At 46.0% G+C, this 130,914-nt stretch overlaps 13 protein-coding genes and 3 long non-coding RNA genes across 24 annotated transcripts; 10 read left to right on the forward strand and 6 right to left on the reverse strand.

Annotated features, from left to right (window-relative positions):
• Window positions 1–4,359: 4,359 nt before the first annotated feature.
• LOC120690625 lies at window positions 4,360–6,499 on the forward strand. Its single transcript, XR_005681847.1, has 3 exons — window positions 4,360–4,647; window positions 5,812–5,854; window positions 6,074–6,499. It is a non-coding gene; the product is annotated as an uncharacterized LOC120690625 (long non-coding RNA).
• A 614-nt stretch (window positions 6,500–7,113) lies between these two features.
• On the reverse strand, window positions 7,114–12,052 carry LOC120690626. Its single transcript, XR_005681848.1, has 3 exons — window positions 11,859–12,052; window positions 8,084–8,354; window positions 7,114–7,990 (listed from the first exon to the last, which is right to left on the reverse strand). It is a non-coding gene; the product is annotated as an uncharacterized LOC120690626 (long non-coding RNA).
• Window positions 12,053–15,199: 3,147 nt separating this feature from the next.
• On the forward strand, window positions 15,200–26,221 carry LOC120690627. Of its 2 annotated transcripts, none has more exons than XM_039973347.1 (8): window positions 15,200–15,506; window positions 15,906–16,328; window positions 19,410–19,462; window positions 19,608–20,012; window positions 20,884–22,585; window positions 23,094–23,191; window positions 24,057–24,164; window positions 25,375–26,192. In XM_039973347.1, exons 1-8 carry the CDS (start codon window positions 15,317–15,319, stop codon window positions 25,438–25,440), a joined length of 3,045 nt encoding a protein of 1,014 aa, XP_039829281.1. In that variant the 5' UTR covers window positions 15,200–15,316; the 3' UTR covers window positions 25,441–26,192. The 2 variants fall into 2 exon arrangements, with proteins under 2 accessions (XP_039829281.1, XP_039829280.1); XM_039973346.1 differs by having other exon boundaries at window positions 15,201–15,506; window positions 24,057–24,198; window positions 25,375–26,221.
• A 189-nt stretch (window positions 26,222–26,410) lies between these two features.
• LOC120690628 (vegetative cell wall protein gp1-like) lies at window positions 26,411–30,800 on the forward strand. 4 transcript variants are annotated; one of them, XM_039973348.1, is made up of 7 exons: window positions 26,412–26,928; window positions 27,477–27,623; window positions 27,744–27,932; window positions 28,036–28,666; window positions 28,751–28,914; window positions 29,030–29,067; window positions 30,083–30,800. In XM_039973348.1, exons 1-7 carry the CDS (start codon window positions 26,500–26,502, stop codon window positions 30,381–30,383), a joined length of 1,899 nt encoding a protein of 632 aa, XP_039829282.1. In that variant the 5' UTR covers window positions 26,412–26,499; the 3' UTR covers window positions 30,384–30,800. The 4 variants fall into 4 exon arrangements, with proteins under 4 accessions (XP_039829283.1, XP_039829282.1, XP_039829284.1 ...); XM_039973350.1 differs by having other exon boundaries at window positions 26,413–26,928; window positions 28,751–28,943; window positions 30,083–30,155; XM_039973349.1 differs by lacking the exon at window positions 27,477–27,623 and having other exon boundaries at window positions 26,411–26,928.
• A 5,656-nt stretch (window positions 30,801–36,456) lies between these two features.
• Window positions 36,457–42,840, forward strand: LOC120688863. The gene is made up of 10 exons (XM_039971222.1): window positions 36,457–37,269; window positions 37,365–37,610; window positions 38,608–38,748; window positions 38,871–38,977; window positions 39,069–39,180; window positions 40,057–40,200; window positions 40,282–40,428; window positions 41,084–41,206; window positions 41,901–42,238; window positions 42,523–42,840. The coding sequence occupies exons 1-10, from the start codon at window positions 36,457–36,459 to the stop codon at window positions 42,686–42,688; spliced, it is 2,337 nt and encodes a 778-aa protein (XP_039827156.1). The 3' UTR covers window positions 42,689–42,840.
• Window positions 42,841–43,360: 520 nt separating this feature from the next.
• On the forward strand, window positions 43,361–45,190 carry LOC120690630 (pentatricopeptide repeat-containing protein At1g09820-like). The gene has a single exon (XM_039973352.1). It carries the CDS (start codon window positions 43,468–43,470, stop codon window positions 44,779–44,781), a length of 1,314 nt encoding a protein of 437 aa, XP_039829286.1. The 5' UTR covers window positions 43,361–43,467; the 3' UTR covers window positions 44,782–45,190.
• A 93-nt stretch (window positions 45,191–45,283) lies between these two features.
• On the reverse strand, window positions 45,284–47,166 carry LOC120690631 (type III polyketide synthase A-like). Its single transcript, XM_039973353.1, has 2 exons — window positions 46,904–47,166; window positions 45,284–46,501 (listed from the first exon to the last, which is right to left on the reverse strand). The coding sequence occupies exons 1-2, from the start codon at window positions 47,088–47,090 to the stop codon at window positions 45,528–45,530; spliced, it is 1,161 nt and encodes a 386-aa protein (XP_039829287.1). The 5' UTR covers window positions 47,091–47,166; the 3' UTR covers window positions 45,284–45,527.
• A 1,270-nt stretch (window positions 47,167–48,436) lies between these two features.
• Window positions 48,437–51,110, forward strand: LOC120690632 (probable N-succinyldiaminopimelate aminotransferase DapC). Of its 5 annotated transcripts, none has more exons than XM_039973358.1 (9): window positions 48,437–48,724; window positions 48,858–48,988; window positions 49,109–49,194; window positions 49,279–49,373; window positions 49,505–49,601; window positions 49,734–49,848; window positions 49,956–50,110; window positions 50,205–50,280; window positions 50,623–51,110. In XM_039973358.1, exons 1-9 carry the CDS (start codon window positions 48,543–48,545, stop codon window positions 50,700–50,702), a joined length of 1,017 nt encoding a protein of 338 aa, XP_039829292.1. In that variant the 5' UTR covers window positions 48,437–48,542; the 3' UTR covers window positions 50,703–51,110. The 5 variants fall into 5 exon arrangements, 4 of the variants coding, with proteins under 4 accessions (XP_039829292.1, XP_039829291.1, XP_039829290.1 ...); XR_005681850.1 differs by having other exon boundaries at window positions 48,438–48,724; window positions 50,205–50,469; window positions 50,623–51,062; XM_039973357.1 differs by having other exon boundaries at window positions 48,438–48,724; window positions 50,205–50,330; window positions 50,504–51,062.
• Window positions 51,111–51,311: 201 nt separating this feature from the next.
• LOC120690634 lies at window positions 51,312–54,071 on the reverse strand. The gene has a single exon (XM_039973359.1). The coding sequence runs from the start codon at window positions 54,021–54,023 to the stop codon at window positions 51,798–51,800; it is 2,226 nt and encodes a 741-aa protein (XP_039829293.1). The 5' UTR covers window positions 54,024–54,071; the 3' UTR covers window positions 51,312–51,797.
• Window positions 54,072–76,027: 21,956 nt separating this feature from the next.
• LOC120690635 lies at window positions 76,028–76,875 on the reverse strand. Its single transcript, XR_005681851.1, has 2 exons — window positions 76,608–76,875; window positions 76,028–76,504 (listed from the first exon to the last, which is right to left on the reverse strand). It is a non-coding gene; the product is annotated as an uncharacterized LOC120690635 (long non-coding RNA).
• A 1,789-nt stretch (window positions 76,876–78,664) lies between these two features.
• LOC120690636 lies at window positions 78,665–80,294 on the forward strand. Its single transcript, XM_039973360.1, has one exon. The coding sequence runs from the start codon at window positions 78,731–78,733 to the stop codon at window positions 79,745–79,747; it is 1,017 nt and encodes a 338-aa protein (XP_039829294.1). The 5' UTR covers window positions 78,665–78,730; the 3' UTR covers window positions 79,748–80,294.
• On the forward strand, window positions 79,991–83,096 carry LOC120688864. Its single transcript, XM_039971223.1, has 3 exons — window positions 79,991–80,299; window positions 80,405–80,654; window positions 82,578–83,096. The coding sequence occupies exons 1-3, from the start codon at window positions 79,991–79,993 to the stop codon at window positions 82,919–82,921; spliced, it is 903 nt and encodes a 300-aa protein (XP_039827157.1). The 3' UTR covers window positions 82,922–83,096.
• A 10,573-nt stretch (window positions 83,097–93,669) lies between these two features.
• LOC120690638 lies at window positions 93,670–96,463 on the forward strand. Its single transcript, XM_039973363.1, has 2 exons — window positions 93,670–95,010; window positions 96,059–96,463. The coding sequence occupies exons 1-2, from the start codon at window positions 94,066–94,068 to the stop codon at window positions 96,092–96,094; spliced, it is 981 nt and encodes a 326-aa protein (XP_039829297.1). The 5' UTR covers window positions 93,670–94,065; the 3' UTR covers window positions 96,095–96,463.
• An 839-nt stretch (window positions 96,464–97,302) lies between these two features.
• LOC120690637 (pentatricopeptide repeat-containing protein At1g09820-like) lies at window positions 97,303–101,179 on the forward strand. The gene is made up of 3 exons (XM_039973362.1): window positions 97,303–99,767; window positions 100,241–100,324; window positions 100,493–101,179. Exon 1 carries the CDS (start codon window positions 98,025–98,027, stop codon window positions 99,762–99,764), a length of 1,740 nt encoding a protein of 579 aa, XP_039829296.1. The 5' UTR covers window positions 97,303–98,024; the 3' UTR covers window positions 99,765–99,767; window positions 100,241–100,324; window positions 100,493–101,179.
• A 1,472-nt stretch (window positions 101,180–102,651) lies between these two features.
• LOC120690639 lies at window positions 102,652–103,738 on the reverse strand. The gene has a single exon (XM_039973364.1). It carries the CDS (start codon window positions 103,455–103,457, stop codon window positions 102,897–102,899), a length of 561 nt encoding a protein of 186 aa, XP_039829298.1. The 5' UTR covers window positions 103,458–103,738; the 3' UTR covers window positions 102,652–102,896.
• A 6,817-nt stretch (window positions 103,739–110,555) lies between these two features.
• LOC120692042 (mitochondrial import inner membrane translocase subunit Tim9-like) lies at window positions 110,556–112,362 on the reverse strand. The gene is made up of 2 exons (XM_039975247.1): window positions 112,162–112,362; window positions 110,556–110,992 (listed from the first exon to the last, which is right to left on the reverse strand). Exons 1-2 carry the CDS (start codon window positions 112,254–112,256, stop codon window positions 110,806–110,808), a joined length of 282 nt encoding a protein of 93 aa, XP_039831181.1. The 5' UTR covers window positions 112,257–112,362; the 3' UTR covers window positions 110,556–110,805.
• Window positions 112,363–130,914: the final 18,552 nt, after the last annotated feature.

Genomic DNA, 130,914 nt, shown 5'->3' on the forward strand with positions numbered 1-130,914 from the left:
CATTTTTGACTACACCAGCGGGGTATCACAACCACACAACCCCGCCCGTTGTCCTTATATTTCTGCAGGAATTAAAGTCAATCAAATTCCTATTTGCTCGCGAGAGACAGGAAACCCCTCGACTTCTACCGTACCTAATTAGCATGGCAACTAGTCGATAAAAAGATCCAGGATCAAACATAGGTACATAGGGATCATGCATCTAAGGTTTTCGATCAACGCCTAGAAAACTTAATTGCAGAAAGAAACTATTACAACACATTATAAGTAGATAAATGAATAATAATTCGGAAAATAGTGGGATTATGCTCCGGGGCTTGCCTTCTTGGGCACTGTCAGGCAGAAAAGCCTCTGGGGCTTGGCCCAGGTCTTGAGACAAGTTAGCACAGTTCAAATTGACCTCCTGATCCACACGAGAGTCCGCGGGCACCAATTCGTAGTCCCCGTCCTCGAGATTGACCGTTTCTATATGTAATGCAAGATTATGAGTTATTCATGGATAATGATTTCTTTCCTTCATGAGAGTCCGCGCGCACCAATTCGTAGTCCCCGTCCGCGAGATTCATCCAAGCTTTATATCCACCAGATAAATTAGTTATGCGATTAATTTAACATGAGTTAGCATAAATTTCTCACAGATCAAAAGACCAGTAATGCATGTGAACTTTTTATTCCAGATAGATCATACTCTACACAAGAACATGTCAAAAGATCATGATCAGATATGGTGTATTTTACTCAGAACAAAAATGGTAAAACTAGCCATGAAATGCTAAGCATGATTTTTAACTAGAGCAAAACTCAATAAATGCAGCTCAAAATTTTTAGGCAAGACCAAAGAACTAAAGTGAGACTTAAGAAATAAATATAGATTTTTCTAAGTACAACAACTATATATGATGAATTAAGTTTATTAAACAAGCATAAAACATGGTATATAGCAAAGGAACTCTAATAAATCTGAAATTTTTGTTTTAACAAGGTTTCAGTTACATATGTACGCAGTAAAAATTCCAGAGCAAGTTCATGTATATATCTTCCAGTATTAAATCGAGAATGCCAACAACAGATTAGAGAATCTTGATTATTCCAACAAGATGAATGTTTGGGTTGGGTGCCATCTTTTTACTGTGATCTTAAAATTCCAGTAGTGATAACATATTCAAAAATCAAGGTCAGTTGTTGAGTAGAACTTCCTAAACATGCATAGGGTGATTTTCTTATTCTTTTTCCCAGATTAAATTTGGTTGAGTTTATGAAGATGTGACTGTTACAAAATTTGTAGATCTTGTTACAAGGATTCCAGATCAGTTGAGTTTACATTTTTATGATTTTTTTGTGATTTATTTTGCATTTTAGAAATTTACTGCCATACACTGGAATTCTTGCGAACACACCCTTGAACGAAAAAAAGAAATTACAACCGGGCCCTTCGCCGCCTTCTCCGCCGTTGCATCTTGCCGGTGGTGTTCTGCTAGGCAGGGCTTACCGGGGCTGCCACGGGGAGGCGCATGGGAGAGTAGAGATCGAGGAACACCTACCCTGGTCGGCGTTCGAGGGTTCGGTGCACGGAATCGAGCTCGTCGGCGTCAATGGCGGAGTGGATGTTCGGGTCGCCGGCGTTGTGGTGAAGGAGGGCTCGGGGTAGGAGAACAGGGCGCGCACGAGCACCGCGAGAGCTTGAGGATGCGTCTGGGGTAGCTGTCGTGCTCGGTCTCCCTCTGGGCTGGCCGGTCCGCGGTGAGCCCGAGCTCGCCGGCGGCGGCGCAAAAGGGGAACGGCGTCGGGAAAGGGAGTGGGTTCGATTCCGCGCGCGTGGAGCTCAACTGGAGGGTGGAGAAGCTTGTGGGGTGGTCGGATGGAGCAATGCAGGGCTGGGGTGGCTGGTCCGCGCGAGCTAGATCTCGCCGGCCATGGTGGTGCGGCGGGAGGAGGAAGAAGGAGAAGAAGCCGCACAACGGCGGGGCTCTGGGGGTCTTTATAAGCCAGAGAGCACTTGGGCGAGTGGAGTAGCGTCTGGGGGTGGTCGATTTGGCCCTGGGCGACTCGACGGCGAGCGGGCGGAGCGGGCAGCGGCGCTGTGCATGGCGGGGGTGGCGTGGCGGCTCGGGGAAGCGTCTGGGACACGTGTGCGCGTGGGGAGGTGCCAAGGGGCAAACCAGGTGGCGCTGGAGGGGTTCCCTGGTCCACTTGGACGCGGGCGCGCGGTGGACGAAGTCCACCGGCGGCGTACGGCGTACGGCGGGCGAAACAGAGCGCCGGGAGGAGAGAGATGGAGGTGAAGATGTTTTTGTGATTTCTGAAAATCTAGGGACCTGCCGGTAAACTAAAAATATCTCCTACTTATAGGGCTCAAATGAAAAAGTGTTGAATACCAATTTTTCATAACTTTTCAAGATCTACAACTTTCATGTTATGCAAATTTTCATTTGAAACTCACATTTTGAACTATTTATAAATTTGCAAACTTGCACAAAAGGGCTTTGATTTTACTTAGTTTTTGATTTGTTTTTGGCTGAAGTTCAATTGAGCACATGTCAATTGAAGTACCTCTCATGAGCCAATTAAAATTTTGTGCACATTTTTGAATTGAAATTTGAGTAGCTTTTCACTCTTTTTCCTTTCTCCTTTAATTTCTTTTATTTACTTTGACTTTTAGTTGACCCCTTCTTTTTGAATTAATTTCTCCCATTTTTCTTTTAAGTTTAAATGGGGTACAGTGATTGTATTTAAGTGTATTGACACCTGAGGTGTCACATTGCCCAGCATGCGTTTACGTTTATAGGGCGGTTTTATTCCCCTTATTAGAGTGCCCCTAATCATGGTACCCGACAAATTTAGAGTAGTTAGAAGCCTTAGACCAGTCCTATTGTATGTCTCATATAGGTTTTATAAATGTTAAATAGAGTGTCACATCAGCATTTGGGTAGTATGGTAGGAATTAATGAGAAGAGAGATGAAACAATGTATGCATTTTTTTTCCAACATAGCATGTTTCTTGTATGTATTGTCTATGCAACAGCAAAATAGAATGATACATTGTGTGAGCTATCTCATCCATCAACGTAAATGATTATGTTGCTTAGGTGTTTAAAAATGTAAAAGTAAACCTCCTGTTGAAAATAACCTTATACATCCATAACTTGTCGGTGTTTACCGCCAAGCCTGCTCAGGGATACTCTTAGCAGTAGGATTGTAGGTAGGGATCGACTGCCTAGAACTTGATGGTGCAAGGAACACAAGGATTTAGATAGGTTCGGGCCGCGAGATGCGTAATACCCTACGTCCCGTGTGGTTGCTTGTATTGCCTTAGGTGTTGATGTGTTTTGAGGGGGTCCCTGCCCACCCTTATATATCCGGAGGGACATGGTTACATGGAAAGTACTAACCGAGTACAGTTGGAGTCCTACTACAACACGGTCGGGTAGTTTTCTTGTACTGCAGCTAGTTCTACGCTTATTCGGGTAGTTACAAGAGGGGTAAGATACATCCATGTGCTATCCCTTACTCTAGAATATTCTATGCCTATAAGCAGTCTCGCTGCCTCGGGTCTGACACAACTGACATCCAATGTGATAAGTGTATATTAGATAACATTCTAGAAGGGTTGTAAAAGAAGAAAGGCCATTTTATGCATTTCTCATTAGCTTATATTGGCATTTGATTAATCCTGGCAAATTCGGCACTTACATTAGCATGTGGATTCATCGTGGTAATTTGGCTATCTGGGAGTACAAACATTCAATATGCATGAAAGTTCATTAACTACAAAATTGCAAGGCAGTACACCCATACATGCGGTAGTTCTGATGCACAAATAGCTAAAATATCTCTTTAGTATGGCAATTTCTTTAAATCTAAATCTAAATCTAACTCTCTTTTCTAAATGCTGACCGAATGGTATCAAGGCATTGCTGGAACTCTAAAGGAGAGTGTTTTTTCATTGGTCCTACTCTATTGTGTGCATTGCTATTATACACTAAAATTAATTACACTTCTATCATATATGCATAATCACATTTAGAGATAAATTTTTCATCTTCATATATCTTTTTAGCGAAACACATTATACATAGAGATGCTTGTATACACTCACACTCACATTTACAAATGCTTAATCTGTGAGCATCTCTAAAAAACTAGATTGACAATTCTTAAAGTTGATGAAGTCACCATACTTACCTCATTGCCACTGGAATATCAATTGCCCCTATAATGATAGTTCCTTTCTAAAATAAACTTAGGAAATTATGAGCACCTGTCTAGAATCAAGATCTCAAACAATGCATAGTCAAATTGCGCTACAAGGAATGTAATCTTATTGTGATATATTTTGAATATGAGTTTCAATTCGGCCTAGTTTGGAAGCAGCCTTCCCCGCCGGGATCCCCGCTATTTCCCCGCGCCGGCAGCCCATGCGGGATTCTCCCACGCGGAGTTCAGCAAGCGCCTTTGGAAGCCGCGGATTAGCGCCCGACCTGTAGACACCGGGGAGCACTCCCCGTCCTCTCGTCTCACAGTCTCGCTTCGCTCGACTCGCGGAGTTGAGTGGGAGAGTGCCGCCGCCTGCCATGCTCCTCCGACGACCTCACGACGGCAGCGTCTCCTCCGCCGGCGTCTCTACAACGACCTCCTTGTTCGCATCAGGTGGTTCCCCATCCCCTCACCACACATCCCCATGCTCCCGCTAGGGTTTCAAATCGAACTCATTCTTGGCTCAGAATCCATATCTGTACTCCCAAACTAGTGCTTAGCTCCCCTGGCTAGGTGGCTGGGGGCACGGATGGATTTCTCCCATGGACCTCACCTCGTCGGAGGCAGTGCAAGTAAATCCAGAGCCACCCTATCCTCCATGAGCCATAGAAATCCAGAGCCACCTCACCTCGTCGGGAGGCAAAGCAAGCAAATCCAGAGCCAGCCTATCCTCCTTGAGCCATAGAAATCGAACCCCAACCCCATCCAAGAGAGGAGGATCTAGCTATATATCCCCATGCGCATGCTTTTTCATCTCTTCTTTTGCCGTGTTGGGATTGCCACATCCAGGAGTCTTGACAGCAGGTTGTTGCCGGTACAATCTGAATTTGGACTACCCATTAAGCCTTAGGCGACATGTAGCTTTTGTGACGTCACATTAGCTTCCTACTTCTAGTCATATCTTATTTAGATTGTATTACAATGCATCGAGTAGCTTTGGGTGCTGAAATCTTGCTTTAGCTTTAGATGATTGATAATGCATAGTGTCAGAATCTTTTTGTTTCAAATAGCAGAGTCTGTTAGTTAGCATTCCATCTTTTTGTTTCAGTTAGCAGAGTCTGATAGATGAACCATATATTTTTTGATCTGGTCCAAAGTAGTAGGATTATTTGTTTGATAATTAATATGTCCTTGCTACATGATCAGACAAGTATTGATCTATTTTTTTGAGGTATTACCTTAGCTGTTGTTGCCTTCTACCATGTTAGTAATTATTTTACTAAATATATTATTTATATACTAGATCATGGACTCTTGGGAGAATGAAATTAGGAGGTTCATGTTAGAGGAGGAAGAGGATGATGAATTATTTCTACTTCTAGTTCCCACACTTCAATTGTGCATGTATGATGAGAAAAAGTCAGAACACACCTCAAGTGCATTGTAATGAACAAAATGAAGCTCAGTCTGCTCCAAATGAAGGTGGAAGTGGGAGAAAGCATAAGCGAAGTCACTGTACTTAGTTAAACTTGTTAGATAAGGTATAACAAGAAAAACAAGTACAGACTGAAGATGAATAGCTAAACTGAGCCATGTGTCAATTTGTGTTACATGCAGAGTGCTCAGCGGACGTGCGATATAAAAACTGAAGAAAAATTAGGTATGTTTCTTTAAATACTTTTCTAATTTTGGTCTTGCACTTGAAATTAGACTTCTGATATGCTTTTCTACAGTAGAACTGAATGAGCAGTGAGCAGGCATGGACTGAATGTTCTTGTAGTAGTATTGATTTATTGTATGATAAAATACAATCTGATAGTTCAAAAATACAATCTGCAAATGCATTCAGCTTATGAGGTTTTCTTCATGTTGCTTGCAGAACACTTGGTGGAAGCAAGTGTGTCAACGCCATATGAAAGCAATTCATTTCTGTTGGGCTACAGTGTTTGGTGGTTTTCTTCATGTTACTTGCAGAACACTTAAGTTCAGTATTACCTAGCTAGTAATCTATCTCCACAGCATCTTCTCCATGATTTTTACCTCCAACTGTGGACAAAACCATATGAAAGCACTTCATCTCTTACAGTGCCTTGTGGTTGATACAATCTTTTGATTGGTAGTTTGTAATATAGGATTCGCATGGTGTGAATCATTTTAGCCATGTCTTATCTGTATGTTGGTGTTAGTCAAGATGAATTAAGCTTATATGGAATAGCAAATGTGTGTTACCCTAAGGACAATACAGTAACTATTCTGCTATTTTCGATAACATCTTGATAATATATGGATTAAGCTTATATGGATAGTATAGCATCTGACACTTTGAATTTTGTATTCGTTTATCTCTAGATAAAATATTGCTTCCATGGACTAGTAAAATAATGTATACAGTTTTTCTATTGCAAAACATCAGCGACCATAAAGTAAGCCAAATCCAACGGACAGAGAGCTTCCAAATGGTGGCATGGGAACTTCCCCTGCGGGGGAACCCTCCCTGCGGGGCGGAGGGGGATTCTGTGTTCCAAGAAAATTCCCGCGAGGGGCTTTCGTCCATGGGTTAATTAGCACCCGCTGCCAAACTAGGCCTTCATCTGGTTCCATGTAGTGTTTCATACACAGTGTAATTTAAGTCACATGTGAAGATGTATAATCCGTCTCCTTGTGGACAAATATATATTGGATGTGTCTCCGCATCAGTCGATTGATATTTATACTTTCCGTCAATCACATCTTGACCCACTGTTGGCTGACCAGCCAGCTGTCCATATGAAATTCAAGCCAATGTAGTAATCCTTCCGGCATACGGATCCTCGGCTAAGTGTTTTGCGTGCCCTGTATAGCTAACGGGTCCTTTCTTTCCTAGTTGTGGGCCCGTTACCATTAGGACTATTTGGGCTGCAATAGATGTGTGGGCCAAACTTTGAGCCTGATAAGAGGAACAAAGATATCTTATATCTGATAAAAGCTTCTTGTTTTCAAATTTTTACATGGATTTAACACATAAAAATTTTGAGCAAAAATATGTCCAGATCACTATCTGCAATTTTTAGACTCATTCCACACATACAACATATAGCACACATTTCACACGACACAGGTAGAAACATTAGTGTCAGCCTTGTGGAGAAAAAACATGTCGTTCCTTTGTTTTCCTCGAAACTATCTTCATGCTCATCATTATCTTCCTGTACAAAAATTAGATCCGCCTGTATGATAGTATTAAGTGATAGTATCAACAACCAACACTCATGTCAGTGTCAAAATAATCAATCCCTGTAAAAAAGTGAAGCATTAGGAAAATAATAATAAAAACTAGTTGGTACCCCGGGCGTTGCTGCGGGATTTCAAGTAAAATTAGAAGTAGCAATGGTTTATTAGGTGAAAATAAAATAAACTCTAATCATGATATTAGATTATAGAATAGCTTATCATTCTGGTTTTGGTTGCAGTTTAAGAAGGGATTGTTGATGGTTTTAAGTAGTAGGCAAAAATATTCAAAGATTCATACACGTACATGCCTAAGCCTAAAGGGACAACGTTAAATAAGATGAAATACTAAATGTGCAACCTAGTACGGATGGACGACGGAAATTCGTTTTCTAATGTTTATCAAAGTCTTGAAGCACGTTAGCATCAATCAAAACAAAAGAAAAGCAAGCAGTAAAGACAGATCAATGGAGATGAGGCGTACCTGGAACTGAAGTAACGAAACAACCGGAATTAAAGTAACCAAACAAATGATTATATAGCCTGATTCAAGAGAACATGAGGTCCTAGCTTACATTCAGCATTTTCCCTGCATATATAGAGATGATCATGAAGTAATAGAAGTTTCTGATTCGCAAGAACAGGAAGGAGGACATCTTTGAAGTAAAGGTATTTGTTTTACCTATTCTGGCTGGACAATGTTGACTTCGCTGTGAAGTTCTGTGAACCAAAGGATGTATATTCTCATGAACGTGCCTTCTTATTTCCTCTTAAATGCATAGACGCAGTAGTAATCTCTGCAATAATTCAGTCTACAGTGGTGGCTATTGCCTCTTAAATGCGATAGTGGGGGCAGTTTCCTCTTCTACTGCACTGACCTCCAGGGGGTGGCGACGTGGGTGCGGGGCGAGGAACCCGCGGCTTACTGATTCGGTGCACTGACCGCTGGTGCGCTTACCGGATCCGATGACATGAAGATGATGTGGACATGTTGCATGTCAAGAGAAATACAATAAATGACAGATAGTGGGTTCTATTTATATAAGATATACAGATGTCCAAAACTTTAATATTTGTGCAATATGAAGAACTGAATAGCTATGTGCATCAATTTAACACTAGCACCTCAATTCCACAAATATATCAGATATGATGATTCTAAACACATAGCTTAGAATGTCACCGGAAAAAAAAAAAAACCAATATGACTAAAAAATTACACAATAGCTTGCATTAGTAAACTCTACAGGCAACAGGTCTAGTGTCATTTTGGTATTCCACAAATAAATGGATTCTATAATCTATGTCAACTAAATAAAATATAAGAAAAAAACACGATTCAAGCATGCTGAAATTACAGAAGTGCTAACTATATAATTTATTTATGACACATGTAACTTTTTTTCAAATAGCTGCAAAGCTTGAAGCAAATCACTCGATTTTGGCACCTCTGGGCATGAGGATGAAAAAAATAGACACTGTCCCCCAAAATTTAGCTAAGCAGAAAAAAGGAATGCTAGGTATAAAGAATGCATATTCATTTAAGGTCAAAAATCAAGTTTGATACCTGAGATATAATACCATAGTAGATATATGCAAAATAAAAAAAAAAAGAAGTGAAAAAATATGAATCCTTATAATGCAAGCTGTGATTGGAGCAGAGGAAAAAAGTTGATGCCAATAACAAGTTGTGACTCAAATCAAAACTGTAGAGAGCAAAAAATTTGCAAGATCACCACCTTTGCTGCCTTTCTTAAATTCTTATAAAGATGGATGGGTTTATACTTTATAACTATGGGGAGTGCTAGATTAGTGATTGATAAGTAGATGCAATTTCTGGCAGCATACTTCTAATGAGGCAAAAATTGTCTGTTGGCACGTGATCATAAAATTCTAGATTTGTTAAGAACACAATATCAGTTCACATATGATTAATAATTATATTATAAAAAATTTACAGTACAATTACATTGAAATTTCAGAAGTGCTTCAAGTGTAATATTTATGCATATTGCTTGAAAGTTTTTAAAATGCAAACTAAGTTTCTAGCCAAAAAATATGACACAATAATGAACCTTATGATACAAATTATCACTATCAATTTCATTTTTTTCAGAACTGAAAAGAAATAGGATGAATATATGTAAGGATAACAAAATGCAAATACAGATGAGAAAGGTACATTCTAAAAGGAAACACACATGAATTTTATAGAGAAATTAAATATATAATACTGCTAGTTAAAAAACTAGAAATATATTGTTATATTGACATGTTATTAAACTATAGTTTAAAAAACACATATATCTAGAAAATAAAAAATCCAAAAAAAATAGTTAAATTTAAACATCCATGGAAAATTATTAATTAAAAGTCAATTTAAAAAATATCTAAAAAAATTCAAATACACCTGCAATAGGAAAGTGATAATTAACTAACAAAAATAATTTAATAACATGAAACTGGTAATTAATTTACAAAATTTATAGTTATAGAATCTTTACTTCACTATTAGGAAACTTGTACATGGGGCTTTAGAATCTGTCTAGCTTCTTCATTCTAAGAATAACCATAAAGCAATCCTACAAACTAAAGGGACCGAATTGAAATATGTGATCGGCCTCCCTCCATCTATCTAATACAAGCACACATCCACAAACATGCATGTGTGCTTGCACACATACAATTCGATGGCACAGACACAAATTGCTGCGGCATTGGATGGGCACTGCAAGCATCAGTAATGAACTTTTATTAGAATAGCAAAAGATATGAGCTGCTCTCACATCCAAGAGAGCTGAAAACTCATCAGTTCCAGATGATGCTTATTACTGATGAGAAAGTTAGATGATTCTATGCTAGACATGATGCTGCGGGTTGCACGCCTGCAATGCATTCTAACACACGCGCATGAAAAAAAAATGACATAGATAGTGTAAAATAAAACACTGTAATTGAATCTAGGACATGGTTGTTAAGGAATTGAGGCAAGGCAAGGCACAGTGACACACACAAGTTTGTTAATAAGTAAACATGCATCAGTTTAACCATTGCGGTTCTCTGCTAAAAATCTACAACATGCAAACCAAAACACAATCTGTTGCAAAAAATTACGAGTAGTGACCTCATGAATGGCAGTGGACTCAATATACCAACAAACACAACACTAGGCCCATAATCCTCGAATATCAGTCTCACTAAATAAGGTGTTCGAATAAAAGCACCACCACCTTGTCATTTTTAGTCTTCCTCACTGGTCAAAAACATATTTTCAACTCAAATATAAAGTTTTCATTAAGAACAGGCACAAAATAGTCATCTTGGAACTTTGCAAACATAAAGCCAAACAATCAGCTAATGTAAGCAGTATATATATATATATATATATATATATATATATATATATATATATATATATATATATATATATGGAATATAATGGTACGTATGCTTTTCAATCAGAGCAATAATCTAAAAGTAACATGACCTTACAAAGTGACCTTCGACTACTAATGTGTACGAACAGCACCTATTACATGGTCGGGTAGACAGCTGCCATAAAGTCAATGTGTCGCTGGATCAAGGATGCACAGGATACTATCCATATCATTAATACTATTATAATTTTAATACCTTAAGGGTAAAAGTGAAAACCTGCTACTATCACAACATTCATATTCATGATTCTAGAAACACATGCTTATTGAGATCACATTATTGCAGCTTGTTTATCACCAGATCATCAGTACAAATATGCATCCATTTTAACATTAGTTTTTAACAACAGTAAATTAATCAGGCAGACAAGAACAAAATGGGAAACTAACATATGTGGATTTCTGAAGCTACCATAGGCTGTGAAACTATGGTTCTATCACCTAATCACACACTTATAACTAGTGGTGTTTGCCAACAACAGTAAAAGTTTTGGATGAGAGAAATAAACATAGATGATGGAAAATACATAATTGAATCATGTCTCAATTCTCAGTTAGAAAATTTAGGGAATTTGAGGCCATAAAATTAATAAAGGAATGTAAAACAAGCTCATATGAACATCTTGCTTCCAGATCTGAGTCACTGCATGCAAGCATGTGGATTGTTGTGCCCCATCCCCCACTAGATGATAAGGATGCGGACCCAATGACCAAAACAATTCATCAAAATGCTGCCTTGTCCCCTGAGAACGAGGAGTGATTGATGGAGCAGAACCCAGCGACAATATGCCTCTTCCCCCATACACAACAACGAACAGGAATAAGCTTTGATCCCCCCACCCAACCCCACCGCAGCACAGACCAACCTAATCGAAACCCCACCATGGAAATGGAACCGAAACACCCACCGACCAATTGAAATCGGCTTGGATCCTCAGCGCACAAATCAATGAGAATGGAACAGAAAACACAAACCCTAGAAAAATCACATCTAGTTAGTCAACAGAGACACCAAAATACCTCAAAATCAATGGGCAGCAGGTGCTACCGCAGGTGAGGCCGCAGATACGACAAGGAGGCCGCCGATTAGCCGTTGGTGGTTGCCGATCTGAGGAAGAGGATACCGCATTGCAAAATCGCCACCAGCTCCCTAGGCGATGAAAGCGAAGGCGAAAGGGTCGAAATGAGACAAGCGGGCAGGGTCCACAGGGAACTCAGTCGAATCCCTCACAATCTAGACCCGTTAATACGTAACCGGGGCACAAACAACAGCCAAAAGCGGACCCGAACAGATGATTTACACAGGGTCAATCTCGTTGTTTTATCACCGATCCGACGCCCATGCACGTCGATTGATAGAAAAGCGTATTCTCAATCAGTTGACACGGAGTAAATCTGATATATATTACATATATTGGTGGGTCCTCATATCCATTATACATCATATGTATATATTGGCTAGTTGTGCCTATTTTTGCTCAAATCAGTCTTATAATTTTTACTATGCACTCACCTTTTGCAAAAAAAAAATCGACCATTTAATGCCAATGATGGTGAAAGTTATAAATGTTGAGACTTGTAAAAAAATGCCACCATTTAATGTCATTGATTCTGAAAGTTATAAATGTTGAGACACCTCAGCACTTCAAAGGATTTGTTCTATAAAATAAAGATAATTATAGATAGAATAATAATGGGTACTTTGCTCGAATAATATTGTGAATATTTTTCTACCCCTCTCGCCTTTTAAGCATGTGGTGAGTAGGTGTTCAATTTTTTTAATAAAACAATTAGCTTGTCCTAAGCATCATATGTTAAAGAGAGGCTTGCTTGGTCAGTTTTCGTCATGGAAATAAAATATTTATGACATGAGAAAATAACATCTGTAACAGAAAATAACATTGTTTTTGTATAAAATAGAGATTGATCCATTGATCTAGTCCCTCCGAGGTGCTTATACGGATAAGGTTGCCTGTATATATTCATAGGAGTGAGTGTATCATGCAATGATCATAAAAATAGAAATTTACTATCCTAGTTTAGAGTGAGTACATTGCTACACACAAGTTATTTCGTTTCATGTAATGTCCAATATAATTTTTGGTGACGCGAAGGGAAAAGAGAGCAAGAAGAGACAAAAGATCTTTGTTTCGAGAAACAGTCGACTCATAGCTAAATTTTGTAACTATAGGATCACACATTTACCGATTTTATGAGTTTTTTTGACATGCAATTCATAATTTCCTTCTCTACAAAAATTAGGAAATTATAAAGATATTAGAAATAAATTTTTTAAGAAAGTACTAAGGACGACTTATAAAGGATTGTCGGGAATTGGGGGCACCCTAATCCAACGACTAAACCGCCCTCAAATACGCAAGACACAACTAAGTAACCGAGCCCACGGTGCCAACCACTTTGTCGGACTCTGCGGTCAGAGCGAACCAAGGCAAATAGTATTCCTCCGATCCGAAGGATAAAAAGGACTACTCTACGGCGATCTTGGAGAGGAAGAAGCCACTAATGATAACAACTCCGTCGTCGCTTTAAATCCGGATACCATGGAGTTCCTTCAACTCTTTCGCGGCACCCAGATCCTCTCCAGGTCCCAAAGAGGCCCAATCCTCACTCAAGCCATGCCCCAGCTCCGCGGTACGGCCCCATCGAGGCCCCCCTTGAACCCGCAGAGCAATCTCCGCTTTGCTCGAGGCCCTCGACCGCGAACCACATCTCTGTCTCGCTCGAGGGTAGCGGACCTACCCTCGGAGAGCAGGCCAACTCAACCTCGCTCGAGGCCACCCCTCGGCAGATGGAACTAGCAACCCATCTGCTCACCCGCCTGACTTACAAAGACATTAAATGCCAACCACTCCACCGCAGAGCACGGGTCAGACGGCGTCAGGCCGCCATGCTGCACAGCGAGTGTGACCGGAGTCCCATCTGCCAACTCCGATCACTGTGCCCCCATCCCCGGCTCTGTTGTGACCCTGTGCGGACATGCCTGAGATCGTCCCCGCCACTGTTCCGCCTACTCCCCGTACTTTCTCCTCTGCAGGACCCTCGACTGGCATGGGCGCGACCCTCGAACGCAGTACGGACCTTGACCAGAACAAGACCACCGCCAACAGAACCCTTGGTGCTCCGCCAGCTCGGGCACAGAGGACGGTATCCTCCACAGCAACCGTCACAACGCCCACAGAGTCATCAAGACACCGGCACGATCTCCGCAAGGCCAGGAGGCTTCCCAGGACGACTGCCACGCTCGGCGCCATACTCTCCAGTGGTCAACAGTGTACTTCCAACAGTGGCCGACCACTGCACGCCCCCGATTCGGGGGGAGGACGACGACTTCCAACCTCCCCATACATGTACACCGCCCCTCCTTGTGTCTATAAAAGGAGGAGGCGGGCTCCATCTTCCCCACGCTCAAGACGACCAACTCATTCCCTCCACCTCGCAACACCCACACCCCGCTCTCCGGAGCACGATGTTGGCACTCGCCTCAATCATTTAGCAGAGACTTGGGAGTCTCCCTCCCTCTCTCGCCTCGCTTGTACCCCCTACTACAGGCACTTCGGTGCAAGATAATACAGTGCACTCGCACAGCCCTGCTGGACGTACGGCCCCGTAGCCGGAATCAGGATAAACCCGTGCGTTACTGCGTTACCTCTTGCATCAACCATCTAGGAGTAGGGACACGCAGCATCGATTACTAGTTGGCGCCAGGCCGTGAGGCTGGACACCGACAAGGATAATTTGCACATGCTATCTGTTAAGTCATATAAAGATCGGGATCTTTTTATTACACAGTGCTAATTTAAATGTAAGTTACTCCCTCCATTTTTATTTATATGTCGTATTAGGTAGGGGTGCCAATTGGTATCCATTAGGTGCCCCTCCAACCCTCTCTAGTTCAAAATTTTGTACTAAATCTCTAAAACCATATCTCAATTTGAAAAGTTAGTATAAAATTTGAACTAAGGAGGGTTGGATGTGCACCTAAGGGTCACCCAATTGCACCCCAGTTTTAGGTTTGTCCAAAGTCACGTTTATCTAACTTGAATCAATGTTTTAGAAAAAAATATAGTAATAACTATACTGTCCAACCTATGCACTATCAACGTATACTTCAGGATGGATTCAATGAAATAAATTCAGTATTGCAAATTTAAATATTTTTTTTATAAATTTGATCAAAGTTTGCTAAATTTGAGTTAAGATAAAACTAATATAATATTATATAAATAAAAACAAAGAAAGTAGTTCGGAAATGGGATCGATTATGCTAAACAACTCCGGATCGGGGACTTCGCCACTTTGGTGAACGCACCCAACCCATAAAGGCCTTGAGGAACCAGAGCCTTGCAAGTGGCAAAAATCAAAGCCAAAACCGGCCCCGAACTCGAGTCCTCGCGCGAAGTCCTGCGCCCTGGTGTTGCCACTAAACCCCGCCCGCCACCGCGGGGACGGCGGCAGCCATGCGCCGCCTCCTGGCCGCGGCATGGCCGTGCGCTATCCTCCTCCTCCTTGCCGGTGCGCTACGGTCTCCGGCGTTTGCGAGCTCCGGTGCCGCTGCCGGCCGCCCGGAATGGCAGATCCTGACCAGGGCCAACTTCTCTTCCCAGATCCGGCTCCACCCCCACGTTCTTGTCATCGCAACGATGCCCTGTGAGCCCTCCTGCTTGTGACTGCCTCTGATGTCTGATGAGCTGCCTAGTCACTTAAGTGGTTCAACTGAACAAAAGTCTCCCAGTTAATTTGGAATTGATAAGATTCATGAAATCTGTCGGAATGACAAGGGAAAACGTGAAGTTTACTGTGCCCCAGATGCTTTACTACTGAAGTATCCTGAACATTTTTATTTATTATGCTTTGGAGCCGCATAATTAACTGCTTTGCTCAGCGTCCGCCTGGTCCCAAAATCAAAATTTGCCAAATTGCAGGGTTTCTCTTTCTCATAAAACTCCGGTGCATTTGCAGTAGAATATGCTCTGATGCTCTATCATAGACTCTGTGGTCACAGCATGCCATAGCCTAACTGTTACTGTTACTGATCTTACTCTGTAGGGTATGGTGAGTCCAGAGCATTGATGGCTGACATAGAACATTTGGTTGGTTCTGACGAGGAGCTTGGTCGCCTCAAGCTGATGGTTGTATACAGGAATTCTGAGAAGTTGCTGACAGATGCTATTGGTGCCACTGAAGGAATAAAGGTTGTATACTACCAACATTCCATGCAATTCAAATATCAAGGGAAGCTTCGTGCACGAGATATTCTGTCTTCGACGCGCCATATCATGTCACTTAAGCACGAGGAGACCCCATTTGAAGTTTTGCATACAAAAGAAGATGTGGAGACTTTCATTGAATCAACTGATAAATCTATAATCCTTTATGAATCCTGTGGATGGTTCACCAGATTGGCTCATGGTCATGCCGGGAGCAACCAGACTTATGAGGTGGCTTCATCAAATAACCACACAGAAAATGGTTTGTCATTTGTCAGTTCTGCAACTTCCCTCCATGTTTTATTCAGTTTTTGAAGCATTATGTTTTTATTTCTTTTGATAGAGAAAAAGAGATTGAGACACTCTGTTGAAACCTTAATATTGAGCTTGATATCACAGCCTATGACTTATTCGTACCCAGTGACGTAGGCTCCCGCACTGTGCGGGGTCTGGGGAAGGTTATTAGCGGGAGGTCTTTCCCACACACCGTGCAATGTGTAGAGGCCACCGCTCGAACCTGCGACCTCTCGGTTCACAGGCGGCAAACACTACCACTTGCACCAGGTCGCCCTTTTATATCACAGCCTATGACTATACTGATAAATTGGTATGTAAAACACACTGGGTACAAAATGTTCTTTAGGGTGCAATCTATGTTATAAATATGAAATCTCTGCAATTGGCAGTCCAGGATGAATGGCGGAGCCTAAGTGTCTGCCAACTTGGCATAACCCCCCGCACTGGACCCATGTAGTTTTCTGTGGTTTAGGCATCTTTAGCCATCCACAGCCATTCAACTCCCGTGCGCATATGAATTACCAACACCCATGCACACCAAGTTGGTAGTAGCCAGCACGACAGCGCGTCAACACTCCTAATCGTCATCCCCTTCTTTGTTCTCACAGAGTTTTAGTTGCAAGCAAAAGTTGCCAAATGCCCAAATGCCAACACGGCCACACGGACACAACTAATGAATCTCCTTGTTCTGCCCTTCTTAATTCTTTCCCAACCTGAGTAGGCTGCTTGCCTTGCTATCTTTTGCTCTCTCATTGCTGCATTCACTGGCAGCTATAGATCACTCCTTAAGCCAGGTGCTGCTGTCCACAACTACAAATCCTCAAGGCACCAGTGTGACTCCGTAGCGAAAACTCCTTTTAGTCGTAAATCCACTGTGTTCCCTTGCTGAGGCGTCAAGTCAATATGGTGCCATGGTGAGCTCACGAGGCATCGTCGATCGGTGTCCTGATGAGTGCTTCTTTTGAAACATAAGCTGCCAGGATCCTATTCTGGCTGGTTTACTCTTTCAATTTAATTTTCTGTAGCCCTTGTCCATTTCACCTTGACAAGAGTGCAGCCAATATCGAGGGCTATAAATTAGCGAAAAAGGCTGCAAAGCGAGCTGTGAGTGTAGCAAAGGGTAAGGCGTACGATGACCTGTATCAGCGACTAGGCACGAAGGAAGGGGAGAAGGACATTTATATGATGGCTAGGATTCGCGAGCGGAAGACACGAGACATCAACCAAATCAAATGCATCAAGGATGGGACGGATCGACTTCTAGTGAAGGATGACGAGATCAAGGGCAGATGGCGAGAGTACTTCGACAAGCTGTTTAATGGGGAGAATGAGGGCACTACCTTTGAGCTAGATGACTCTTTTGACGATACCAACATACGTTTTGTGAGGAGATTTCAGGAGGCAGAGATCGGGGAGGCTTTGAAGAGGATGAAGGGCGGTAAAGCGATGGGCCATGATGGTATCCCCATTGAGGTGTGGAGATGCCTAGGTGACAGAGCGATAGTATGGTTAACTAAGCTTTTTAATCTTATTTTTCGGACAAACAAAATGTCTGAAGAATGGAGAAGAAGTATATTAGTACCGATCTTCAAAAACAAGGGAGATGTTCAAAGTTGTACTAACTACCGCGGGATTAAGCTGATGAGCCATACGATGAAGCTCTAGGAGTGGGTTATCGAACACCGCCTAAGAAGAGTGACAAGTGTGACCCAAAACCAGTTTGAGTTCATGCCTGGAAGGTCGACCATGGAAGCGATTTTTCTAATATGACAATTGATGGAGAGATATAGGGAGCAGAAGAAGGACTTGCACATGGTCTTTATTGACCTCGAGAAGGCGTATGACAAAGTATCGAGCAATGTCATGTGGTGGGCCTTGGAGAAGCACAAAGTCCCAACTAAGTACATTACCCTAATCAAGAATATGTACAAGAATGCGATGACGTTTGTCCGGACATGTGGTGGCGACACCACTGACTTTCCTATTAACATAGGTCTACATCAGGGGTCGGCATTGAGCCCTTATTTATTTGCTTTGGTGATGGATGAGGTCACAAGGGACATACAAGGTGATATCCCTTGGTGTATACTCTTTGCTGATGATGTGGTGCTAGTGGACGAGAGTAGAGCAGGGGTAAATAGGAAGTTAGAGCTGTGGAGACACATATTAGAGTCAAAAGGGTTCAGACTTAGTAGGACCAAGACCGAGTACATGATGTGCGATTTCAGCGCATCTAGGCATGAGGGTGGTGACGTTAGTCTCGATGGGCAAGTGGTGGCCCATAAAGACACTTTTTGGTATTTAGGTTCGATGCTACAAAAGGATGACAACATTGACGAAGATGTTAGGCATAGAATCTCAGCTGGCTGGTTGAAATGGCGTCAAGCTTCTGGTGTCCTCTGTGACAGGAGGGTGCCACAAAAGCTAAAAGGTAAGTTCTATAGAACAGCGATTCGCCGAGCGATGTTATACGGTGCCGAATATTGGCCTACAAAAAGACGACATGTCCAGCAACTGAGTGTAGCAGAGATGCGGATGTTACAGTGGCTTTGCGGGCGCACAAGGAGGGATAGAGTCCGGAACGAAACTATTCGGGAAAGGGTAGGGGTGGCACCAATTGAGGAGAAACTTACCCAACATCGGTTGAGATGGTTTGGACATATCCAACGGAGGCCTCCGGAGACGCTGGTGCGTAGTGGGGTGCTAAAACGTGTTGATAAGGTAAAGGGGGTAGAGATAGACCTAAACTGACTTGGGACGAGTCGGTTAAGAGAGATCTTAAAGATTGGAATATCTCTGAGGAGTTAGGAGCGCTTGGAGACTAGCTATCAACGTGCCTGAACCTTGACCTTTGTGTCTTTTGGGTTTCATCTCTAGCCTACCCCAACTCGCTTGGGACAAAAGGCTATGTTGTTGTTGTTGTTGTAGCCTTTGTCCATTTCATGCACCACTTGCCCCTTGATCTCTCTTACATAAATCTTTTGAATTAATGATAGTGCCTTTGATCTTCTGATGTCTGGATTATATATTCTTTGATTTGCTACAGTTGACATTTCTGGGAAGACACTAACCAGAGAATCAGATGGGCCGCTAGAGCTTGTAAGTGTAGTGAAGAAGGTTCAATTTATATCTGATTTATTACCTGCTGCTATGTTTCTTTGAGAAAAACTATCTGAACTATGAAGATTCAGCAATTATCTGAAGAAAGATCCCCGAAAATATACTTATTTGAGATGACAAACAGGTTATAGAGGATGAAGAACTAACCTTTGGAGGTGCGGGCCAGCTTACTGGTTCTTCTTGGAAAGGTGGGTTTAACTTGGCAAATGGAAGTGTCTCTGAGCAAATTGGAAACACAGACGATGGAAATAGAAAGTGTACAATGCAAAAGTTCCATCAGTTTGAAAGCTTCTATGCAAAGCTTACTGCTATAGCAAGAGAATCTTTTCTTCCTCCAGAAATAGCTAGATTTGGTCTTATAACCGAAAAATCATTGCTGCCATCACTGGATGTTGTTAACGAAGGCAACCCAGAGACGTGGTTTGTCGTCACTCATTATCTGGGATGCACAACTTGTTCCATTATTGTGAAAGATGGAGATGACCTTGGAAATATAGTCCAGTCCCACCATATTCTGGGCATTAAGGAGGTAGGTAAATAATGATTTTATGCACTTCTGAGATATAACCAAATAGGCATTAAATGCTTTTCATTGGTATGGAATTAGCAGTTATTTTCCTTCCACTTTTAATGTCTCTGGGAACTATAATTATGCTAGTAGAATAGTAGATATTAGAGGAATAAAAATCAGTGCCCGTTGCCTTCTGGTTAGACTGCTTACAATTCCCTTGTCTATCCACTGCTGTGTTGACAACTACTCCCTCTGCTCCCTCTGTCCCATGAAAACTGCAATCCTGACATTTGAAAAACAAAATCCCACAAAAGTGTGCAATCCTAATAATTGGACAAGTGGGGCCCACGTTATCATCTTCCCCTTCCTCATTTCCCGCAACTATTGCCTAATTAAGTGCGAAAACAATTTTCTTGAATGAATTATTTGTCTGTATGCTATCTTTCTTTAGTGGAAAATGCTATCTTATTTTGTTTTTTATGTTGCCTTGATGTGGACTGATTATTGATACTAGAACAGCAGGATAGATCGGCTAACTTGCCCTCCCTTTGGAGGCTCTGAGCTGCTTCTTTGATCTATTTTCTGCTTGTCTAACCCTAGGACTCATAGCAGCCTTTTATAAACAAGGCACCTAACAAACTTGACCCTTAAGTATTCTAATCTCTAGACTCGTCCTAAACCCTAACCTATGGCGGCGCCACAGTACCCGAGGCACTGTTCACGCGCAGTACTTGTGGGCCTAGGCCTGTGGCCGGCCCACTTGCCATAACATGCCTATAAGATAGTTTGAATTCTTTTTTTTCCTTGGAACTCGCAGGAGAGCTGCTTATACTTTTAATTCTTACATGCACCAGGCCATGACTTTTGAGTTTCCATTTTATATGCATAGGTTGGTGCTGATGAAAGTGGTGGCAAGGCTATCTTCCCTACAAACAGGCCCTCGATAATTCTATTTATTGATAGATTATCCCATTCATCAAAAGTCAGAGATGAAAGCAAATTCGTCATCAAGTTACTAAGACAGTACGTCCAAAATAACTATCCATTTCATGTCAGTACTAGAGTTCTAAGTAGCAGTACCTCGAAAACAAGCTCAGAAGTGGTCGATTCTTTGAGAAATACAGGTATTTCAGATTCCCATTCTGAATCAGGAAGGCTGAGTGCTTGGGCCTCTAAGCTTATGGCACTTGGGGACAAAATGTCAGTTATGGTGGTTAATGATGGAGATAATATTTTATACAGAACTTCCAGCCATGATAGCGGCAGTAATCCTTTATACGATGTTTTGACTAAGTTGCTACACAAAACAAGACCAGGGCATAGGTTAAAGAAAACAAGGATAAATTTAGTTACAAAAGATGTTGGCCCAAATATGCTGTCAGATGACTCTAAAATTCAGGTAGTCAACTCTCTATCAGCTCAAGAGAGTGAATACAAAAGGGTTCACAATTCAGTTGCCACTTCAGATAATTCCAATGATGATATTGCTGAAGTTTCTGTGGATGAAAATACAGCAGAAGAAACTGAATATATCGATGATGGGCAAGCGCCAAGTATACTTGAAAAGACTCCAGCAACTTACCCTTATGAAAATGATAATGATAATGATAATGATCTTGAATCTGATGTTGCAGAAGTGGAGGACCAAAGCAAAAGTGAAGCTTCAGATAGGAGCCCTGATCTTCAGGAAGACGTCTCCTTCAATGCATATAGTAGTGGTGAGGTTGAAGGTATATTGCATAAACGCATAGTGGAGAAAACAGTTACAGAAACGTTTGAATCTGATGAGAGAAACATGCATGCGGACCAAGAGGAATCAGTATCATCAAATGAGCAAGATGATGGATCTTCAGTCCTGGATAAAAAATTCAGGAAAAATGAAAATGTCATTTACGAGGAGAACACATGCAATCTACATGAAGGATCAGAAGAAAGTGATACAAGATGTCCCCATCATGCAACATGTAGCTCTTCCTGCAGTCCTGTCAAAGATGACACCGACTTTACTGAGCATGTAACTTCAAGTATATCTGATGACCGTTTTGCTGGTTCTTTCTACTTCTCTGACGGTGGTTACAGGCTCCTGAAAACTTTAACTGGTGGATCAAGAATTCCATCCCTGGTAATTATTGATCCAGTTGAACAAAAGCATTACGTCTTTCCTGAGGAAATTGAGTATAGCTATGCTTCTTTACAGAATTATCTTGACAGTTTTACGAATGGAAGTCTTCCTTCATATTACCATGTTACCTCACTAGCTATAAGTTCAAAGGAGCTTCCAAGGCCACCTTTTGTTAACCATGATTTCCATGAGGCAAATTCGATCCCTCAGTTGACAACAAATAGTTTTTGCCCATTGGTCTTTGGATCTGCAGGCTGTGATTCAAAAAGTGAAGTACCATTTTCAAACACTGAAAATCTTTCCTCGGGTTGGAACAAGGATGTAATGGTGCTTTTCAGCAACTCTTGGTGTGGGTTTTGCCAGCGAGCAGAGCTGGTGGTCCGTGAGTTACACCGGTCATTTAAGAGCTTTTCCAGTTATTCAGATTCTTCATCTGCAAATGCTCAAGATGTGCAAGTGCACGCTGAAGGTAATACCTGAATTACTTACTGTTAGCTGAGAGCTCACATTGTTACCTTTATCTTTAGAAATGTGAGAAGGGTTTGTTCTTTTTAGTTGAGATAAAAGGTCATGCTGTTTTGCTTACCTCCCATCTTTAGTGGTGAACATCATAAAATGTAGCCTTGTTCTAGACTTCTAGATGTTAGACTGACACCAATGGCTCACGAGTCAAATGCCAGACATGGATAAAAAATTCACTTTCAAAATTTTCAATGAAAGAAGTTGCACCTTTACCCTGTTAATTGTAAAAGGGACAATGTAAAGAGAAAAGGTAGCAAATCACGTGTAACAACATTACTGCAGCGCCATCCAAGCATATACACGTCACATCATTGCATCATATAGTCAACAGAACCCGTTTATTGCAGTATGTTCCCTTTGAGTTCAGAACATTGGGTAAGCATATTCCTTATGTTCCTTGCATGTCAAATGACAATTGTTCATTGTGTATTAGAGAATCAGCCTTTTGGTTGCAGGGAAAAATGAAAAATACGCCATGAAGGGTTTTCCAGTGATTTACATGATAGACTGCCCATCAAATGAATGCCACCATTTACTGAAATCTGCAGGCATGGTAATACTTATTTTTAATCATATATTCCCATCATTGAAGTTTGCTCCCTCCTATTACAGCACAAATCTGTATTTGGTTATATTCCTTAACATGAAATAGGTCAGGTAAGCAGCTAGTGACTTAGAGAATTAGGGGAACATTGTGTTTGGGAAACTCATCTTTGTTGATAAGCCACGGTGCATGGAATGTGAGTGGGCATCTGCAAATAACTTTAGTCAAAAGGTACTTGTATGAGCAACACTCAAGCACGATACAGTCATTTTTTGGGTTATCTGGATGGACATAACTTCAGAAAGCTTTGTCATTTGACCATTGAAACAACTATGATCTCAAGAGTTTACTAGTGCTTGAACGCTAACTGGTTCAGACTTCAGAGTTCTCCCTTCCAAGATTTCAGAGAACAGGGAGGGCAGGCCGGCAGGGCCCTCTATTGCCCCAACCAGCCATGGCCCACACAGTTCAGTTTGTTGAACACTATTTACATGGTTCTAATGTAATGATATTGTGCTCGTTCCCAGAAAGTTCATACTATCGAATGCAAAGCTGTGCATGCACAAGAAAGTTTTTAAATTCAGTCAGTTCAGACCCTGTTTGGAACATATGAATGTTATTGGGAACATAACATTTTCCTTCAGGAATTGGGAAATCCCCCCATTACAATTGGGGTGGTATCCAAAAATCGGTTTTCTGAAATGCATGTGTTTTTCAAATAAAGTATCGGGAATGTATGTTCTTGAGCTTCCTTAGTTAGCAGCAGTAGCGGCAACAACAACAACAATTAAAACAACAGCTCCTTAGTAAACTGAATATTTTGATACTGATGCACTTACTAATGCTACTGTGTTGCACCTTCATCTACACACAGGAAGAGCTTTATCCTACATTGTTGCTTTTCCCTGCGGAGAACAAAAGTGCAATAGCATATGAAGGGGGGATGTCAGTGGCTCATTTAATCGAATTTTTGGAGTCTCATGTGAGCAATTCTCGCCATCTATTGGAATATAAAGGTTGGATTGCATCTGTTTGTACTTAAAATATATAGATGTGCTATAGTTGTATAATATGTGTTAACTTACACATTACAACACTATTGTTTCTTAAAAGTTGGGTTAATCTTCTTCTCGCACATGGAAGTCTGCCTTGTTCTCATGCTGCCCACCTGTCTGGCATGCTAGTTTAGGTAGCGTTTGGTTGGGGAGTGAGGTAGGATGGAATGACTCCATCCCTAGTTTTAGGGACAGAATGGTTCTATTTACGTGTTTGGTTCAAGGGATGGAATGGCTCCGTTTTTGTGTTTGGTTGGAGGGATGGAGATACAAGAGTTCCATGTTCTACTAACACCATTAACCGGGGCCCTGCTTGTCAGTCAAATAAATCTCTCATCCTTTCCCTTCGCTTGATGTCGCCGACCTGTAGCCCAACTCATCTTCTTCGTTGCCCCACAATCAAACAATAATCCATGCATATGGATCAAATCACATGTATCAAATCGATCAGAGAAGCATAGTGGCTCTTCGCAGGAGCTGCGGCGAGCAGCAGGAAGCAGAGATCTGCTTCCTTCGCGTCTTGGTGCAAGGGGAATCGTCTTGGCGTAGGGGAGCTGCGGCGGCTTTTGCGTCCCACAGCAGCTGTGGCAGCGCTGGGCGCAATGGAGAAGAGCAGAGGATGGCTGCCAGAGGGGAGCAGGACAGTTGCAGACGGAGACGGTCACAGGGAGCAGGGCAGTAGGAGACGCCGTCTGCTTGGGACGAGTGCGTTTGGCCGATTTTGGAGGATCAGCGCATCCCGAATCTCAGGGAATATTCCTCATTGAGGGATGAGTCCATCCCAAGCACTTTTGAACCAAACACTGCAAAAAATGGAGCGGCGCCATCCCGAACCGAGTCATCCCATGAACCAAATGCACCCTTAGTTTACCACTCTTATCTGGATTGACAGATGCTTGGCTGTAGATTACCTTATCCTAGAAGTCCCCCAAATCTGAGGTGCCATCCCACTAATGAGGATTTGTTTGAAGAGCCCTGTTTTCCTGGTGATTGTAATTTGTAAATCAAAAGGTTCACAAATGTCACATGCATTCCTACACCCGAAAGATGATAATGAACTGCATTTTTTTTTGTGTACTGACCAGTTCTAGTGTGTTTGATACATGCTCTAAAGCCTCTTTTCTTCTTGGTATTCAGGATATATGTGGAAGAAGAGAATGGCAACACAGCAAGATGCACCACAGGCAATTCAGTTTCACATAAGTGATAAAGGCAGCGGCAGTGTTGGTTCTGACTTACCAAGTCATTCAGATGTCATTACAGGATCCATCCTCACGGCCACTGATAAGCTTGGGACCACAGTTCCATTTGATAATGCCAAAGTGCTCATTGTATCTTCTGATTCTCATGGAGGCTTTCATGGCTTGATCATCAACAAACGATTAAGCTGGGGAATCTTCAAGAATCTGGACAGCTCGATGGAGCCTATCAAGTACGCCCCACTTTTCTATGGTGGGCCTGTTGTGGTGCAGGGTTATCACCTTGTGAGCTTGTCAAGAGTAGCCTGGGAGGGGTACATGCAAGTCATACCAGGCGTCTATTATGGGAACATAATTGCCACAAGTCGGGTAGTCACACGGATCAAGTCGGGCGAGCAATCTGTTGATGACCTGTGGTTCTTCTTAGGCTACTCGGGGTGGGGATACAACCAACTTCTTGATGAACTATCTGAAGGAGCATGGCTTGTCAGTGTGAAGCCGATTGAGCATTTGGACTGGCCAGAGACTTGAAAGGGTTCTCTGGACCTCTGTCGTTGCTCCAAATTTTTTTTTTCAGTCCACCTTGCCCATACCTCCCATCACTGCAACATAACATTGTACTTCACCTTTTTGGATTAGAGATATAGCATCCTGTGTTTTCAGATCATGTTCACACTGTACTATGGCGTCACAAATTTGTTATACATAACGCTTTGATAGTCAAGACTTCGCAGTTGTCCCTGTGAAGTTATGTTAGATCATCAGTGGAATTTTATTTGAAGGAATATTTTTTTCTTATCGGGAATTTTAAGCCATTCTGACAAAACAAAAAAAACAACCTTATTTCTGAACCCATTCCAACTGATAACAGCCCAGTCCGTTTCAAAAAAAGAAAAAGAAAAAAAGAAACGGTCAGGCTGCGGCCCATGGGCCATTTTGAAGTAATCCAACTCCTCTCTTCGTCGCTCGACGGCCACTGCTTCTCTCGCGCGAGCCCCGACGCTCATCGATTTCTCCTTCGGTCCTTCCTCACAAAACCCTAGGGCCTCAACCACCGCCAGTCATGGCGACGCCGGCGTCGGCCGTCTCCGACGTGGGCGAACCACAGGTCGAAGAGCCCCCTCAGGACGAGGCAGTGGTCGCGGCGCAACCGGAAGGGCCCGAGGCAGGGGCGGCCGCCACGGCGGAATCCGCAGGGGCATCCAATCAATCTGCCCTCGCGGCGGCAGCCTCCGGAGATGCCTCGTCCGCTCCCGCTCCTGCTCCCACCACCACTCCCGATTCTGCGGCGGTGCCACCTCCGGCTTCACCAGCTACGCGCGCAGCACCAGGGCCTCCGCGGCCGCAATTTGCAGGCTCTCCGGCCTACATGGCGCCCCCGTCGCTGTCTCCGTCGCCGTCGCCTGCCTTTTCTTATAACGTACTGCCGAGGGCCCCACCAGCCCCGCAAGTTGGAGGCGGTGCAGCTTCACTACAGCCAGGCTCTTCTCCAGTAGGCATCTTGTCTTAATTCTCTACTGCAGCTTATCTGCCTTGACATTGCCATGCTGTCAAGGCAATTGGGTGGTTTTCTTTTTCCCTGTTGCGTTATAATTTCGCATTATGTCATGTCCAGAAACTTGCGGGAGAATGCCTAGAAACTTACTCAGTCAGTTATAATTTTGCATTATGTCATGTATATAAGTGCCTCAGAATTGATTAATTGAAAGCTGTTAATGCGATGGACCATAGTCAACAAGGGTTTATTTAGAAGAGTTTATTCGAGAAGCTAGTGAAATCAGGTTCTTTATTCATTTTCGATTCTTTTTATTGGTATGCTTCTGTGAATCCTGCCATTTTCAAAGATGGCCTAATACGAAGTTAAGATATCCTGATATTGACAAACCAAATTTATTATTGTGCACAGAAGCACAATCTTTCTGTGAAAGTAGATTGAAGGATGGAAACTACAAACAATTCAACTTAGTCAACTGTGCTCAAGTTCGATTGCTTACCTAATGTTGGCATTCCTGTATCTCATGATTTTTATCCCCCTTGCAGGCACGCACAGCTGCTCCTGTGCCTGCAGCAGCTCTTCAGCCACCAGCCCCAGGGCAATTTTTTGGGAACAGGCCTTCTTTCTCGTATAATGTAGTTTCGCATGCTAATGCTAGATTGCCTACTGGTCAGCAGTTTCAACCTGATGCTGTAATTTCTCATGGCTTTATTATAATTAGCATTGTTCTGTATACTAGTTTTTTTATTTCTTAAGTTAGTGACCTGATCCTATTTCTGCTGCACTAACCCCTGATATATTTTTTCTTACAGGGAACAAACCATGTTGGTCAAGCTTCTAGATTTGTTCCACCGGGTTCCTTGCAACCTCCTGCGCCTGGGCAATTAACTCGCCCAGGTACAACTTTGCAAGGAGCTATGGCACCTAGTCCTGGATCTATTCAGTTGCCATTTTCAGTGCCAAGGCCATCCAATATTCCTTTTGGTGCTAGCACACAACAGGTGCAATCCCAAGCCTCTCTATTTCCATTAAACACCACTATGCATCAATCTGTTTGCTTTTGTATTTTTGAATCTTTGGAGTAACTTGATGAGTTTATTACAGGTCAACTTGGACACTAATACTTCAAAATCAGATGCCCCAAGTGCGTCAATGGTTAGCCCCCATACAATGCAGTTGCCTACTGGCCTGCCATCAAATTCCCCCTCAACAATTACAAGTGCTTCCGGAAGTTCTTCAATCCCTATTCAGATGCCAACACAGTCATTGCCACCTCGCCCTGAGGTATTTGGAAGCGCTAGACTATCTGTACCTGGACAACCTTCTCCAATCTTCTCAAATCCAACAATCCTCCCTGGGAGGCCTACTGTTCCATCTGCTGCTTCTTTGCCCCAAACGGCACCATCATCAATTGCAAACCCAGGTGTTATTCTGCAGAATTCTCAACCACCATTTTACCCATCCTATCCAGGACATGGTATTGTCCCACCTCAACCCTTATGGGGGCACCCCCATCCTCCACAACCTACTGGGGCTCAGCAGCCTCCCTTCCAGTCCTATCCTGGTCCTGTAGGCTCCCTTGGCAAGCCAATGGTTGGGGCTTCTGCTGCAACTATGTCCTTTGCCAATGCCCAACCATCTGGTGTCTCAACTGGTGGAGATCGGAAAGAACAGACATCAACAAATCCAGGATCTGAACAGCCCACTCTGGCTTCTGCTGAGCCAGATTCTACAGGCAATGCTTTCGCTTGAGTTCATATTTGGTCTTGGTTTTTCCTGTTAATTCTTCTTATTCTCATTATAGGGTGTAATGCTGCAGGACATGGAGGTCAAGTCAATGAGCAGCTGGAGGAAAAAAGAAATACAGGAGTCCAGGATTCGGAAGCATGGTCTGCTCACAAAACTGAAACTGGTGTTGTATACTATTACAATGCCTTGACCGGAGAATCAACTTACCAGAGACCGCCTGGTTATAAGGGGGAGGTAGTTGCACAAAGGAATAGCTTTATCAAGTAATATGACTTCATTCTAGTATGGGAACATGGCAATTCAGCATCACAATTTAACTAATTTCTTTCCTTTTATGTTTTTGCTGCAGCCTGAGAAGGTTGCAACACAACCTGTTCCAGTTTCTTGGTATGTCTTAAGCTACCATGCTTATCTTGAACTGTGTTTGACTGATTACAGTTGGAGTTATGTCTTGATGGATGAACATTCCAAGCATTTTGATCTGTCCAACTTTATTCTCTTCATATAATTCTTGAAGGCACAACCAATTTAGTGTCAATGACTGCCATGGTTTCTGATTGCTTCTGCATCAACTAGAAAGATGTAACATATGCTACATGAATAGGCAGTCACTAAAGCTAGGATTCATTTTAGGCTAGCAGTTCTCCAGCTATGGATTTTGATAGGTTGTGATCGTTATTCTATTTCTAGAATCAGGGCTGTGGGATCCTCAGAATTCTACACTACAAATAGTGTTTGGCTCAGCTTCCCTGCTATACTTTTGCTGAATTACACAATCCCTTGGTCATTTTTGTTTGATGAAGTAGATAATATTTAATTATCGTAATATCCTTGATGTTCATTTAGTGCTGACATTCAATACTATATGCCACCAAATTGTATGTTTAATATAGTCTGTTTAATTATGTTAGCAATAATCCAGGTTCAGAGTGTTTAGTTGCATTAGGGAGAATAACAGGCAATTATGGTAGTAATGCTCCAATAAGTTTCCTTATTGGAGCATGTATTCAGCTATACATAGCAAGAAAACCAGAAAAACTGCAAGCAATTGTCAACACCCATCTCCATTTTGTTCGTATATGTGTTCTTTGTGAGCATCCTGGGCTACATGTGAGGCCTTTGGATTTCAAATTAGGCATAAAGAAACCCCTTAGTCACAGAAAAAAAAATCCAGTTTCCTTATGAATGGTGCAATTGATATGATGGTCCTAAATGTACTGTACATTATATGATTGATCATTTAGCCATGTGGATTACAAAATTACTAGCTGAAAATATGCATGATTGTCAGTATCGTCTTCAGTTGCTCTTTATCTTGTCAATGCATTCTATTTCGTCTTCTATATTCGTGTATGTTCATGAATTTATCGCAATATGGAATCTAATCTTGCTACTCTGCCAGGGACAAATTGGCAGGTACTGACTGGAGCATAGTATCAACAAGCGATGGAAAGAAATATTATTATGATAACAAGCAAAAGGTAAGATCTAGACCATGGCTTAGGGCAACTTTAGGGGTGAGCCACAGCTCGCCACAGAGCGTGGCGGGCGTTTCCGGCGCCACAGCCAATCCCGCTCCCGCAGTTTACTGTAGCGTGGCAGGGGGCGTGCGTGGCGTGGCGAAGTGTGGCTTTCATCCAAACAGCCCCTTAGTGTACAGCACCTTTGCGTTTTTAAGATGGGACCCACATGTGGGGTACTAGGTTGGTACAAAATGCTTCGGGTGTTTAGCACTACTGTATTATGCAAACTATGACCTACAGTCAGTATAATTAAAGAAAAAATGTGTTCTCAGCTTTCGCATCCAATCTTTTCGAGATTCTTCTTCTCTCACCAACACTTGGCTCACATACCTTTCCTTCCTTGGCACTGGGTGCTGAACTTAGCTACAGGTTTTCCAATGCTAGCACCCTGTGTGATGGCATATAAGCCTAGTGTTTGTATCTTAATTATGCTTAAGACTTGCCTTGGCTATCAAGTTGATGACTTGGCTTTATGCTTTTGCTTTAGCACTTTAGTGGTTGGGCTGCTGGCTATATAAGCATTAAGCACAGCTAACCCCCCCCCCCTTTGTAACCGTGAATTCCAGTTCTCCAATTCAATCAAGCGGCCTCGGTCAAGCCGACCTCTGGCCTTTACCATGATCTGTGAGTGTTCTGGGCAACAATTGGCATCAAGAGCCTAGGGTTCTAGTGCTTTTCCCTCCAGCGCCGCCGCCATGTCCACCTCCAGTTCCAGACGCGACGCCGCCGCCGCACAGGCACGCAGGGAGCGCCTAGGCAGCCAAGGATGCAGTGGCCGCGGCCAAGGCTGTGGCGGAAGCCGCTGCAGCGCTGCGCGAGGAGGAGCAGGACGGCGACGAGGACGCGGAGGGCTCCATCACGTCGAAGGATCGCCGCCGCCGCGAATCGCCGTCTCCACGGCGTCGCGGGCGTTCTCCAGTCATGCAGGTCTACCGTGAGATCGGGACCGGATGGCCGATGCTCACGCGCTCCAATTACTATGAGTGGAGCCTCATGAAGGTGAAGCTCCAGGCGCGCTTCCTCTGGGACGCCATCAAGTACGACGGCGCCGACTATGAGCAAGACCGCCGCGCGCTGAAGGCCCTCTGCGCCGCCGTCCCGCCGGAGATCGGCGCCACCATCGCCACCAAGCCCACCGCCAAGCTCGCCTGGGAGGCGATCGAGGCCAGGCGCGTTGGGAGCGACCGCGTGCGACGTGCTGCGCTCCAGCGCCTCCGCGGCGAGTGGGAAGGTCTCACCTTTCGCCCCGACGAGCAAGTTGAAGACTTTGCCGTCCGTCTCACCAATCTGATGGAGCAGATGGTGCGCAACGGCGACACCGATCTCGACGAGGGACGCGCCGTGGAGATGTTTCTCCGGTGGATGCCTAAGAGGTACGAGCAATTGGTCTTCTCGATCGAGACCCTCCTCGACCTCCAGGATCTCTCCATCGACGACGTCGCCGGGCGATTCAAGGTGGTGGAGGACCGGGACCGCGCGTCGGAGGAGCAGGGCAAGCTGTTGTACTCCGAGCAACAGCGCGCCGGCGGCAAGGGGGACAACGCCGGCACGGCCAAGGACGGCCAGGGGCGGCGTCGCCGACCCCGTGGCGGAAGGAAGAACAAGCCCAGGGGAGAGCGCGAGACAGATGCTGGTGACTCCGGCGGCGGGCGCGGGGAGAAAGGAGGTGACGCCGGCGGCGATCGCATTGCGAATCGCGACGACACCTGCCACAACTGCAACCGCGCCGGGCAGTGGGCAAGGGACAGCCCTCAGCCTCGCCGGAACCGCGGCGCGGCTCACGTCGCGGAGGGAGACGTGGACGTCGGGCTGTTCCTGGCGCACGGCGTCGTCGAGCTGGGCGCGCACCAGGCCGCTGCGCATGGCCACGTCCTCCAGCTTGACGAGCCGCGTGCCCAGGCGATCCTCAACGCCATCGCCGGCGAGGATGCGATCGACGGGTGGTACCTCGACAGCGGCGCGACCCACCACATGACCGGACGCCGCGAGCTCTTCGCCAACATCGACGGCGACGTGCGCGGGTCGGTGCGGCCGAGAAGGTGTGCGGGCACAAGCTGAACGTGCTCCGCACCGACAACGGCCGGGAGTTCACCGCCGGGGAGTTCGCCGACTACTGCGCCGATGAGGGCATCACGCGTCACTACTCTGCTCCCTACTCGCCTCAGCAGAATGGCGTATTGGAGCGGAGGAATCAGACCGTGGTGGGCATGGCGCGGGCATTGCTCAAGCAGCGGGGCATGCCGGCCAAGTTCTGGGGCGAGGCGGTAGTCACCGCGATGCACCTGTTGAACAGGTCGCCGACCAAGAGCCTGCAGGGCAAGACGCCCTACGAGGCTTGGTACGGGCGAGCACCGGCGGTGGCGCACCTGCGAGTCTTCGGCTGCCTCTGCTTCGCCAAGGAGCTGAACCAGGTGCGCAAGCTCGACGATCGCAGCCGGCCAGGGGTGTTCCTCGGGTACGCGGATGGTGCCAAGGCGTATCGGGTCTACGATCCGGTGGCCCGGCGCGTGCTCGTGTCCCGCGACATCGTCTTCGACGAGACGCGCGACTGGGACTGGAACAGCAGCGCGGAGCACGCTGCGTCCATGGCGGAGGAGCTCAGCATCGATGAAGCGTCCCGACCCGAAGATCAAGGCTAAACCATGTATTATTTACCGAATTAAGTCTCCGACACAATACATGTTACATCAAGTGGAGTCCAGAGTCATACATAGCTTTATTTAACACGTACATGAGGAGTAAAGTGACAACACAAAGTTACACAGAGCAACCATAGGATAACAACTAGCATAACGACATGCAGGGCTAGCTCTTCATCCATCACGGCTCCACTTGAAAAGCTTGGGTGCGGACACGATCTACTCTCAGTCTTCCGGCACAAAGTCAGGATCCTCTGGAGAAAATCAACAGGGGTGAGTACAAAAGTACTCAGCAAGCTCTACCTTGCCCTACGGGAGGGGAATGACATGCATGATACACATTAAGCACAATGCATTAGCAATGCAACTCATGGTATGCAACTCTTCCCGACACAACCCACAGTAGGTAGCTCACTAGTTGTCAGGACCACACCGTAGCCTGTCTATACCGTGGACACGGACCATTCGAATGGATTATACACTCTGCAGAGGTCGTACACTGTACTCACACGCTAGACTGCCCAAACAGACAACCGACATAGCCGACACCCAGTCGTGGTCACGCCCCAGCCCGGCCGCACAAACCCTCGGGCCCTGACCCCAATGGTCTATACTCGTAAACCATCCCTGCGACCGTCAAGATAACCAGTGGGATTAGGCTAAATCCGGCCCATACCGGAACCTGTGGTCGTACTAAAGTAAGCTAGGTGAGATGTCAAAACAACTCGGTCCTTATGGTTCACCAGGGCAGCAAACATCCCTCAACATGTCAACTCGAGCCTACCACCACGGTAGCACTCACCTGCCAGTCTACCACCACGGTAACGCCGGCTCCAGCATACCCAGCTGCCCTAGCCTCAGTCAAAACCCTTCATATCCTAGTTTCAACTCTGGATATGCATAACTACTCATATGCATGTATGAGCACACTCAATCACTCAAGTTCCGGTATATGTAATCGATCCTAAACCAGGGCTACAACTAGACGTCCTCACATGGATGCAACCGCTCAAGTAGGGGTCGATGAAACTTGACTTCGCTTACGTACGAGTCGGCGGCGGCGGCGGCTTCCTGCTCGCGGTACTGGCCTTCGTACTCCTTGGCAGGCTCCTCCTCGGTCACTCCGTGATCAGTGACCTACGGGCGAAAACGGCACAACCGGCAAACAAACACAAGCAAGCTATAAAATAAGCTCAAATGGAGATGAAAATAGGAGGAATAGATAGTATATAATTTGAGGAGAGTTTAGGAAAAAGAGTTACGTGAAAAAAAGTTGATATGAAGGAGATATTGAGTTTACAGTATTGGTTGGTGTTTAATTCCGAAAATAGAATGATTTGGATTAAGTGCTCACGGCCTGGTGGGTGTTTTGGGCCTTTATTAGTATTGCAGAGTTAATGGTCGGGGAGCTGCCTGCCATCTCACCTTGGCGCGGAACAGCTCGAGGAAGAGGGTCAACTATTGGAGCTTCGTCTCGTGAGTGAGCTGGGCTCGTGAGGAGTGGTTCAGCTAGCGGAGCGAAGCGGCTCGGTGTGCTTGGGCTGATGATGGGGCTCGTCACGGCCTCGCTCCTTTTATAGGCGAGGAGAGCAGCAGCGGCGTCGCGCAGGGACGGGCGACGGCGTGGGCTGCGGCAGCTCGTCAACGCGAACAGTGGCAGTGTTGAAGGCGCGAGCATCGAGGCGTCAAAGCCGGCGAGGACGCTGCAGCGGCGTGGGCGAGGTGGGGACGCGGAGGTGGGCGGCACGGCGTGGTGCCAACGGCAGTGCGCGGTCCCGTCGTGGGGCCGGCGTGTCGCGCGTGCGCGAGCGAGGACGGCAGGGAGGGGGCGTCGACTTCTTTTATAGACGAGGTGAGGCGGTTCGCGCGGCGGAGAAAAAATCTCGGCCGGCACTGTGCGCGACGACCCCGATTTATGGCGAGGTGCCGCCATATTTGCATGACGGGTTATTTAATATTGTGAGCACTCTTGCCGGCTTCCAGGAAATGGAGTGCTGCCATGACGGGTCATTTCAAGGCCAATGGTGTGGGTACTCTGTGGCTTCCAGGGGATGAAGTTATGGCGCAGGAGGTAGGCGCTGTCATGATTGTCTGGGAATTATGGCGTGGTACGGTGACTCGAGAGGTTTCTATGGATTTTTGTCGTAGGTGCAAGCATGCTTATGCTGGTTACTGAAGGGAACGAATGTACTATTGCAAGACAAGAGTATAAAATAGTTTGCCTAGTAGTTATGTAATACTTCATATAACATTAGTATTATTTTACGTTACTAGTTTAATTGCAACATAAGTTTTATTTTAGTGATTGTTGGAAATTGAGGTGGCCCTAATACCCACTAAGTTGAGGATCTACCCCTATGATACACCAACTCACTTCGGAGTCGGTCAGCTTCTAGTCACTTAGTGTACCGGGTCCTTATGATGGCAGAGCCGCCTTTTGCTTCCGGGAGGCAGAGCCTACCAACAGATGAAACTGGCTTCCGGGTGACAGAGCCAATCTTCGATGAAGTCCAGACCCTTTTGTGATCCCGGGTGGGAGAGCCAACCTTCGATGGATCACAACTTTATACACTAAGTACTTAAGTTTAACCGGGAGACTAACACTTATAAAGACACTTATCTTATTGGAGCAACAAAGTTACAAAGGAACACACACCTTTAAGTGGCTAGCCTAGCACTCACCCTTCTAGCCCTACCATAACTCATCTACCTTGCTCATGGATGGATGCCATGGCAAGGATGGGGGCTCTATTTATAGGTCAAGGGAAGCCATGGTATTAGGACAAGTGTCCCCCTTCTAGAGAATTCCAAAATATTCTAACATTTTCAAAATTTTACTTATTACTAATTTTAGAGTACTCCATGAAAAATATCTCACTCTTGCTTAGTGGAGAATGTTCTTGAGGGTTGCCTTGCATTTCTTTCAATAGTGATGAAAACTGGGATGTTACAATCGACTTCGAGCTCGCCGCCGCAGGAGGGCTTGAAGGACGGGACGCGCCTTCACCATCGCCGGTTGCTACGCCTACTGAGTCACGCTCGCCGGCTCCGGTGGAGCTCGGTGACGCTGCATTGCCGGCGGCTGCGTCGACTCCGCCTTCCTCTGCTTCGACATCGCGCGCCTCGCCCTCCTCTGCTCCGGCAAATTCCCCTGCTCTGGAGACTCCCGCGGCAGCAGAGCCGCATCCGGCGGAGCTAGCCACTCCCCTGGAGGACGACGAGGAGCGGCTGGACGTGTTCTACGGTGGCGAACCCCTCCGCTACCGCACGATGGACAACATCCTCGGCGAGGAGTCCATCCCCGAGGTGGAGCCTCGGGTGTGCGCGCAGCTGCACTTGACGCATGCTGGCGAGCCGACCATGCACGCGGAGGCGCAAGGCGATCCGGCGTGGTGCAAGGCGATGGAGATCGAGCTCGAGTTCGTGGAGAGGAACCGGACCTGGGAGCTCGTGGATCCACCGGCTGGACACCGCCCAATTACCCTGAAATGGGTCTTCAAGCTGAAGAAAGATGAGAAGGGGGCGGTGATCAAGCACAAGGCGAGGCTGGTGGCGCGCGGCTTCGTCTAGCAGGAGGGGTCGACTACGAGGACGCGTTCGCGCCGGTGGCGAGGATGGAATCCGTCCGTGTTCTCCTCGCCCTGGCGGCTCAGGATGGATGGCGCGTGCACCACATGGACGTGAAGTCCGCTTTCCTCAACGGCGACCTCAAGGAGGTGTACGTGCGGCAGCCATCAGGCTTTGCCGTTCCCGGAGAAGAAGGCAAGGTGTACCGCCTGCGCAAGGCGCTGTACGGGCTCAGGCAGGCGCCGCGGGCCTGGAACGCGAAGCTGGATGCGACGCTCAAGGAGATGGGCTTCCAGCAGAGCGTGCACGAGGCGGCGATGTACCGGCGGGGCAGTAGGCGCTCTGTCCTGCTGGTTGGGGTCTACGTCGACGACCTCGTCATTGCCGGCGCTGATGCGGAGGAGGTGGAGGAGTTCATGGCGGCCATGAAGCAGAGATTCGACATGAGCGATCTCGGGCTCCTGAGCTTCTACCTCGGCATCGAGGTGCGCCAAAGCGCCAGCGGCATCTCTCTGTCCCAGGCACACTACGCCAAGAGGATCCTCGAGCTCGGCGACATGGTGGGCTGCAACTCCGTCCACACGCCCATGGAGGAGAAGCTCAAGCTCAGTCGCGAGAGCGAGGCTGAGGAGGTCGACGTCACACACTACCGGCGGCTGGTGGGGAGTCTCCGGTACCTAGTGCACACCCGGCCGGACCTTGCGTTCGCGGTCGGGTACATGAGCCGGTTCATGGAGCGGCCTACGGCGGAGCACTTGCAGGCCGTCAAACGCATCCTTCGCTACGTGGCTGGGACGCTGGACTACGGTCTGGTCTACAAGCGCATCCCCGGCACGGCGAGCTTCGTCGCTACTGCGACAGTGACCTCGCCGGCGATGTCGACACCAGCAAGAGCACCAGCGGGACCATGTTCTTCCTCGGCGGATGCTTGGTCTGTTGGCAATCCATCAAGCAGAAGGTGGTGGCGCTTTCGAGCTGCGAGGCAGAGTACATCGCCGCCGCTTCTGCAGCAACTCAAGCATTGTGGCTGTCCAGGCTGCTCGGGGAGCTGCTGGGCAGTAAGGTGGATGTGGTGGAGCTCAAGGTGGACAACAAGTCTGCCCTTGCGCTGGCCAAGAACCCCGTCTTCCATGGCAGGAGCAAGCACATCAGGATCAAGTACCACTTCATCAAGGATTGCCTGGAGGATGGGAGCATCAAGGCTGATCACATTCCCACTACTGATCAGCTGGCCGACATTCTCACCAAGTCACTAGGGAGGAGCAGATTCCTGGAGATGAGGAAGAGGATTGGGCTGGAGCAGATCACTCAGCACTAGCCTTAGGAGGAGATTGATGGCATATAAGCCTAGTGTTTGTATCTTAATTATGCTTAAGACTTGCCTTGGCTATCAAGTTGATGCCTTGGCTTTATGCTTTTGCTTTAGCACTTTAGTGGTTGGGCTGCTGGCTATATAAGCACAGCTACCCCCCCCCCCCCCCCTTTGTAACCGTGAATTCCAGTTCTCCAATTCAATCAAGCGGCCTCGGTCAAGCTGACCTCTGGCCTTTACCATGATTTGTGAGTGTTCTGGGCAACACTGTGAAAAATCTGCCCCAGTGTATGTAATAGAGTGTACTCACTTTCTCTCCTCTTGGTACTTTGTTTTCTACCACGCTCTCTTGGCAGCTTGTTTTCTATCACGCCGGAGCTGCCGTCAATAGCTCAGCAGCATGTACAATATTGGAGTTGCATAGGTCTTTGTGTATCTTGAGTTTGTGGAGTTCTGTTTTTGAGGTAGTGGTGAAAATGTTGTTCACAGAATCAGTGGCACTAGGTATTTGTTTGGTTAAACTTTACAACAATGTACTAAATTCTGCATAACTGAAGTTGTTTTTTGGGAAAGCTTAACTTTGCACCTATGTGTTGTTGTTTTTTAACTGAGGGTAGAAATTGTACAAATTTCTTTGTTTTTGTTTAGTAAAACTGAGGCTCAACTTTTACTTATTACAAGACTAATAATTGAGCAATTAATGATTATAATAATCATGTTATTTTTTTATGCATGTTATGCTGGAGAACTATTGATTTTAAGTCTTCTTTTGTGAATTTAAAGCATATTAGTTATGATTTTAGTTTTTACAAACTGCTAATTTTCTTGACGGCTAATAAACATAACTGATTAGGTCCAAAATATATGTCCTTTTTTCTTTGTATAGGCTATTCCTAGTCACTCAACAAGGCGGGCTATATTTGACCACTATGTTCGCACACGTGCTGAAGAGGAGCGGAAGGAGAAAAGAGCTGCCCAGAAGGCTGCAGTAGAGGCGTATAAAGAATTACTGGAAGAAGCATCCGAGGTCTAATTTATACTTCAATTGTTTTCCCTGTGAATTGACAGGCCATGTAATGGTGGTGAAATGGCTCGCCTATAAAGGTGATAGCATTCATATGTGTGATGCCATCTAAATATATATTTCAGGACATCAACGAGAAAACAGCCTATCCGGATTTCAAAAGAAAATGGGGTGCTGATTCTCGGTTTGAAGCCTTGGACCGAAAGGAAAGGGAGGCTCTTTTTAATGAGAAGTATGACCATCATTGAAGAAATGATTTTGATTTCTTTAAGTTAAATATATGAGATATACATTTATATAATGCATGGTCAACTTTTGAGCAGGGTGAAGGCTATTCAAGAAAAAGTCCAATCAATGCGCAAAGCTGTCATTGCTGACTTCAAATCAATGCTTCGAGAAAGTAAAGATATAACTTCAGCTAGCCGATGGACAAAAGTATGCATTTTGTTCTCCTTTCGTTGAATATAACCACCGAAATAACAAAGCCTTTAGTACCAAGCAAGTTGGTGTAGATGAGATGAAATGCAACAAGAGCCACATGACCAAAAACTGTTGTGTTAAATTAAAAACAGTACTAACACTATTTTTTATTTATAATACAGAAGTAAATAACTTGAATTCTAGGTCATGGTTCTGGCACATGGATTGCTAATTTCCACATGCTACTATGCAAGCAAGATACTTACTGTGTCTCTAATTAGGATTTGATCTATAATTCAAACTGAGACAGATTAGACATTAAGGGAGCTAAACTGTGGTCATGCGACTTATAAATGCATGTTAATATCAAATTCTTTCTTTTAAAGTTTTAATATGCGATGTTTCTTCTATCTAATAAGGCATTACTCCTACTAACTCAAAAAGTTAAAACTGCCTAGGATCGCCTTCACCTAGGAGCTAGGCAGAGCCTGACCAGCTGCCTACTGCTTTTTTGAAACATCGTAAAGTATGATGGTCTGTTCTGTTATGATATTTTTGTCTGACTTACCTGTTGTTGGATCACATCGCCCTGATGTTCCAATTGACGAGTTGTGCACTTCATGTAGTAAATTGATAGTTGTGGCCCTAAAACAGCTTCTTCCATTCAGAACATCATAATAAATCTATAACTTGTATGTTTATTTGCAACATCTTATTGAATGCCATTTTTTTAAAGAAAACAGTGTGGGAGAGGCCTACCGAAAGGATTTCACCACTAACAGGAATAATAGTGTACCGATATTGTAGGATGTAGTAGGACCTTGCAGTGTAAGTTATGAGTTGTTTTTCTACTCATGAATCAATGTTCATGTTCATACACTGAATTTGTAGGTGAAAGAAAATTTCCGGAGTGATCCAAGGTACAAAGCCACAAAGCATGAAGAGAGGGAAACTATATTTAACGAATACATAGCGGAACTAAAATCTGCTGAACAGGAAGTAGAACAAGCTGCCAAGGCCAAAGTGGATGAGCAAGTCAGTCAACTCAACTGATGAACATCATGATCTTTTTTTTTAACTATGTCTAGCTTTAATATACTCTGGTATTTGTTCCAGGCCAAATTAAAGGAGAGGGAACGTGAAACACGCAAAAGGAAAGAAAGGGAGGAACAGGAAATGGAGAGAGTAAAAATGAAGATCCGAAGAAAAGAGGCTGTGTCATCATACCAAGCTTTGCTTGTTGAAATGATTAAGGATCCCAAGGTGATTTGAGTTACATATTAAATTTCTTCCTCTTTAACTGAGGAAGCACTTATAGACTGTCTTTCGTTGTTGTCAGTGTTAATGCCAGTTATAGTGCCCTTCACCAGTGTTTTTCTTTGATATGCAAACTGGCTTTGATTGTCTAGTTACTACGAGGATGAACTAGTGCCATTTAACCATTTTGTATGTAGAAGATATTGCTTAGTGTTGTGTCTAATTGAAGCAAAATCGTGATTAGCCTGATGCTGCTGGTCTTGGAAAGAAAGAAAAGCTATGGGAGATGTATGTAGAGAGATATTAGCTGCCACCCACAAATCATTACCGTTTCCTTGGTACACTATGAATCCCCGGTTCTGATTGAAAAGAACAATGATGTGAACAGCCGCTTGCTGTCATCTGGTGTTGTGTTTATTTTTGGAAATCTAAATGCTGGATTTCCGCTGAAAGCATCACGTGTTTGAAAAATATCTATGATTGTGTAGCTAGGATGTGTCATTACTTCTCTGGTCATATTGTTTTGCATTTACTCTTTTAACTTAGTATAAGCTTCCTGTTTGTCTTTAACTGACATTGTTTTGCGGTACCTAGTTTACTTCATATTGATGAGTTGGTAACTATGCATTGCTCGATTCAACAATTTTACTTTTGTGTATAGGTATCATGGACAGAATCCAAACCGAAGCTTGAAAAGGATCCGCAAGGTCGCGCTCTAAATCCAGACTTAGGCCAAGGCGATGCAGAAAAGTTATTTCGTGACCATGTCAAGGACCTATATGAGGTAAATCCAAATGTTGTAAATTCATGTAGGTACTGAATTAAGGATTTGAAATTACTCTGGTATCATGGCTGTTTGTTCACTGAAGTCTCGATTTATAGTCAAATGTTGTCAGAATCAGAGATTCTAAATCGGATCGGATGTCTTTACATAGGAAAGCGATTAGAATCATAAAATCAAGCTCTTTCAATCGATCATATGGTCATGAAATAACCTGACAGAATCGAGATTTTGACAACCATGTTTCTGGTCTCCATTCTGTCCTAATCAATTATTTTGCCCACCATATTATTTTTGTTGTGCACACATTCTAGCTGTTAAAGCCTTAGGTGTGTTGTTGTGGGCATATCCACTACCTGGGCACTAGGCACACAACCTGTGTCTGGGACACTTTCAGAAACTATCTGCTACTTTTGTCAATACATCAGCTGAAAGAATCGCCTAAATTTTCATCAAATTAGCAAATTTACAGAAACCTTTGTGTTGTAAGTGGCCAGGCTAATAACGAGCTGTAGGCATATTGCATACTTTTGTTTGAGCCTTTGAGTTTGTAGCCTTTGATGCTTGAGTAGTGTGTTACTTAGATAACTCGTCATCACCAGATGCAGTAGGACAATCATTGTAATGCATTCTGTAATTCTGCTTGGATGCTTGTTATTGTGTCATCTTGACCCAATTCTGCTATAATTTCTCCCAGCGGTGTGTACGTGATTTCCGGGCACTTCTATCTGAGGTTATCACTCCAGAGGTAGCAGCACGGCCAACAGACGAGGGGAAGACTGCAATCAACTCTTGGAGTGAAGCAAAATGTCTTCTAAGATCTGATCCAAGGTACAACAAACTGGCGAGTAAAGACAGAGAGTCTATTTGGCGGCGCTATGCTGATGACTTGACGAGGAAACTCAAACAATCAGACATGAAGGAGAAGGATAAATCGGATACAGATGGGAAGCCACGAAGGTCATCTGACACGAAGCAGGAGAAATCAGATACTGATGGGAAGCAACGTAGGTCCTCTGATCCACCTAGGCGCAGGTAGCCGCTTATAGTAACACCCACTTGTACTTCCTAGTCTATTTCTTGCTGTTGGTAGTGAAGGGCCTGGTTAGACTCTTATGTAACATATTGAATTGTCATCGTCATCACAGTGAGTTTTGATACAGAGGAGCTTCTACGTTTTACAAGTTTTTTACCCATGCAATTCAATTCTGGGGCTATTGTACGCCGATTCTTGCAATGAGTTGATCTCCTGTCTTCAACACAGTTTACTTGGTCAAGTAGTGATACCCCCTGTTGAATTTGGGCCAATAGTCTTGCAGTGCCTGCGCCTGGAGTATCTTGGTTCCTGGATCTGTAGACAAGATCAGCAATCTCTGTTGCGGGCGTGATCTTGGCGCAATGTGGATGGATGGTGGAAGTTGCTCAAAGCTTATGCAAGTGGTGTCGTGGGCAAGGACATCGTTATTGCTACTTATTACTTTCTAATTTTCCGCTGCATTTTACCTCTGACTATAGGAAAACTTGATAGGATATCCACCTAATTTTAGAATAGATCTTAGTTTGTAAAGAAAGTTTAATGGCTGAAAACACTTATGTATAGTTGCTCATGTTATAGTTAAATTCATGAGTTTTGTAAATTAATAATTAAGACTTGTAATCACAACTTTAGATTTCTGCTCTTATATATCCTTGTGATGGTTGTCATGATGTGAACAAACGGTATGCGAGTGGTTCCTGGGCGATGCTCGAGGCGCATGCGAGTGGTTCCTGGGCGATGCTTGAGGCGCATACCGGGGACTACCGGGATTATTTCGCTTAAGCTAGGTTGATCAATGGATGATAACCCGGTTTAGTCGATATAATTTGGGCACCTGGAGTATCTTGGTTCCTGGATCTGTAGACGAGATCAGCAATCTCTGTTGCGGGCGTGATCTTGGCGCATCTGGAAGGATACGTTCGAATAGAATGGACTGTGAAACATCTCAACGTTGAACCTAAGAAACCTACAGTTTATGGTAAGCAAGCGAGCGTGGTAGTCCATGCGTGTCGTATCAGATTATTCGTGCAATCTATACCAAGCGTTCTCTACCAAAATTCAGATCGAACATTTTGAATTGGTCACTACTAAAACATGATGTCGTGCTGTCGAGATTGTGAGAGGCCAATCGCTCGACGTCCCAAACCCTAAGGCTTGACACACTGTGACTCTGTGAGAGTGAGGCCAATCGCTTGACCCAAACCCTTGCAAACCCCGAGTCCCCACCATGGCGTCCCTCCTCCTCCGCCGCCGCCACGCCGCGCACCCATGCGCCGCCGCCTTCACTCGCCTGCTTCGTGCCTTCTCCGCGCTCCCCGACGTTGATCCCTCGGCGTCCCCCGCCGCAACTCGTACCCCGGCGGCTCCCACCTCCACCTCCGCCCGTTCCTCCGCCGTGCTCGACCTCCAGCTCGCCGTCCGCGCCGAGGCCGACCCGGCCCGCATCCACTCCCTCGTCGCCTCGGCGCTCTCCAACCCCGACCTACCGCGCCTCCACACATCGCGCCAGCTCTTCTCCCTGGCCACCTCCCGCCTGACCCGCCTCCGCCGCCCCGACCTCGCCGCCTCGCTCCTCCACCAGCTCCTCGCCTCCGCGCCGCCCTCCCCGGGCCTCCTGGCGCGCGCGCTTTCCCTCTTCCCGGGCCCCGACGACGCGCTCCGGGCCTTCTCCGCCTCGCCCCCCGCCGCCCGCTCCGACGTCTCATTCTCGGCGCTCCTGTCCGCGCTCCTCCGCGCTGGCCGCCTCGAAGATCTCAAGTCCACCTTCGCCACCGCGGAGTCCTCGCTCGGGGTCGCGCCCGCCCGCGCCTCCCACAATGTGCTCCTTCACGCGCTGGTCAAGAACTCCGAGGTCGCTGCTGCCCGGAAGCTGCTCGACGAAATGGCCAACAAGAAGGTGAAGCACCGCCCTGCCCCGGACATCATATCCTACAACACTGTCCTTGCTGGGTACTCCGTGCAGGGTGATGAGGAGGGATTTGAGAAGCTTCTGAAGGAGATCAGTGCGAACAAGCTAGAGCCACATGTTGTCACCTACAACTGCCGGATACAGTGGTTTGCCAAGAAAGGCGAGACAGTCAAGGGGGAGGAGCTGCTTGATGTGATGGAATCAAAGGAGGTGGCACCGAATTACCTTACCTACAATGCTCTCGTGCAAGGATACTGCAAGGAGGGGAATGTTGGGCCAGCGATGAGGGTGTTCAAGAGGATGAAGGTCATGAAGAGGCGGGAGGGGAGAAGTGACTTGGGTGTGTCTGCGCATTCACAGACATATGTGGTGCTGTTTAGGAGCTTGGTGGAGAAAGAGAAGCTTGATGACGCACTGTGGATTTGTAAGAGCTGCTTTGCGATGAAGGCAGCACCACCATTTGAGGCTGTTAAGGGTTTGGTTGAGGGGTTGGTGAAGAGTGGGAGGTCTGAAGAGGCTAGGAATGTTGTTGCCAAGATGGATTTACTTGTGAAAGGTGATGCTAAGCTTGCTTGGGGGAAGATTGTTGGTGAACTGTCTCTTGAAGATGGAGCACCAAGTTCAAATCCATGATTTGCTAGAGGCATCTTTGTTACTTCTGATTGATTCATGTTTTTTGGACCTTGAACAATGACGATGATGAAGAAGATAGGCTTTCACATGGGATCCGGTGCTTTCTTTGAGTTGTCACTGGGTTGTTTTTCTTAAAACTCCATGGTTAGATCAGGATGTGATGGATGTCTCTCTAAAGCTGAATGGTAAGAGGTGCCATTCCATAATCCCTTTACTGTAAGAGCTTGCTCTATTTTTGTGTCTTCTCATAATAATGTTTAAAATGATGTTAAATTTTAACATTTGTTGAAGTGGTGAGGGGATCATGATAGATAATAGATTATACATCTACTATCTTGCACTGTAACATGTTAATTATAACATGCGTTTTATGTCTCGTAACGTGATTGTTCTGCTTCTCCTTTGAAAAGATGATTGTTGTGTTGTAATCAGTTTGCTCATGTATACAATTAGCAGAGATAATCCTGTAATAGTACACACCATAGTGGAACAGCATGCTGTATAGTGCCTTAACTCTACAAGTATCTTGGAATCAAACTCAAGCACCTTACACTGTTTGGGATAAACACATAAATACAGTAAAACATTAGCAATGTTTATGCAGCGCACTGCTTCCACCCAGACATCTATGGTCTTTATGAGATGTACCTGTATATATATATAGCTAGTATTTATGTGTGCCATGTAAATCTTCCCTATGGTCCTCATGTATACTAGCTTGTGAAGGTCTTTTAGGAGGTACAGTTTCAGTTGACACCTCGAACTAGCAGTCCTTCGAAGGTGATGCCTGGGCCAAAAGCCAAGATCAACCCCCACTCTTCTCTTATTGCCCCTTTCTTCAACTCATCCCTCAAATACTCCAACACATAAAAGATTGTGTTGCTGCTCACATTTCCATAGTTCATCAAGGCTTTTCTACTAATCTTGAGCTTCTCTGGCTGAAGTTCAAGGCAGAACTCAAGCCTGTTCAATATTGCTGGTCCACCAGGATGCACAGCCCAAAATACATCATTGAAGTCCTTTATCCCGACCTGGTCCATGAGGGTCCTGCAGAACCCTTCTATCCGACTTTCAATCTTCTCAGGCAAATCACGCCCTAGTTTGAAATTAATTCCTTCCTCCGTGATCTTGCCATCGATTACCTTATCAGTCCCAGGCAGGAACTCCTGGGTCGAGAACTCAAGCTCCAAGAAAGGATTTTCTGCTGGTGTCATGGGTCCTGCTCCAATAATCACAGCAGATGCACCATCACCAAACAGGGCAGCACCAACAAGGTCATAAGGACGGTCGTAACTCGGGGGCCGGAAACCTAGCACAGTGGTTTCAGCAGCTGTTACTAGGACACGGCTCCCTGGGTTGTTCTCAGCAATGTCCTTGGCAGTGCGGAGGGCAGCAGCACCACCGGAGCAGCCAAGGAAGAGAAGGGAAATGCGCACGGTGTTTGGGCTAAGGCCAAGGCGGGCAGCCAGGTGAAGGTCGCCCCCTGGGAGACGAAGCTCACTGGATGAGATGTAGACGAGGTGGGTGATATCAGCTGCAGGACGGCCCCAATCGTCAAGGGCAGCACGAGCTGCTGCGGCACCAAGGTCAATCACCGCAGCATTGCAGATGTCAAGGCGTGGCGTCAGTGTTGGGATGCCCTCCGTCTTCAGCTCTGGATGCTCGTCCAGGATCTCCTTGGTCATGACAGTGTACCTTGTCCTCACTGTAGTGGTCTTGCCTGTAAAATAAAATCGTTGAGTAATAATCATCTGTCTGTTGGACGATCTGATGCAAACCATCACATAACAGCTGAACTGCTGAAGGCTATGTATTACGATCTAAATTGGCTCGTACTGATATTCTTAGAGCAAAAGTGGTTCTGCATTTTCTTGTGCATGTGTTCTCTTTCGATACCGAACGGACAATTGTGCGTCTTTCATTTTACTACTACCATTTTCTACGTGCAATAGACAGTTCCTTGATCAGATATATTGCAACCGTGATATTTTGACAACTGAAAGTTGTTTAAACGAGAGGTCTTTATGAGGAAAGCTAAGCTACATTTGCCAACTCTAAGTTCTCAGCACAAAGATAATGGTTTTGAAGAAATAACAACTGCGATGAACACAAGAGAGCTTACAAAGGCGTTCGAGCTTCGCCCTGGTGGCGGGGTCGTCGCAGCTGCTGTCGTGGAGGTAGCTCTCGACGACCTTCTCCTGAGGCAGAACTTGGTCCGGGAGGCCCTTCCCCAGGGCAAGCAGCATGGCCTTGCCCCTGGAGCTCTGGCTCTTGCCATTGGCGCCCCTGCTGACGACGTTGCCAGACATTGTCACCCCACTCCGTCTCTCTTTCAGTTTCCGACTGCTCTACTGTTTGTGATCTCGTAGCGCGGCGAGGCCATGGCAACATCTTCGGTGCTTAAATAATGGGGGCATGGCTGCGGAGGGGTTTGTTTGGTTTCGGTTCCGCAGGAGACGAAGGCATGAGCGCAAGCACGGTAGGTCGCGGACTGGTCGTCTCATTCTCCCAATTTTTCTGGGGGGCGATGGCTCATTCTTTCCACCCCCTTTCTTTGGTCTGCCCGGTATTTTTGCCCACCCAGTCGGTGTGATCTTTATCACCTTGTGTGACCGTCGTTTGATGCTAGAAAGATATTGTTTTATAATGCGTAATGCTAAGGCAGATGCTTGTAATGCTGTTTGCATGTGGTGTGTGGTTGATGCTGAAACCTGTGGGGTAGGTGCATGTTCTTCTCTAGTTCGTATGCTCGCGCCCAGGCCGCCTCACTGCCTCAGGACGGCGTGTGCGCGGCAAGCCAGGGGTTGCCTGCCTTGCTGCCTTGTGCGGTTGCGCCCATTTGTCCATTCTAGAGGAACGCGGTTGGTGACACGGCGCCCTAAGAACGGATTTTCCTCTGGTTCAATTTCTTTCTCTAGAGTTTATCCGTAATCACTAGATAATCGCTCGCAGCCATCCTCCCATCTGAGAATAACTTTAAAGGGAGCTATATGACAAACATGCCCTAAGATGGCCAAGGTCCATGTACAGGGCCCGGTAGCATCCCTGGTCACTGCATTTGATGTACTCCCTTTAACTTTTTTTTAAACTTTTTTAACTCTAACTTTGACTCAGGCGTACTAGTGTCGTAGGCTTCCCGCATTGTGCGGGATCTGGGGAAGGGTTGTTTAATTTAACTCTAAGTTTGACCACTCTTTTTTTTTTTTGCAAATATAGTTAAATTTTTATCATTCTTGAAGAATTATTATTAATAAAGCAAGCCACAATAAAAAAGTGATATTTTGCATAAATTTTTAAATAAAACGAGTGGTTAAATTTGAAATCAGAAAAATTAAGCAAATTATAATTTGAAAAAGATGGAGTAATATTGAGGCCACCTTTAACTAGTAAAGGGTGTGTTTAGTTGGTGAAAAAGTTTGGCTTTTAGCACTGTAGCACATTTCGTTGTTATTTGACAAATAATGTTTAATCATGAATTAATTAGACTTAAAAGATTTATCTCGTACTTATCCGTTAGACTGTGTAATTAATTATTTTTCAACTACATTTAATGTCAACTATATTTAATGTTTCATGCCCCGTGACTGACATCACGTGACGCTTCCACACCACCATCCCATCACCCCGATCGCGCGCGGCAGCGAGCGCTGGCATAGCAGCAGCCCATACTGCTAGCTCAGCTCAGCTGTGCTGACCCTGACCTCACCTTATCCGAACACCCACCACGCGGCGAAGCCGGAGCGCGCGCGGGCGGCGACGCGATGGAGCGGAGGCTGTCGGCGGCGTCGAGGCGGTCCGCGCCGTCGCGCATCCAGCAGCTGTCCCACCTGGCGCAGCGCGTCGGCGCCGTCAACCTCGCCGAGGGCTTCCCGGACTTCCCCGCGCCTCCCCACGTCAAGGCCGCCGCCGCCGCCGCCATCGCCGCCGACCACAACCAGTACAGGTCCGTCTCCCCATCCCATCCCATCCCATCCCGCCCCACCCCACCCGCCACCTCCTCTCTCGCTGCCCTCCAACGGAAGTTCGGTCACAATGCTTCCACCCGACTGACGACTGCCGGCGGCGGCGGCGCGTAGGCATGTGCAGGGCATCTGCGACATCCTCGCGGAGACGGCGAAACGGGACCACGGCCTCGACGCCGACCCGCTCACGGACTTCGTCATCTGCTGCGGGCAATCGGAAGCGTTCGCCGCTGCCATCTTTGCAAGTACTAGTACAGCCAATGCACATTCCGTACGAGCTATTGAATTATGGTGGTTTCAGAACAGATTTTCCTTGCTGAAATCTTGCTGATGGATATGCGATTCCTTCTTTTCGTGCAATGCAGTAATAGATCCAGGGGATGAGGTTTTGCTCTTCGACCCTGCTTACGAAACGTACGAGACATGCATTGAACTGGCCCGAGGTGTCCCTGTAAGATGATTTTTCTGATTCAGAATTTAGAGTTTTTAATTCTAGCAAAATTGGTGATTCAGAATTTAGAGTCTTATTTGTTAGGTGTATGTGCCATTGGATCCACCTTCTTGGACTCTGAACCAAGATGAATTCTTGAAATCTTTTACAAGTCGAACGAAGGCGGTGGTCTTGAACAGGTGACTCATTCCTACCACTACCAGTGCTTGTTGAATTGGCTGTATGCTTGATCGATGCCGTTATCAGCATATGGAGATGTTTGCACAGGACATGCTGACTGATCCGAGTTCCATAATCTCACCACCTGCAGCCCGCACAATCCAACAGGGAAGGTCTTCAGCAAAGAGGAGTTGCTTATTATTGCCCAAGCTTGTCAGAAAATGGATTGCTTTGCAATAACTGATGAGGTAGATCTGCAACAAGCACCAAAGGCTTCTCTTTCCTCTCTTTCATTGCATATAGTATATGTCAGCTTTGTAAATAGACTTCTGAAACAAAACTTCATCACATGTTGCCTTAATGTGTTTGAATATTTCCAGGTTTATGAGTATATTACTTATGATGAGAACAAGCATATCTCACTGGCTTCTCTTCCAGGGATGCAAGAGAGGACCATCATCACATCCTCACTATCTAAAACTTACAGCGTAACTGGTGAGCTCGACTTAAATTTCTCGTGATGTTTGTTTTGATGTAAACTACAATATAAATAGCAACTTATCGTGAAGGAATTTGACAAAACTAATGCCTGGATTGACTAGGTTGGAGAATTGGGTGGGCTTGTGCTCCAGCAAGCATTGCCTCAGCAATAAGAAATATCCATGTCAAACTAACAGATTCAGCTCCTGCACCATTCCAAGAAGCTGCACTGATCGCATTAACCAGCACACCGGACTTCTATTCGTCCCTGAAAAAAGTGAGCCTTCACGCTAACCTCTAACGTTTACCAATTTACCACGAGTATTTCAAATCGGATTCTCTCACTATGTAACTGTATTTACTTTGGTAAGGACTATGAGGTGAGAAGAGACTTCATCCTTTTGCTGCTGAAAGATTTTGGCTTTCACATCAGCTTCAAGCCACAAGGTTCAGTCTTTGTATTTGCTGAGCTGCCCTCGTCCTGCCAAATTTCTGATGTGAGTTCCTATGCTATGATCCTGAACTAAATCTGAAACATGAATAGGAGATGCCACTAATATCTGACACTTATGGAATTCGAAACAACAAGTAGCTGGTGCAGGAAATTTGTGCGCAGAACATGATATTCTAATACTGGTACTTTTACATGCCTTTTGTGTTATTCATTCAGAGTTTACTAAGCATCGGTAGACAATCAGGATGTATCAATGTATGTTTGGGGATCAGCTTGCATCCATAATCATGCTAATCAAGCATTCTAACCAGTGGCGCATCAAAACAAAAACGCAGATAGATTTCGTAACGAACTTGATCAATGGCGCCGGTGTGGCAGCTGTGCCTGGCCGTGGGTTCTTCCACAGAAATTGTGACGGTGAAAGCTACCATCACCGGTACGTCAGGTTTGCGTTCTGCAAGAGCGATGACACACTGATGGCTGCTGCTCTAAGGATGAGGAAGCTGGCGGACACCAAGGGAAAGACGTGCCTTACTGGCAGTGGCAAACAAGAGGATCAGACTGTCTCTGCCTCTCATTGATGCGGTTCTGCTTGAATGTGCATCCTGGTGCGGTTTTGTTTGAATAGATTTATTCTTTTTGTAGTTTCTGGGTAGAAGTTTGATGTTATGCAGTGCTTCTTTACGTGGACAACAAGAACAAAAAAAAGGAACCTTTATTCATTTCATCTTTTCTCATGCATTCAAAATGGTTACAAGGAGGATGTACAATATGATAAAATCTTGTCCGGCCATCTATAAACATAAACTGCTTTTGAGTTCTTGCATGTTCACTGTAACAAGCACACAAGAATAAGAACCGTTTGCGCCATTCATCTTTTCTCTCGACAATAAAATTGAGACATGTCTCAGGTGAATAGGAACCAGTGAGGGCATTCATCAATTGACAGTAAAAATGAAAACATGTCCAATTCAGATGAATTCGTTGCACTGTCGATAGTCAAACAAAAAAATAATAATGCTAAACTAATGAATCTCAGAAGTACTGAAACTGCTAGAGCTCATACAACCAAAATATTGACCACTCATTCATACTGTCTGTAATGCAGATAAAGATAGGTTTCATCACAAAATAGACTCATTTTTACCTTGCCTCAGAAGAGCTGAGTTAATATTACATGCTCCTTTCATACAAAGATACAACCAAAATACTGAACTATTTCGTTCATACTTTAGAAACTCAAAATACAAATAAAGTTAGGTTCCGTGATAACCTATATCAGCAATCTGTGAATGCAGAATAGCTGAGTTTTAACATGATCCTTTCAAAAAGGATACGAGTGCTCGACATATGCTAAGGAAACTATAGTCAAGGTTCCATGACTCGTGACATAAACATCCAGGCGTAAACATTTTCTTGTACAAATGCTCTACTAAGCTTTCTTAATGCTCCATTCAAACAAATGTATAAGATTTAAGAACAGTCCAAGAAGATCAAAGTAGGAGTGTACCTATTTTAGCGGGCAGACTAAACTTTCATGGCAGATAATGGGATAGAACTTTAAGTCCGGAAAGCGCTTGGTGTAGATGGTCTCAAATGCTGATGTCCTGGGGTCATAGTAGCCCAGTGACCAACCAGTGTTGAGTAAAATCCATCCATCTGTTGGATCAACAGCCAATGGTGCAGCGTTCCCCTCTAACTTGTCAAGCACTATATGATACTCCATTAACCAGATACCGTCATCTTTCATCATCCACAGGTCGACCGTGTTCCTGCTCTGGTCTGAATAAGAAATACAAAGTGCTCCTTGAAGCTCGAGGATGGTCATATGCCCACTACCATGGGTCCACGGTGGACCTTGCAGGACTTCGAATTCCTCTGTGTTGACATTGAATGCGACAATTTCGCATCTTGCAGAGACTGGTCCAAGATTAGGGTCTACCATCCAGTAAATCTTGCCGTTGACGAAGGTCGGCGGTATGCCAGCTACTGGTCTAGGAGGAGGATCTATTGGATCCCATTCGCAGTCATCCACATACTTCATTTTGCACTGCAGTTTATAATGTCTCGTTTCCAGGTTCTTCTCTTCGTAGGTAATATGCACCATGACATGCTTCTCAATCTCTGTGTCGTACCCCAACCCAATGCGACCAGCGAAAAATGTACCATCGTTATCATCAAACTGTATGTGCTTACAATAACCTATTGCAGGATTGCATACGAAATCCCAGAATGAGCAGCTCCCAACATTGAGGCCATGGCAAGGCTGGGAACATACAAGATCAAGGTGTGGTAATAGTTCATATTGACAGATCCCGAGGCTGTCATCCAGATCCATATAGTGACCGAAGCGAGGATCCACGATGAACTTAATCCATGGGCTCCTTTTCAAGTTTGCATGGATAACATGTGATTGGGTAAAGCAATCAGTCATGATCATTCCACGCCACTCCCTGCAAACTAATCTTAGCTCCAAAACAGAACGTGTCGGCAGCCACTTGAGGATGTCAAACCAAGCTTCAGTTGTTGGCGATGAGAAGACCATGTCCTCAATTGATACGCCCACGGGCACGAGGCTCTCCTCTAATAGAACAGACGTTGGTACATGGTCATCCTCACAACTTCCAACCATGGTATCCTCTGGTGTCAATAAAATCTCTGGGTCGCCACCATCAGGGTCTACTGCAAACACCTTGCAAGAACCTGTCCCAAACATGATCTTTCGTCCACCGCCTGAGTAATTATATATACCAATTGGAGCAATCCAGAGCGAGTCCAGCAGCATGCGCTCAGATTCTGTCCAAGCAGTTCGATCAATACAGCATAACTTCTCCCACCGGGCTTCCTCGTAATCTCTCAGCACACATAAATGAATAGGATCTTCACTATCCGGCTCTCCATAACAAAGACACAAACACCCATCCAGCTCTGTCAGCACAGACGCCACATTCTCAAAATCTGGTGGTGGCAGCAACGAACCCAAGGTCTCATCGCTGATGTTGAAGGTGGTGATGCCACCATCAAAGCATAGAAAGTGCAGGTACCCGTTTAAGAAGACAGCTGGGTTCTTCTCCTTCACGGTGCACGGAGGAGGGTTTTCAGCACTAGGCCTCCAGTAACCAGGCGTGTTGAGGACGAAGACCTCGGTTCTTGCAGGCGCAATTTCATCATCTCCACCTCCAGCTTGACGATTGGAGAACAAGCGTACTACTTTATACTCCTTCCTCAATGTGCAGTAACCAAGGCCGTATGATACCCTTACGTAGAACGGCAGCTTGGGTTTAGGCCATCTTGAAATTCCCACGCGCAACTTCATCTTCAATGGCTTTTCGCTGTCGGGAAGAGCTAAGGCCTCACCAGTGGAAGGATTGAAGACGAAATAACCGCCATTGTTAGTGGCCCGGACTAGAACGAGGCCCCGGCAGGGCTTGGTGAGAGGCACGGTTACCCCTCCCCCGAATTCGTCGGGCATGAGCTTCTCGACCGCACCTCCGGGCTGCCATGAATACAAGTAGCTGTCGTAGGAGGACCCAACCGCGGTGAGGAGCAGCCTGGGGTGGTCCGGCCTGTTGGCCCGCCGCGCGTGGAGGTCGACGAAGTAGTCCGACGAGAGCATGGCCGACCACGCGCGGGACACGCAGCGGAAGCGCCCCGCCGACTTGGCCGGCAGCCGGGCGAGGATCTCCGTTAGGACCTCGTCGGGCAGCTCCTGGACACCAAGATTGCTGTCCGCCATGGCCACCGCTTGGTTTCCACTTCCTCCGTGCCAAGTTCGGGCTTTCCCAACAGAAGAATCGGCCGGCCGGCGGCGGGGCGGCGCGGCGCGGCGCTGTTCGACACGACCGGCACCCCGGCGGTGGAGGCCTGGAGGGCGACTGGGCGAGTTCGACACGACCGGCACCCCGGCGGTGGGCTCAAATCACTTTTTCTTGGAGTTTTTCGAGTTGAGTGCGGTAGCGTCGTAGCCTTGTAGGTTTACGAACGGGCCTTCATGGGCCGGGGGACGCCAAAGGCCTAACCTGAATTGTTACAGATTCTTTTTTAAAGCTAATTGGTTTTCGGTAATGCTAGAATTAGGACGTCCAACGCGTAGAAGAAATCGGACGCTCCAACCCATGTTGCAGGAGTCAAATATCTTTATTATAATAATTATTTTTTATATCAATGGATATTGCATAAAACATGATGTCAATATTGCGGTGAGAATTTTCCATACTCGAATCGGATATCAGAATTATTTGTATACATATTATTTTTAATGTTGCAAACATTAATTTCTGATATTGCGACTGTTATTTATTAATGTTACCACGGACCGTCCAATGAAAATTTTTGATTGGACGTCCGGCGCTAGCCGTCTCAATTTGTTTTTGACTTCAGCAGCAACTTATTTTCTTTTTCTGTTCGAAAAAAATTGCTGAACCTTATAAATGAAGTTGCATCTGGCACAAAGAATGAACGCTGCCAAGCTGTTCCAGGACACAACACAAGACATTCGGGCGAACAAGTTCAGTAATCTCAGTCACAAACATACGTATTCTCCGATGTCTGCACCATCCGTACAAATCACCGTGAAATACCGACACTGATTCTCTCTCTGGGTACAACGTTTAGTGATGCTAAAAATGGATCAGGTAAATACATCTCCGAGGGTAAGCTTGATGAGTGGTTGGTTAATCACAAGAATATCGGGGCCATGACCAGTGTGATTGTGGCGAGCATCTTGATAAGAACATGAAGCGAAGGGCCCGCCGTGTCTTTGAATGGGTCCCCGACCCTGCAACACAACACGCATACTCGTGTAAGTGTTCTCGTCTATACTTTATACCGCACCAATCTTCCGTAACCAGAAAATGGCACGGTCCCATAACAGAAAGTCATCAGTATGAAGGCATAGCTTATAACAGAAAGTTGTCAGTATGAAGGCATAGCTTTTACTATGCGTTGATCAACGGAAAAGGGTCAGCTCAGCTCAAGTGCATAGCCCCAAATTATGGGTCAATAGAAAGGCATTATATGTAACAGAGAAACTTACGTATCGCCAGTAACCGCTGCCTTGTGAGACTCGCTGCCTTTGCCACCAAGAGCACCAGTCTCAATGTACTTCTTCGCGTTGTCCTAGGCACCGCCAGTGGTGTTCAGGAAGAGTGCCATGAGAATACCAGCAACCGTCGCGAACATGAGCATTGAGGCCACGAGTTTAGCTCCAAGAAGAGGTTGCCCAGTGGAGTGGCCCAAAATCCGGAAGATCATGCCTGCAAACCATGTCAATTGAATTACAGAAGCATCATGGACACAAATAAGAGTGCCAGTTACCATAGATATGGCCTAAAAACTCACCAACAGCCATGGGTGATATAATTGCTAAAGCCCCAGGTCTTATCATTTCTCTCAAGGAGCCCAGCTCCCAGCCAGGACTCAAGCAGGAAACTATGTTAAGGAGCTGATCCGAATACAGATACAAGCAGGCCCCCACTCATTACAAGGAACGAGCAGCTGCTCATGACATGTTAAATAAAACTGTGTCAATCAATCAGTAGATGTGTACACTTCAACAATTTTAAATTTATCAAAATTTGTGACCTGGAATATCCATAAACCATTGAAGTAGCTTGAAACATAACATAATATATAATACATCAGTGCACATTTTGATAGAAAAAGGCTGGTTCAAGCATGGAAGACAATGTTGCCTAAAGTACTTCAGGTAACCTCATTTGAAACCCCAGAATAGCATAATATAGAGTGTAAGCCTGGCTATTTCTTTTAGCTGAATGACCATTTTTGGGATTATGACAAAAGATGTTAACTTTAGCCTATCCTGACTTGCTTCGACCAAAAAGTCTTTTCTTTAAAGGTGGAACTAAAAGGCTTTGTTGTAATTGTTGAGCAAAAAAGGATAACTCTAGTTGATTACTTTATGGATAGATTTCATAAGTATAAATATAAAGCTAAAAGATAGAAAGATGGAAAAGGAATGCTATTATATTCATATTATGCTGAATTTTCCTTTGGTTTATATTTGATAACTGTTGATTGGCATATACGTTAACAAAATGATGGAATAGAAAATAATAAATCAATAGTGTGGAATTTGTTTCCCACCAAAAATATAGCCTGAATATATCAATAAAAACAAGGACAATTCACAGTGTCGCGACAAAGGACAAATGCCATGCAGTTGCATATATTAGCACGCAAGAAAGAAATACAGAGTGAGCATATGAAACATGAATCGAAGCTAAATTGGTACGCTTCAAAGTAGCCGGAAAGTTTGTTTATGTATTTGAATGAAAGGTGGAGAACGCTTGGCTATAGGCCATACCAGTGGTATAGATGCTTTGTACCCAAGAAAAAGTTCTTGGTCTTTCCTGATATGATCTTCCATTTTCCATGTCCTCTTCCATCATGATGGAATACGAGTCTGTCCTGGGAAAGGAACGAACTCCACACCCTGGGGTAGGTGTGCGACCCATGCTATTCGCCGTGCTAGAGGAGTAGAGGACAATCATTTAGGAGGCTCCACTTGTCTAATTTTGACAAAAAAAATTCCAATTTATTTCAAATATGTGATTTGCATCTTTAATGAGATATATAGAAAAGCAAGTATGCATGATGAGTTCGTAGTGTAGCCTAGGATTCTTGGAGATAGATGTTGGAGACGACTGGGAGTAGTACGTGGGGCGGCACGTGATCTCGTCATCTCGATCACGATTTTGATTCTGTTTGGTCATCAAGGGAAGCTGGCATGCAATGCAGCTATGGCTTCCGCATGGCCGCCCCGTATCTCATCGTGCGGAGTTGGGCAGCCGTCAGGACAGCAGGAGGCCGGCGTGCAGAGGAGGAGGTGGTGGTCCGTCCAGGAGGACGCGGTGAGACTGGAAACAGTCAAACAGACGACGTAGAGCGCTAGCGGGGCCTCCTCCTAGCCGGCGTGCCGAGTGCAGGCACCTGCAGGCTGCAGTGCAGGACTGCAGGTCCACCCATGCTGCATGGCACGCCGGCGCTCTGAACCCTGCAGGTCCACCCATGCTTGCAACCGCCCGGCTCCAAGCTGTTGGGCAAGGCACGGGGCCGCCGCACGCTCTGCCCCCAGCGGGGAGCGGGCAATGCAGCAAACTTGGTTCCTGTCTCTGTCACGCACGTGATTCGTCATTTTCATTAGATGGTGTAAAGTTTTGGTGTAAAATATCACATCGGATATTCCGACGCACATTTAAAGTAGAGTAAATTTCACCCATCATACAACAACTCAGCAGGTGAGTGCAAATTAGTCCAACAACTTATAAAATGCTCAATTTAGTAAAATAACTTGACAGCTGGGTGCAAATTGTTGATCCAACAACTTAGAAAATGCTTAATTTAGCACAATAACTTGGTAAATTGGTGCCTTCACATTCCAAACACTACACGACAATATATTTGCTAACGTCAAGTCACAATAAAGAGTATATTCACATCGGAACGTATTATTTGACCGTAGATTTTTGTGTCGCAATGGACACCAATAATTTTATTCTCAGAATAAATTAATTATGGTTTTATTAAAAATAATATATTATTTAACCACCATTACAACAACAACATGTTAAGCAAAGTAGATGAACGTTAATAATTCTTAAATTTTATAAATGAAAATTATTGATGGTGATTAGGTGGTTGATTTTCAACTATGTACAATATTTTATTAGTTTAAATGCAAACAAATTTTAGAATTATACTATTAGCATCACTCAAACACTAAAGTCGATAAGAGAGACCCTGAAACCTTAGGTATATATGTACCAAGTTCCTAAAATGTATCAATAGTTTGTATCAACGTATTGGATTTTTTAGTTTAACAGTGCATATAATCAAACATATTGTAAACAGTGAGGGTGCATTTTTCAATATTGAATATCAAATTAAATAGTTTTAATTAAAATTAAATCACTATACAAAAATAATTAATGTAAAGACATAACATTAATTTCTAAACAGTGAGGGTTTTGTCCTGGCCAAATACATTGCCACACAGGCGTAGCACGAAAATCAATGGTCAAATAATACTTAATAATTTATCCTAACATGAATATATTTTTTATTGAGACATTGCGTTAGTTACATTGCCGTGTAATGAATGCACCTATTTGCCAAGTTATTGCATTAAGTTGGGCATTTTACAAATTGTTGGACCGATTTACACCCATATGACAAGTTATTGCACTAAATTGAGTATTTTATAAGTTGTTGAACCAATATGCACCCACCTGACAAGTTGTTGTATGGTGGGTGCAATTTACTCTTTAAAGTATTTAACGTGAACTAATTACAAAATAAATTATATAATCCATTTGTAAACTACGAGAAGAATTTATTAAGCCTAATTAATCCATCATTAGAGTATTTATTACTATAACAGTTTAGTGTCTAATTACGGTTTAATTAGACTATTAGATTCGTCTCGCAATTTACAAGCAAACTGTGCAATTAGTTTTTTTTTATTTTTTTCTATATTTAATTTTCGCAATATTCAATGTGACACTTTTGAAAATTTGAATTTTGAATCTAAAAAAAGTCGAAAACGACTCGCCATTTTCCGGCGAAGTGGGGATGCTGCTGGTAGCACGAATATATCGAATATATCTTGGGGGTTCTATCGTTATCATCATGCGCAATGTTTATGCTTAATTGCATCGCAACTCATTGCGTCTCCGGTTCACTAACCACTACGGTTATGGTTGCTTCTTGCCTGCTCTAAGCTTACACCAGAGCACAAACAAGATCGTACGTGTTCGGTTACCAGTTTACCACACTTCCGCGAGCACGCATTTATTCCACTGATAGGCGAGATTACAACAGCACAGCCATACAAGCAAGTTAAGCAACAACTAAACCCCAACACATACACGAATGCCTGCCTGCCTGCCAGTAACATCAGCAGTAACAGAGGCAAGCCACAAACACGTACACGCACACCACAGCACAGAGGAGAGGTCTAGGAGGGACGACTCGACCAAACAAAGGGAGATCCAGTCCAGCACTGGTGGGCGAGTGGTTCATTGATTCTACTTCTTGGTGGTCTTCTCGACTTTCTTCTTCTTCTTCTTCTTGTCAACAAGGTCCGTGACGTTAATGATCACTTCTGAAATCCCATGAAGAAGAAGGAAACCATGGTCAGTTTTGACAAGCAAACAAAAAGAAAATGAGTTGCAGTTCAGAGACGAGCGAGTCCTCCTACCACCACGCGCCTTTTCCTCTTCAGTTAGGCGCCCGTTGTAGTCCGCAAAGAAATCATAGGAGAACTCGGCTGCAACGAAAGTAGCAATACTTTCTGTTAAAAAAATGATGTTGAGAATATAGGTGATACTCTACTGAGGCTTGCTCCCTGCTAGATACGTACCTGCTTCGTTTTCGCCCTTCTCCGATTCACCTCCCTTTCCTGCACCTTTCCTCCCGGTCTCAGACCCAGAGCCGCCTCCTTCCCCGTCCATCCTTCCCTTCTTGCCGGAGGAGGAGCGAGATTGGGTAACATACGTTATGTGACTTACCAAACACTGATGTATGGGCCCCACAGGATATGGCCCCACACGTCAGTGACTGGTAAGTCACGTACGTCATTGAATCTGCGTCCGCCGGAGGAATGGCACACGATGCAGATCTTGGGGAGTGGGGAGTAGTAGAGAGGCTGGAGAGTGATAGCGCGGCAGCATTCACTGATATCCTTTTTATAGCCTGGATCTTGGTGCGCCGTACAATATACCGTACAATAATTGGTTCTCTCTCCCTCACCTTGGTACTGCAGAGGACTCGCTTCCACTGACATGCAGACCCCACTGCTTGTCCGTTGGGGCTGGGGCTAAGCAGTTGGATTGGAAGAAGCTCTTGCAGGCTTAACTGATGGTGAGATGGCAGTTTGGTTGGTTATTGAAAACTCTTAACAGCTATTTTAGGGTAATGGTGAGATTCGGTCAAGGAGATTACGGCAGTGATAGCGCAGGATCAGGGAAAAAATGAGAACGGATTTAATTCATTACGTACTTGAGAGGAAAACGGGACAGGGTATAGAAGTAAATGCTTGGATTAACTGTCACTATGAAAATAGTCGATTTGCCGAGTGCCTGAAAGCTTTGCCTAGTGTCACCCTCGGCATAGTTTACTCGGCTAGTTTGCCCAGTGTTGTGTCGTTGTTTGCTGAGTGTTGTGTTGCCCGCACTTGGCAAATTAGCGTTTTGCCGAGTATTTTGATTTTGCCGAGTGTTTCTCTGTTGCCTCTTGACAAACATGTTGTTTGCTGAGTACCCGATGTAATGCACGCGGCAAATACTAGCAGACACTCGGCTAATAGCTGGTTTTCGGTAGTGTGCCCCTACGAGCAGCATCAGCTTCAATCACCATGCTTCATTCTCTTCCCAGCTGTTGGTTTTAGAACAATGGTACTACCGTACTACGCCTCAAGTTCACTTTTCTTGAATGATGTTCCATGATACAGAAGTGGAGAGATGACAATAGTGATTAGAAAAATATCAGTATGCCACATGATATCCAAATCAAAGAAAGTCTATTTACATCTTTCATGAAGCATACAAGGCATCTCCTACTATCCATTCCTATTGTGCCTCATGGGGAGTCATCCATGAACAAAATTTTGATGTGAAATTGTTCATCTTGAAATGTAGATAAGAGTATGAGGCTACAATATGATCCATTAACAAAAAGTCTTGCTCTAGCTAACCTTTTGATTGAATCATTTTTCTACCTGAAGATGTCCACAAATTATTTTGTGCCGACCATTGTCAAACAATGTGCGAGATTTAGCCTTGTAAAAATGAACTGAATCGGGTCTACAGTCTACACGCAATAGGAGAAACATAAACTTACACATCAATGTGAGATGTTATCATGTAAAGTTAGTCAAGCAAACCATATACATTATACAAAGAATAGTGACTTGACAGCGGTGTTTGTATCCTTATTAGCCAAAAGTAATTTTAATTGTTGGTAAGTAATTACAGTTATCATGAGAAGTATAGTTCATAGTTTCCAAGTAGTAGTACTTTCGTATCTAAAGAAGTACTAACACTAAAAGAGTATATTTGTCTTTATCTGGCTTGATATATTGTTGTTGAAAGAAGTAATTCTAAATAGTATGTAATATGCACCCATGATATTAAAGAAGTAATTTAAAAAATTTAGAGCAATACTTTTGTACCAAATTGACAGTCTCAAGTAGGCGTCAATACCTGTATGATGATTACACTGATTTCTTCATTAGTAAACTCCTTTGGCAAATCCCTCTGTCTGCTGCTTTTTCTCCTTTTCTGTAAGCACATCCACATCAAAAGAGCACACAGCTGCTGCCTAGAGCCCATCTGGCAGATATGTGGAGCGGATGGAGGCGACGCGCCGAGCGCCGCCCTGGTCTCGGCGGGGATGGCGGTACGCCGGCCTTCTCGGCTCTGCGAGGACGGCAGCATCTGACCTGAGATGGCATCAATGACCTGAGACAACAGAGCGCGTTCTGGACGCAGCGAGCGAGGATGGTGGCGAGGATGGCGGACGCGGGGAGGACGGGCGCGGATGGCTGTCAGGCTAATCAGAGCGGTTGTGCATGCGATCAAAAGGCTAAAATTCAGAGTTGGCAGGATGATTGACCGAGGGGGCGCGGGACCGGGTGGGACGACGACGGAAGAAAAACGTTCCGCTTATGGTCTTTTTTTAGTAGCAGTGAAGAGAAGAGATTATTATTGATTTTCCTGATATGTTAAGAAAAAAGATAGAGATAATTTTATAAAATAAGAGAGTAGTTTTATTTTTATGAAACTCAGCTAGCACTACAGTTGGGCATCAAGCACGAGGCCCGTGGACAGGCCCATAGCCTGACATTTTGGCCCGGTACGGACCCAACTCGGCACAATCCTCATGCCGTGCTTGGACCAATGCCTCAGTATGTGTGTCGGTCCGGCCCGGTACGAATAATAATTAGCCCGACTTAGTATATGGGCCGGCCCGAGCACAAGAGGCCTGCTAAGGCCCAAGTAGGGGTGGGCACAATTTCCCAAACAGGTTGGCATCACTCAGAAGCCCACGCTCTACACAGGTTGGCAAGAGTTTTGTTCCCGGAAGTCCAATTAACTTTGTGCATATGTACATGTCTAAATAAAAGTGTATGAACGTAAGAATCTGTTAAGATTTTAATAATTTTTTTGTCAAAATTGAAATTTTAAGATAATTCTGGATTAAAGAAAGGCCAGCCTAGCCCGCAGAGCCCGTATATAATATTGAGACGGCCCGACACGAATAATAGGCCGGTGTCGGCCCGCGCACGGCACCTATAAATAATCGGGCCAATCGGCCAGGTCTAATGGTGCCGGGCTGGGTCGGACTCGGGCTATATCGGGACGAGCGGCCGTATGACCGACTATATACCTAATTCTCAATTTAAGTAATTGTATACTGAGACTAGCCTAAAGCTTAAAGGGAAAACTGATTACGTAGTATCAAAAGATTATAGTTTCGGAAAGTATAACCGAAAGATTACCGTGTAAAATACCACCGAAAGAACGACTCTGTTTTGAAATATGCATTTTCCTCTCTACTTGGTAATGTGAAATGTCTTATTTACCCTCATCTTCCCTTTCCGGCCGTCGAAGCTGTTGCACCCTGCACTTCCTTCTTCTGGCTGTCGAAGCTGCTGCACCCGCGGTCGGGGAAGGCGAAGGGAACGTCGGGGCCGATCACACGTCGCGACAGCCCGTCTCGCGTCCACCCGCCGATGAGCAACTCGTGCCCGATCATCGGCCTGCGCCCGTCCAGCCAGAAATCCCTACGACTGGCGGACGCGCCGCCCAGCACCGTCGGCGCCGCGGGGCTGGACCGAACGTGATCGTGTCCGCAGAGGAGCTGCTCTGTATGAAGACCGAGGAGCGGCAAGAGGAGGCCGGCACGGAGGACGCGGAGATGTACGAGATGCTGCCGGCAAAGCTCCAGGCGGCGGTGCGGTCGATGCTGCTGGCGCGACCCGGGCCCCCTGGACGAGGCTTGGCACAGGGGTGGAAGGACGCATTGGAGCGCATCATGGCGTGGCTGGGCCCGATGGTGCGCGACACGGCGCAGTGGCAGGTGGAGCAGAACATGGACCGGACGCGCTGGTTCGACGGCTCGCCGCAGGTGGCCCACGCTGACGATGCGGTGGGCGGACAAGGAGAAGGTGCAGGCGGCCACCGTGGAGGTTCTCGTCGTGCTGAGTTGCATCTGCTGGCACGAGAAGCGCCGGCGAGGCTCCGTCCGCCTCAGCCGAATCGTTCAACGCTGCTATCGTGGCGGTTGTTGCTTGGGCGTTTCTTTCTTCTATTCCTCTCACTACCGGACTCGGCCTCTTTGGTGAGGGTTGAGAACACTCGGCAAAGGCCCATTTGCACTTGACAAAATGTTTGCCGAGTGCCGCACTCGGCAAAGTGTTCTCGGCGGAAAAAAATGACGGCAAAGACGACTTTGTCGAGTGACTTTTTTCGGGCACTCGGCAGAGATTTTATCGAGAGCAAAAAAGCTCTCGGCAAAATAAAACTATGAGACCGGGGAAAAAGCCGTTGACGGCTGTTTTGCCAAGTGCCAGACAGAAAGGCACTCGGCAAATAAACAAACTTCCATAAGTGATTGCCAGCTACCACTCGGCAAATTCAACATGTTTGCCGAGTGCCTGCCAGCTTTCTCACAATAAATCCCATCAAAATGGGTCCATGATTCACCGTCGGAGGGATGCATCATCTTCTCAGGGTTGTATCGAACACCTTTTTTTGTGTCATGTCATCTGTTTCGCGGATTCCTCGGTCATATACAGTCTTTGGATCATCTGAATGAACCGAAGGTAACGTACGATTTTCACAGAAATCGTGAGCTGCCTCTTAGGCTGACCATCACTAGAATCCACCTCCAGGAACCTGGAGGCTTTACATTTTGGACAGTAAGTTTCATCCTCGTGCTCTTTCCTAAATAAGATGCACCCATTCGGACAAAAAATATATCTGCTCATATGGCATCTTAAGTGGACTAAGGATTTTCGTCGCCTGATACATTGTCTTGGGCAGAATGTGATCTTCCGGAAGCATGCTGCCAAAAAACGGTCAACATACTATCAAAGACGTCTCGACTCATGCCCAACTGGGACTTCAAGGCCATTAGGCGTCCAATGCCGTCCAGCTAAGAAACCTTTGTTTGGCCACAAAGGGGTTTCTGTGCCGCCTCCAACATCTCGTAAAATGCTTTTGTGGTTGCCTCTGACTCCTCCTCCTGCGGTCCTTCACCGAAATGTGCCTCATGATAGTCGTCTAACATGTCTCCAACCCCACCAGTTGCATCACATTCATCGATGTGTTGCCTCACGACCTCGTCCCTCATACGATGGGCTTCACCATGAAAGATTCACCGGGTATAGTCTGGCGTAAATCCATGCTTGCAAAGATGTTGGCCCATGACCTTCTTTGTCTTTCGTTTCTAGTTTCCACAACTGTTGCAGGGACACCACATGAAACTCGACCCTTCAGCATGCGCCCATGCCCCTTCCAAGAAATCGCCGGTCTTCTGAATCCATTCATCGGTCATGCTAGCTCGACTTGCCGGCCTGTGTACATCCACTCACGGTCATCCATCTTCCAAGATATCAGCGAGTACTATCAAAACTAAATGCACGTAGACGTTGTGCCTAGAGTTTAGTAGGTGAAGATAGGTCCTAATCTCACCCGAGCATGCATAGATGCGGTCAGTTTCCATGATCCACTCCTATCCGATACAGAATTTCGGCAGCACCTCCCCGCTGTTCTGCAGATACACGTCCTCGAAGGGAGATTGTGTATCCGGAGAACAACGGGGAGATGGTGTCCAAACTCTACCTCGGATCGGAGCGGATCATAGAAACTGACCCCATCTACACATCCTCGGGCTATCCAAAAAACATGATCAATTGGAAACAGATACAACATCTAGATATGCAAAGATCTGCATATATCGAATTGTGTCTCTTCCGAACGGGAGACGCCTAACTGGTTTACGTGATCTACAAACATGATCTCGGAGGTGGCCTACGGGAGGTGCTTACCATGGGTCGATGGTGTAGGCGTGGCCGGCTTGGTGTGGACTCGTGGTTCTGGGCGGCTCCGGCTTTTCGTCGAACAGGTTGCAGGTGAGACAGGTCCCGGCGGAGAGGCGATGGCTAGGGCCGGCGACGCAACTGTAAAAGAGCATAACAAATATTTCGCATTTGATAAGCATGGAACGGGTCAATTTCATAAGCATGATACAAGCTTATATAGTTCATAAGAGAAATTATTTGAAGTCAATAGTAACAGTCAATAGTAAAAATTAAATAGATGCTTACTGTTTTTAGCACTAAATAACAGTCAATAGTAAAATAGATGCTTACTAATAAGCCACTAACTCCATCAAAATTATAACAGTCAATAGTAAAAATAGATGCTTACTGTTTTTTAGTACTAAATATCAAGTTGATTAAATGGCTAGGCAAAGAATGAGGAACTTAAGGGTTCATAACTCCATCAAAATTAAATTTAGTTTCCCCATCATCAATCCTTGGGTTCGGTAAAGTATCCCACTAACTCCTCTTGCCATGTCGAATTTATAATGAAAACAAAATGCATACTGAAGCCATAAGTATCAAATACATCCGCAAGAGTAGTCTTAATACTTGAAAAAGCTTGAAGCAGCATATCGATTAATATTTGGAACACACAAACATACTCTTACAAACATACGGATTTATCTTAGCTTGTACAAGATTTTCCTACTAAACTACATACCTGAAAGCTAGATTTACTGATTAGTAGATCAGAGGCTTGATATAGTTGCCCCACATCACTAATGGCCCCATAAAATTTCTGCCCAAATCACTCAGAGCCTTGCTATAGCTGCTAACGATCTTTAGTGATTGCTCACCTGCTGCACTTGGCGGCGCGTGCAGGCGAGGGGTGGCGGGGCAGCTTGGAGACAGGCGGGCCGGCGGTGGCAGAGCTGTGGAGGCACGCGCGCACGGCGCGCCGAGGCGCGGGCATGATGAAGAGCGGGGCGAGCCGGCACCGCGCGCGCACGGCGCGCCAAGGCGCGGGCACGACGCGCTGCGCCGGGCAGCAGGCGCAGGGTGGAGGTGGCGGGCGGCCGGCGGCGTGGAGGTGCCAGGCGGACAGGCAGTGGCGGCCGGGCGGACGAGCGGCGGCGGCGGGGTGTGTGCGTGTGTGATGTGTGTGCGTGTGTGGAGTGTGGGTGAGGAAGAGGGCCGATTCGCATAAGTCTAGGGCAAGGTTTTGCTGAGTGTCGGATCGGTTTTGCCGAGTGCCCGCGATCCGGCACTCGGCAAAGCCAGTTTCCTTAAAAATGCAAAAATTAGTTGCCAAGTGCCGGCTCAGAGGACACTTGGCAAACCCATCCTTTGCCGAGTGCCAGGCTAGGGAGCACTCGGCAAAGCACCTTTTCTTAAATCATTTTTTTGCTCCCTCTCTTTTTTCAGCATATTTTCAAAATTTGTTGTAACATACTTTGGAAATACCTTGTCAAATTTACTTGACAACGCATATTCAAAAAATTACCAAATTAACCATTATTTTATGTAGTTTTAGCTCAAGTTTCATTTATACAAGTGCAAAAAAATAATAATTATCAAATTGATTCAAAAAATTACCAAATTTTGACATGATACGATCATTGATGTCTATTGGCTATACAAAATTATCAGAGGCAAACCACAAATCAACTGTCACTTTCACTCCAAATCATACCACACAATTCTCAACAATTCTGAAACTTCTTCATAGATGTTTCCAGGTTGTGAGCAATGTACGTGACAACTTATGTGGAATGTTCTCAACTTTTTACCAAAGCCTCCACATACGATATCATGACATCTTGTCAAATTTCATGATTTTCGGACTTCGTTTGCTTTTTATAGAATTTAAAATCCGCTCGTGCACGCGATCGAGGTCGTGTTTCCTCAACATGTTTGAAATTTCTTTTGATTTCATAAATAAGTTCTCAATGTGGGTTGAATAGTATGAATATCAATTTTCTACTCATTTTGTTCATATATTTGAATCACTTGCAGTTCGAATTTGACTTGATTCAAAAAATTGATGAAAATTCAATTATTTCGTAAAATATGTAAAATGAATTAAAAAATATGCTAAATTTGAACATGGAATACCACATGTTGTATGTATTGGTTAGAAAATATTTTGAGGTCTACAATGGAAAAAAAAGTTAAATATTTACCAAGTGCCAGCGAAATGCACTCGGCAAAAACAAACATTGCCGAGTGCCTACAAAAAACACTTGGTGAAAAAGCGGGTTTGCCGAGTGCCTGACGGCCGGCACTCGGCAAACAATAACGGCCGTCAGCCGGTTTGACGGCCGGCGCGCGTGGCGGCCACGTGCGCCAATTTTGCCGAGTGCCTGCCCTGCGTCACTCGGCAAAGGGATGGTATGCTGAGTGCTGGACTTTTACCGAGTGCCGACACTCGGCAAAAAAGAAATGTACCATGTGCCGAAGCTTTGCCGAGTGCCTGGTGCTCGACACTCGGCAAAGAGGTTGTTGCCAAGTGCTTGTGGTTTGGCACTCGGCAAAGCACCGAGCAATCGGCTTATAAGCCGTTTCCGGTAGTGTCTTCTATTCTGGTGTGTTTTGTCAAAGCTTTGGTTTGAAGAGTTGATTTTTTTTTTGGGATGGTAGAAGTTAGAAGAGGGTTGGTTTGGTGATGTGTTTAACGGGCTAGGAGCGAAGGAGACGACACGATCGTAGCAGCAGCAGCAATAGTTGAAATCAAATTAAATCGTTTGGCTGGTTTGCGCTATGAAGGCCATCGGCCTGATGGTGCGGAGACTCCCCGCCCTGTCGAGCATCATCGCAGAGGCCGGCGGCTCCAACGTGCAGGCCAGCGGTGTGGGGTCTGCAGGCCGGCAGCGCGTGGCGGGCAGGGGTGAGCGGATGGATGCATTCTGTGGGAGGAAAAGAAAGAGCAGTGGAAGAAGATGAGGGTAAAAAAGATATTTCACTTTGTCCAATAGAGAAAATAACTTTTTCTTTGCAAAAATAATGGAATGGTATTCTTCGGACCGAAATCATATTTTACGTAATGGCGATATTTCCATGGTATTTTCCGGAAACAATGATCTTTCAAAGCTACGAAACCGGTTTTCCCAAGCTTATAAATATTTGAAGCGTTTAGAGATTTGCCAAAAGGTTTTATTTTGGATTTTACAGAGTTAGATATTTTATTTGAAGTGTCTAGATATTTAGATGTATGTTTAGTTTTGTATGTGGTTTCTAGATAGTGTAACTAAACTGAGAATCAACACCAACTCCATGTGAGCTGCATCTACTTATATTGCTAAATAAAACTAATCATACTAGGATCTCCAAAAATTCGTTTACTATGTTATAAACCTTGTGCGACCTATTTTGTTTGGATTTGGCTCAAAAGTATAGAAAATTTATCTAAACTCATATCCTGGAAATTGGTATTCTAACCACTTGACTCCTAGGCTAAGTCTTATGTTGAAAATTTAAGTTCATTCACAAATGTATTGTTAGCTAAGGTTCTAATTTGACTTCAAGTTTAAAGCACTCAATTAAAGCTCAAAATTTTCATAGATACTAATGATAATATAGCCTTTATACCATGCTTATCAATTTTAGAACATTATACATAGTTTTTTTTTCTACGGGCGGGGTTTGCTGCTCTACCTTGGCCTCTCCAGTCCTCCTCCCATGCTTCGGCGATCTTTCCTAGAGAGACAGACATGGACCAAAGGGTGACTAGAAGTATGAAGAGGCATGAGGAGGAGGAAGAGAAGCATATTATGTTAGTGGCTATGGAGATGATGAGAAGAGTGAAAAGGCCGAAGCTAGCAGATTATCCTACCAGGCGCAATGTCATGCGAGGGATGGGGAGTGCGAAATGAATAATGTGAAGGCGTTGACGTGGAGATGCTCCAAATGCAACAAAGTCAACCACCCAGAGCGCTGAATCCTTGTGATCCTACCAATTAATCTCTACGTGTGGTGAAGAGATACATTGCTCACTCGTCCATGTTCTTTATTGTGATTTCCCCTTTCTACTAATTCCTTTTCAGAGTGCTCCTTGTGCTGTATGCTTGGGTTTATGAGATCTCTTGACTTGTAAACGCCATACTTAATGGCCAAGTAATTGAAGACCGTGAACCACATCTTGACAAAGATGATATGCTGGAAAAGTACAAAGTCCTACTCGGCTCATTAGGAATTGAACTGAGCCGAGCCAAGCTGGCTACGAATCGAGCCAGCGAATGAGCCACAAGCAATTTTTCTCTAAGCATGCTTGGCGGGGGATCTTGGCGACTGTCAGAATGGCAGGGGAGCTGTGGAGATGGTCAGCAAAACATACTTGAATTATTGTGTGCCTATATTATATGCGCAAAAGATATTAGAAGCCGTCGATTACGAAGTGTCGAAGTTCATGGCCAACATGCCCCAACTCGGTTCCTATGCCTTTTCTTATGTGTGTGTTCTGGGCCTCAGGCCTGATCCAGAATAACAACGCCTCTCAAAAGAAAAGGTAAATCCAAGCTGCTCCTATTTTTCTATTAAAAAGAGAAATGACTCTGTAACAATTGAGTAAAAATTGTTTCTCCATCACTCAATTTTTAGATCAATGATATGTCGCCACGTGGGTACTGGACAGCTAACCAAAAACTGAGTGAGAAGGAATCATAAATCACCCGAATCCTAGATAGAAATCATAAATTCCCGAATCAAACACAGATAGAGGGAAATAAAAAAAATGTGCCTTCATCACAAAAAAAATGCTAGCAGCTAAATGACACCCTTCAGGATAAATGAATGAATTCTGCTGCTGCAAAAACGACTAAGGCAGCATAGAACAGGTGAATGAGAATGAGTCATACAAAACATTATGCCGTGTGTCAATTTTTGGAGCCAATATAATGAAGCCACGTATCATTAAAGATACAACATTTGAGTGAGGAGAAGATAAAAATCAGCCGAATTTGAGCACCGAATCTGGGTGCAAAATCAATCGCCAAAAAGGACGCCATCCATAAAGAAACAGCTTGACAGACCCATCATCTGCAAATCATAAGTTTTTTTCTTTTCAGAAGATTACAATAAGGCATGATATGGACATGACACAAATATGGAAAAACATACAAAATCTGAATTTGACAATATTAAAACATACCTTGTACTTACAAAACATAACCAATTAATCCATTAACTCGATTCGACCCAAAGAAATGGCACACTCTTATTCATTAAAAAAAAGAAATGACACACCATAGAACAGAAGCAACTTCGGAAAGAATTTTAGAAATAATAACAAGAAAAACACATTGCACTATTTCATACACACAAAATGAAAAAAAAATAAAATTTACAAAAATGAGTTTTGTTCCTCCCTGTGAACAGAAGAATTCTGGGGGAGGTTCTATTTGCTCTAACTAAACATGTGTTATCACGGCATTAACAATATAAGATATTCAAGTGCTTTTTTTGGGCTAAAGTGGAAGGACAACAAATGAGAAAAAGGTCGTTAATCCCTACAATGACAACAATGCCTCCATGATTCTTTTTGTAACGGTTTATTCCACCTAAGGCAAGTTTTGTAGCCACATAAACTCAAAAGAATGTGGTTCAAAAAGTTTTGGGAAATATAGCACTGAATGGATAGAAAACAAAGTAGCCACACATACACAAGGGAAATGACCCATATGAGAGTGTACGGGTGATGATTGCTTATATGAGGAGAGAAATCTCGCCAAGGCGTGAGATTAAGGCGAACCCAGAGGCTCAAATAAAAGGGAACAATATAGAACAATTCCTATCACAAGAACACATTCAGAGATATATACTAAAACTTTTGAATTTGCACCTAGAAAAATCCTAGGCCCGTAAAAAGGACAAATCAGTTAACCTATTAACCACACACTCAACCTCATCCAAAATGTTTAAACGGACTAAATGGTCACCTACCGCTTAGGTATTTATTCGGGCTAAATGACCATTTAAACGGACTAAACAAAGATTAAAAGGGGGTAAATGACTGATTAAACGGACACGGCAAGCCATTGTGTAGCGTGTACACGGCGTGCACATGGGCTAAACGGTTGTGTACACGAATAGTGCGAACCACACGCCCACACGAATTACAGTACAAAGAAGCCTATGTGCTAATGGTCGTATTCACTGACGGGCCGAAAACAATCACAGGAAACAAACGGAAGTGCGTGTAAAAGAATCGAATGATGAAGCAAAAGGATTATTACTTGAGTAATCGTTAGAAATGCCCCTAAAAAGAATGAGAAGGAGCCCTAGATCCCTTGATAAGATTTGAATGGATTATTTAACTATGTGTCATCCTTAAGGATAATACATGCTCAATTGACATCAATATTTTTGCCACCCCTCTTAGCTAGAGAGTAACTATTTGATAATTTATCTGATGCGGTATGATAAGTCATCGTGCCCGCATGGATCGGCAAAAAAGACTTGGATGCCCTGCTTTAACCCAGTACACGGTGCTCAATCTCCTATCCCAATGACTAGTGGGACCCACACATCTCCTTCCACCTCCATCACCTCCTATCCCAATGACTAGGGGGACCCCCACATCTCCTTCCACCTCCATCGTCTTCTTATCCAAAATGGGACTTCTGTCGTCATGCGTTTCGTCTGCAGGAACCTCCCACTGCTGGCATCGTTCAAGATGGGTCAATTCGAGCCATAGTTTTAAATATCAGGTTATAGCCCAACGGGCTATAGCGAGCTATAGTGCGCTATAGCAGAAATTTAGTGTAATTTTTTATTGCTACCGCTAAATCCTATAAACTGCTATTTAGGTTGAACCTCGACCACCGGGTGATGCTCTTGCCGCTAACGCGGTGCTGGTCATATTGCAACGTGCCGTAGCCGCACGCCGCCGTGTGCTACTCGCAGTCGCAGCGAACCATCAGGGGTTGCCTGCTTATCACAGAGGTCGCGAGCGTGTCCCACTGCGCTAATCATGAGCACGAACCAGCAGCTCGGCTCGGCGCACACGACGATGCGCTTGATGGGCCTTCCCTACTCGCTGACGCACACGAGGACGTGGCCCTCCGGCACCCCCGATGCTGCTACTGCCCCCCTTCTTCGTCCGGACCTAGCGGTACGCTGTGGTGGGGGTGTCTATTTATCGTTTTATGCGATTAATTTTGTTTTCGTCGCAGAACTAGGCGGGCGCGCATGCCGCGCGGTGCCGCGCGGGAGGCGCGTGCGGAAAACCCTAATTAGTCTTGTTTCTTTATTACTTTCTTTTCTTTATTTCTTTGGTTTCTTTGTTTCTTTCTTCACCCATTAACTGCACGCATGCCTGTCACCCAGTTATGAGTATCACAAGCAAGCAAACCGATGATGTAATTGCCTTCTTTTTCTTCAACCATTAACTAGTCCTGTCTAGTTAACATATGGCCCATTAATTAGTCCATTAGCTAGTCCATGAATTAAGTTCTTCTACTAAAGAATCAACTTCAGATCTTTCGTTGAGTAGACATTTCAAAATGTTAGTAAACATTTAAGAATGTTTCGAGTTTCTGAGTCATTTCAGATTTGTTTGGAAAACATTTCAAAGTGTTCTGTAAAAATGTTTAGCAAAAGTTCTCACCAAATGTTTACCAAACATTTTAGAATGTTTCAAAAATTACATATTTGTTTGAAAACAAATCAATGTATTCTGAAAATTTTTCATTTGTCCTAAAAAGTTTTTGAAAACACTTTAGAATGTTCTAGGATATTAAAAAAATTGAAAAATGTTTGAGAACAAGTTCAATTGGTCCGAAAAATTATTGGTCAAAAAGTTCCCAAAAAATGTTAGTAAACATTTCAGAATGTTCTGAATTTTTGAATCATTTCAGAATGTTTCAAAATTTCAAATCATTTCAGGTTTGTTTGAAAAACATTTCAGAGTATTCCATAAAAAATGTTTAGCAAAAAGTTCCCACCAAATATTTACCAAACACTTTACAATGTTTCAAAAAGTTCCCACCAAATATTTACCAAAAATTTCTAATTGGAACCCGGAAAAATAAATCGGAATCCCAAACGAAACACAGACAATCAATATTTCGCACAATCACGACACACCCTGTACATGAAGTGAATGAATACAATATTTATAGTATTACGTAGGTCTATTATATTACCCATAGCAACACACGGGGACTATGCTAGTACAAGAAAAGTTTCAAGTAAATATTGTTAAACACTTCGGAAAATTTTAGAATGTTTGAAAACATTTCAGATTGTTCCAAAATATTTCAGATATGTTTGGAAATATTTTAGATTTGTACGGGAACATTAGAACATTTCGAAAAGTTCTAATTAAATGTTGTTAAACACTTCAAAATGTTCCAAAAATTTGAACCCGACATGTTTAGAAACAATTCAAAGTGTTTTAAAAAATTTGTTTACAAGAAAAGTTACAAACAACTATTGTTAAACACTTTGGAAAGTTCTTAATGTTTGAAATATTTCAGATTGTTCCGAACAAAGCATTTCAGATTGTTATGAGAAAATGTTCACACGAAAAAAATTCCCAAATAAATGTTGGTAACCACTTCATAATGTTCTGAATGATTAAAAACAATTCAAGTTTGTTCGGAAACATTATTACAGTGTTTTGAAATATTTAGAACAGTGTGCTGAAATAATGTTTACATCAAAAGTTCCCAATAAATGTTGTTAAACACTTCATAATGTTCTGAAGGGTTAAAAAATATTTCAGATTTGTTTTGGAAACATTTCGAAAAGTTCAGAACACTTCATAATGTTCGGAATGATTAAAAACAATTCAGGTTTGTTCGAAAATATTTTAGATTGTTCCAAAATATTTAGATTAGTTTGGGAACATCTCAGATTAAGCATGTACGTTGCTACGGACAAAATTGGTACATGTATCAGATATGTTTTGGTGCATGTGCGTTAATTTATAGGGATCTATATGATCGAGTGTGGATGGAGGGAGTTGGTCTGCCTTGCATACAGGATGGATTAAGGCCCACTTGTCAATAATACGAGATGGACCAAACCAAATGGAACAAACCAAACGAACCAATCTAAAAATTTATGTGGAAACCTTACTCGCTTTAGAAATAGATATAGATTATAAGAAAAAAAGTTGAACTAATCTTCAAACATTTCTTGTGAAAAAAATATTCATGAACATTTTAAAAAGTTTGGGAACATATTTGAATGTTCCATTTGAACTATTTGAAATGTTTCTAAACATTCAATAAACATTTGAACTATTTTAAAAAATATTTTAAATGTTCTGAAAATGTTTGTTCCAGAACATCCAATAAAACATTTGAAAACATTTCAGAATGTTCGTTGGAACTTTGTAGAATGTTCCAGAATTCAAAAAGTTCTCAAGGTATTTTGTGAAACATTTCAAAATGTTGAATTAGAACAAGTCACAATGTTTATTGATAAATTGTCAAAAAACATTTCAGAATGTTCTGGAGAAAAATGTTCCACTGGAACTTTTAAACTTGTTCCATTGGAGAAAAATGTTTAAACTTTTAAACACTTTTGGGATGTTATTAAACACTAACGTGGGCCGCGCTTTCTTAATGAGCCTCTGAAATCACGAAGTCAAGCCAGCGTAGCAGTGAGGAGGAAGAAAGAAAGAACCAGATACCAGCCAATGAAAAAAAAATCGTGTTTATATCCGCGGGCCGTACACATGCAGCCAAGAGTGGACCTACATCCTGTGGGTTGTACGCATGACCCGCGCGCGTCTGCTCTTCTACGACAGGTCGTATTCTGGCAGCGCGCGCGACAAATAGATTTACCCGTTGTGGTTGGGCCGGCCGTGTACGACCGCAGCAACAGTGGCCGCCGCCGTGGCCGATGCTCGAGGACACCACATTGTCACTACGTGCCTGCGCCTAGCCGTGGAGCTTGTGCCTCGCGCCGCGCGGCCGCCGCCAAGGGCAGCACGCCCATGGGCTGCGCGATGTCAGCATCCTGGGACTGCATCACCACGACGGGCACCTCGGAGACCAACATGCGCCAATGTCTCGCGCGGAGGGCAACTAACTTGATTTCAACATTTTTTTACCTCGACTTAGATATTACTGAGCTGAACTGGAATGGACGGTAGTGAGCTCGATTTGGGTGGGGAGACGTTCGATTCAGCATGTTTTGTTCGGTAGGGAGAAGGCGGCTGAGGCCCTGTCTGTCTCCCACGTCACGGTCGCACGGAGATCTTTTCGCATGGCCCATCTACGTTTGCGCGATGATTGTCGTGCCATGTCGGATAAATTAGCAAATAGTTCGGGTGAATTTGGATCTTGGGGCTATGATGACTCTAGCCTTGTCTGGCCAAATTTGCTACTTGGAACTGCATAAAAATTCTAGCTTTGCAGTGCTACCACGGTTGGTAGCGCTACTGGAGTGGAGCCTACCCACCAGTGTTCGAACCCTAGTTTCGACATTGGTGTTAGTCACCGGGGTTTTCCCCAAATTAAACTCTACAGCCTCTCACGTGTTGAGCCAAAAAGGGATTGTGACGTGCCCGTCATCTGCAAAGTCATCTGTTAATCTTAAGATGGACGCAGTTTGTTGATCTGAGTGCAGTTGTAGATTTGTTTGTGTGTGTAGGGTGGGTGGGTGTGCGTGCATAGATGAACAAATACTACAACTGCATATGAGAGTATTCAAAAAGAAAAAGAAAATTCAAGCTTTGCTAGCCTCCACGGGCTACAAAATTCTAACCCAAGGAGGAGAGCCAAAACAGTTCGCTGTCATCGGCAAGAGTCACGCTAAGAGCATCTCCAACCACTTCTCTAAAAATGAATAGCTAAAATTCTGATTTAGCTATTATATAAAACAAAATAGCTAGCAAAAATATGATGAAATCCAACAGCTTCTCTAAATCCAACCGCGAGCAGCAACTCCTCTTCCTCCTCTGCCTCCAAGTGCCATGGTCAAAAGGTCTAGAATGGCGATGTTCTGCACTACGAGGATCACCAGCAACCAAGAAACATACCACGGTGTTCAGAAATACGAGGCACACACAGTGACACACTTGGCGCGGGTAGATGGTGACTGGAGCTCTTCGGAGACGAGGAAGAATGTGGTGGCGACATTCGCCGACATGGCCACCGGCACCCGTGGCGGCAACTTTGCGTTCCTCGTCAAACGAGCTGCGAACACGGAGAGTTAGCTAGAGCACCATGGTCCACGCAATGAGAGGATTCCATTTTAGTAGTTCGTTGGCTCTGGTTCGGAGATTCGGAGGGGGCTCACCGGAGAGGTCGAGGTTAGTTGTTCTAGGCGACCATGGTGTGACAGCACGTCTCTTCGGTGGCGGATTCGGCCGGCTGGGTTAGGGGATCGAGGGAGGTGGTCATGGAGCTGCTATCCCCGTGAGGAATTAGATTAATTTGGCTCATGGATGGAATATTGAATATGGAGGCAGAGCTCGGCCTCCAAGCAGCCATGGCGACGGCCACATCAATGGCGGGAGGGAGGGAGTGCGATGGATAGGGAGGGAGCGCGCGGGAAGGGATAACGAGCGGGGGCGGCTCAGCATACATGCCAAGGAGGGGAGCGATATCACGAGTCGGACGTCGAGCAGACCCAGATGGCGACGTTGTTAGATGCTGATTTTTTTCTGATATAGCAAGATAGATAGCGATGCCGAGCTACTTTCCCTCCTCTCTTGGAGATGCTCGAAAATAAGAATAGCAATTGAGTGGGTGTGCTCAGTAAAATAGCAAGTAGTTAAGGATAAAGTCCATTTCTTGCCATACAACTATTGTTCAGAGTTTGATTTTGGCCATGCAACTTCAAACCCGGGTATCCTTGATCATCCAAATACCAAAACTGTTCATATTTGGTCATCTGGTGGTTTTGCTAGGTGGTTTTGTTGACGTGGATGACACGTGGTAGTGGGGCCCACATGTCAGCTCATTTTCCTCTCTTCCCTCTCCGTTTCTTCTCTCCCTCCTCTCTCTCTCTTCCCTGCGACCACGCCTGCGCGCTCTCGGACCAGCTTGGCCCCGACCTGCTCGCTGCCGCTAGCTCACTTGCACGCCGCTGCGGACCATGCCTGCGACATGTAGGCAGATCCAGTGGAGCGGCGACGTCTGGGTCTCGGCGTCCCACCCGCTGCTGCGGCGCGCTCGAACGATGACGATGGGTACGAGTGCACGAAGTCATCGAACCCCACCTCACCGGAGCACGCCAGCGGCAGCGACAACGGGGATGGTGGCTCAAGAACCTCCCCATCCCCCCGCCGTCCAGGTACCTCGCCACCTCCCGCATCATCGGCCGCATCACCGGCGACGAGTGCGAACACCAAAGCCCCACCTTCACTACCGCTGCCACCTCCAGGGCATCGTACGCGCCGCCGAGTCAGGGGTCCACCACCTTCTCCACTTCCCCAGCAGTGTACCGTTCCCACGCCCACTCGACGAGCACCGTCTCCTCAGACGAGGGCGCGCGGCTCGATGGGGCGGCGCCCGGCCACCACCTCCAACACTAGCGCGCCGAATGCGAACACGTCGATGGCCCTGCCGCTCCGGCTTCAATTCCGCCTGCCAAGAGCCACCCCACCTCGTCCACCACCTCCGCCAAGCATCCACGGGCCCGTCCGACCTCTTCCTCGGTCAGAATCGGCTCCCTCACCGCCGTCCATCATTGTTGGCCGCTCGAAGCTCCACCCCGCGCGTCGACCTCCATCTTCCGGCCTTCCTCCGCACGAACTAAGCATGCGGTGAGCTTTGCCGCATCCTCCTCGAACCCCCAAACCTCTTTCCCCACCCCTCCCCGCGCGCCACCTCCTGAACATGGCGGCGGTCTTCCCCACCCCTCCCCGCGCGCCACCTCCTGAACATGGCGCCGGCAGACCGCCGCCCCTGCCCCACTGTCGCAGACCGCCCCTGCAAGGGTCGCACCATGCCACCGCGCGCGCCAACCCCGCGCGGGCTGCCTTGGCCGCGGGCCAGCCCCGCTTCCCCGTCCCCTGCCTTCCGTCGAGAACGGCGCCGCGGCCGAAGCTGCCATAGCCGCCGAGCGGAGGGACCGGGAGAGAGGAGAGAGAGAGCGGAAGAAAGAGAGAAATAGAAGAGAAATAAAAAATAAGTTGACATGCACGTGTCATCCATTAGCGAAACCACCGAATGCTCAAATGTGAACGATTTTGATACATAGATAATCAAAGATATCCAATTTTAGAATTGCACGGCTAAAATCAAAGTCGGGCGGATAGTTGAATAGTTAAAAATAATTTTTTTCCAATACTTAAATACCCCGATTTGAATGTTCTCGCCGTCGGTATAAAAAAAAATCCTGCTCCGCCGCCGCCTCCTCTGGAGTGGCCCCCCGCTTCCGCAACCAGCCGATCGTCGGAGAAGGAGAAGGGGACGATGGCCAACGGACTGCGCAGCGTCCAGAGGACGATTGAAGCTTTCCGCCGCGGCAATTACTCCGTGGAAAAAGACGGCCCCAACAGATCTGAGGTGATGGGTTACATCCATGGGTACTACAAGGAGGCGTTTGATCGGCTCCCTTCCTCTCTGGATCCGCTCGTCCACGAGGTTGGCTTCTGCTTCGGCTTCTTCGACCCCGTCTTCAACATCATCGCCAACACCGCTGCCCTTGGAGGCTCATCATCGTTGGTGGAGAAAGAGGCAAAGCGGGAGGGGAAGAGGAGGAGATCAGAAATCGGCACCAGCAGCAAGGGAAAGGGGAAGAAGGCCAGTAGGGGGAAGGAGATCTGCGCCGATGCCAACGTAATTGCAGCGCGATCGCTCAAGGGCCTCGTCACCTTCCTCACCACCTACTTCCTCTACCTTCCCACCTCGGAAGCCCTGCGCTATCTGCGCCTGGCCAGGGCTGATCTCCTCGTAGCCGTGCGCATCATCGAGGAGGATCGCGACTCTGAAGCCTTCACCATCCACCACCCTACAACCAAAATTGCTCTGACTTGTGCTGCCCTCGCTGCAATGCGTCACCACGACTCCGGATCAGATGATCCCAAGGTCACCAGACTTGCGACTAGCTCTCTCACGCTGGCTTCCCGTTTGGACATGGTCTCCCCCTTCCTGACGATGCAAGGCTGCCAGTGCATTAGTATTGCCACTATAAGTCAACTTTTCAAGTTATCGTCGGAAGGCAGGCATGAGACAGCAGACTCGGATGGGGTCATGCGGTATGCCATCCCAAGGTTTCCCTCCAGCATAAAGAAGACGCCGTATCCGTATGACCTTGAACTAGCTCTGATGAAGGTGCTTCAAGATAGAATCCATGGGTTCTACCTCAAGGCAATTTCCTGCATCCCGGTGTCCTGCTTGCACTTGCGGCACCACCGGGGCCTCCTGAAGGCTGGCCACTGCTATGGTCGGTTTGATCCTGTCACCAACATCATCCTCCACACCATCTAGTATGACACCGTATTCCCCCCACACAAAGAGTTTAAGGTGGACATGATCTACAATGAGACCCTCGCCCGCACTGTGTGTCGCTCCCTCTATGGCCTCATCTCCTTTGTAACAAAGCTATTCCCTGCGCTCTCCAAATATGATGCTACATGATACCTTCTTTTGGACAATGCGACACTTGATTGTATCATCACGAGGACAAACCAGGATGGCTACCAAATATCTGCCAATCAACATGGTGCTTACATGGCTGCTGCTCGTGCTGCAAATCACCCTAACCCTACAGCACTAGCAACCTTTGCATCAGGGTCCATGCAAGAAGGGTTAGATTTGAAGTCATTGCTTGAGGTTAAGCGTACCCTGTCCCCTGATGATGTTCGCACCATCTCGACACATTTGTTACAGTATCCACGTAACAAGCCTGGGGGGCTGGTTCAGAAACTGACAAAGCATGACTCCCAGATTGTCTCTGCCAAAAGGAAGGATTTTGAGGCGCACCAAAATTCGATTTACAGATGTGTTCAAGCTGCATTAAGTAAACATACACAAGATAAGGCAAGTTCATTATATGTTCTGTTGTTTCTCTGCTGTTCTTTCATTCTTTGAACCCTGTCTGGTAGATGACTTTTGTTGATTTAGTACTTCTTGAACCAATTGCAGGGAGAGGAGTATGAGCTTCTTGCAATCTGTGGGGTGAATACTGAAATACCCAGGAATGGCAGTTATGGTTACTATGATAACTACGACGGATACCCATATTCCCATATCAACATCTGGGCAAGGATGAAAGGGTCACAACTTGCTGATGTAGCTCCCACACTCCTTTTCATTCAGTGTAGAAATGACTCTGAAGACACGACGGACTCTCAAACTCTGTGCTTGCCTGTGTCAGAGTCATCAAAAGATGCCGGTATGCTCTCTATATACTATATCCAGATTAGCTTGCATGATTGTTCTTAGTACTTGTATGATTATGCCTTTGGCATACCTGTCAAGAACTGTATCATGCACTGCGTGTGGAAACCCTTTAGAGGGTGTTCACAGTGTCGTAGAATAATACCATAAAACAGTATTGATACTAGGGAAATCTTAATAAACTAGGCATTTGCTTTCATCTGCTCCTATAGATAACGGGCTTTGCTACGGTACTCCAATTACCTTTTAGGAGGTAAGAGTTCAAATAAATCTTAGCCCTTGAATATTAGGAGGAAAACTAAATAACTAATTAATTAAGGAAAAATCTGCCGGCTATCCTAACTATACCTGCATGCTGCTTCCGTGGATCTAGCAGAGGCTTGCAAATTTGCATGTACGCATGCATGAAAATCTCGATATCCTCCCTTATTTTGTTAGGATTCAATTGTGTGCACGTTTCTTAATTACATGTTGGTAGCTAGACACATTTGTTACATGTCGATCTCTCTTGTTTGGAAAAATATTTTTTTCAAGTTTGTCATACACATCTCAAGTTAGATCTTGAAGGTATGCATCTCATATCATTACAAAATAACATTATAAACTCACGGTGGTTCCTTTATGTCACAAAAAATGATGCAAACTCAAGTATGCAAAGGCTCCAATCATGTTCGTGTCATTCCCCAAGAAAAACAAAGAAGTTACACTCACACATGTACACATGCTCCATCGATGTATCAATCATGTTAGATCTAAATTGTGCATATACATCATGTATTTATGTTAAAACTCGTGATGGCAAAAAAAAGTTACATACAATCTGCTGGGTATATATGTCACGTGCACGGAGGATAAAAAATAATTCTTGTCTCAATTTAATGGCCGGCACATCATGTGAAAAAAATAGAAATATGAGATCTCAACTAATCATGCATGCATGTTAGATCTAATCCTCTATTTTCTAATTTAAAATATATAGAATAAATATTAAAACTATTACCTTCTAAGAGGTAATATGGTATTAGATCAACGGTCCACAGTTATTTGGGTGTACCATAGCAAAGGCCATAGATAACAATCTAACCTATGCATCTGCTGCACTTTCTCACATTAAAGTACTCTTCCCTTTTTCCGTGAAGGCGCGAACAACATATTGCTGGATATAGTTGATGAATGCCTTTGTGGGGTTGCCTCAGCCCATGCTAAATTATCGTATTGGGCTGTCAAAGCATACACAGATGTTGGTTAGGCACCTGATTTGGTAGGTTTGGGTCAAACATTGAAAAAAATGGAATGAGGTACTCCCAATTTTAAGGAACATAAAACCTGTAATTATGATGATCTGCAACTGTAGTGGGCATAATGTATGGCCTCGCGACCTACTGTGCTTGAACCACTTGATGGTTGTTTAACAAAATGTTACAAGTCATCAGCATAGCTTCCCTTACCGATCTTGCTGATTCTTCATGTTTCCTCTAAACCTGGTCAGTGCCAGAATTGCTCTGCCATCTTGTTGCAGCTTCTGTCATTCCGTCATAAGATTCTTAGGAGGTTTGTATGCCAGTTCTTTTGCTGCACTGATGGCGAAGACATTCGAATGTGTGTACGACTAACATTAATTGATGCACCTTCAGCATATTATCATTGGACACTAAGCCTCCTGATCTGAGGGGCAACCTGTGGCCATGAGCCTCTAATGAATAGAAATGCCTCAAAATTATTGTTACTTGCAGTATTATGAGCATCTGTGTGCTGTTAATGTTTATTATGCATGCATGCATTGTGGGCTGATTCTTCATGATTCCTCAGCAAAGCTGATACACCTGTTCGTGTAGGTCTGTATTGATGATGTTAGCATTGTTTTGATGCCTATGTCAAGTTGATGACCTTTTCTTTGTTCTGTTTTTCTTGAGAATAGGTCGCTGCTTCCATTGCGAGCAAAGTGGGACCAAAATTGTGCATCCGTTGTCACATTCATACCTTGGGCAAAACTTCAACTTTGAGGAAATGGCTCGTGGAAAACATTCCATTACAAATAACGAACTAGTTGGATATGGGGACCGAAGGACTGTTTTTCTGGATACATCAGAGGATGATTGCATTTATTTTGATCCTGCATGGGATGCTGATTTTTCTGTGCGGCTTAATGAGGCTGCTAAGAGGGAACTGGAGGGGGAGGATGGGGCTTCATCTCGGGCCAAGATGCGCATGGTAAAAGAAGTTGCGCGAGCAATGGCTGCTTTCATACATCTCAAGGAATGAGAAACGGTTATTCCCATGGGGTGATGCTTATCTCGTCCTCTCTCTGCCTATGTATCTGTTAGTCGTTAAGGTTCTGGCAAGCAAAAACCATGGCAAATTTCCTTCTGGTTGTAATATTCTGAGGACAATCTCTGTGTGTGAAATGCCATGATAACATATATCGGGAGGAACTATCTATCTGGTTGTGTTATTTGACCTGTTAAGGAAATGCTAAGAGGAGATTTACAAATGAAATAGTTTATTTTCACTAAAACTACAGTCGAAGTCCAATTTTTCCACCTTTATTAGCTGGTTTTACAACCCCGTCTTCAAATAGTTAGTTTTAGATAGAAACACTGACACTAAGACACTACATTGACCATGAATCAATAACTTTAAACATGTTTAGCAAATGCGTAATAGTTTGATGCTATTATTAAAGTGAATCTAGCCATACTATTAGTAAAGATTTTCTGCCTCAGCCGCCATGTTGTGACCTCCCTCCGGGCCTGCTCGACTAGAGCGCGACATTGTCTTTTGCTCTAGAACCAGGTCGTGTCAATACAGCCTCTCTCCCATCGTAATCAGCTAGCTGGAGTTGTGAGTAAGCCCTCAACACGCTTGCTAAAACATTTTATTAACTGGTGAAAATTTCTGCTTTTTCCTTGGCATGTGATTAGGTTAAGCTACAAGAATAGGTTCTTTTTGGTAACTTAAAGAGGCAGAACAGATGCATATTACTCTACAAAGGAATCTGCTATTTTTAATACTCTTTGGAAGACAAGACAGACCTATAGCAGCTAGCACCCATGACGAGTAATTTACATTTGGGAGCAATCCTTTTGTTTTTTGTTAGTTTATTTATATAATATGGTGTTAACCAGTAACTATTGTTACACTATCTAACCTTTTAGATTAGTGTCTTGTTGAAATAATAATAATGAAACTCGTAGATATTGCAAGGAAAAATTTGTGTGCTTTAGATTGAACTGCTTTTCTATATAGTTTTCAGGTTCCTCTTCCTAAGAAATATGGAATATCGATTTTGACATATCTAGGTAGAATTCTATATGCTTAGGCTTTTTCAAAGCTCACACGGTTCAATTTACTAAATTAAGAATCTTCGCCTAAGTCAACGTACATCACTCTTTGTAATTTTAGAGTTCTTCAAGAATTATCCTTCTAATATATTTGAGCTGTTAATTTTATTACGTGTATGATGCTGCATATACTAGAAGAAAAACTTAAAAAAAAAGGTAAAGATACAGGAGAGGGAGAGTTGCTAGAAATTTCTAATATCCTCATGAACTCTTCATGAGAAATATTCACACAACACGCGACCTGGGTGGCTTATTAGTTGGAGCGCATCCGCTGATCCGTAGAATCGGCTGTGACTGCGATCCGCGTCGACCTGGTTCTTGGGATCGGATCAGCGTCATGTTTCCTTTGGTTGGCGGGTTGTTGCAGCTGATTGAAGCATCACTCTGTTCGGCTGGCTGTGGTTAGTGGCTGGTATTGATTTTTGGTGATGCTCTGTGCCTGAATCTATGTGGGTGCCTCGTTATCTACTCATGTTCCTATTTATCCTTGGTCTGACTTGTGCGAAAGTTTGTAATCTCAGCAAGATCAGCAAGACTAGTGGGTTTGAGTAATTATCTTGTTGAATGCTTTGTGCCAGCAAGATTGCTTTAGTTTCTTCAACCTGTCACAACGTTTCATGTTTTTCACTGCCAAGTTAGCATTTTTATTAGTTCTAAAAGTTGTATGGCCATCGGATGACATTCAGGCTCAGGGACAAGGAAATGCTAACCCGACGGGCGACGGTTCCCCAGGAGATGAGTAAAATTTGTGCAACTTTTGACCCGTGTAAAGTTGACATGTGGCTTGCATGATGTCCTTTCTGAGCCTTGATTTCGAAATATATCTAGTCTTCCGTTGAATTTGGAAGTAGCTACTTTTATTTCTCTTTAATTTGGTAGTAATGAATGTCTGTCTTGGTTCCTATTCACCTGCGTTTGACAGGTCTTAGATTTTGAAATCCTGGAGCGAGCTAGGTTTTTGTGATAGTTGTTGGTTGTTTAGAGCTTCGCATGCAGTTCCGGGGGACTCGCGAGAACTGTTGACCTGGGCTATAATCTTGGGCCAGGCTCAGCAGACCCGAACTACGGACCTAGGTTGGTTCCCTTTCGGCACTTTTTTCTTTTTTATATTTAAAAAAAATAAAAAATTTCAAAAATATATGTTCGTTTTGAATTATTTCAAAAATACCCCCGGTCGCCCTCCATAGGGCGACAGGACCTTAGTGTAATTTTTTTTCTTCAAATTTGCAACGAGCTCCCTGAAAAAAAGGGGGGGCCTGTCGCCCCTGCAACGGCCCCCCCTCGGGCGACCAGTGGGCAGGCCCGCCCACGGGCGCGGCAGGGGCCTGTCGCCCCCTCCGCGGGCGACAGGGGGGGCTGTCGCCCCCCCCCCCCTCGGGCGACCGTATATAAGATCCAACCCTCCCCTCCCCTCCTCATTTGAACCCGAAAATTCCACAAAAAATCCAGAAAAAAAGAGGAGTGAGGAGAAGGAAAGCGGCGAAGCCCTTCCGGATTCAGCACTTGTAATCTGCAGGTTAGTACATTTAATTTATATATTGTTATATTTAAGTACCACGTACTTAATTAGGAGTAATTTAAGTAGGGGTGAGTAATTTAATTTAATTAGTGGTATAGTAGAACCATTTAAGTAGGAGTTTAATGGTACTTTAGTTTGTAGTTACGTAGTAGTAAATTAGTTTAGAAAATTAGTATTACGCATTTATTATTACAATTGCAGTACTATTAGATACGTGTTTATAAATTAATTATGATTTAGAATAGAATTTGGCATATGCAGTATAGAATTTGAGTGTCATCACGTAGTTATGAATACTTATACGTTGTAGTTGAATTTCATACTTAGTTTTTACGGATTATTGAATAAGGTAGTGAAGTAAAGAGTATAACTCGATAAGTATTATGTGATATACAGATATGTCGAGCAAGATGCAGTTTCAAGTATTTTATGGTGAATACAATGTTATGTATGGACCAAATGGAGTAGATCTTTCTGCCTTTAAGTGCACATCTAGCGCCATAGATAAACCTCTGAAAAGGAGTTTTGGTTCCATATGTAAGTGGCTGCAGCGTGGGTTCCGTGTTGATCCGTTGACACATGTGATCACTGTCCAGTCTCTTGTTAATTGGGAGTTAGAAAGTGAATTATGGGAATTGATGATGATACACAGCACTGATGACTGGCAGAAGTACATGCAAGCAGCTCTAGAGCGTGGGTGGCCTCTGGCCATTCTTGTTCAAATCCGGGAGAAGACACAAAATGAAATCCAATATTGTGCAGATCAAGGAACTCCGAGTATTCGAAGAGAGACCAATTATATTGAGCAAGATGAGTCAGAAGAGACAGAGAACCAAAACATGGGACCACAGGGCCTTGCTGATGAGGGAGAGAGGATACATAGCATTGTGGACGAGATGGAGGCAGAAGACCAAACCGCAATAGAGATGGAAGAATATGAGGGCTCATCTGATGACAAGCAGTACTCATTGCCAAAAGAGTGGAAGGAGCATGGTTTTAGCAGTCATGTCGCAGAAGAGGTACGAAATCAGGAGTGGGAGTACAGAGGGAATGAGGTAGTGCAAGGTGCAACATATCCAAACATTGAAGCGGTAAAAGATGTTGTGAGACTATGGGCTATATCATTGAAACGAGAATTCAGAGTCGTAAAGTCTGGCAGTAAAGAATATGAGGTGAAGTGTGTGAATGCTGGATGTCCATGGCGAGTACATGCATTCAAGGGAAAATGGAAGTCAAACTGAAAATGTTCCATTGTGACAGAGCACACTTGTTTGCTGTCAGAAATTCTTCCCTCGCATCGCAATATATCATGCGACTTTGTTGCAAAGCAAATGTATGGGTTTATTATGGACAATCTAAATTATGAGCCAAAAATGATTGTTCGACACATTGAGCAGACTTACCAGTACACCATCAGTTATTTGAAGGCATGGCGGGCTAAATAAAGGGTGTTCCAGATGCGGTTCGGCACATACGAGGCATCATATGATAACCTACCTCGTATGTTATCCCAGGTTGTTGCTAGAAATCCTGGAAGCTTTTATGACACATACCTCGTACCAGCCGTGACTAGGGGACAAAAAATTATGCAACGAGCCTTCTTTTGCATAGGTGCTTGTGTTAGAGCATTTCAGTTTTGTCTTCCGGTGATCTGCATTGATGGCACATTTCTGACTGGAAGGTATAAAGATCAGATACTCACCGCAATCGGTGTAGATTGCAACAACCAAATAGTTCCGCTCGCATTTGCATTTGTTGAGAATGAGAACATAGACAGTTGGTATTGGTTCCTTGAACGAGTGAAGGTTCATGTTGTTGCTGCACGTCCAGATGTGTGCCTTATTAGTGATAGGCATGCAGGTCTGCTGCAATCAATACTGAAATTGCAATGTGAAACTGCGACAACGCCTCCATTGTGGCCCGATGTCCAAAACAGGTGGTGCATTAGGCATATGGGTGCAAACTTCTATGACCACTTCAAGAACAAAGATCTTAAGAACCTGTTTAAGAGGTTGTGCACCCAAAATCAACAGAGAAAATTCAATGCATTATGGCAGATGCTTGATCAGTTGACTGCAGAGCTAGTGAAGGTAAGGGCATCAGGAGCAGGCACGAGTCAGGCTGCAGAGGCTAGGGATTCAATTGAGAAGCCATTTTCACACTGAATTCGAGATGCACCTAAGGAGAAATGGTCTTTCCTTTATGATACCAACGGAATACGGTATGATATTCAGACAACGAACCATGCAGAGTGTTTCAATATGGTTATGCGTTCTTGTCGTACCTTTCCTCTTGTGGGAATTGTTGAGTTCATCATGTATGTGTGCATGAAGTATTTCAGAGAGCGTTACACGGCTGCAAGCATAAACATCAGCAACCCCCAAATTCAGTTTTGCAAAAGAGTGACACAATATATGCAAGAGAAGATTGAAAAGGCCAAACTGCACCGCGTCATATCGACAGGTACAATGGAGCATAGATTTGAGGTTCTATGCAAGGATAGAAATGGTCGTGGTATCTGTAGAGATAGGGTGGTACAGAAGAGTTTGATTACAGTAGATGGCAAAGCCTTCTGCTCCTGCATGAAGCCTAAATTATTGCATTTGCCATGCTCCCATCTCATTACGGCATGTGCAGAGTCTAGGTTGCAGCTAGGAGTATTTGTTTCACCTTACTTCAGTAAGGAAGCAGCTGTATCCACCTGGGGACATGAGGTATACGGGATTGGAATTGTGGGGCCTTTCACTCAGGATAATGAGAATAAGATGTTTATTCCTGATTCAGCCACTAAGAAAGGCAAAGGCCGCCGTCAGACACGTCGTATTCGGAATGGTATGGACGAGTCAGAAGCAAGCAAGGCACAAAAGCGTTGCAGCCAATGTGGAGCATTGGGTCACAACTACAAGAAGTGTCCTCAGAATGCACTTCACGATGCTGCTGACGTCGGTCCTTCCGGAAATCCCAGATATGGAGCACCTCCTACGTTCAGACGAGCATCGGCGAGAATTGCTCGTGGAAGGCATTCGGTGTCATGATCCACAAATTGTATTTCATTATTTGTAATATGTAGTAATGAAATATTGCAGGTATGTAATGAACTATTATTGTACATATGTGTCCAGTTTGTATGAAATATATATTTACCTATGTGTTCTCATATATTTTAAAATGCAGGTATGGAGATGGACTCCTTGCTAGACCTAGTTATCGACTCGAGCCACAGGTCTTACTTTGCAGCTATTGAGCACCGAGCCCTAGAGGTGCTACGTCCTCGTCCACCCGGGGAGGCGATCTCTATACACCACGATTGGTGTGACCGGTATGTAATGAAATATTATTGTTTATCACTTATGTATTCGTCGGTATTCCTTTGTTTCGATAATTTTGTTTTTTTGCAGGTTACGAGAGGCTGGTCTACTGACTCTGAGCCGTCTTGTCGAGGTTGGGCCTATTCAGCTCGACCGATCCCTCCTGACGGCGCTCGTTGACAGATGGAGGCCGGAGACACACACATTCCACCTCCCATGCGGGGAGATGACTCCTACGCTGCAGGACGTGGCCTACCTCCTCGGCCTCCCTATCGTCGGGGAGGCTGTAGGTCCGCGTGTGGTGGCGGCCTCGTGGAAGGATGAGCTGGAGGCCCGTTTTGCCCTGGTTGACCGCGTGGAAGAAGCAGGTCCGATCAACCCGCACCCGCGAGCAGCAGGTCCTTCGAAGACCTGGTTCCTACAGTTTACAGTACGTATTCATTCCATATTTAAATTTAATTGTTATAATTCACATGTTCCATATTTAAATTTAATTGTTACAGTACCTGGTTCCTACAGTTTACAGTCGTACGAGAGGCTAGCCGTTGGTCGGCCCATGGTCAGCCACGAGCCTTACCACGGGGGCATGTACGGCGACGAGGAGGACGAGAGGCCCACTATGAGAACTATCTGGATCTGGCGTCAGGTATGTTCGCAATAAATCTAATTTTGTTATTCATTGTTACATGATGCATTAGCGCACTTTTAATTTTACTTATTCGGAATGCAGAGGTCCTGGGCGCATGCGCAGGTTAGACGCGCATATCCTAAGTTTGTTTCGGAGCTCGACATGCTGACGCCCGAGGACGTTGTCTGGGAGCCTTACAGCCCAGAGGCTGTGGCTACCCGTGCACCAGCAGGCCTGTCTTCGCACTGCTCCGCGAATGCGAGCCTGTGGCTTACTACCGCCGTCCTGGTTTATGATATCGCGGTTGAGGCATATTGCCCCTGGAGAGTCAGGAGACAGTTTGGGCAGCGCCAGGAGTTTCCGGTGCCCACCGCGTTGGAGCTTGTCAGTCGCCAGGACCACAGGTAATTATGAATGAACTTGACTCATACATTCGTGTCGAATCTAACGATTCTTCGTGGTCCACTTTGTAGGTTGTCAATGAATGGCTTGCCGTGCTCTGATGATTGGCTCACCAAGATGCAGCCGTGGGTGGACCAATGGGAACAGGCAGACGAGCACTTGGTCCATCCAACAGGACCACACACAGACAGCTCCTTTAGGGCTTACCTCACCTGGTACTTACCCCGGACTCGGGCTTGTCTGGTTTTTGTTGATACTCACCCGCAGCCACACCAGGCGAGGCCTCAGGATGGCTATGCCCGGCACCACGTGGAGGCACTAGCTGGCGCGGTGAGTCTCTTGATCATATTTGCATATATATGTTCATATTTATAAAATAATTCATGTGTTTGTAACTATACCTTTACTGAATGGATGCAGTTTCGCCTTTGCAACATGATGGAGACGGACTGCTCGACTTACCTGACGAGGGTACGTGCCGGATCCCCAATGACCCAGTTTGAGCAGACAGAGGCATGGTCGAGGCAGCGTGATCAGTTGCGTCAGGTAGTGCACAACTTGAGAAGCCGTGTGCAGTACGATGACAGCCACGGGTCGTCCCAGGCCTCATCGTCGTTCCCGTGTCCGTCGACCGTGCACGGGCCGACGTCGCAGTTCTTTCCAAGTGCAGGTAATGTACATATCTTTTTAAAATTAGATCAAGTGTTCCTACATATTTACTAATATCACATACAGGATACGATCCAGCTACTGCGTTCGGCCATACTGGAATGTTTAGAGGGACAGCACCAGTTGGCGGACCGTATCCAGGGATGGTGCTGGGGCCACAGATACCGGTCTACACAGGTTAGTTTATGTTTCGTATTTCGGTTTCTACATGTCATGACGACATATACGAGCGTACGCTAACATCCACATTTTTTGCGTAGGATTCTATCCCGATGCGGGCGCCAGACCTTCTTCTTCCTCCTTTCGACCAGATAACGAGACCTTCACCTTAGACGACTTCGACAGCTTGACTCCAGAAGAGCCTGCCGCGCAAGGTGACCCCGATGTCTTGGGGTATTCACAGCTAGGAGGAGCACCACTTGGGATCTCTCAGCAGCAGACACCGCAGCCCCTTGCGCGTCCTGAGCGACAGGTGAGGTCTCCGGATGTTCTCACCTACTCCGAGGGCCATGTCCGTGCCCAGCAGAGGGCTAAGAGGGTCCGATGCCCTAGGGGTGGTTAGATATATCTGATGTTTGTATCTCTGATGTTTATTTGTAATGAGATAGCTGTGGACCGCTTATTTGTATCTGATGTTTATGATTGTGCTAGTTATTTGTCATTTGTTTCTATAGATACTATTGATGTGAACTTGTTATGTTTGTGGGTTCCATAATGCTCGTGAAATAAGGGAAGTTCTTGCGATTTTTTTCGTGATTTAATGAAGGACAAGTTAGGTGCGGTAGGAGTTAGCGGCCGAGATTCTGCCGACGATGATGACGACTACACTCTCGAATAGCTCAAAATAGGAACCATAGTGTATATAGCTGCGAGTACGAGATCACAGGTTGCCACTGCTCAGCACGGCGAACACGGGTTTCCCAAATATCGCATTCTTTGCCCAGACATACGTGACCCAATAGCAGTGCCCTTCCACCATTTCAAAAAGATGTGACAACACGACAACCACTCCAGTTTTTTCATGAATTTTTAGGCTCAAATGACAAAGGGAATGGCGGCAAGGGCTGGCTTTTTTCCTGAATTTTTAGGCTCAAATGACAAAGGGAATGACGGCATACGGTGACTTAGGGGGAGGGGACCCTGTCGCCCCCCAACGGGCGACAGGCCCCTGTCGCCCCAGGGGTGGGCGACAGGCCCATGTCGCCCGTTGGGGGGGCGACAGGCCCCCCTTTTTTTTTCTAGGGACCTCGTTGCAAATTTGAAAAAAAAAATTACACTAAGGGCCTGTCGCCCTATGGGAGGGCGACCGAGGGGTATTTTTGAAATAATTCAAAACGGACATATATTTTTGAAATTTTTATTTTTTTAAATATAAAAAAGAAAAAAATTCTCCCTTTCGTTAAACGTTTTCTATACGCCTTCCCATCGGAATTCCTATACGCCTTCCGGTAGGTCTGGTTTGGCATAGCTTCACTAGTAGTTTCGCATGAAACTATACCACAAACAGTATTTCCTGAACAAGTTTTAAGCTTGAAGCTATCCATATGCTTCCAGTAGCAGGATGAAACTACAAAAACATGGCCATCTAGTTTCACCAGGAAGAAGCACTTTCGTTAAATGTTTTCTAAAACAGTTTCAGCTTCATCAGAGAAGCCACTTTATCGACTGTTTCAAGAGAAACTGAATCTATGCTAAACAGAGGTACATCTCTTCCAATATCTAAGAGCAACACCAATAAGGGGGCCTTTAAGCCCCTTCCATATTATCTATCCAGAGACACCACTTGAAGATATATGCTACAATAATCTGTCTTTTAGATTATCTTCTATGGGGCATAGAAACATTAATTTTTTTTGCATGCACTTATGTTTTGTTTCTCGTGCTGGAGATGTTTTTGGCTCCAAAATGGACTCTTGAGCTTTGTTTCTGAGGTGTCTCTTGTTGAAGAGTTCGCGATATTTTTCATCTTATTTCTCTCTTATTTACGTACGATGAACATTGATATTAACAGGCTAATAAACTCTTATTGTACCTGCTCTAAAGTGGGTGCAGGAGCATTGGATGGATGGACGAGATTGGTGCGGCGGCCACGACTGCATGGAGGGAGCGCACAGTAGACTGGAGAGGAGCACGTGTCAACATTGCCTGGCTGGAGGGAGTTGAACGGGAAACTAGGTGAGACTCATCACTTAAATGATATTTTCTCTTAAATCATGCACTCGTTTAAATATCCGATTGAACCATAGCATTCTTTTAAAAAATATTATCCAATATGAGTACTACCTCTATCCCAGAATATCTATTTTTAGATTTTCTCCAAATCAAACCTTTTAAACTTGATATCATAAAAAATAATACATTATTCTTGTTATAAGGAAACCAACTATTACAATATGTAAATTTTTATTTAAAAGTAATTATTTTTGGAGATATTGTAAGATAAAGATGAAAATATTTGACTTTAATCAAATAAAAAAGTTGTTATATTTTAGGACGGAGAGTACTTTATTATTTTGGGAAAAATATTCAACACTTTTTCTGCAATGTTGAATTAGCTTTCCAAAATGTTGCATTAGTTTCTTTATGGTTGTTGAATATATGCCTTTAAAATGTTGAAGGCACTAAACTCAAGTTTTACAATTTGAATAATATATTTTGATAACTTGATATTCTATGACATTTTGTATTCAAAATGTTGAAATGATATTTAAAAATGAATATAATCCCCTTAAACTTATAAATATAGCAATTAATCTTAAGGTTGAAGGGTTAAGAATAAAAAGAAGGGGAAAAATCGAAAATGAAACAACCTGCAAATAGGCAAAACCTTCGTTCGCCCGCTGTGTGGCCGGTATACTTGGGGACGTCTATACATAACGCGCGCGATTGGCTGCCGTGACGTTGCAAAGGCAGCTGTGGAAGGGTCGATCACCATGCGGCCAGACGAGCTCCGCTGCCGCGCGCAAGCTCCACTACTGTGGGCATGCCGGTGCTTTGGCACCGTTGGCAGGGGCATGGCTATTGGCAACTCCCGGGAAGGGGTGCGACCAAGTTCAGAAGGTGAGGGAACTCGAGGTGGTGCATCCACAGTGCATGGCTCCAGGAAAACACATGACCTCTGCGTTTCCAGCAACCTGGAACTTGAGAAATGCTAGTACAGCCATCCCGTTCGCAATAGGTAGAGAATCTGATGAGCAAAGATGACAAACCGGTCAAGTGCCAAATGCAAAATAGTGGCACTGCTTGCTGGCTTAGCGGCCCGTGAAACGAGTGGGCTGTTAGCGGGCCGTGCGATTTGATGGGGCAGACAGCTAGGAGCACACCCCTCCGCAGTCCCCTCTCCAACTCAAGCTGCTCTGCTCCGCCACGGCAGTGGGCGGCGCCGGCGTGGCTGCGCCGAGGGTTAGCTACCTCAGGAACCCATCGATCTCTAGCGGCTGGGCACGCCTCCTATTAACTACTCGTAGTTGAAGATCCAGCAGAACGGCCTCAAGACTTGAAGAGGACAGTACCAGCTCGCACGCAAGGTGTTTGTGGAAATGCTCCTCCGGCAGCTGCATCTCCAAGCGCGGCGGCAGTGCGCACCGCATCCGGCTCTGGAGCTTCCCAGCCTCCTTTACCTCTTCCGCTCGCTGTCCATCGTCCTTCCTGAAGCGTCGACCACGCCACCGCGGCGGTCTCCACCTGTGCGAGTCCAGCTGCCACAAGGCTCGCCTTGCTCAAGTTCTGCCCCCCTTGGCTCCGACTTCCGCATCGACGTGGTCGACTCCGACCTATGGCCCGCGTCTCTGGGATTCTTGCCGGAGCCAGTACGCGGCAGCGAGTTCACAGATGACTTTCCGCAACACGAGGGTGATGAGGTACATGATTTGGATGATGAGATTGATGACATGAGGCACCGCAAGAAGCTGTTCTACAAGCTGGACAGGGGCTCGCGGGAGTTTGAGGAGAATAACGTGCCCTTGCGTCGCAGCAGAAGAAGGGAGAAAGCCAACGCCAAGAACTCAAAGGAATGCAAGAATGTGGAGCCCATAAAGTCTGTTTCTGCCAATGTTCCAAAGCTGAAGGTAAAGAGTGCAGCACGTGAGGACGACGTGGTTGAGGTGAAGCGGGAACGGGTGCCAACATTCAACCAGATGACCGATCCTTACCACCACCCTTTCTGCCTTGATATACATGTCACCAAAGGGTCAGTGCGTGCTTGCTTCGTGCACCGAGTGACCAGCAGGGTGGTGGCTGTTGCACACTCCATATCAAAAGATATGAAGTTTGATCTGGGTTCAAGGAAGGGTAAGGGTTTGAAGGCCTGTGCGGCTGTTGGTGCCGTGCTTGCGAAGCGTGCCATAGAGGATGATATCCACAATGCAGTGTACACACCAAGGAAAGGGGATAGAATTGAAGGAAAAATTGAGGTTGTGTTGCGTGCAATAATTGATAATGGAGTTGATGTGAAGGTGAAACTGAAGCAAAGAAAGCCAATAAAGGTATTCCATAATTGCTTATTGTTGCATTTATTTTATATTGTGTTGAACTTGAGTAGAGGCTGTTGTGAGTTTCTCTAGTAATTATTTTTTCCGTCAGATGTTACATATAGCCATATAGGTATAGTGTATTGCAGTACTTTAAAAGACTACATTGCTGATGCTCATGTATGCTACTCATACACAACTGAAATTTGGACCAAGTTGGGTTTAGACCATGAAACATGCAAGAATGAACAGAAGAAGTTCCGTAGAGAAATTTAGTTCCATGTTGTTGTGGAACTGCATCGAAACATTTGTTGATATGCTTACATAATATATCTGTTGTCTTATAAATTCATTTTCTATTTTTCTGTAAGAAAATACATTTAGCTTTGCTAAATAGAAGGAATAGGGCAAAACTTAGATGCTGACAGTATTTTGAAACTGGTAATTATTGCTGTGGCTAAAAATACAATAAGCTATCATGAAGTAAACTTTTTAATTCCTGAAAAGAAAATCAGGTGAATAGAATTCGCCTTTAATCTAAATCATGAACATCCACCTCGGTTTATCTTTATTTTTATTTTGACGTGATATCTCATGTATTTGTCTTCGTGGCTATCAAAGTCTGGGCCCTCTTCATCTTTTATATTTCATGGCTATCATGACAGTAGAAAGCCTGCAAAACTCTTGCCAACCTGTATAGAGTGTGGGCTTCTGAGTGATGCCACCTTCTAACTTATTTATAACCTGTCTGCTACTTTCTGCTCAAGCTTTTGGAACAAAAGCCATTTTAGTTTAACTGTTGCTAAGTTTACAAGTTAACTATGGTGTACCATATGGCATATTGAGAAGCAAAAATGTTCAGAATGTTGTTCCAGTAAACCAATTTCTCCTGTCTTCATCCAACATTACTCTGCTCACATGGTCAGCTACAGCTTTAAAACAACACAAATATCAATCTGTCCCTTTGCAATTGGAGTCATCAGTGTTACAATTGCTATGGCACCGCCACCATTAAGAACCCACAATGCTTGATCTCACTGTTTTCTTTTACCTTTACTTGCAGAAAACACTGGTGATGCAGCAAGATCAGTCCCCCTGAAAAGGTCATCAATTGTTCAGTACCATGAGCCCAAATGCTTCAAAGTTAATGAAATTATCTAGAAAAATGATGACTGAAAGAGGAACAGGCAGCTGATGGAAATGCGTGCAGTTCTCCTAGATGGCCCGAACGTTCTTGTTCCATGTCCCCACAAATCACCTGCTTCAGTGCTTCACAACCTCAACATTCAGCCAGTGCTACACGCATAAACTCAGCATGGTTAAAGAGGGTTATGATTGCCACTTGTGCCCATCAACCTGCTAATGGTTTGGGTTAAAACCGGTTGTAGTGGTTTGGATTTTGTATTGGGTCCACTTCAATTTGGTGAGAAATGGTTTCTCTAGCAATCAATTCGGTTTGGTTTGGTTTCACAAGAGAAACAGTTTGCTTTGGTTTGAGTCACTAATACCATCTAGTGACTGCTCTCTTAACGTAGGGTCCACGTGTAGGTCTAGCTACACTGTTTTGCACAGAGTAGCTACCAGTCATACTGAGTCGTTTAAAAAAAATTTAGTCAATTTTGATAAAAAATCTATAGTGTGAACGCGAGGTTTTATTTCCGGGGTCCAGCTCTTGGTGTGGGGCCCACATGTACGTCTAGCCATACTGTTTTGCACAGAGTAGCTACCAGTCATACTGAATCGTCTCAAAAAAAATTCCAGTCAATTTCGATAAAATTTTATAGTGTGAACGTGAGGTTTTATTTCTAGGGTTCGGCTCTTGACGTGGGGCACACGTGTAGTTCTAGCCAAACAGCTTTGCATAGAGTAGCGGCCAGTAATACTGAGCTATCTCCAACAAATCTCAATCAATTTCGATAAAATTTAATAGTGTGAACGCGATGTTTTATTTCTAGGATCCGGCTCTTGATATGGGACCCACATGTATGTGTAGCTACACTGCTTTGCATTGAGTAACTGTCAGTCATACGAAGTTATCAGTCGATTTTGATAAAATTTTATGGTGTGAACACAATGTTTTATTTCCAAGATCCAGTTCTCAACAGGCTTATATTTGCATATATAATTATACTGTCTTGCACAAAGTATTTATTTCAATCTAACCTTTTAGCAGGCTCAGATGGTGTGGTTTGGTTTGGTTTTAACATGATATAGATTGGTTTGGAGTGGTTTATGTTAATATATTTAACAAAATTAGTTTGGTGCCGTTTTGGTTTGGATCCTAAACCATTAGCACCTTGATGTGCCCAGTTTGTTGCTGACAACTGAAGCTCCAGTGAGTAATTCATATCCCTGAATTGATGCACGCAACTTACAGCATGTATCGGCAGTTGAGCACTCACAGCCACAGTTATAGTGCTACTTGTGCAATGGAAGCAAGCCTATGCTTGGGAGGCCCGAGAATCAGAAATGTTAACTGTCAAGTGCCATCAGAATTCACTTCGAAAAAAGTGCCATCAGAAAGACAGAAACTTGCCCGCACTGCACTTGTGTTCTTCAGAATACTTCTGTCTCAACGATGGCTCAGCCTTCACAATAGGCACAGCACGGGGGCATTGCGATTGGTATGTGATGTCCACGTTGATGTTTCTTATAGCCATTTGTGCCAAGTCCGTAGCTGCTCACCAAAAGCTTGAGCTGTGTACTTTTGGCTCCTGAACTGATCTGATGCACAGAACACGAAGGCACGCATAGTCTTTCCTTTTTTTTTCATTTTGAAATGTTTACTTCTGTTGTGGCCATAACGATGGCAAACCTCTGTGCCTCTCAATCTCTGCAGATGGTCTTGGACCGAACGCTCCGTTTCTTTGTGTATTCCCCCGCTTCAGGCGATCGACGCCCCCATCACCCACCCTGCCGGAGAGCCTCCGCCTCCCCCCTCCACACGGACGGGGTGAAATCGATCAAATCCACCCAGCCCCAGTGTGGAAATCCGACCCAAAACCCCTCCTCTCACGGTCTCACCCCCCATGCCGCTCGCCACGCTGCTCGCGCACCTCGCGGCTGGCCGCTTCGGCCGCGTGGTGGAGCTCACGGGCGGCGGCGCGTCCACCGCGGCGGCCGCGCACCGCGTCCTGTACCTCCTCCTCCGCACCGCGCCGCTGCCCCCTCTCCCGCACCTCGTCTCCCTCGCGCGGTGGTCGCGGGCCCACTTCCGCGCACCGCTCCCGCTCCCGCTGCACGCCCTCCTCCTCGTGCGCCTCGCCTCCCGCGGCGGCGGCGGCGACGGCCACTACCCGCTCCTTCGCTCCGAGCTACACGCCCTCGCGGCCGCGCGTCTCCACTCCCCGGCCTCCATCCTCCGCGCCCTCCCCGACTCGTCCCCGTCCGCGCCGCTCATCGCCGACATGCTCGTCCACGCGCTCGCCCGGGACCCCCAGCCGCTGGCCGCATACGAGGCATTCGTCCTCGCGGGCGCCGAATACCCGCGCCACCGCCCCTCGGCCTTCTCCGTCACCGCCTTGCTGGCCGCCCTCATCCGCGCCGATCGGGTTGACCTCGCCGAGAGGGCGTTCAAGGCGGCGCTGCGGCGGCGCTTGTCGCCGGACCTGATCACCTTCAACACCGTCATCTCCGGGTTCTGCAAGACCGGTCAGCTTCGCAAGGCTGGTGACGTCGTCAAGGACATCAGGGCGTGGGGGCTGGCACCCTCAGTGGTCACGTACTCCACTCTCATCGACGGGTACTTTAAGTCCCGTCAAGCGGGGAAGATGTACCATGTCGATGTGCTGTTGAAAGAGATGATCGATGCCGGCCTTTCTCTGAATGTGGTTACATTCAATGTGTTGATTGATGGGTATTGTAAGGAATCCAACATTACAGCTGCAGCGAAGGTCTTCGAGGAGATGAAGCAGCACGGGATTGCCGCGAATGTGGTGACATACACTTCACTTGTTTCCGGGCTCTGCAGTGAGGGGAAGGTGGAGGAAGGCATGAAGCTGGTGAAAGAGATGGAGGAGCTGGGGTTGGCACGCCCACTGTCTATCCTGAACTGTGTGCTGAATGGGTTTTGCAAGAATGGCATGATGGTGGAAGCTGAGGACTGGATTGATGGTATGGCACAGAGTGACATGAAACCCAATGTGATTACTTACAATACCTTGGTCGATGGATACCGCCGTCTGGGAAAGATGGAGAAGGCGATGGCAGTGAAGGAGGCAATGTCAGGGAAAGGGATCAGTCCAAATGTTAATACATATAATTGCTTGTTAGCAGGGTTTACCAGTAATCGGGATTGGAGCAGTGTTTCAAGCCTTCTCGATGAGATGAAGGAGAGAGGCGTGAAAGCAGATGGTATCACTTATAATGTGCTTATTGGCGCGCTTTGTTGCAAAGGTGAGGTCTGGAAAGCAGTAAAGCTCATGGATGAGATGTTAGAGGTTGGTTTGGAGCCAAAACATCTGACCTACAATACCATTATAGAAGGGTTTTGTGAGAAGGGGAACTTTAAGGCTGCCCATGAAATTAGGAGTAGGATGGACAAACGTAAGAAACGAGCAAATGTGGTCACATACAATGTGTTTCTCAAGTACTTCTGCAAGATGGGGAAGATGGAGGAGGCTAATGAGCTCCTGAACGAGATGTTGGAGAAAGGTCTATTTCCAAATAAGGTCACTTATGAAATAATCAATGCAGGCATGGTAGAAAAAGGCTTTGTGCCTGATATAAGAGGATTTGCAGCAGATACTAAGAGCTTGACATCTACCTGAAAGGTATGTTCTTGCAGTGTAGTAATATAGTTTGTTAGAACTTGCTGTAATGTAGGTGTAACGTGTGACTCTAATTTCTGCTAGGTCATGTTTGCCTCATCTAGGTTTGGGTTTGGGATTATGATTACTTTTTGAGATTAGGAGTTGCAATCCTTATTTCTGCTAGGTCATATTTTGCCTTGTCTAGATTTGGATGTTGAATTGTGATCACATACGCGCGCGTGCACATTATTGTATGTGATCATTTCATTTGTTTGAGGTGTAATGTGGGAGCAAATCTGTCAATTAGGCAGCTCAGTTGTCAAACAATTATCTGCTCCAACGACCATATGGTTATAACTGTTATGACTTATGAGTCCACCGATGTCTATGTGTGCATGAGTATTAGTATAAAAAGATTTGCTCAGCTAGTATTTGTATTGCCATATCATAATATAATTTATTTGAGATGTTCAAGTGCTATTTCTAAACATCAGACAGAATGCTGAGAACTTGAGGATTGGATGCAAGCATTTCTCCTACTTCTTTTACAGACCTGTGGATCTGAGAATGGCAACCCGGTATGTCTCCTGGTCACTATGCTTCTTAGTTACCAGTTTACCACAAGATTTGCATTTTTAAGTTTCTCAGAATAGTGAAATTATGAGTGTACAACTGCTGCATCTCGGTTACTGACCTATTTTTTTGGTTTACAAGGGACATCAATAATTTGTTGAAATTATTCGCAGGTGCTGGGTTGAAAGTCTAGAAGATTGATCATGTTTTGAGGACTGGAGATGAAGGCATTCAAAAGACCATCTGCCGTTTGTTTCACTGGGTAATGCAAAGCTGCATGTTTATGTTTAGTTGTTTTCAGGAATCATGTATGGACCACCTGTGCGACTTCTATGCAATGCACAATATACGACGTCGTTGCTTGACACGTCATGATGCTAGCAGCCCAAAAGAACACTTTGGTTATCATCAGATCAAGGCTTGCGTGCCCCTTTCTGTTGATTGTTACAATGTGAGTCAGTCGATGGCAGTCTCATAAGAAAATGGGGTACTGGAGTGCCTTGTGGTTATCATCATCAAAACCCAACTCCTGTGGTTGCTTGATCAAATGTCACATGATTGATTACTCCATGATCGAGGCAATAATCTTCATGAGAAATGGAGCTTTTGACAATTCCTTTGAGAAAGTTACCACTGGTATTGCATTATCTATCATGTAAGTAGACTCATCCCAGCAGTATGACGCCTCATGACTTTGATGTTCAGCCTATTAAGCTGGCCCTCTGTACGGTCCTGGCTTATGTACTTGACTATGTATGCTATAGTTGTCGATTGACAGATATTGTGATGAGCATCTGATCTTTTACTATTTGACTATACAAGAAAACTATACTTGTGGCGATAGAGTTAAATTTTGATCATCCACTGCTCTTTGCGTATTTCTTTTGCCGGAAAGTATGTTTTGACTCAGCGTGGTCTTGTTCTACATCACGAGTTCCGAATTTGAAGCTGTAGTATTCTTTTGTATGGTCATGGCTTGTGTGCTACTCAGTTCAAGACTTCAGGGGGGTCTCAAACAGAAACAGCATCGGTTTATTTGGTAGGCTGCAGTGCCACGGCGCAAATGCAGCCGGTCCATGGAGCATCGCATAAGCCTGTTTTACGGTAGTTGCCAATTGAGCTGACTAAGAAATTTGCTGAGGAGCACACATGAGACGTGAGCCAGCGACCGCAGGTAGCTCTTGCGCAAAACACTCGTAATTCACCTGCAACGCAACTCTTGGTTTGGATTCGTGTTTGCCGATTACTGAGGAATATGAATTAAAACTGCTGACTCTACTATGCAATGTTGCATTCATGTGCTTGGTATTTTCAGCACCAACGAGTCTTCCAACCGTACAGCGTCAATTCCAGAGTGCTTATTTTGTACACACCTCGGTCCGACAGCAGATACGACCAATCAGAAAATGAACCACGGTCAAGCATCCAAAATAAACTTTTTTTCCTAAAACAATAGATTGTATGCATATAATAATGTACCTGATATGCGTAACTTACTGTCAATTTGTCATTCATAGACCGTCTAGTTCAGAACAAACAAGCTGGATGCAGCCAGGGGCAATCATTAAGATCAAATCGAACTCTGGAGTTAAGTAACTACTAACTAACAGTAATTTCTGAATAATCATACAAAGCAGATGACCCAAGTAGTTACATTACCATCATAAGGTTCCCATTTTAAGCAACAGACAAGCACATAACACTCAATAAGCCAAAGCAAATCAAATCCGGCCACAACCTAATGGTATCAATCCACTTTGCTAAAATGATATAATCAGTTATAAAACAACACCAGTAGCAGTTGAAGTGACTATCATCTGCACATTTCAATACTAATTCAGATTAATCTGTCTTATGCAGAGATTTTGTGCTCATGACCTTAAGCAATACATATACGAATGTTAGGTCATGCGAATTAACATGCAAGTACATGCCCTGTTTTGAACATGGCCGCAATGCTATAACCGGCCCATGACTATTAGATAAACACCAACAAATATTCACAAATCACAACACGGTGTACAAAGAAACCATTAGATAGCTGATGCCAATACCATTTAGCAAAACAAATTGATCATCAACACATTTCTAACTACAGTGCAAGCACTAGCACTTCAGTCCAAATAACCATTAGTTCACATACAAGCAAAGAATCGTAGGCCAACCAAGATGATCCTCAGATGGCTGATCAAACATGCCAAGGTGCATCAGGGAAGAGCAGTAGTTAAAACGTCTTGAATTGGGACACGAATCTGTCAAAAATAGAAAACCACAACCATTCTGTGCTATCAATGCTGGGCCACGACAGATGAGACAGCAGAACAAAGAACACTGTTTCCAAAGAACATTTCGCAATGCATAACATTGATTGATAAGTCCATCAGAAACAAGCACAATTCATAGCTTAGGCGCACTTCAGGAGCATATTCACAAGGAGGGCAAACCCCTAGTATTTCCAACCACACATCACATACAGACATTACGAATCACTCAACACATAATCATATGGTCATGGATCATCCCTCCCACTGCACGAATTTGCCCTCCCGGGAGGGAGTACCGCCAAACCCTACCCCCCTAGTTCTTACCGCCGTCGTGGACCTCGAGCTCCTGGATGATGACGTAGCCGACCTTCTTAGGGCTCTCGGTGTCGGACGGCTCGTCCTCGTCGTCGTAGAGCTCGTCGTACGGGGAGGCCGCGGCGCCGCCGGCGACCATGGACCAGACGAGGTACACGGAGGCGGCGGTGAGCGCGCCGCAGGCGACGCCGAAGAGGAGCCCGACGACGACCACGAGGATGTCCCTGGCGCGCTCCTGGGGCCCGGCGGCCGCCGCGTGGGCGGGGTGGGGGAGCTCGGGGCGGCGGATCTGGACGTTGGCGGGGATGGAGTGGAGGTGGTGGTGGGAGCGGTGGCCGTGGTGGAGATGCGGGCCGAGGCGGCGGACGCGGAACACGGTGACGACCGTGGCGACGTGGGGGACGCCGCGGTAGTGGTGGGCGGAGCCGTCGCCGCCGCTGGGGTTGGGGTTTGGGTCGGCCGGGAAGGCGACGAGGAAGGTGCGGCAGGGGCGCGCGTCGGCGGCGAAGAGGGACGCGGCGGCGACGGCGAGCAGCAGGAGGACACGGGAGGCGGCCATGGCGGCAACGGCGGCGGAGAGCCTGATTTGTGTCCGGGGAAAGGGAAGAAGGTTCGCTCGGAGAAAATGGAGCTCGGAGTCGACACTTCAGCCGTGGGGTGCGAGGAGAATCCGAGGGGGACGGACTTTTTGCAGTGTAGCCCTTGTTTGTTCCGCATTGCCCGATTTAGGCTTATGGAGTGAAGAACTTCAACGTGGGAGACGTGGATTACGAGTATCCATTTTTTTTTGAATAAAAGGATTACGAGTATCCAACCACCGGAAGAATAATATTATTAAATCGTAACAAAAATTCTGAAAAAATATGAGTATCCATATCAAATTGAAAACTCAAACCCAAATGGTGGATGCCTCTGACGTTCTCCCTAGACACTAACGTGTAGGTCCGGACTCACGCGTCAATCATCCAACATAATAAGAGGGAGAGACGTCAGAAGATTTGCTTCCCAAATGGTAGGTTCCACAGTAAGAAACACAAGTAGTGACATACTTAATCTATTATCTAAATAAATTTCTCTACTTGGAAAGTTAATAAAGAAATTGAAAGGTATCGAATTTATTTGTAATTTCTCTGAAACAACAAGTACCACGCACCGGGTTTTGTTTTAATATTAATCTAGGTGTCTTGCAGTTGGGTACCTTGGGTCTTTAGGCTAATCTCAGTTACCAGGAGCATAAAAATAAGTTCCACGTCGATTTGTGGCGACATTGCATAGAAATTCTAGTGACATACTCCCTCCGTTTCATATTATAAGTTATTCCAAAAATTTTGGAGAGTCAAACCATCTCAAAATTTGACCAAAATTATAGAGAAAAACATAAAAATTTTTGACATCAAATAGATGTACTATGAAAATATAGTTAACAAAAAAATTTAATGGTACTTAATTGATATCATAAATATTATTATTTTGTTATATAAATTTGATCAAATTTAAAAAAATTTGATTCTGCAAAATTTTTAAAATGATTTATAATTTAGAACGGACTCAGACATGGGTTTTCTACCTAGATTGTACTTTGGCTTTTGCGTTTGTACTCTTGTTTATTCGGGGCTTGACTGGAGCACGGGCACACGCGGACACGCCGCACCGACAATCTCGAAGCCCCAGTTGTTGCTTTGTTGGGCACCGAGGCACGTGGCCACGAAGTCATGCCCGTTCATTTTGGACCATCGCGCTTCGCGCATTGCCCCCGCTAGGCGCTTAATTCCCGCACTGGGCTCTGGAAATTCACATCGGGCCTCGTGTGAACAATAACAGCCCATAGAAAGGCCCAGTCCAGTCCTTTGGACTACCTGGGCCTTCCGCTGTTTCCACGGCAAACAAGCCTAAACGACGCCTGAGAAGAGCTAGGAAGGGACGCACCCACCTCATTAATCATAAATTCATAATCATTGTCGCGGGATTTTTAGGGTACCTACAGCCGGGTGGCGGAACACACCCGCCTATTCCCAGAGAGGAAGTGCTCGGGAAGGTACTAGGCGATTGGGCTGATCTTACTCTGAGATAAGCACACAAGAACACACGATCTAGAGTGGTTCGGGCCGCCGGAGCGTAATACCCTACATCCACTGGGAGAAGTTTTGATCTCTGTTGTGTATGAATCTATCCTCTGCCGGGCCTTGGCTCTCACCCAGCCTGAGTTTTCCTTCTAGCGGGCGCCCCCTTTTATAGACCAAGGGGGCGGATACATAGGACGTTGGGGCCCCGACAAGTGGGCCCAACGTGACTGCGCAGCATACTGCGCAGAGTATTTAAATGGCTACAGTGGTTACGAATCTTTCCTCCGATACGCTCCCACGCCCTGCTAGCGCTATGACGAAAGGTGGTCTTCTCTTGTCCCATCAGTAAGGTGTCCGTTGGGGGAGCATAGCTTGCGGCGTGGCCTGTGGAGGCTATTATGTAGGCGTCATAATGGGTGAAGCCGAGCCGTCGTATCCATCTGTTATGGCAGACTGGCAGGCGCGGCGTGGGCGGCGCCAGTAGCTCCACTATCTTGGTAATACGCGATCAATAGTGTCCCCTGGTCAAAGCATCGCCTCGGCTTCTGCTACATGAATGCGGACGTCCTCCTGTCGTAATGAATGCAGCGGTAGGTGAGCCTTAATAAGGAGATCAAGCGGCCTTATATACGTGTCTGGGCCTGTTGACACGTGGTGGCCCCGGACCACCCCGAGGCGGGGTGACGATTCCTTTCCTTGGAGAGGGGTCCGGTTACTATACAGGGGGTCCCGAACCCCATGGAGGGTCCGGGATTCCCTGGGGATCCGGTCCTCTTCGGGAGGTCCGGAGCTTCCGGCCGTTCGGGCTGACCGCCAGCTTTTCCCGGGACACGTAGTGCTCCCGGACCTTTCCCAACCAGGGGACGGGTCCGGGACCGCTGTTGGGTGAGCAGGGCTCCGGACCACAGGGGTCCGGCTGCTGGACATAGTTAAGGATAACTACAAGGCTCTTGCCTAGACGCAGCAAGAGGGGGTACCCCAGTCCTGGGGTACCGACAGTGGCCCCCGGGCCCACCTCGGGAGAGGCACGAACCCGCGGGTGGGGCCACTAACGAGATGTGTTTCCACGCAAACTTGATTGCTTCGGTGTGCTCATACAAAGAGCGGGTGCTCCGGACCCCTGAGGCCGGTACACCGGTTGCCAGGTTCAGGCTCTAGAGTGCTCTCCACAGGGCGACGAAGGTGTAGGCTTAGGGTGCGGAACCAAGCTAAGCGGCTACACAGACCTCGGATCGCTCAGGGAGCAAGCACCACCTCCCGGACCTGGCTCTAGGCGACCGTGGCGAGTGGTCTCCGCCGGAGCGGGCCACCGGAGTGGACTTGAGTCGACCGTGGCGAGCGGTCTCCGCCGGAGCGGGCCACCGGAATGGAATTGAGTCGACCGTGGCGAGCGGTCTCCGCCGGAGCGGGCCACCGGAGCGGGCCACCGGAGTGGACTTGAGTCGACTGTGGGGAGCGATCTCCGCCGGAGCGGGCCCCCGAAGTGGACTTGAGTCGACCGTGGCGAGCGGTCTCCGCGGGAGCGGGCCACCGGAGTGGACTTGAGGCGACCGTGGCGAGCGGTCTCCGCCGGAGCGGGCCACCGGAGTGGACTTGAGGCGACCGTGGCGAGCGGTCTCCGCCGGAGCGGGCCACCGGAGTGGACTTGAGTCGTTGCTGATGATCCGATGAAATATATCACCAGATCTGAGAGTAAGGTGCCAGAAACCAAGCTTTATACTAGAAGGGAGCTCGGGACCTCTAAAGACAGCAGTTCTCGGATGCTAGAGTACTTATAACAGGGTAGTAAAGTACGTAAACTTAGGGTACATTACCAGGCTAAGCTACGCGGAGCTTCTCTACCCCAGGATACGAGTACTACTTCTCCGGACCAGGTCCTTAGGGGTCCGAACTGCCTTCCAGCTTGAAGGGGTGTCCCCACCTGGCCACAAGCCAACAACTTATCTTGGATTGTTAGCAATAATAGGAAGATTCTATTTTAGAGGAAAGAATAGCTAAACCAAGGCGAATAAATGTAATCAAGGTGGAGCCTAGATAAAACTGAGAAAGATCTCCTTTATTATTGTGGTTGTCACGGTATACATCAGAGGTCGGGATTACGAGGTCGGACCTCTACCGCTCCGGACCGTAGCTTGCATGTTTGTGCGATAGGGCCAGAGGTCGGGTTTACAAGGTCGGACCTTGACCGCTCTGGACTCACACGTAGGTGCCACATTATTACAAAGGAGGAATTTTCCCAGCCCTATTTTAGGAGTAACCTTCGGCTGCATTCTATACAGCATGTTCTTCTCTTGATTGGGAGTGGTATCACTACTCCGGGGTTCTTCATGGTCGTCGGAGGTGAAGGCGCCCTGGATGTGCCTGAACTGCATCATCCAGCATCACCTCGGGAGCTCGGGGGGCCACTCCTTGCCTAAGAGCTGTCATATGCTTAGGTAGCATGAGACAAATTCTTTGGCTTTGAATGGAAGAGTCCCCCTGCCGCCGCCGTCGTCTGCCGATGGAAGGCAGACGCCCTTGCGCAGCAGAAGGACCGGTGCGAAGCGCGGAGAGGTGCGGTCGTTCGCCGGCTTGTCCTTGGTGCTAGCGTCAGGGGCCCCGCGCCTGGCGGCGGGGCCCTGTCTGCAGCAGCACCAAGCTCCTCGGGCGGTGCTGGCGATGGCAGGACGACACGGCCAACTTCCTCCGGGATGGCCGTCGGCTCCGGGCTCCATGTTGAGAGAAAGCCTTAAACTGACGTCATGCCGCCGGAGAGGAAGCATGACCGTTGCTTGAGAGAAAACCTTAAGCCGACGTAGGGACGGCGGCGCCCAGCAACGCCTCCGTTGTGCGTTGCCGCGCCGGCTCTGAGGTGTCGCAGTGGCGACGCACAACAAACGCCGCTGCCGCGTGCCGCCGCATCGTGGGCGTTGTCGCCCCAGTGCCACAGCATGCGGCGTGGGTGACGCCCTGCCTTCCTTCATCTTCTCGTTCGTCCTTGCAGAGGATGAACACGGCCCCAGAAGCCTGAAGATCTAGCCAGCGCCTGATCCTCCCCACGGACGGCGCCAAATGTCGCGGGATTTCTAGGGTACCCACAGCCGGGTGGCGGAACGCACCCGCCTATTCCCAGAAAGGGAGTGCTCGGGAAGGTACTAGGCGATTGGGCTGATCTTACTCTGAGATAAGCACACAAGAACACACGATTTAGAGTGGTTCGGGCCGTCAGAGCGTAATACCCTACATCCACTGGGAGAAGTTTTGATCTCTGTTGTGTATGAATCTATCCTCTGCCAGGCCTTGGCTCTCACCCAGCCTGAGTTTTCCTTCTAGCGGGCGCCCCCTTTTATAGACCAAGGGGGCGGATACATAGGACGTTGGGGCCCGACAAGTGGGCCCAACGTGACTGCGCAGCATACTGCGTAGAATATTTAAATGGCTACAGTGGTTACGAATCTTTCCTCCGATACGCTCCCACGCCCTGCTAGCGCTATGACGAAAGGTGGTCTTCTCTTGTCCCATCAGCAAGGTGTCCGTTGGGGGAGCGTAGCTTGCGGCGTGGCCTGTGAAGGCTATTATGTAGGCGTCATAATGGGTGAAGCCGAGCCGTCGTATCCATCTGTTATGGCAGACTGGCAGGCACGGCGTGGGCGGCGCCAGTAGCTCCACTATCTTGGTAATACGCGATCAATAGTGTCCCCTGGTCAAAGTATCGCCTCGGCTTCTGCTACATGAATGCAGACGTCCTCCTGTCGTAATGAATGCAGCGGTAGGTGAGCCTTAATAAGGAGACCAAGCGGCCTTATATACGTGTCTGGGCCTGTTGACACGTGGTGGCCCCGGACCACCCCGAGGCAGGGTGACGATTCCTTTCCTTGGAGAGGGGTCCGGTTACTATACAGGGTCCCAGACCCCATGGAGGGTCCGGGATTCCCTGGGGATCCGGTCCTCTTCGGGAGGTCCGGAGCTTCCGTCCGTTCGGGCTGACCGCTAGCTTTTCCCGGGACACGTGGTGCTCCCGGACCTTTCCCAACCAGGAGATGGGTCCGGGACCGCTGTTGGGTGAGCAGGGCTCCGGACCGCAGGGATCCGGCTGCTGGACGTAGTTAAGAATAACTATAAGGCTCTTGTCTAGACGCAGCAAGAGGGGGTACCCCAGTCCTGGGGTACCGACAATCATCATCGACATAAGAATTGCATTATGCCAGTTCACTTAATTTTAGGATCGGAGGAAATGTTACTTGATCATGCTACTACATGAAGATATCGCATCAGAACTCAGAAGCAGATATATACGAGCACTGCTGCCATATATTTGCAGATTGCAGATACGCTGTACGAACGAACTTTTACTGGAGTCTGGAGTACGTGACGTAGGGATGCCATATGCGGGCCTCAGTAGCTCTTGCCGCCGCCGGCAGCATAAGCCTTGCCGGCGTCTTCGTCATCGTAGCCGAAGACGTCACGGTACTGGTCGTCGCTGGCGAAGAAGAGGTGGTAGCAGGAGAAGCCGACGTTGGACACGAGGCCGCCGATGGCGAACCCGAACAATACGAGGATGTCCACGGCGAGGCGCGAGGCGCTGAGACAGAAGCGCGGGGGGCCCGGGCCGCCGCCGGTCGAGCGGTGGCTGATGTAGGACTCGGTCGCGAACCACTTGATGACGAAGAACGCGCCGGAGAGGAAGGCGAGGAGGGCGGCGGCGGCGGCGGAGAGGACGAGGACCAGCCGGGCGCCGCGGCGGTCCGGGGCGGCCATGGCGGCGATCGATCGAGGAGGTTTGCCGGAGGCTTGGTCGATGCGCAGCTGGCGGTGAGAAGCGGGAGTGGGAGGAGGTGAGCTTGGGACTTGGGAGGCTGGAGCGAGTCCCGGGCTCAAGCGGAGATTTTATAAGCAAGGGTCTGCTGGCAGCCGTCTTCACAAGTCACGACGGTAAGGAAAGCGAGGGTAAAAATGCCACGGCGGACGCTCCCGGGGCGGCGCGCGAAACGCCACGGCGGACGCTCCCGGGGCGGCGCGCGAAACGCCACGGCGGGAAAGCACTTACGCCGGCGGGGCAGGAACCAACCGCACCGCAGTATTCATTCTGGTTCGGAACGGACACGTACGTACGCCAACAAAAAAGCAGGCACTGCGGTGAGTGGACTACAAGGTTCTGGGAACAAAGGTGGCTGGGGGCCAACCTGCCCACAGTGCCCATGGCCAACAGGCCAAGCTCCGAACAGTTTAGCCGTGAGATGCCAAACTTGACCACGTCCGAACCATTGTGAACATCCAATGGCACCTTGGCTGGGCAGCTTGATCTAAGCCATTGACAGCGTGATCTCTGATGGCCAGAAACTTATCCCGCCCCAGAACACAATACATGTGCTGGATCCTCTGCTTTGGCCTTTCAAATTCCAATTCCAAGCGCATGAGATCATGACATGATGAGCACATGTGCATGGTCTTGTTTGCTGTCAAAGAAGGTAGATGTTTTATGAGAGCAAGAAGAAAGGTGCCCTTGCTGATCTTGCACCGTGATGTCTACACTACAAACAATACCTGATACAGGCATACAGCAACGATAATATGCACTTATGTGGCTCAAAATCTGCTGATTCAAGTACGAAACGAGAATCCAAACTCTTCTCAGCAGCTATCAGGTATCAATGGATACAGCGTTAACCACGATATGAAGAATGTACCATTGGATACAATGATTCTAGGTAATTTTATGCATTGTCATACCTGGCAGTTGGTTCAATAGGCAACCTTACCGAGTTGCATTTCTCAAGGAGTGCTAAAAGCTTTTTAGGATTACAAATAGATGCTGACAAAATCGCCACAGTTAGGAACTTGGCAAGGGCAACAAAACCAGCATGTTTAGTCAGGTGTGGCCACACCCTGGTTAAGCTCAGCAAATCTCATGCCAACCCTCATGGAGTGCTTCAGAAACTTTTCAGCGCAGCGGCGGACGCATGACTCCTCTTGCTTGTCCAGGGTCTTGCGGCGGAACGTGTCCACGCAGTCTGTGAAGCATCTCTCCACCAGGTTATTGTACATTCTCAGACTGCAAAGTGATAGAGCAAAGATGTGAGAGTTCTGGATATGCAGTTTCAAGATGCAAAAGGTGTAAAGGATTCAATGAGCAACCCACGAGTTTTGGGTTAGACTGCGTAGAAAATATGTGGAAACACCACTTCAAATTAAAGTCAAGTACTACATAGTTTGGCAGATACATTGCTACAATGGAGGACCATTAATTAATTTAACAGGGAAATATTATGCTGTTCCATCATCACATCCTTATTTCTCCACACTTACGAGTAACCTCACATTATCACACCTACCACTAGCCTCAAGCAGCAATATAACACCAATACTTGCATTTCTGCCTCCAGCATCTTCACCTTGAACAAAGTTTACCCTTTCATGGTATCTAAAATCTAAAATGCTGTAAACTAGAACTAATCAATGAGCAATTCTAAAGCAACAGTTGTGAATTATCCAGATGGATGACATACTCTTACCCAATAGGTCTATAAAACAATTCATTCTCCATCAGAACTATAAAAATACAGGAATCTACAATTATGACAGTTTTTGGCTCTAGCCTTAGTCCGGAAACCAGCAAATCTAATGTGGCATAAGAACAGAACATACAGATAGCAGAACAGTTATAATATATGCATCAGAAACCACAAATGACAGAAGAAATGCGGAGAAGCCATTAAACTATCAATTCTAACGCACAGAATCCGTGGTTACCAGTTACCAACAGAAAGGCTAAGGTTAGCAAACAGTTAAAATTTTCAAGCCAAGAAACCCTGGGTTCGAGTTCACATGATAGTTTGGCAGCTTTTGAATACAAAGGACTAAATAACAACCTTCCATTTTCCAACCACGATTTTCTGCTCCAAACCACACTCGGACAAACTAAACAATTTATCACTGAGCAGCTTTCATACAATCGTCGGCAGCCAAACGCTAGGAAATCAGAGTTTGACTCGCTAAACTTATACTAATCGGCATGATTTGGGACGTACAAGGTGCAAATCACATAAATCCAGAGGATACCCGCAATCAAAACCCTTACAGATAAGCAAGCAAGTCACCATTGTCTTGGAAGCTCACGGTAATAGACCACAGAGATCAATTTGTTACGGCTTTCCCACAATTACGCTTCGAAATCAACAACCTGTGTCACCAGAGAGAGGGGCATGGGCATGGTCCTCGAACCTGTCACGGATCTGGAGCTGCTCGATCATGGCGGCCATGCGCATCTTGTCCTCCTCGGGGAGGCCATCCAGGTCGCCGAGCATGCTCTTGTCCATGGCCGCCGCCGCCGCCGCCGCCGCCCGAGGAAGAGGAGAGCTAGGTTTTGGAGCCTCGGGGAGGAATGGGAGAGGACGAGAACCAATCTTGTCCTCCCGGAAAAGAAGCGAAAGAAAATATGCCGCACGGCCCACCGCGGCCCACAACTCCGTCCCGTCGTCCAAGCGTGCTCGTCTCGCCCACGCTGGGGAACTGGGCTGGGCTCCATAAACTGTACAGCGGGCCAAGATTTGTTATTCTTTCGATACTTGGGCCAAGATTTGGTTGTGCGCCCCCCGCTGCTTGCCTGCTTCTGCTTGGGGAATGAATAAATAGGGAATTCTATACATCTTCTGGAAAATTTTTTCCACATTCCACTGTTTGAAATTTGTGTAACACGTTCTGTCCGTTCAATTTCATCTTCCATCTCCGAGTGCCCTCGGCTCCCTGCTCCTGCGATGCGCCGCCGCCACGGCCGTCCTCCGCCGAGCTCGTCCCTGCTGCCGCCGCGCCCCCGTCCCTTGCTCCCGCAGTCCCGCTGCGACCGGCCTCCGCTGAGCTCGTCCCCGCCGTTGTCGCACCTCCATCCCCTGCTCCCGTCGTGCAACTCCCTCCACCTAAGCTCCCCACCGAGCGCCGCTGCCGCGGCCACCCCGCCCCTGCATCATGCCGCGACCGTCCACCACCCGAGCTCATCGTCGCTGCCGCAGCGCCACCTACTCCCGCAGCGCGCCGCTCTCCGCATCAGCTCCCCGCCGCCACCCTGTGCACTGCGATCCTGCGCGGCCCGCGCATGGCACCCCTGAGCGCGCCATCCCCAGCCCCCGCACCGCTGGCGGCCGCCGGAGCCGGAGAAGAAGGCGCGGCCGGTTGAATGGGCCATCATGGGTCTTGGTGGGCTTATAGAAGGTTCGCTTATCCACCCTTTCGGAAGATAAATAGAAGCCCCTGAATGAATATCTTACCAGTTACTTCCTCCGTTCCAAATTATAAGTCATTTCAAAAAATTTGGAGAGTCAAATCATCTCAATATTTAACCAAAATTATAGAGAGAAACACAAAAATTTATGACATCAAATAGATATACTATGAAAATATAACTAACAAAGAATTTAATAATACTTAATTGTCGTAAATGTTATTATTTTGTTGTATAAATACGGTCAAACTTAGAAACGTTTGACTCTCCAAGATTCTTGAAATGACTTATAATTTGGAACGGAGGAAGTTCCAAGTGAGGGACAAAGTAAAGTAGGTTGTTTGGGCGCCCTTGGCCGTGCCAGTACATATTGTGTTGCAATACTGGCAATACTTTATCTGGATCATCCATAATGACAAAGCAAAGAGACTTAGCAAAAATAGGAAGTGAGCGAATGACACATGAATACATGATGTCAGGCATAAGCTAGACAGAGCAAAAACTGTAAGTGGTGACAAACTTTTCGCACCTCCTTTTTTTTCTTTTCTTTTCTTTTCTATGCAACCTGATCCAACAATTGCTTGAACGCCGATGAAAGCTATAATTCTACAAATCCCTGATGTTATCCATTCAAGAGCAAGAAAATAAGTTTCACAGAAACATGTTTCAATCTAATAGAATATCACCAATAGGATTGAACATAATGTATGCAAGTGCAAATTAACCTTTAGACACTGAATATACATTGCTAATTGTGTTTATATATATCTCGAGGTTTGATGGAGCTCCTGAGCTGCCGTCTGTTGACAACAGCAAGCACTTTGGCCGCAGAACCTGGCTAGGCCCCAAGGGGCAGGACCTCATGGAGTTCTCAAACCCGATGAGCTTCCAGCAAGCCTCGTGGCATCGGCCGCACTGCATCTTGCGTTGAATTGTTACCCGCGGCGACAGCAAGCGTGCCATTTGTTCGTGACGCAAGGACAACAGACTGAACCACGTGCGAGACTCTATTTTCCACTGCATGAGATGGACGCACAACGGCCATGTAGTACATGGGAGCAACTCACGGGCGATAAAAGGCTTTTTTTTTATTTGCGCTCGCGTACGGTAACTCGATGGCATGAGAGCTCTCGATTTCCCGGCTGCACACCGCCGATGGCCAGTGGCAGGTGTGGCACTCCCATTTGCACACAGTAACGCAATGGTATAAACTCTCATTCTGTTTGGGGAGTTTGGGGACGGGAATCGATAGTTGGATAAGCTTGTGTGGGCCGTGGAGGCTCTGAGGGGTGGCAGTGGCACGGGAACTCTGGCACGCAAGGGCCGGCCAAAATTTTAACCGGACATGAATGATTCGATAAGAAGCTGTGAACAGTAGATCGATGCTCCCGTTAGCCTCCTTTTCCTTCGGGAGTAAGAATGTACGTATTAACCCCCCCCCCCCCCCAAAAAAAGTAAATTATTTTTTTTGAAGTATACTTTTGACTATTTTATTTGAAAGTTCGTGAGTGAACTACTTTTAAGTCACCTACATATTTGACAAAAAGCATGGTTAACTTTTCAAAAGATTGGGTATTGGTAATTTAAACATATTGTTGTTCTGTGTCATTATGTTATGAACATCAAGATTTCTATGAGAAAGAATACCTTTTTTCTGTGAAATTACCACCTCCGATGTCAAGTATAAGTTGATTAAGAGTTAAGACATAAGACATTGACATGTTTGCAACGTGACACTCCGAATAATAGCATCTATTTGAATATATTGGTTCAAATAAAAATAACCACACGGGATTAAACAGTTAATATCAACTTATTGTGTTATCTATGCAAGCTTTTACACATCTACCGATAGTTCAAACTTAAAAAAAAAAGACTTACTTCGGTAAGTTAAATAACACAACACTAGTGAACTAAGTGTAAGTCAGTTGATTAGGTTCACTAGTCTATTAACCCGTGGTCTACGCAGGAGCTAATTAGAAGTAATAGAAAATAAGGCTTATAGCTAATAATTATAATTATTTATATCACATCATTTTTTATCTATTAAATTCTAATACATCTTTCTTGCAATAGCCGAATTCTTTTGAGCAAAACTTGATATTCAGCCTGATTATTAGTAGCCGTTGCTTCTATCGGAAAAGACAATATATTTATCATTATGTAGTTGCAATAGAATTCATTTTGCATCACATTCACCTCCATATGTGTTTGATATATATTTAAGTAAATTATTTGGTTGTGAATTGGTATTCTTATCTCTTCCATGATAATAAATACATGGTGACACATACTTTAATATTTTGTTATAATAATATAATTTGGATCCAGATTTAGGGGTTACTTTTAACTTTTAGCCATGACATAATTGAATAATTTATATGCAAATTTAGGGGTTATTTGTATACTTTTTATAATAGCATAGGTGGGTAATTTATACGAAGATTAGAGGTTACTTTATTTTTTTATAATTCAGAGGTGAGAAATTTAGATACATGTTTAGGGAGTTAATTTAGTCTAGTTTTATAATGGTAGAGATAGATAATTATTAGGTAGATAATTATTAGGAATCATAATAGTTTCGATAACTATTATATGATTACAGTTGTCTGATTGATGGTCTGATATATCTGATTTTTGTGAGAATTTCTTTAATTTTTTAAAGTGTCGATCTAGAATCCTAGATAGCTTTACGTGGAGTCTCAAAAGGAGTCTCCAATTACTAATGATAAGATTCAAGTGAAACTTACTTGCATATGGATCCTAGTCTTAAGACATGGATCGAATGGGTGCTCTTATTTTTCTTAAGTTAATTACTTACATATTAGCGATATTATTTTTTTTGGTGACAGCCAATATTCATGTCGATCACAGCCACGCGATAATGTTGTCAATTTTAAGATCTATGGCTAGTTCTCGCAAAAAAAAAAGATCTATGGCTAGTTCTTTTTTCCAGACACGGTAGGGTGAGGTGGGATGCCAGTGGCGTGCGTAGTGCGTTTTGAAAAGAAAAAAAAAACTAACGCTCACAACATTTGCAAATGGTGCATGCAACGGGCCGTGGCCCGTACTATAGCCGCCCACTCTGGTCTTGTTTGGGTACTCTAGAATTCCTAGAATGCACGCTTTCTAAAAAAGAATCACGCATGTATGAAGTGCTAAATGAAGTTTATTTGAAAAAAAAATTCAGGTACAGGTATAACTTGTCGGGTACCATAATATGGGGCACCCTAACCTAAGGACTAAAACGCCTTCAAAGCGCAAAACACAATTAAGCAACCAGGCCAAATGCCTCACCCCGGAGCAGTGCCATCATCTATGCTTGGACGCCCAAATCCTCTCCAGGTGTAAGAGGACCCCCGGGGCGCAGTGCCATCATCTATGCTTGCACGATTAACCCTCTCCAGGTTCCAAAGGCCCAAGTACGCACTTGGCCCACGACCCAACACCGAAGCACGGCCCGACCGAGGCCTCCCAGGCCGCGGAGCGATCTCCGCCTCACCTGAGGCCTCTGGCAACGCGTCGCATCTCCGCCTCGCCCGAGGGTCGGGGGCTTACCCTCGGACAACAAGCGAACTCCACCCTCGGCCGAGTCCTCCGCGGGGCCTCGGTCTGAGGGGGAAACTCCGCCTCGCTCGAGGCCCCCTCGGTAGACTGGGGTTGTAACCCGCCCACTCAACGGACAGGCACATTTATTGCCAACCACTCCACAGCATGGCGCGGGTGTCCGACATTGTCAGCAGCCACGTCGCACAGCAAACATTACTGGTGTCCTGTCCACCAACTCCGGTCACTGTGCCACCATTTCCGCCACTATGCTGCCAAACCCGTGTACTCTCTCCTCTGCATGACCCTCGGCGAACATGGGCAACGGCCCTCGGACGCTGTACCGCCCATGACCTGAGCAAGACCGCCATCAGCAGCACCCTCGGCGCCCCGCCCAGTCAAACGCGGAGGATGTTACGCCCTACAGCGATCACCACGCCGCCCACTGGCGCCACAGGGCAAGGGCACATTCTAAAGCTTCCAAGGACAACAGCCACGCCCGACGCCATGCCCCATAGTGCTCGGCAACAGTGTGACATCCCGGAAAAAAATTACTAATTAAATCACGCGCCGAGATTTTCAAAATTTATTTTTCATCGTTGAGCTCAAACCCTAATTCCCCCCAGAATTTCCGCCGTCCCGACACCCGACTTCATTCATCGTTCCACCCTTTTTCTGCTGATCGTACTTCTCTCTTTTTCCTAGCCGTTGTCTCATCCCGCGCCGCTTGACCGCCGGTCGGCCACGCGCGACCGATCGCCGCTGTCGGCACCGACGCATCTCCCCCTTTCTCTTTTTCCTCTCCCCTTTTCTTTTTCTTTTTCCTTTTTCCCATTTTCTTATCTTTTCTCCATTTCTTTTTCCCTTTTTCCTTTTTCTTTTCTCCCTTTTCTTTTTTCTCTTTTCTCTCTTTCTCTTTTCTCTCCCTCTCCTTCCTTCCTTCCTTCCCTCTCTCCTCCCCGAGCACGGCTCGGCCCGGCCTGCCCCGGCCCCATTCCTCCCCTGTCGCGCACGCCCGGCCGCGCCGCCCCTCCTCCACGCTCGGCCCGCCGCCGCACCTAGCCCACGCGGACGCGCGCGCCCAGCGGCCGCCTGCCCACGCGCGCACGCCCCCCGAGCCACGCCGCACTCCGACCGCCCGAGCGCCCCTCCCCGCTCCGGCCTGCTCCTGGCCGCCGTGCTCGCGACACACGCCGTGCCACCCGTCGCTGCCACCCCCTCGTGTCCGCGCCGCTCGCCGTGCCTCGACCCCGCTCGCCCTTGCTACCGGCTCGCCCACGCATGCCCGGCCGCTGCTCCACGTGCACCGTCGCGCCGTGCATCGCCTAGCAGCAGCGCCCCGCCTCCCCCTCCACGTGCCACAGTGAGCGGCCTCGACCCCCTCGCCGCTGCACGCCGCTCCACGACAACCCAACGCGCCACCCGCCATTAATTCCGCCCGCGGAGCTCGCCGGCCGACCTCACCGCCACGGCCTCCCCCACCGAACTAAATCGCCTATAAAAGGGCACCCAGCGCGGCTTCCCCTCATCACAACCCCGCTCGCCGGCCATAGCCTCCTTCCTAGCCCGCAGCGCCGCCGCCGCAGTCTCCTCCACCCGCCGCCGCCCGCTCCCGTCGGCCCGCCTATGCGCATCGCCCCAGCCCGAGGTGAGGACGGGAATCACACCCGCGAACCTCCCTTCCCCTTTCCCCCTCGCTCCCGGCCGCCGCCATGGCCCTGGACGGCCGGATTGGCCGCCGCCGGCGAGCGCCATCCCCCTCCCCTGTTCCTCAGCACGAGGGGAGGAAGGAGACAGGGCACTTTTGCCCATAACCCCCTCCCTTCTATTATATTTATTAAAGAATCCCTCCACCCTTTGGCTTTTATGCCAAAACATCCCTGCCCTTTATGATATTCACAAACAAACCCCTCCACTATGCAACATATTTATAAATAAGCCCCTGACCCTTTTTAGAATAACCCAAATAGTTTCTAAAATACAAACCAAGCCCCTGCCTTCTTAAATATAATTACAAATAGGCCCCTAGACCCTGATTTAACCCCTAAACCTTTATATAACCTATCATTTCATGCGCCAAACGACCTCGGATCTACCTAAAACTCTACCACGCCTCTCATAACATAGTTTTGACCATGCCATTAGGAAACCGCCCAAAAATCTTACTCCTATCTCCATATCTTAGTTATTTCCGATTCGAGCTCAACGATAAAACTTTTATTTCTGTTTCTTGATTGTATGCATGTTTGTATGCGACGTAGATCACGGTGTGAACGAGGGAGAACTCGTCGACGAGCAGTACTGTGAGCAGGCGAACGAGGACCAGTTCTGCGACCCCGAGCCCGAAGGACAACACTTCGACCAGGAACTCCTGGAAGGATTCGAAGACGGCAAGTTCAATCCCATCCTTTGATGCATGTTTCTGTCCTAGTTTTTATAAACACAACATATTGGCCTATTTTACAAAAATTGCATATGTTTTGCCTGCTGAAAACACGGTTGGATAGCCACCCCTTGATTTGTTATACCCATTCCTTGACCACCTAGATTAATGTCTGAATGTGTTTTGTTTGGACGTTAATCGCTGCTAGAACGCTTAGGATCTTTTACACAATACAACTTGTTTTATAAAGAAAAGATGTGTGTGGGAAGGGATAAAAGTGGAATTTTCGAAAGATAAGTTTAGACGGGATGGATGGCATTTCTGTGTGATTTGCCGATTGGTGTGCTCGTGCTTGTGTGACAGAGCAAGGAAGGGAGATATCCATCTTGTCACAATTAAGGACCGAGTTGGTGTGTCATCTCACCTAACTCCACTATCGTGCAAACCACTCGACCGTTGAATGGGCAACGGCTTAGCATAAACCCACTAGTTAGTCTGATAGCCATCAGGAGAGCTGAGAGCAACGGGTGATCAAGGAGAAGGGATTAGCTCTGTGTGACTTATGCCCCGGTTAAAACCTCTGTGATAGGTCAATGACCCCTTGGTGCATCCCATGATGGCTAGTCAGGTCTAGCTAAGGTGGGTAATGACTTTGTTGGGATCTGCACCGACACTAAGGTGATCGAGTTGCGGTACCCCGCTTGTGGGTAAAGTTGCACACCTCTGCAGAGTTAAGAACCTATTCGAATAGCCGTGCCACGGTACTGGGCGAGTTACGGTGTGGTCACATAACTAGTGTTTATTCTGGGATGGGTTGGCGTGAGTTGTTTTGGAAATGTGTCCGGCAGTTGTGCCGTGTGCTACGGCGGATGAGGAGTCCGATAGCAGCTTAAAACTTGGATCCTGTGTGGATCAACCCCTCGTGTTACTCAGTACAAGAAAACTGGTTTTGGAAAATGCTTTCTTTCAAATGAACCCCTGCATAAAATATTGCTTTCCGCAAAACAAACCCTAGCCTTATCCTTGAATTACCCTGTGCATTATATTCTGTTTATACCCCCTCCGTGGGTGTGGTTGGACTTGCTGAGTACGTTTGTACTCACCCCATTCTTTATTTTTATAGAAGAAGATCCAGACTTTGTTCCTGACGACGCTGAGTAGGGGTACCGTCCTGCACCCAGCCTTGCCTGTGGATTTGGGTCACCCACAGGAGATTCCGCATGGCGCAAGACTCTGATGACCCTCTTTTTATAGTTAATGTCATTCTGTTGATATGGGTTGTAATCCTCGCGATAGTGGCGTTTCTCTGCTCACTACCGCGAAGAGTTGTACGGTAATGAACCATCTGATGTAATAAATGTGTCATCAGCCTCCTAGGACTGATGTTTGCATCACATTTAAGTCTTCTCTTATGAGGGGACGCTTCAAACAGGAACAACCAACTGTTCTCCCCCGATTTGGGGAGAGGATGACGACATCAATGATCACCCTATGCATGTAATCTACCCCTCCTTGAGCCTATAAAAAGAGAAGGCGGGCTTCTTCCCAACGACACGAGGACCTAGGCGAACACTCCTAGATGTGCACACACTCATTCGAGCTTGTTCTCCCCGATATTGGCACTTGCCTCAATCAACCCTAGCTTACGCAGAGACTCGAGAGCTTCTCTCCCTCTCTCGCTCAAGCTTATACCCCCTACTACAAGCACCCCGATGCAAGATAATACAGTGCTCGCACACCCTGCTGGACGTACGGCCCCATCGGCCGGAAGCAGGATAAATCTTGTGTCATTCTGTTTCTTCTTGCATCTGTTGACAGCCAAAATTGGCACCAACCGGTCTGACCGGTCCGATTGAGCGATCTGACTGGTCGAGACGCTGTGGCCAGTCCGGGAGGGGACCGATCGGTCTGACCGGTGGGTCCGACCGGTCTGGGAGGAATCCGACTGCAATTAGAGTTCTTAATAGATTTTGATCTGTAGATAAGATTTCTTGCGGGGTTAGCCTTCCCCACCCTATAAATATAAAAAGTCATGGCCGATTGAGAAAAACAACTGTAACACCCTAATTTAAATTTCAGAATTTATTAATAAATTTAATAAGCTTTGTTTAATTTTCTAAGGTTTATTATGTTTAGTCTTGCATTTAATCTAATTTTCTCTCACAAGTAATTAAAATTTATCTAAGTTTAAAAATGTGTGTGCATTCATGCTGGTGCATTGTTTTATTTGTTTGAGTGCATAGGGTTTGAATTCAAATCTGAGTTTGAATTCAAATAGTTGAGTTTGAAAAGGAATAGAAATAGGAAAGGAGAAGGAGAAAGAAAACTAGAAGAAAGAGAAGGAAACCCAGCCCAAACCAGTCGGCAGCCCGTGCTCCAGCCCAAACTCAGAAACCGGCCCAGATCCCCTCCTTTTTACCGCTCGGCCCAGCTCACCCCGTGCGTGGCCCGCGTCGCCCGTTCATCCCTCACTCTGCCCAGCTCGCGTTCCACACGCGCGCCCCCGACTGACAGGACGGGCCCGCATGTCAGCCCACGCCAGCCTCTCGTCGCGTGCGTCGCCCGCTATCTCCGCTCTGTGTCTGACCCGTCGGGCCCACATGTCGACGCCGCTCCTCCCACAGCCGCGCCCGCTTCCCTCTCTCTGCCAAACTAGCCCCGTCCATCAGGCCGTCGCCTCCCTCACTCAGCGCGTCCCTCTCTGCTCGCCCGGGCCCGCGTGTCGAATCCATCCCTTCCTTCCTTCTCGCGCGCGTCCGCCCGAGCTCACCGCCGCGAATCTCGCCACGCCTGCAACAGCACGGACGCCCAAATCCTCGGCTGTGTTTCTTCAATGGCACCCCCACAGCCCCTAGCTAGGATTCTTGTGCTGCGCGCATCTCTCCTGTCCAAGTCACACCTAGAGCCGCGCCCGAAATCGCGTTAGCGTGACTCGCCGGCGAGCTAGCGCCGCCCTGCACCGCCGCGAGCTCCGCCCAGCCCTTGATCCACCGTCCTTTGTGAACCAGTGAGTTCGCCGTGTCGCGCTCCTACTCCAGGACCAAATCCGAGTCCTAGCCATGGCCGGAAACGCGTATACGCGTTTCACCGGCGAGTCTGCGCTGTGGAATGGTCGCCGCCGGTGACTTCCGCCGCCGCCGTTGCTCACTTTCGTCCAGGGTCGTTGGATCCGAAATCAACACGCTAGATTAGATCCAGAATACCGGATCGCGGGCCTTTTTTCTAAAGAGACCCCTAGCTTTCCTAGATTCAACCCGCAGTCCCTGCTAGTTGGAAAGTAATTCCAGTTAGGCCCAGAATTTTGCAAACCCCCCCCCAAGCTTTCTGGAAATGGAACCTGCAGTCCAGAGCCGGCGGTTTTGCATGCTAGCCCCTGGATCTTTTCGGTTTTTACATTTTAGTCCCTGGTTTTTGCAGAAAACCCCCAGAAACTCTGTTTTTCTTACAGTTAAGCCCCTGGACCTTGTTTTTGCTCTAGTTTTCGTGTTCTAGCTCCGTTTTAGGTGTTCTTTATGTCCACGCGATCGTTGTAACGCGTAGAATAGTTCTAGCATAGTTTTGTTTGCTATTTTTATGTATTGTTATACTGTTTCTTAGTGTTAGCTTTTGTTTGCATGTATGTTTATGTTATTGCCTTGTTTTTGGCCATGTGCTCGTGAGTAGACGTTGAGCTACCGGAGGAGCCACAATACCAGTACCCGGAGCAGCCACCACCTTCTGAGCACTTTGAGTAGCAGGAGCAGTTTGAGGAAGGCAAGTATAACATGAACAACACCTATCACTTTAAATACATTTTCATACTGCATTTTAATACTGTATGCCTATAAGGATTTTCCTAGCCACTTTATTATCTTATATATATCCCTTGGGTTGCATTTTGGTTAGTTGTGCTAGGTGCCGCGCTATAACACACTTGGTCCTTTTTAATTAATTTGATTATTGGTATATGCATCTTAATTCTGGGAGTGACCCGTTTGAGTGGCTCACGTCTTGTTAAAATTGTTTTTTTCTAGAAACATGGTTTAGGGGGCTCGCACTGTGTTTTGTGCTAGCTACTCTCCATAAGAACCGTACGTCACCTGCGCTACGAGGCTTGGTCTGCGTACCCCCTCGAGGTGGGCCCCATCATTGCGGAGCCTGATTCCTTAGCGGTTACACCTTACCAACGTGTCCTTTGTAACGGCCTCGTAGTGAGTTTGCTAGTCATCTCACCTAAGGAAGTGTGATGAACATCTAGCGTAGCTCACGGCTTGTGGGTAAAGATGTGCAATCTCTGCAGAGTGTAAAACTGGTATACTAGCCGTGCTCACGGTCATAAGCGGCCCGGATCCTCCTTTTGATTAGTGGGGTTACCTTGGTAGTTACGGTTTGGTTCTCAGTAGTAACATGATTAATTTTGATTAATTATTATGTAACTGGGTTATGGTAATTCATCAACTTGTAGTAAATAGCTTTAATAAAATTTTGCCAAGATTAAAAGCTAATGCAGTTGAGTCAGCCAACCTTAGAGCCTCATAGTTTGTGTTATACTTGTTGAGTACAAGTTGTGTACTCACTCTTGCCTACTCTACTCTTTTTCCTCTTGGGACACTCTACTGCTGCTCAGTTCCTGCCGACGCGAGGGAGTTCGCTCAGCGCTACCTGGACTACGAGGACTTCTAGGCGTTCAGCTCCCAGTCGACAACCCTGTGACGCCCTGCTTCCGAGAGTTATCGTTTATGTATTACGCTTCCGCATACTCTATACCAGACTTTTGTCATTATTGTAATAAATAACATTCGTACTCGCTTTATTATATCTTTTTACGTGATATGTACTGTGATATATTGTTCATTCTGTTGTATATACGTGTGACTTGATCCTGGCACGTATATGATTGCTCGGTTTATGTCCTTTTATAAACCGGGTGTTACAACAACCCAATCGAATCTATCAAAACACATCTTTTATCTTTTTACCTTATTCTCTTTACCCAAACTTTTCTAACCTCAACATGCTGTTCTTCCCTTGTCTCCATGGCATTTGAAGACGCTCTAACTGGCCTGCCGAGTCTAGGGCAACTCTACGTGCGCTTGCCCCGACGGGGTCCCTCCTGGGTGAGCGTTCGTCGGATCGTCGCCGTTCTGTACGGCGACCGGTCTCCCTTACCGGTCTGACCGCCCCACATAGGAGGTGCTACAAGGAGCTCCTCCTCGCGCCGCGCGACCTAGCGCGATCGTGTGTTGGCCCGTAGAAAGCGTTAACACAAATTGGCGACTCCGCTGGGGACGAGAATCAGGCTATGATGGCCAATCCATCAAACCCTAGCAATATATCATCACATGAGGAACTACTTCAAGAGTATCGGCGAGAGTGCGATCAAGCAGATGAAAGGTTGCTTCTATTCTGTTATCGTAAAACAGAACAAGGCGTCATCAAGATAAAGGAGTGGAAGCCACCATCCATGATTGATCTATTAAAAGAGGTACAATCTTCAGATACGTTATCCGATGCTTTATCTGATTTTGTTCAGTATCTGATTGATCAAGAAGATAGTTCAATTCTAGTTCCTATTATTCAAAAATCAGTTATTGAAAAGCCGACTAATAATCCTTACAAAGATTTGTCAACTTGTGATGTTGCTTGTCAAGATACAATTCGACCGTCCCAAGCCGAAATTGTTGAACTAAAATCCCCTAGCAAAATAAATCAAAACCTAAGATGGTTGTAAGGATCGATGGACCAAGAGGGGGGGTGAATTGGGCCTTTTTCAAATTTTTAAAACAAAATAAATCAACCTTAACCTATGCAATGCTAGTAAGGCTCAATTCACCAACCGACTAACTAAGCAACCTACACAAGCTATAAAGGATACAACAAGATATAAAGTTAAACAAGGTAGAGCTAAGTTATAATCTCTAGGGTCAAGCACATGAATAAATTGCAAGAAAGTAAGTGCTTGAATGTAAAGAGTTGGCAAGAGACGACCGGATTTTTTCCTGTGGTGTTGATGTGTTGGCACACACCCCTAATCCACGTTGTGACACTCACTAAGAGTCTTGTCACCTCCCATGTCACCAAGACAAGGGTGCTCACTAAGAGTCTCCATTCACCATCCCGGCATGGTGGAGCTCAAGCCACGTACAATCTTCTTCGGGCTCCCACAATCAACTTGGCAAGCTCCGCAAGAAGCACCTCAATAACCAAGATCGCCTAGGTGATGCCAATCACCAAGAGTAACAAGCTAGGGCCTTCACTTGAGCAAGAACCGATCACCAAAAACGGATGCACACAAGCTTCTCTCTACTCAAGTCCTTAGCCTTGCTTCTTGGATGATTGAATAATCAAATGAGTGGAATGTGAAGCTCAAGGTGGCTCTCAACAAGAGAATGAGTGTATGAGTGTTGCCTGGTGTCAAGACACTTCAAAATGACCCATTGGAGGGGTATATATAGGCAGCTCACATGAATAGAGCCATTGGAGAAAAGCTGCCTGAAAAAGTATTCAACGCCGGTTAATCCGACGGCCCTCCAAAAGTCATCGTCGGTTCAACCGATGAATGTAAACTGCCCATTTGAAATACTAGCCGTTACAGCTCGGGCAATTTAACCGACGTATCATCGATTTAACCGGTGAGTGTAGTTGTCCACTGATCAACTGAAAAACCAACTCTCTGGACAACTGCACCGACGCTAACTCAAATCCTTCGTCGGTTTAATCTGTGAGTGTAAGCCTGAAAACCCTTGAAAAACCGACTCTCTGGACAACTGAACCGACGTTAATTTTAAACATCGTCGGTTAATCCGGTGAACATTGTGTCCAGACTTCAGCAACTGCATTTAACCGACGTTTAGAAAATTGATGTCGTCAGTAAAACTGGTGATAAGACTTTTTCTTGATTTTGCTTTTTCTAATCTGAGTCTTGAATGAAATCCAAATATTCTTGAGATATGAGCTGAATAGCACTTGTTTGAGCTTCCAAGAACCTGAGTGACCAATGTGTGTGCATCCATTCTTTGATTGACCATGTCCATGCTCAAGTTACTTGGCCTTAACCCCTCTTAATAGTGCATCTCTACAAAACTATAAAACCTATACTAACCTAAGTGTCCTTCTCAACCTTGCGACACTTAGGACTAGAAAGATCCTTAGTCTTGTTATATACTTGAGTTGAATACCGAGATCGCCTTTTTGAATAATGAAATTTAGGGGCCTCTTTAACATATGATCCAATGAGCGATAAGATTTCATTAAGCTGCACAAACTCATTAGTCACAATAATGGTTGTCATTAATCACCGAAACATACCGTGAGGGTCTAGATGCTTTCAATCTCCCCCTTTTTGGTGATTGATGACAACACAAATAAAAACTTAAACGAGTAAAGCAAGAAAGATTAACGCGCGAAAAGAAAAGCACAAAGAACACGAGGGCTCGAACAGAATCCATAGACATGTCATAAAGAGCAACACGCACAAAAGTCTAATATACATGTCCATGAACCAAAAGCCAAAAAAGATACAACAATCAAGTCCTGGCATCTACGAGCACTCTGCTAGCTCTACCCTCCCCCTGACTCCAACTCCTCTATGACTCCCCCTAACTCTCTCCCCATTTGGTATCAAAGCACCAAAAAAGCGAGCTACGGGTCCTGCTGTCGCGGCACGGCGAGGAAGCGGTCCAGGTCGTCGTCGGACGGAGAACCCTCGGTGACGGACGGGAGCTGCGGGTCCAAGCTGACTGGAGGTGTAGCTGTCGTGGAGGCTCTAGTGCTGGCACTGCCTGGGAGAGGATCCGTAGAAGTCGTAATCGGGTCAGCAGAAGAGGTGTCAGCATCTGAAGACGTGACTGCTGAGGCTGCTGGCTGCGTCAACTGTGGAAGTAGGGACTCCTCTCCTCCTCCTCCCCCTGAAGGTAGTGCCTGTGGTACGATAGGGAGGGCGACTGACTGAACCGCTGATGGTGAGTCCTGAAAAAGCGTAGTCGCTGGCAGTGGCGAGAAGATCTGACGACTGGCAGACCCAAGAATTGCGGACAACGAGAATGTGGTCTCCGGTGTCGTCGAAGAAGCCGGAGCTATAGTAGAGGCTAGAGCTAGAGTGACTGTAAGTGTAGGTGTTCCCATACCTTGAAGACTTGGCTGCTGCGGGGCTAGTCCGGAGTGAGAGTATAGCTGTGTGATCATGCCAAACATAGCCATCATGCCCTGCTGCATCTGCTGAAACTGAGCGTATGTCCTCTGAGTAACTCTGTCAAGTAGGCCGACAAACTACTTCTCAGATGCAGCGCGCTCTAGAGCAGCCTCCCTCTGGATGGCAATGAGCCGGACCTCTGTCGCGAGCCGATCCTCTCTCTGCTGACTGAATAGCTGCTGGAGTAGAGAGGTGAGCTCGGATAGCTGAGTCACCTGAGACTCGGAGACAGTAGTGACTGCTGGCTCAGTTGGCTCTCTGGATCCTCCTGCCTCGTGATCGTGAGTAGCTGGTGCAGGAGGGAAGTACTCGTCATCCTCAGAGCGGTCTCTATGTCTGACCAGTGGATCTCGTCGTCTCCTCTGGGAAGCTGTGCCTCTGCCTCAAGTAGTGCCTCGTCCTCCTCTGCCACTCGGGCTTGCACCTCAGCTGGTAGCTGTGCCATTGCAGCTCTGTCTGCCTGTCTGCCCCTCCTCCGGTTCTGTGGAGCAGTGGGACGGTAGACTGGGAACCGGGGAGCCTCATCCTGGCGGTAGACAGCACTGATCGGCGAGTCAGCAGGCACGATCATAGAACAAAAATAACTGATCCAGTGTGCATAAGGAAACTGCCGCACGACCCCCATCCCGTCAGTGATCACATCCTCGATCTCAGCCAAAATAAAGTCCACAATGTCAAAAGGCTCATGAGTGAGGATGTGGAGTAGTAGTAGCTGCTGCAGTCCTGTGAACCCCTCTGGGTAGCCACTCCTCGGTAACAAGGTCCTCCGGAGGGTCATGTGTACTGTGTAAGCCTCAGCTGTCAGCAGGCAGGAGACCCTAGCATAGGTAGCAGGGAACGGCTGACGGAAACACCGAGATATCGCCTCGTGAGAAGGTGCTATCCCGCCAATCAACGCCCTGCGAGGTGGATCTGCGTCCCCGTAGACTCTCTCGTGCAGGGTGACATCGACCAAGTCGACTCCAAGGATTCCTGCAATCGTCGCCCTCGTCAAACCAAAGACCTGGCCTCCAAACATGAAATGCACAGCTCTGCGCTCGGGAGCAATCCAGGCTGTGGCATAGAACACTCGGACCCAGTCCTTAATGTACCTATTCTGTCCCATCTCAAGAAGTCTAGCCAGCCCTCTGAAGTGAGAAAAGTGTTCTATGACATCTGCCCCTCCTGCTGCTGTCCTCAGAGAGACCCAGTCAAGCACACGGTGAGGGAAGATCCGGTGGCCCCTCCTCTGATAGGTCTCGTAAAAACTGGCCTGCAACAACAAGGTCCAGAACCTCCTGTCAACACGGCTGTCACGGCCAACTGGGAACCAATCCTCCTCCTTAACGCTCCACCTGAGGCTCTTGACCTTAGCCGCATTGGCTCTGGTCAAGTTCTGGAGCAAGACCCCTGGCTCCAGACGCACGACCGTGTCCATAAGGAACACTGCGCTCCGTATAGGCGGAGGATTCGTTCACAGTTGGCTTTATAGGTGGAGGGTTGAACACGGAGAGGGTCGGCTTTATAGGCGGAGATGGGACTTGACTGATGATTTTCCCCCGTTGTTTCGCTCCAACTTTCTTGTGACGCCCAGAGGCTATCTTGCGAGACACGAAGATCTGACAGGTCGGGTCACGCGGCGCGTGGTTGGGGTGAATTACATGTGGGGTAAGCTAAAGTGGGGCCAGAATGTCGGCAGCGTGAGAGGATAGAGTTCCGTTTCAACCAGGAGTATATAAGCTTGGAATAGTCCAGATCCTACCAGACAGTTTGCAGTTTTCTCACACCTCGAAGGCTGTGTTCACTTCCAAAATTTCTCTCTCCAAACTTCACTATTCACCTATCACATCAAATCTTTTACCTCATGCATGGAGCATTAAATATAGATAAATAAAAAAACTAATTGTATAGTTTCGATGTACACGACGAGACGAATCTTTTGAGCCTAGTTAGGTTATGGTAGGATAACAATTACCACAAACAAACGAAAAGTGCTACAGTGTGCCACAGTGTCCGATGTGACCATTTTTACCACTATTTTACGGATCTAAACACAGCCATGGCGGTGATCGTCTGTGCTGTGACCGTCGGCGTCCCGTCGTCCGTGCTGGTGGTGGCCTGAGGTTCCTGGCAGGTGGCATTGGCCTTGTTTGGTTTTGCAACAAAACAGTGCGTACGTTTTCTGAGAAGAGAATCTCGCATGCATAAAGTACTAAATAAAGTCTATTTACAAAACTTTTTTAGGGATGGGTGTAACTTTTCGCGATGAATCTAATGATGGTAATTAATCGATGATTAGCTACAGTAGTAGTAACCATCCTCTAATCGTGAGGTCAAAGGCCTCGTTAGATTCTTCAGGGTCACTAGCGTGGGATTCTGAAATTGATTTTGTAAACTGATTTTATTTGATACCGTAATTAGTGGTCAAAATTATTACTATTCCTAGCACGCTACAATTGTAGCGCGAACTAAACAAGACCATTACTCGGTGCTCCAGTGCGTGCAAAACAAACCTGGAAACCCAGTGTCAAGTGTCAACCGAGTGATCACTAGCCACTAAGGCAGCACACCAAATGCGAAGATACCATCGTCGCGAGTGTGCGGAGGTTAAGGCCTGTTTAGTTCCCAAAATTTTTCTTACAATAATCGTCACATCGAATCTTCAGACATATGCATGGAATATTAAATATAATTTTAAAAAATAACTAATTACACAGTTCAATTTTAAATGACGAGACAAATCTTTTAAGTCTAATTAGTCAATGATTGGATATTAATTGACAAATAACAACGAAAGTTTACATTACCCAAATCCAAAAAATTTCACAAATCACAAACTAAACACACCCTAAAAGGAGTGGACAAATGCAAGCACGGGTCAAATAATATTCCGACAACGTCCTTTTTTGTGTTGCGAAACATACGACTGTTGAATTGTCTGTTCAATTGGCTTGAGACACGACCCGACCTACCGGCGCTTCAAACAAACGCTATCATAGATGGACCACCAACTCACGTCGGATCAATATACATGCCTATTGAAAAGATTGCTGCGTCTCTCTGCAACGGATGAAAATAGGGTCAGTTGGATCCATGCCACTCCAATTTCTTGAAATTGGATCTCATGTTGAAAATCATGCCATTGAATGACATGATTTTCAACATGACACCCAATTTCACGAAGTTGTGGTGGCATGAATCAAATTTTCCCATGAAAATATCGATAACGATCGTCATCCTGATGCCGACAAATAGAACTGCCCCATTGCCTTTGTCCATTGCGAAAAAAAAGGACAGAGTTTTTTTGTTACTACTAATGTTACGAACGGCCTAAGTCGTGGTAGGAAGAAGCACGAGTAAAAACAAACCCTCCCGGACTCGGCTCGCTCCTCCTAGAAACCGTACGGTTGCGCGCAGAATTCACCAGGCGCAGCGGATGCGCTGCGCCCTCGCTCTCCTGGTCTCCAGCAGTCCTCGCTGCCCCCCATTGCATTAAGACGGGCATCTCCGCTGCCCACCGTCCCCTGCCGCTTTTCGATTGCCTCTCGCTCTCGGTCTTTCCCTCCTTGCCCCTGCCCAGGCGGCCGGGCCGGGGGACCCCCCACCCCCGCTGCCGCTCCTGTCCATTCTCGTTTCGAGAACAGCAGCCGCAGCAGCGATGGCGCTGTGCTTGTGGGCTGC

The sequence above is a fragment of the Panicum virgatum genome, chromosome 9N (genome assembly GCF_016808335.1).
Source record: "Panicum virgatum strain AP13 chromosome 9N, P.virgatum_v5, whole genome shotgun sequence".
Classification (NCBI taxonomy): domain Eukaryota; kingdom Viridiplantae; phylum Streptophyta; class Magnoliopsida; order Poales; family Poaceae; genus Panicum; species Panicum virgatum.

Bases quoted from the DNA above. Each gene is read 5' to 3' on its own strand.
- LOC120688864 (XM_039971223.1), top strand. From the start codon at position 79,991: ATGGCTGCTGCTCGTGCTGCAAATCACCCTAACCCTACAGCACTAGCA. The intron at 80,300-80,404 runs GCAAGTTCATTA...AACCAATTGCAG, and splicing joins GTAAACATACACAAGATAAG to GGAGAGGAGTATGAGCTTCT. The intron at 80,655-82,577 runs GTATGCTCTCTA...TCTTGAGAATAG, and splicing joins AGAGTCATCAAAAGATGCCG to GTCGCTGCTTCCATTGCGAG.
- LOC120688863 (XM_039971222.1), top strand. From the start codon at position 36,457: ATGGAATCCGTCCGTGTTCTCCTCGCCCTGGCGGCTCAGGATGGATGG. The intron at 37,611-38,607 runs GCTGATCACATT...TTCTTTGTATAG, and splicing joins TGGAGGATGGGAGCATCAAG to GCTATTCCTAGTCACTCAAC. The intron at 41,207-41,900 runs GTAAATCCAAAT...AATTTCTCCCAG, and splicing joins ATGTCAAGGACCTATATGAG to CGGTGTGTACGTGATTTCCG.
- LOC120690638 (XM_039973363.1), top strand. From the start codon at position 94,066: ATGCTCCTCCGGCAGCTGCATCTCCAAGCGCGGCGGCAGTGCGCACCG. The intron at 95,011-96,058 runs GTATTCCATAAT...CTTTACTTGCAG, and splicing joins AGCAAAGAAAGCCAATAAAG to AAAACACTGGTGATGCAGCA.
- LOC120690631 (XM_039973353.1), bottom strand. From the start codon at position 47,090: ATGTCTGGCAACGTCGTCAGCAGGGGCGCCAATGGCAAGAGCCAGAGC. The intron at 46,502-46,903 runs GTAAGCTCTCTT...TTTATTTTACAG, and splicing joins GGCGAAGCTCGAACGCCTTT to GCAAGACCACTACAGTGAGG.
- LOC120690634 (XM_039973359.1), bottom strand. From the start codon at position 54,023: ATGGCGGACAGCAATCTTGGTGTCCAGGAGCTGCCCGACGAGGTCCTA.
- LOC120690627 (XM_039973346.1), top strand. From the start codon at position 15,317: ATGCGCCGCCTCCTGGCCGCGGCATGGCCGTGCGCTATCCTCCTCCTC. The intron at 16,329-19,409 runs GTTTGTCATTTG...GATTTGCTACAG, and splicing joins AAATAACCACACAGAAAATG to TTGACATTTCTGGGAAGACA. The intron at 20,013-20,883 runs GTAGGTAAATAA...TTATATGCATAG, and splicing joins ATATTCTGGGCATTAAGGAG to GTTGGTGCTGATGAAAGTGG.
- LOC120690637 (XM_039973362.1), top strand. From the start codon at position 98,025: ATGCCGCTCGCCACGCTGCTCGCGCACCTCGCGGCTGGCCGCTTCGGC.
- LOC120690639 (XM_039973364.1), bottom strand. From the start codon at position 103,457: ATGGCCGCCTCCCGTGTCCTCCTGCTGCTCGCCGTCGCCGCCGCGTCC.
- LOC120692042 (XM_039975247.1), bottom strand. From the start codon at position 112,256: ATGGACAAGAGCATGCTCGGCGACCTGGATGGCCTCCCCGAGGAGGAC. The intron at 110,993-112,161 runs GTTCGAGGACCA...ATCACTTTGCAG, and splicing joins CAGCTCCAGATCCGTGACAG to TCTGAGAATGTACAATAACC.
- LOC120690628 (XM_039973348.1), top strand. From the start codon at position 26,500: ATGGCGACGCCGGCGTCGGCCGTCTCCGACGTGGGCGAACCACAGGTC. The intron at 27,933-28,035 runs GTGCAATCCCAA...AGTTTATTACAG, and splicing joins TTGGTGCTAGCACACAACAG to GTCAACTTGGACACTAATAC. The intron at 28,667-28,750 runs GCAATGCTTTCG...GTAATGCTGCAG, and splicing joins TGCTGAGCCAGATTCTACAG to GACATGGAGGTCAAGTCAAT.
- LOC120690636 (XM_039973360.1), top strand. From the start codon at position 78,731: ATGGCCAACGGACTGCGCAGCGTCCAGAGGACGATTGAAGCTTTCCGC.
- LOC120690630 (XM_039973352.1), top strand. From the start codon at position 43,468: ATGGCGTCCCTCCTCCTCCGCCGCCGCCACGCCGCGCACCCATGCGCC.
- LOC120690632 (XM_039973355.1), top strand. From the start codon at position 48,543: ATGGAGCGGAGGCTGTCGGCGGCGTCGAGGCGGTCCGCGCCGTCGCGC. The intron at 48,989-49,108 runs GTACTAGTACAG...CGTGCAATGCAG, and splicing joins CGCCGCTGCCATCTTTGCAA to TAATAGATCCAGGGGATGAG. The intron at 49,849-49,955 runs GTGAGCTCGACT...TGGATTGACTAG, and splicing joins TAAAACTTACAGCGTAACTG to GTTGGAGAATTGGGTGGGCT.